The sequence below is a fragment of the Microcaecilia unicolor genome, chromosome 7 (genome assembly GCF_901765095.1).
Source record: "Microcaecilia unicolor chromosome 7, aMicUni1.1, whole genome shotgun sequence".
Taxonomy (NCBI): Eukaryota; Metazoa; Chordata; class Amphibia; order Gymnophiona; family Siphonopidae; genus Microcaecilia; species Microcaecilia unicolor.
Genome location: NC_044037.1, coordinates 28,468,615 through 28,612,793, shown reverse-complemented (window position 1 = coordinate 28,612,793; position 144,179 = coordinate 28,468,615). Strand labels below are relative to the sequence as shown.

Sequence of the window (144,179 nt, the reverse complement as noted above, 5' to 3'; positions counted from 1 at the left end):
AGTATAAAATGTTTTGTACTTTTTTGGGACCTTGCCAGGTATTTGTGACCTGGATTGGCCACTGTTGGGAACAGGATGCTGGGCTTGATGGACCTTTGGTCTTTCCCAGTATGGCAATACTTAAGTACTTATATACTTAAGTTGTGCAGAGGGACCACATCCGCCCCTCTCCAGACTTCTGGGACCACTCCAGACTCTAAGGAAGCATTGAAGGGGTCAGGCAGCGGAGCCACCAGAGCATCTTCGAGTTCCTTGAGGACCCTTGGATGTATCCCATCAGACCCCATCACTGTCCACTTGTAGTTTAGCTGGCTCCTCACGAACACAGTCTTCAGAGAATCGGTCCTGGTCTACTATACATCCATCCTCCTTAGCATATGTTTTCTGAGGTTCTATCCCCCGGCCTTTCATCTGTGAACACAGAACAGAAATAATTGTTGAGCAGTTCAGCTTTATCCTTTATTGGCTTCTACATATTCCTCCCCCTTAGCTTTGAGCCTTACAATTCTATTATGACACTTCCTCCTGTCACATATCTGTCTTGTCTCTCAATTTTACTGTATCGGCTGTCTTTTCCTCCGTTTGCCTCGTCGCTTTACTGACAGCTTTTCCAGCTTCTCTTAGATTTTCTAGATATTTTTTGCCTGTCTTCCTCTTTCTGAATCCTCTGGTAATGGATGAAGGCTAATCGTCTTTCCCTTACCTTTTCAGCTACTACATTTGAGAACCAGAGCGTCCTTCTTTTCCTCTTATTTTTATGTGATTTTCTAACATAAAGGTTTGTTGCCTTTAAAATAGCACCTTTCAGTTTTGTCTACTGCTGTTCTACCTCCTTTAGCTGTTCCCATCCAACTAACTCTTACTTGAGAAATTCCCTCATCTCCGCAAAGTTAAAAAAAAAAAAAATCTAGGACCTTCAGTCTTAAATAAGCCCTCTTCTCCTTTGTCTTAATATTAAACCACACCATTCTGTGATTACTCGATGCCAAATGATCTCCCACCGTAACTTCAGAAACATTGTCCCTATTTGTAAGCACTAGGTCAAGAGTATCTCCAACCCTCGTTGGTTCTGTTATCGACTGCTGAAATAATTCTTCCTGAGATAATCCAAGATCCCTTTACTTCTAGATTACCCAGTGGCTGGGACACCCCAGTTGATGTCTGGCATATTAAAATCACCTAACAGTAGTATTTCCCCCTTTCCTAGTTATTTTGTGGATATCTTCAGTTAAGTCTGTCCATTTCTTCCGCCTGAGAAGGTGATCTGTTTGCAGTTAACCCCACAGTGCTTCTTCCTTACCTATATGTCTGCAGTTCTGTCACCTGAATATTATTCTTAACATATAACGCCACTTCTCCACCCTTTTTCCTTACCCTGACCTTCCTGAATAGATTATAGCTAGGTATAACTATATCGCAGTCATGGTCTTTTGTGAGCCACTTTATATCCAAGTTGTCTTCTATCATTTGAGCTTCTAGATTTAGAAATTTGTTTCCCATACTACGGGCATTGGTATACAAGGTTCTCCAGATGTTACTCTTTTTTTTTTTTTTCCCCTTTTCTGTAAGGGTACTTAGTGTCTTATTTTCCTGAGGGTTATTAATGACTTTGGGACTTTTGTCACCCAATCCGCAGAGAATCTAGTTTAAAGCCCTCTTTAATACTTTGGCCACTGTTGCTGAAGACACTTTGTCACTTCCTCGTAAGGTGGACACCACTCAGTAGCTCTTGGAAAATCATCCCATGGTCAAGGAAACCGAAGAGCTCTCATTGGCACCGTCCACGCAGCCACACATTTAGCTCCAGGATGCGAACTTTCCTCATTCGGCTTTTACCTTCAACAGGAAGGATCGATGAAAACACCACTTTTGCAGCTAGATACTTCACCTTCTGACCCAGAGCCATGAAGTCACGTTTGATATGTTCAGTAGGATACCTAGCAGTATCATTTGTGCCAACATGTATGAGCAGCATAGTTTAGTGGTCTGTAGTCTTGATGAGTAAGCAATTTTTCCACTACATCTCAAATTTTGGCATCAGGCAGATTGGTGGGGGGGACTTGATAGAGAGCCAGGTCTGGGAGGGGAGAGGAGATGCTGGATTTTGAGGGGGGAAGGGAATCGAGAGAGAACGATGGCCAGGGTCAAAAGGGAAGAGAGAGATACTGGACTATGGGGGAAGGGAGAAATAGGGAGAGATGATGAACTGTGAGGGAAAAAAGGATGGCAAGAGAGAGAGAATGGACCTGGGTTGGAGGGAAGGAAGGAAAAGAGATAGGTGTTGGACCCAGGGTAGGAGAGAGGGACGAGAGAGAAAGATAATGGACCTGAGGTGGAGAAAAGGAAGAAAGAGAGGTGTTGGACTTGGGGGGGGGGGGGAGGACTAGGAGAGAGAGAGATAATGAAACTGGGTGTAGAGGAGAGAGAGTTGGATTTGTAGGGAAAGGAAGATATTGGGACTTTAATCAGTGGCGGTGTCACTGGGAGGAGGGGGGGTGCTTGAAGACTTGGGCCCAGGCTGCCTCCAGAGCTTCAGTATCTGTTCAATGGCTGGTGGGGTAGCTGAAGCTCCTCAGCTGAAGAAATCCAGTGCCTGAGTCACCCCTTCCTCTTTGAACTGCCTCAGGAGCGAGGAAGTCAGCTGCATGCCTGTAGCCACAGACGCTTGCACTCAAGCATGCTCAGTTCGTGAATGAGCTGAGCTTGCTCGGGATGTGCCGACATCAACAGTTGGAGGAACCCATTGACTTCCTCACTCCTGAGGCAGTACAAGGAGGAAAGGGGTGGCTTTGGCATTGGATTTCTTCGACTGTCTGGGCTTCGGCATAACCACCAGCAAAGGTATGATACCTAATCTGCGGGGGGGAGAGGAAGTGTGTCCCCTCCTTCCTCCCCTCCCAATGAACTGCTGACTATGCCCCACCTTTAATTGTGATTAAAAGTTTTAAGCAAAATGCAGCCCTACTTGTTACCACACTTTTAGGAGAATTATCTTTTCAAACAATATTTGACAGACACTTAGATTTAAGATGGAAAGTTTTAGTTATAAGTATTAGGTGAAATGCATACTATTACAAGAGATGCTTTCTCTCTGACTTTTACTGGATTTGTGATCCACCTTGAGCCATATTGGTAAAGTGGAATAGAAGTGTCAAGATTAGATGTTTAAAAAAAGAATGAATATATAGTAGAAATCTCCTAAAAGGACATGTATGATAGGCTGTACTCAAAGGGTTCAGTTGGTTTGCACTTCCAGAATGAATGACAAATTGGGTAATAAGAAGCACGTGTACCATGGAGGAGTGGTGGACTTTGGTCCTGGGGAACTGGGTTCGATTCCCACTGCAGGCACAGGCAGCTCCTTGTGACTCAGGGCAAGTCACTTAACCCTCCATTGCCCCAGGTACAATAAGTACCTGTATATAATATGTAAGCTGCATTGAACCTGCTATGAGTGGGAAAGCGCGGGGTACAAATGTAAGAAAAATAAAAAATATAGAACTGATGGGCTGATGATCAAAGGCAAACGGTGCTAGAGGCCATCAGTGCTGGACTAGTGCCCGCATGTGCCATCGCCCTATGATCAGAGCTGGAGAGCATGTGTAACAACGAGCTTGCTGGCCATGAGCACAAGTATCATGCAAATGCATGCTTAACAGGGCATTAGGTATTCCTCCCTCGTGTTCAGCGCAGCATTCCAAACACTGGTACTGCTCCCAAGGCAGCGTTAGGGTTTGTAGAGCATTGGGGAGGAATGGGGAGCTCTGTCCAGCATGCATTTGCATACTTACAGTCCCCCCCTCCCAAAACAAAACGGTCTGGGGGGGGGGGTCTGGTTGGTCCCCCAGTCCCATTGAAAACAGTTTCCCTGGTGGCCTAGTGCCCCCCCCCCCCCAAAGCTCTCCAGTAGGAGGGCGTAAAATTCCTCATCCTGTGAGCACTGCCTTCAAAATGGCAGCGCCCTACCCAGTGCTTCCTGGGATGTGCCAGGTGGGGCTCCAATACCATATAAGGGAGAAACTCCTTTATATGGTACCCAAGTCCCACCCAGTGCATCATGCCACCATTTTGAAGGCGACACTCCTTCACAAAGCTACAGGGGGGTACTAGGCCACCAGGGTGGATGGGGTGGTGGCCACTGGACCACCACGGAAACTGTTTTGCATGGGGGAAGGCTGGAGGTCCACTGGATACGTTTGGACGTGAGGGAGGGGTGGAGGTCCACTGGACCTCCAGCCCCTTTTATTACTCTGTTTGACAGGTTGGGCTTTCATTTTTTGACAGTCCATACCTGTCAAACAACTGAGGGAAGATTGTATTTTGGGCGCATTCTCTGGCACAATCATCCCGCGGAAGTACCCCAATGATCATAGCTAATAGTGCGCCTAAATTTGCATGCTATTAGCTCTGATCACTGGGGCTTTATTTTCCCACGCTGTTCTGGCACTAATTATACAGTGACGTTTGGAACGGCATGGGGTTTTTGATCATCTGCCTATGAGGGCCCTAAGCATAAAGCTTACTATGCTTGCAATGTTTGCTTTAGACTGGTTGTAGCTGGTCTAAAGCTAGCAATTATTTAGCATCTAAAGCACAAATGGGTTCTGCATGGCTTTAACCATTTAGTACACAAGTATTGCCATACTGGGAAAGACCAAAGGTCCATCAAGCCCAACATCCTGTTTCCAACAGTGGCCTATCCAGGTCATAAATACCTGGCAAGATCCCAAAAAAGTACAAAACATTCTATACTGCTTATCCCAGAAATAGTGGATTTTCCACAAGTCCATTTAATAATGGTCTATGGACTTTTTCGTTAGGAAACTGTCCAAACTTTTTTAAAACTCCGCTAAGCTAACCACCTTTACCACATTCTCTGGCAAGAAATTCCAGAGTTTAATTACACGTTGAGTGAAGAAAAATTTTCTCCAATTCGTTTTAAATTTACTACATTGTAGCTTCATCGCATGCCCCCTAGTCCTAATATTTTTGGAAAGCGTAAACAGACGCTTCACATCTACCCGTTCAACTCCACTCATTATTTTATAGACCTCTATCATACCTCCCCTCAGCCACCTTTTCTCCAAGCTGAAGAGCCCTGGCCGCTTTAGCCTTTCCTCATAGGGAAGTCGTTCCATCCCCTTTATCATTTTCGTCGCCCTTCTCTGCACCTTTTCTAATTCCACTATATTTTTTTATGATGCGGCAACCAGAATTGAACACAATATTCAAGGTGCGGTCGTACCATGGAGCGATACAAAGGCATTATAATATCCTCATTCCTTGTCATCAAGCAGATGAAGCCATTACGTATGGTTATGTCCATCAACCAGCAGGGGAGATAGAGAGCACTCAAACTTTCACAGTGCCCTCTTGGCCAGCTAGCTCCACTGCCTCTTCAGTATTCTCTATCTCCCCTAGCAGGGTGGCTGCAGCTTGTTCGAGCTCCAGAAAAATCTGCCGGGAGGTAGTTCCTGGCTTGCCAGTTGTTAACCGGGGTGTTGGAGGCTATAGCAGCTTCACTTTAAAGGCACATAGGTTAGCCCTTTCCCTGCCTTACCCATACCTCTGTGGATGTGGACATATTGCCTTGCTTTCCCTGTCCTTTCCCACCAACAGTGGATGCAGGCATATAGGTTCGCCCTTTCCCTGCCTTTCCCACTCATCTGAGCCTCCGGAGTCTTCAATACCTCTGCTTTCCTCACAGCTTAAAAAGAAAAAAAAGTCGCGTCGCGTTTTTAAACGCAGAGACGCTGGAACAGAGGTTTTTGACCTGATTTTCTGCAGGATCGTAGTTGTACACTAGATCCTTTGAGGTAAGAGTGTTTTCCAACTCCTCCGGGGTGGGTCCGCGATCGGGGCGATTTTGGCGCGAAACCACCATTTTGGATTTTACCGCCATTTTTCAGCGATGGCTGCGGACAATGTAAAGCGCTGTTCCACTTGTGGCAAGCGCAAATCAGCAGCAGGGCTCTGTAAATCGTGCTGTACTGGCGTAGGAGCCGGCCCGAGCATGGCGAGCGATGTTTCTTCCCGCTCTGAGCTGGCAGCGGGCGCAATTTTGCTTACACCGCATGGCGCGGCTTCCGTGGACACGGAGAGACCTGAGCCGGGTGGGGCACCTCGAGATGAGGTTATTTCAGGAGTGGCTAGCACTGGACAGGATTTGGGTGCCCAGGGTGAGATTTTCTCCCCGGATTTTGTGCTTTTGCTGCATAAAGCATACATGATTAAAAGAGCCCTTCCTCAAGGGTCGCCTGAGGCTCCTCTGATTGCCCCCCCCCCCCCCCCTCCCCGATGGATTCTGGCCTGGGACTGCCCAGTGAGGCTTTTTTTTCCCGGATGCTTGGCCTAAGGGTTAATTCCCCTTCAGATTGTGGTGCACTTTTCCCCCCCCCCCGTGGTCGGGGTATGAGGATTCGGAGAACTCTGACAGACGTTCTTGGTCTGAGGAACCAGAGTCAGGTGCGGATTTACAACAGGATCTGGATGATCCCTCCGCGGTGAGGATTTTCCACCGTGATGAGCTGCCAGCGCTTATTTCAGATACCCTGCAGGCCCTCTCGATTGAAGATCCTGACAGTGGCATGGCCTCCTCGGGTAATCCCAGGATGGCTGGTACCAAGAAAGCTGCTCGGGCCTTCCCTTTGCATGACTCCATCCTAGAGCTTGTTTCGGCTCAGTGGGCTGACCCCGAGGGACCTTTGAGAGTTTCCAGGGCTATGGGGCAGTTATACCCTTTGCGTGAGGGACATATGGCTCGTTTTCAAATGCCTACAGTGGATGCCCTAGTCACTGCGGTGAGAAAGAGAACTACCCTCCCTGTTGAAGGAGGTGTTGCCCTGAAGGACGTTCAAGACCGTAGGCTGGAAACAGCGTTGAAACGGTCCTTTGAAATTGCAGGTCTCACTGTTTGGGCGTCTGCATGCAGCTGTTATGCTGTTAGAGCCTGCCTAGCTTGGCTGCAACAGGCAGTGGCTCAGCCCGGAGATGGAGCGGAGCCCTTCTTGGATGTGGCTCCGCGGATGGAGGTGGCCTTGTCCTTTCTGGCTGATGCCCTTTATGACCTTGTCAGAGCTTCGGCTAAACAAATGGCAGTAGCAGTGGCGGCTCGCCGTCGTCTGTGGCTACGACACTGGGCAGCGGACATGGCCTCTATGCAAAGGTTGGTGAAGTTGCCTGGGTGATCCAAAACCCCAGCGCTTGCCCGAAGATAGGCAGAGGCCTTCCTCTAAGGGCCAGGCGGTCCACTCCTCGTACAGACCTTGCTTCCGTGAAGCTAGAAGGTACCGCCCGGGGCGTTCTGCTGGGTTCACTTCACGTGCCCGTGGTCAGCAGAGGAACTCCTTTCGCTCGGATAAGCGTTCCGCAGCCGGTGGCTCAAGACCAGGAGTTCAGGGGCGACCCTCTCAATGATTGTGCGCCGGCCCTCTCCTCGATGCCTGTCATCGGAGGACGGCTTTCCCTCTTTGTCGAGGAGTGGGCCAAGATTTCCTCAGATCAGTGGGTTCTGGACCTGATCAGAGATGGATACAGAATAGAATTCAACGCCCCAGTAAGAGACGTGTTTGTGGAGTCCCGATGTGGTTCTGCCGTCAAACGGGCGGCGGTGGAGGAGACTTTACAAGGTCTGATTCAGTTAGGGGCAGTGACCTCGGTGCCTCCCGCCGAGCAAGGCTGCAGCCGATACTCCATCTACTTTGTGGTGCCGCGAAAAGGTGGGTCCTTTCGCCCTATTCTGGACTTAAAAGAAGTGAACAAGTCCCTGAGAGTGCGGCATTTCCACATGGAATCCCTGCGCTCCGTCATTGCGGCGGTTCAGCCAGGAGAGTTTCTCACGTCTCTAGACCTGAAAGAAGCTTACTTGCACATACCGATTTGGCCCCCGCACCAGAAGTTTCTGAGGTTTGCGGTGTTGGGAAAACATTTCCAGTTCAGGGCCTTGCCTTTTGGCCTCACTACAGCTCCCCGAACCTTTTCGAAGGTAATGGTGGTAGTAGCTGCTTTTCTCAGGCGAGAAGGTATCAGGGTTCACCCGTACCTAGACGACTGGCTCATCAGAGCAGACTCTGCAACAGAGAGCTTACAAGCTACAGCCAGAGTGGTCTCAGTACTGCAGTCTGTAGGCTGGGTCGTCAATATGGCCAAAAGTCACCTGTCCCCTTCTCAATCTCTAGAATTTTTGGGGGCCAGGTTCGACACAGTCTCGGGCTATGTGTTCCTACCCGAGCTAAGGCGGTGCAAGCTTCAGAATCAGGTCCGTCTGCTCCTGAGGATGCCCCGCCCACGAGCTTGGGACATTGTCCAGCTGCTGGAATCGATGACAGCCACGATGGAAGTGGTACCCTGGGCGAGAGCACACCTGAGACCTCTATAGTATTCCCTACTCCGGAGATGGTCTCCTATTTCTCAGGATTACCAATGCAGACTTACTTGGCTCCCTGCGGCCCGTCTCAGCATGGAGTGGTGGCTCTCGGACAGCATGCTGCGGCGAGGAATGCCGCTGACGCTCCCCGTTTGGAGCCTAGTGGTAACAGATGCCAGCCTGAAGGGCTGGGGCGCACACTGCAAGGGGAAGCATGCCCAGGATCTATGGACACCCGAGGAGTCGGAGTGGTCCATCAACCGCCTAAAGCGGTGTTTCAGGCGCTTCTGGCCTTTCAAGTGACCCTGGAAGGATTGGCTGTCAGAGTGATGTCGGACAACACGACAACGGTGGCCTATATAAATCGACAAGGCGGAACAAGGTGCAGAGCACTAGCCGCGCAGGCCGAACTGATTTGCCACTAGGCCGAGCTGCATCTTCAGTGTCTGTTGGCAGCTCGAATTGCAGGTCAGAGCAATGTGCAGGCCGATTATCTGAGCAGGCATCAGATCGATCCAGCAGAATGGAATCTGGCAGACGAAGTATTCCTGCAGATCTGTGCCAAATGGGGCAAGCCCGTGATGGATCTAATAGCGACAAGTGCCAATACCAAAGTCCCGTGCTTCTTCAGCAGATGGAGAGATCCTCGCTCGGCGGGGTTGGATGCCTTGGCTCAACCCTGGCCTCCGGGTCTACTTTATGTGTTTCCCCCATGGCCCTTGATAGGGCGCCTGCTCTTGCGGATTCGGCTGCACCCAAGAGAAGTGGTCCTCATCGCCCCGGATTGGCCAAGGAGACCTTGGTATGCAGACCTCCGACATGCTCCTGGAGGCTCCTCTGCCGTTACTTCTGGTACCGAACCTGTTGACTCAGGGACCGGTAGCCATGGAGGACGCCGGCCGCTTTGGTCTTACGGCATGGCTATTGAGAGGGCGCAATTGAGGTATAAAGGTTATTCCAATAAAGTTATTTCCACTCTCCTGCAAGCCCGCAAGCGGTCCACTTCCGTGGCTTATGCCAGGATTTGGTGCCTGTTTGAGTCTTGGTGTGCTTCCAGAGCCATTGTTCCAATGCGGGCTCCTGTCTCGCCGATTCTGGACTTTTTGCAGGAAGGTGTACAAAAAGGCTTGGCCTATAATTCCCTGCGGGTGCAGGTGGCAGCGTTGGCCTCCCTTCGTGGTAAGGTGGAAGGCGTGTCTTTGACTGCTCACCCAGATTGGCACGGTTTCTTAGAGGGGTGCTTCGGCTCCGACCTCCAGCGTGAGCACCCTGTCCAGCTTGGAACCTGGGGCTAGTTTTGAAAACCCTGCAGGCATCTCCTTTTGAGCCGCTTCGGCGAGCATCGGAGAAAGACTTGACACTGAAGGCCGTTTTTCTGGTGGCCATTACCTAGGCGAGACGGGTGTCAGAGCTCCAGGCGCTGTCCTGTAGAGACCCATTTCTGCAATTTTCAGAGTCCGGAGTCACGGTTCGGACCGTGCCTTCCTTTATGCCTAAGGTGGTTTCAGCCTTTCACTTAAACCAGCCTATTTTCTTGCCCTCTTTTTCAGAGGAAGAGTTTCCAGAATCTTTTGGGCAGCTGCACCTTTTGGATGTGTGCAGGACTCTGCTGCAGTATCTGCGAGTTACTAACTCTTTCAGGACTTCTGATCATCTGTTTGTTTTGCTATCCGGTTCTCGCAGAGGGTCTCCAGCGTCTAAAGCCACTATTGCCCGCTGGCTCAAAGAAACTATCTTTTCAGCTTATCTGCTGGCCAGCAGGGTTCCGCCTGTAGCCTTTAAGGCACATTCTACTAGAGCGATTTCTTCCTCTTGGGCTGAAACTGGGAGCACTCTCTCTTCAAGAGATATGCAGTGCAGCAACATGGGCTTCTAAGCTCTCCTTTGCCCGACATTACAGGCTGGATGTGGCTGCCAGGAGGGATGCGCGTTTTGGTGCACAAGTGCTAGTGTGTGGTGTGGCTTCTTCCCACCCTATCTAGGGATTGCTTTGTTACATCCCATACGTAATGGCTTCATCTGCTTGATGACAAGGAAGGGAAAATTAGGTTCTTACCTTGGTAATTTTCTTTCCTTTAGTCATAGCAGATGAAGCCATGAGCCCTCCCTGTATGATTGTCTGTATGCTGTGAATCTGTTTTTCAGGTTCTGTTCTAATTTCCTGAAGTTCCTTCCGTGGGAGAAAGTTGGAAAACAATCTTCAGGATTCATGTTCAGTTGAAATTTAGGAGGATGTGTTCATTCCCTCCAGCATGTTTTTTTTTGGAGGATGTGTTGATTCTCTCCAGGAGTCGCGTGTGTTCTTCTCCAGTTCTATGAATAGGAGGATGAGTTCATTCCCTCCAGTGTGTTGGGAGGATATGTGATTCCCTCCAGGAGGCGCGAATGTTCCCCTCCACTTATACAATAAGGAGGATGAGTTTATTCCCTCCAGGAGGATGTGCATTCCCTCCTTTATGAGTTCATGCCCTTGTGATGGGCCATCGTTCGCTGTGAGGAAAGCTCTTGTGATTCCCATTGCGGTTTGCCATACTGCTTTGGAAGCTTCAAATACTGAAGAGGCAGTGGAGCTATCTGGCCAAGAGGGCACTGTGAAAGTTTGAGTGCTCTCTATCTCCCCTGCTGGTTGATGGACATAACCCATACGTAATGGCTTCATCTGCTATGACTAAAGGAAAGAAAATTACCAAGGTAAGAACCTAATTTTCCCATTTATTTATTGCATTTGTATCCCACATTATCCCACCTCTTTGCAGGCTCAATGTGGCTTACAATTCTTCAAGGGTAATGGAGGTAGAAGAGAACATACAATTGGTTTAACAGAGAGTTTTGGGTTACATGGTGGTGAAATACATGATGATTTTAAAGCAAAAGACATTAAAGAGCATTTCTGGATATATTAGAGATAGTGCAGTTATACGTGTTGATCTTTATGATATATGTTGTCAAAGAGATAAGTTTTCAGTAGTTTGCGGAAGTTGGTATGATTGGTATGGGAAGGAAAGGGTGCTGGCTATGAACTAGAGTGGAAGAGGACAAAAACTAACCTGGATAAGGAGTGATAATCTGTAGTTGGTGCTGGGATGTATAGCAGTCTGGGTAGGGATTAGAAGAGAGATGGTGTTTGTTTGTTTGTTTTTTTTCCCTGTTGTCATATGTGGTTTGTAATTAAACTGTTGCCCAGCAGTTCTTCTGAGAAAAGTGTGACACATTTTTCTCACATGAACCTAGGTGTAGTAAGCATTATTTTTATTTGTTTGTTTTTGCTGTAGACACAAAATTAGACAAACCCTATATGTGACTCATGGAGTAAGACCTGAGTGGGTCATAACCACAGGTCTGGGAAAATCCAGGTGCCGGGTCACTTGGGTGTCTAAAATTTGTCACTTAACGTCTAAATTCAGGAAAACAAATATAAAGGAGAAGAATAAAAAAATAAAAGCTAAAATAAAAACAACAAAAACCAAGAATAACATTTAAAAAAAGCCAAAATAATAACTAGCTACAACAGCAAAGAAAACAAAATACTCTAGCACAAATCAATTTTTGACTGATTCCTAAGATATATATTTCCACCTCTGGATGTCAGTGATGACAGTCCATGTAGATCAATGAAATTCTGTGTGAATGCAGTAGGGATGGGCACCCAGAAATGTTTTTGTGTTTCCAGAAAATAAATGTTGCGAGCACTGTGCGGTCATAAGATCGCCTGTTACTAAGGCACGCTAATGGATTTGGTATGTGCAATGCAGCTCATATTATTCTTAGCATAAATTTGTTAGTGCAACTTAGTAAAAGGAGCCCATAGTGCACATTTTTGGTAGTGTGCTCTTTGCACATTGTGCATTGCTTCTTGATAATACATGCATGCACAAACCAGTACACGATACATTAGGAAAAGCTGCACACTATGTGCAAATAGTGCACACTCTTAACGGTGAATGACATTAATTTGAAACAACTGTCTATCTCTAGTGTGCAGTAATTTTTTTCTAACATAACTTAAATATTTGGAAATAGCTAATTTTAATAGATTGGCTGAAGCTATTAATCATCTAATGGTAATATATATATATATTTTAAATTTATACAGGATGAGCATTATTTTTTTGCTGTGTACCTCTTTGACATGTTAAATCAGAATACAGAGAGGGAACAACTTTCCTTTGAAGTTGGTAAGTGACGTGCCCATCTTTGCCCACAGGACTTTTAATACTTGTTTCAAAAAGGTTATTTAAGAATATTCTTTTAAGAGAAAAGTATTTATTTTTACACAAACAACCTAATATAATTGGGTAGAAACTTAACCACTGCAATGTCTAGGTTTTCCTGGAGTCCTCTTATTCTAGCAAAATAAAGAAAAGGGCTGTTTATTCAGCTGGTGGCTGGAATACATTTTAGAGAGACAAGTGTTTCTGCATCATAGCCTTGAACGTGAAACTCCTACCTCTGGGAGCATCCATTTTGTGCTAGCCATTGCAGTGTTATCAGCTCATCCCACCCCCTAGTGGGACATCAGAAACTAGTTGACTTGATTGCCTGCTCTGCAGCTGCGCATACAAAATGGATGCTGATAGCAGTAGGAGTTTTACTGTCAGTTTTGGAATTTCTGGCAAGGATCATGCAACACTTCACCTTTTTGGAATACCCAGAAAATGGGTGGGGTTTCCTTTCACAGTCTGAAATTGTGATGGGGGGGGGGGGGGGAGTGGTAGTTTTTACTTTTTTTTTTTGTAATATATTTTTTCCTGCTTGCTTTTATTTATTCCAGGTCTCCCTTATTCCTTTATTGTCTAGTTTGTTTATTTTTTTTTTCCTGGATGGTTTTGTGTGCATTATGTATCATTGGTTTTTTTTTTTTTTTTTTTTAATTCTGTGAGTTTGGCCTTTGTTTCACCTTTGTTTCCATTTTTCATTGCTACTTGTTTTTCCTTTTTTTTTTCTGTATACATATTGAAACACAAGGCAACATAGACTAAATGGCAGTGCTTCCTGACTTTTTCAATTCATGTTTTCACTTAAAACTTGCCTAATCTTTCCATGCTAAGGGGTCCTTTTACAAAGGCGCGCTAGCGTTTTCAGCACATGCTAAAAATAAGCACGCGCTAAACATTAGCGATGCCCATGTAATGCGTGCACTGAAAATGGTAGCACGCCTTTGTGAAAGGACCCCTAAATATGGTACAACAAACTTAATAAAAGCCAAGAAATAAACAATAGAAGAGAGAGCATAAAATGCTTCAACCACCTGGATCTCCCATCCCTTAAAACCCCCCTAAAAACAGATAAGTCTTCACCCTTCTCTAAAAAGTTAAAAGCTCCTACTTCAACCTTATCCCTGGAAGATGATAAACAAACAGGAGCAGACTTATCTGAACTTGCGACTCAGTCACTCATACACTGTAAGTTCCAAACATCCTATAGAAATTTCCGTTTCAAAAATCTTCCTCAGGGATGCCAGTATACAACATTGAAGTATCCTCAGATAAGTCTGCTCCTGCTTGTTTCTTATCTTCCCGTGTTTGTCAGAGCTAACGAGGTTGAGAAATATTAACTTGTTCACCTTTTCCTCCATCAGGTGGACTCTGGCGACGCAAGATGTTTGCAGAGAACTTTACTACTATTTATACGTTTATTTTTGACCTCAACACTTTTGGGTTTAAGCAACGATATTGAATCACAGTTTAAATCGAAAGTTCTGGCAGGAGAGTATCTTATGATATATAGAGCTTTCAAGTGAGCCGCTTTCTGGCGGCCTGACTCACTGAAGTTTTGCTCGGCTGTAGGTACAGCCTATACTAAACCCTGAACTCTTACAAAATTATAAAGTATTATCTAATTATTATATACTTGATTGTGTATTGTGGAGATCCCTGCTTACATCTGTTTTTCTTGTTTCGCCAGATTTTCACATTCTCTTTCTTTTTTTTTTTTTTTTTTGGATCGACTTTTTTGTCAAGCAACTACTGTATATAGGTCAATGAAAGCCCAGAGGGAGAAGGATCAGCCCTGTGTCTGTGACACCATCTACTGATTGTAACATCATTTGGAGTCCTGACCTGTGGTTGTGCACCATTGTGGAAGGGGATATATTAGTGGATATCATGATTTATATTATAGGTTATTCGTGTAAAAGCTTTTTGTTGTATGGAGTGATACTTATTTGCCTCAGACATGTGCTTGATAAATGTTTTGGAAGCTTTTTTTTTACGTTGGAAACTTTCAATTCTCGGTCTAGAAGTCAAGGTTTACTACTGAATTGCTGCTGCTAGAGAAAGGAGCTGAATTTTATGTATGGAATATCTGAAATGTAACTAATCCTGAATGGTCATATTGCAAAGTTTGACTATGGTTGAACACGAGCTTAGGAGTGTTGTTAACTTGACATAGATTCTCGTTAACTTGATAGATGCTTTATATACCTTTAGTTACACACGCTGTTTTTGGCCTCCTTCCTCCGTAATGACTCATAAGCAACAATAGACAGTAGAGGTGTGCATTAACAGATTTTGATGTTCATCACAAGTACATTGGAAGTTAAAGTCCTCGCTTTGAGCCATTACTGAAAAAAGGCATGTGCTAAAGCTGGAGAGCTAGTTGTGTTTAATTCCTCACTTTTTAACATGCATTCTAGGTTTTTTTGCAGCCTAGAGGGTACTGTTATATTAAATTTAGCCTTCTGCTGCACTGGATTTTGTGATACACTATCCTCTGAATTACTTGCTAACTCTGAAAAGAAAAAGGATTTATTTTCTTTCTTTTAATTAAAGCATTTCTCTTTATTTACAATATAGACATTTTTGCTAGGAAGGAGTATTTTAATATTATGTTCCTACCTGTTATACTTAGGGGCGTATTTTCAAAGTACTTAGTTACATAGAAACCGATGGAACTTTGTAAGTTCTTTGAAAATGAGCCCCATACTGTAGTTTTGCTGTAACTTTGTTGAAGGAAAGCAATTTGAAGTTTAATATTTCAACATTTTTATTGATGACAAACGAAAAGAAGTACTCCAAGAACTGGCATAAACAAAAATGCCAACTTCCTTGTCATCAGCAGCAGATGAATCCATTACGAATGGGTTGTGTCCACCTACCAGCAGGGGGAGATAGAGAACGCTGAAAACCATAGTGCCTCTTAGGACGGCTAGCCCCATCTGCCTCTCAGTATTCTCTATCTCACAGCAGGGTTGGACGCAGCTTATTCAGCTCCTTCAAGAATCTGCCTGGGGTGGCTCCTCTGCTTTTGCCAGTTGCAGCAGGGGTGTTGTGGCTATTGCAGCTCCACTTTAAAGGCACATAGGTTAGCCCTTTCCCTGCCTTACCCTTCCTCCTATGTGGATGCAGGCATACAGGTTTGCCCTGTCTCTGCCTTTCCCACTCTCATCTATGTGGATGCAGGCACATTGGTTTGTCCTTTCCCTGCCTTTCCCACTCTCCTGGACCTCCGGAGTGCCTCTGTAGCTGTTGCCTCTAACTTTCCTCACAGCGGGAATGACTTGACGTGCTTGTTAGCGCTGCGATTTTGAGGCTATCTTCTGTCTGTGCAGCGTGACCAGAGCTCTGGGACTCGGTCTATTGAGGTAAGAGTGTCTTGTAGCTCCTCCGGGGAGGGCCAGCGATCGGGGCGTTTTTGCCGCGAATCCGCCATTTTGAAATTTTCTGCCATTTTCGGCGATGGCTGCGGAGGTTGTTAAGCACTGTTCACGTTGTGGCAAGCGCAGATCAGCAGCGGGGCTCTGTAAATCGTGCTCTTCAGACGTCAGAGCCGGCACGAGCATGGCGAGCGATGTTTCTTCCCGCTCGGTGGAGCTGGCAGCGTGCGCCATTTTGGATGCGCCGCATGGCACAACCCCCACGGGAGCGGAGGGGTCTAAGGCTGGAGGGGAGTCTTGGATGGAGGCTACCAGAGGAGCTGCTTGCCCCGGATTGGAACCGGGAGACCAGGGTGAGCCTTTCTCCCCTGAGTTTGTGTTGCTTTTACATAAAGCGTTCATGTTAAAGAGGGCTCTGCCGCAGGTGCCTGACTCTGCATTGCTACCTGGTTCCTCTCCGGTGGAGGCCGGCCCGGGATTGCCGTCAGGCGTTCTTTCCCCAGACAGTTGGCCGCATGACAAGCGAAGAAGAGTACATTCCCCTTCAGAGAGTGGCACACCCCCCTTCCCCCCCCCCCCCCCCCCCCCCCCGTCGGGCTGTGGGGATTCTGAGGGGTCTGGCAGGCCTTCATGGTCTGAGGAGCCAGAGGAAGGTGCCGGATTACTACTGGATCCAGATGATCCCACCGCGGTTAGGATTTTCCACCGCAAGGAGCTGCCAGCGCTTATTTCTGACGCCTTACAGGCCCTCTCTATTGAAGATCCTGCGCTTGGCGAGGCCTCCTCTGGTAATCCGAGGATGGCAAGTACTAAGAAGCCTGCTCGAGCCTTTCCTTTGCATGACTGCATCCAAGAGCTTATTTCGGCTCAATGGGCTGATCCCGAGGGGCCTTTGAAAGTTGCCAGGGCAATGGGGCACTTATACCCTCTTAGTGAGGAGCACTTGGCACGCTTGGCCATGCCTAAAGTAGATGCCCTAGTCACGGCTGTGACGAAGAAGACTACCCTCCCAGTAGAGGGAGGGGTCACCCTGAAGGACATGCAGGACCGACGGCTGGAATCAGCAATGAAACGGTCCTTTGAAATTTCAGGCCTAGCCTTATGGGCGTCTGTGTGCAGTTGTTATGCTGCTCGAGCCTGCCTCGCTTGGTTGCAACAGGCAGTGGAACAGCCCGGGGATGGAGCGGAGCCCCGTGGATGGAGTCGGCCTTGTCTTTTTTGGCTGACACCCTTTATGATCTAGTCAGAGCCTCGGCTAAACAGATGTCTGTGGCGGTGGCCGCTCGCCGCCTTCTATGGCTATGGCATTGGGTGGCTGATATAGCTTCTAAGCAAAGGTTGGTGAAGTTGCCCTTCCAGGGCTTTCTCCTATTTGGTGAGGAGTTGGAGAAAATTGTCAAGGGCCTGGTGGATGCTAAACCCCAGCGGCTACCCGAGGATAGGCCGCGGCCTTCTTCCCAAGGGTCAGGCGGTTCCCTCCTCTTCCAGACCTCGCTTCCGTTAAGCTCGAAGGTACCGCCTGGGGCGTTCTGCTGGGTTTACTTCGCGTGCCCGTTTTCAGCAGAGGAACTCCTTTCGCTCGGACAAATGCTCTGCAGCGGCCGGTTCAAGGCCTGGAGTTCATGGGCGACCCTCTCAATGATGGTGCGCCAGCCCACTCCTCGATTCCTGCAGTTGGAAGACGTCTTTCCCTCTTTCTCGAGGAGTGGGTCAAGATTACCTCAGATTAGTGGGTTTTGGACCTGACCAGAGACGGATACAGATTGGAATTAAATATCCTGGTGAGAGATGTGTTTTTGGAGTCCCGATGCAGCACTGCCGTCAAACGGGCAGCGGTAGAGGAGACCTTACAAGTCTTGTTGCACCTTGGAGCGGTGATCCCTGTGCCTCCCACCGAACACGGCTGCGGTCGTTACTCCATTTATTTTGTGGTGCCGCGAAATGGCGGGTCTTATCGGCCCATTCTCGACTTAAAGAAAGTCAACGAGTCACTAAGAGTGCGGCATTTTCACATGGAAACCCTGCGCTCCGTCATTGCGGCGGTTCAGCCAGGAGAGTTCCTCACGTCTCTGGACCTGAAAGAAGCTTACTTGCACATTCCTATATGGCCCCTGCACTAACGGTTTCTCCGGTTTGCGGTGTTGGGAAAACATTTCCAGTTCCAGGCCTTGCCTTTTGGCCTTGCCACAGCTCCCTGTACCTTTTCCAAGGTAATGGTGGTAGTAGCTGCCTTTCTCAGGCGAGAGGGAACCGGGCTCGTCAGAGTGGACTCTGCAGAAGAGAGTCGTCATGTAACAGCCAGAGTGGTTTCAGTACTGCAATCTCTGGGCTGGGTCGTCAATATACCCAAAAGTCACCTGACCCCCCTCTCAATCTCTAGAATATTTGGGGGTTCGGTTCGCAACGGTCTCAGGGTTGGTTTTTTTACCCGAGCAAAGGAGATGCAAGCTTCAGACCCAGGTCCGCCTGCTCCTGAGGATGCCTCGCCCGTGAGCTTGGGACATTGTCCAGCTCTTGGGGTCGATGACGACCACCTTAGAAGTGGTGCCTTGGGCGAGAGCGCATATGAGACCGCTGCAGTGTTCCCTGCTACAACGCTGGTCTCCCATTTCCCAGGATTATCAGTGCAGACTCAGTTGGCTCCCTGCGGCCCGACTCAGCATGGAGTTGTGGCTCTCAGACAGCAAGCTATGGCGAGGAATGCCATTAGCGCTCCCCGACTGGTGCCTGGTGGTAACCGATGCCAGCCTGAAGGGCTGGGGGAGCTCATTGCCAGGAGAGGCATGCCCAGGGTCTGTGGACACTCGAAGAATCGAAGTGGTCCATCAATCGCTTGGCGTTAAAAGCAATTTTCCAGGCGTTGCTGGCCTTTCAATCGACCTTGGAGGGATTGGCTGTCAGAGTGCTGTCGGACAATATGACGGCAGTGGCCTATATAAATCGTCAAGGTGGAACGCAGTGCAGAGCACTGGCCGCGCAGGCCGCTCAGATTTGCCACTGGGCCGAGCTGCATCTACAGGTCCTGTCAGCAGCTCATATTGCAGGTCAGAGCAACGTGTAAGTCGATTATCTAAGCAGAGACACCACATCGATCCAGCGGAGTGGGGGTTGGCAGACGAAGTGTTCCTTCAACTCTGTGCCAAATGGGGAATGCCTGTAGCGGATCTGATGGCGTCAAGCACAAATGCCAAAGTCCCGTGCTTTTACAGCAGACGGAGAGATCCTCGTTCAGCGGGGTTGGATGCCTTGGCTCAACCCTGGCCGCTGGGCCTCCTATATGTGTTCCCTCCTTGGCCCTTGATAGGGCGAGTACTCCTGCAAATTCGGCTGCATCAGGGAGTGGTGATTCTCATTGCCTCGGATTGGCCCAGACGGCCCTGGTATGCGGACCTCTGGCGGATGCTGTTGGAGGCTCCTCTTCCTTTGCCTCTGGTACCGAACCTATTGACGCAGGGACCGGTAACCATGGAGGATCCCTGCCGCTTTGGTCTTACGGCATGGCTATTGAGAGGGTGCAATTGAGAGACAAGGGCTATTCTAACAAGGTCATCTCCACTCTCTTGCAGGCCCGCAAGCGGTCCACTTCCATTGTGTATGCCCAGATTTGGCGCCAGTTTGAGGCTTGGTGTGTTCCAAAGGCGATCACACCCTTGTGGGCTTCTGTCTCGTTGATTCTGGACTTTTTGCAGGATGGTGTACAGAAAGGCTTGGCCTATAATTTCCTGCGGGTGCAAGTGGCAGCATTGGCATGCTTTCGAGGGAAGGTCGCTGGCCTCTCCTTAGCTGCGCATCCAGACATGGCACGGTTTCTTAGAGGGGTACTTCGGCTCCGCCCTCCCGTGCAGGCACCTTGTCCGGCTTGGAACCTGGGGCTGGTATTGAAGGCTCTGCAGGGTTCGTCTTTCGAGCCGCTGCGGTGGGCTTCGGAGAAGGATATGACTTTAAAGGCAGTCTTCTTGGTGGCCATCACATCGGCGAGACGGGTGTCTGAGCTCCAGGCGCTGTCCTGTCGAGACCCATTTCTGCAATTCTCAGAGTCCGGAGTAACGGTACATACAGTGCCTTCCTTCCTGCCTACGATGGTTTCAGCGTTTCACCTAAACCAGCCTATTTATCTGCCCTCCTTTTCTAGGGAGGAGTTTCCAGAATCCTTTGGGCAGTTGCACCTTTTGGATGTGCGCAGGACTCTATTGCAGTACCTGCGTATGACTAATGTTTTCAGGACCTCAGATCACCTTTTTGTCTTGTTTTCAGGTCCTCGCAGAGGGTCTCCAGCGTCTAAAGCCACTGTAGCCCACTGGCTCAAAGAAGCTATTTTTTTCGGCATATCTGTTGGCTGGCCGGCTTCCGCCTGACGCCTTTAAGGCACATTCCACAAGAGCGATTTCTTCCTCTTGGGCTGAGACGGGAGCACTCTCTCTTCAAGAGATATGTAGTGCAGCTACTTGGGCTTCTAAGCTCTCTTTTGCCCGTCATTATAGGCTGGATGTGGCTGCCAGGAGGGACGCGCTTTTTGGAGCACAAGTGCTTGCGCGTGGTGTGGCTTGTTCCCGCCCTCTATAGGGATTGCTTTGATACATGCCATTCGTAATGGATTCATCTGCTGCTGATGACAAGGAAGGGAAAATTAGGTTCTTACCTTGGTAATTTTCTTTCCTTTAGTCATAGCAGATGAATCCATGAGCTCTCCCTGATTGATTGATTGATTGATTGATGGATTGACTGACTGTTTAATTGACACTGTTTTGTGTTCAGTTCCTGCAGACATGTTCCCTCATTGGGAGAAGTTGGAAAACAGTCTGCAGGGTTTCTGTTCTACTACAGGAGGTTGAGTTTGTCCCTCCTTTGTGTTTATGCTCCTGTTCTGGGGCATTCTTTCGCTGTGAGGAAAGTTCATGTTATTCTACTTTGCGGTGTAACACTGCTTTGGAAATGTCAAAATACTGAAAGGCAGATGGAGCTAGCTATCCTAGGAGGCACTATGGTTTTCAGTGTTCTCTATCTCCCCCTGCTGGTAGGTGGACACAACCCATTCGTAATGGATTCATCTGCTATGACTAAAGGAAAGAAAATTACCAAGGTAAGAACCTAATTTTCCCTTCTTGCTGTTCTTGGGAGGAAGAGGGGAGAATCCTGATACAGATGCAGCATTAGTTTTTTGTTTTTTTTGTTTTTTTAAATACTTTTGTGCCTTCTGGGGAAAGTGGTGGCTGGGACATTCTCCCTAGGTGGTGTACTATTTTCTCTATTTTTACTATCCTTTTGGAAATAGGGGGGGGGGGGGGGGGGGTCACTTAAAGTTTTAAAATTGATAGCTTGGAATGTGGAAGGCATTGGCTTTCCCATTAAACTCCAAAAGATATTGACAGCACTGAATAGACACCATGCTTCCATAGCATTCCTACAGGACACACATTTAACCTCCCTTGAACCTAACAAGCTGGTCAAGTGGTGGATGGGGGCTTGCTGTGACTCTTCTGCTGTAGGGAAAAAAAAGCAGAGGTGGTTATCTTGGGACAGTTTCCCTATGAGGAAAGGCTAAAGTGGCCAAGCTCTTTAGTTTGCAGAAGAGACAGCTGAGAGGAGATATGATAGAGGTTTATAAAATAATGAGTGCAATGGAATGGGTAGACATGAATTGCTTGTTTACTCTTTCCAAAAATACTAGGACTAGGGGGCACGCAATGAAGCTGTTAAGTAGTAAATTTAAAACAAATTAGAAAATATTTCTTCAGTCAAATGTGTAACTAAACTCTGAAATTTGTTGTCAGAAAATGTGGTAAAAGCAGTTGGCTTAGCAGGATTTTAAAATGGTTTGGATAACTTCCTAAAAGAAAAGTCCATAAACCATTGTTGAGATGAACTTGAGGAAAATCCACTGCTTATTTCTAGAATAAGCAGCATAAAATCTATTTTACTGTTTTGGGATCTTGCCAGGTACTTGTGATCTGGATTGGCCACTGTTGGAAACAGAATACTGGGCCTGATGGACCTTCAATCTGTCCCAGTATGGCAACATCTATGTTCTTGTTACTTAAGGGTTAAATGCCACCTTCCATAGCATCCCACAGATCAATCTAGAGACCTTCATAGATAGCTATATGTGGTCATGTGCAGCCAGCTTCTCTTCAGTGTTCTCTCTGTCTAGCAGATGGTCATAACTGTGCAACTCCTGATTGATCCAGCTCCTAGCCCGTCCCATGGGTCTATGTTGAGCCTGGATTGGTGTTGAGGTCCCATCTCGTGGGATTTTTTGGGGGTATACCTGTTGGTGCCAGGTCCCTCCCAACTAGAGAGCTGCACGGGACGGAAGCAGTTCTGCGGGGTTCCTGTCGGGACAGAAGCAGTTCTGCAGTATTCCCGCGGGGACGGAAGCAGGTCCTGCAGGGCTCCCGCGGGGATGGAAGCAGTTCTGCGGGGTTCCTTTGGAAGTGTAAGCTGCACTGCATCAGCCTCTCATCTACTGAGTACCTTGAGTGCTGTCTCCTCCTCCTCCTTGCTTTAACAGCATAAATGTGGAAAGTCTTCTGTTAAGGAGGTGGTAGAGATACAAATGATGATGGAATTCAAAAAGACTTGGGATGAACACAGAGGATCTCTAATTAGAAAATGGAAGTTATAAAAATGCTAACCTTAAATGGCTGCATGTGTGTGGATGTGTCAAGTGACGCTTAGATGGCGACTCTGGCTGTGATTAACTAGGGCCGATACCGGGCAGACTTGTATGGTCTGTGTCTAATATATGGCAGTCTGGTTTAGGATGGGCTAGAAAGGGCTTAAACAGCAACTTCAGTGGCTGGAACATAAGGACAGTGCTGGTTAGATTTTTACAGTCTGTATCCCACAAATGAGAAGATGAATAGACTGGAGTGGGCTTCAACGAGAACTCCAGCAGTTGGAACATAAGTATAGGGCCAGATAGACGTCTATGGTCTATGTTCCAGAAACACGAAAGAAAGTATATAATATCACACTTGTTGATTTAATCATGAATTGATAATGAGTGTGACTATTGGGCAGACTGGATGGGGACCGTTCAGGTCTTTATTTGCTGTCACTTACTATGTTACAAATCCTCTTTGCTCCCGGGCTGATGCGCAGACCTCAGGTCTGACACCTAACCTACTGGTGTGTGCATGTGGTGACCTCTCAGCACACAGTGCCAGAAATCAGAGACAAATCTTACATGTGCACACCAGAGTGTTCTAAGTTTCAGCTTCCATTCCTTCCTTGCCTACAGTGATGTGGCTCAAATTCAGAGAGAGACTGAGGGAGCTGACCAGAATTTTCTTTTATGTGCCATTAAATTCCTGCGGGGACGGGTGGGGATGGGTTGTGATGGGTTAAATTTTTGCGGGGATGGGTAAGATTCCAGTGGGGATGGGTGAGATTCTAGCAGGGACGGGCGGGGATGGGTAAGATTTCTGTCCCTGTGCAACTCTCTACTCCCAACGGCCCCCCCTGGGTTCCTGGCTTCCAGTGCCCTATTTGATCTGGCACCTGCTTGCTCTCCCCTGCCTCCTGAAAGAAAACAACAACAAAAAAACCCAGCATCAGGCAGCTAAAGTAAGCACTGCAGGGGCAGCTTTAAAAAAAAGAAAAAGGAAGGGAACTGGACAGAGGAGTGTTTTGCAGTGCTGAAATTTTGGTCAGGGGGGTCCACAGCATTCGCCTCAGTGCTCCCGATGTCAGCGCCATCAGAAGCTGCAAAGTGCTGTTCCTGGTGTGGGAGCCGGAGGGCAGCAGCCTGCGGGTGCGACACGTGCGTGTGGCACAGCGTGCCTGAAGCAAGACAGATGGGAACAGGGAGCTCGGTTTCGGCTTGCAATTCGGAGGAGACTTACTGTTTTGGCAGGAACCTTGGGCCTGTCTGGGGCGCCTCCCTGATGCGTGTGCTGTTTTCTCAGCACCGCTGCGCTCTGCATTGGACGTGGTGGCGGAAAAATTTCATTCTGAGCAGGCCTTGCTGTGGGCAGATACCGAGCGGTCAGATGACCTAGTGCAGGCTTCTGGTAGCTAGAGTGCCCCGTTTTTGCCAGAGTTTGTGCTGCTTATGCACAAAGCCGCCTTATTGAAGTGGGCAGGGGGTTCACAGGGCCTTGATGCCTCTCCCTCCCCTCTGGGATCTTGTTCCTCACCACAGCCACTATTAGCTAAGCGGCCCCAGAGGCCCTTGATTTTGATGCCACCTCACTGAAGTTGGATTGGGATGATATCCCCCTGGCCCAGTCACTGCTGGCTGTTGGAGGGCAGCTGTCCCATTTTCTGGAGGAGTGGGCCAGGGTAACGTCTGACAAATGGGTCTTGGAGGTAATCCGGGACGGATACAAACTCAAGTTTGCCCGTCCCTGGTCAGACTTCTTCCTAGAGTCTCCCTGCAAGGCTGAGGCCAAGATAGCAGCTGTACGGATACCCTTGACGACTTGTTATGCATCTGTATGGTGTGACCCATGCCACCGGAGGAGTGTGGCCTCTGTTGTTACTCCATTTACTTTGTGGTACCCAAAAAGGGAGGCTCTTTCTGCCATGTATTGGATCTCAAGGCGGTAAACAAGACCTTATGTGTTCGACACTTGAGAATTGAAACCTTGCGCTTAGTCATTGCTGCGATACAACCAGGGGAATTCTTGACCACTCTCGATCTGAAAGAGACATATCTGCACATCCCCATTTGGCCCCATCATCAACGCTTTCTCCGGTTTGCAGTGCTAGGTCAGCACTTTCAGGTTCAAGCGATGTCCTTTGGGCTTGCTATAGCACCCAGAACCTTCTCAAGAGTCATAGTGTTCATCACAGCAGCACTCCGGAAGGAGGGGGTTCATGTGCACCCTGTCTTGATGACTGGCTCATTCGGGCGCCGTCCTACAAAGAGAGACTCAAGGCAACGGACAGAGTAATCATTCTTCTGTGGTCCATAGGCCATCTTTCACCCTTGCAGTCGCTAGAGTACATGGGCGTGACTTTCAGCACATAGGCAGGGATGATGTCCCTACCGACACTGCACAGTCTACTGCTCCAGGGCCAGCTGGAGAGTCTCCTGTGGAAGCCAGCACCCCGAGCCTGGGATTACGTGCAAGTGCTGGGCTCCATGGCGTCCACATTGGATGTAGTACTGTGGGCCAGGAGCCACATGCGACCGCTTCAGTTATCTCTGCCCAGCAGGTGGTTGCCTCTCTCGGAGGATTATCAGGCCTGGGTGCCGTGGATGCCGCAAGCCAGGCTAGTGATGCAATGATAGCTGGCTCTGGAGCATCTGTAACAGGGTTGTCCTTTGGCGTCGCCAGACTGGGTGATAGTAACCACGGATGCCTGCCTATCCAGTTGGGGGGGGGGGGGGGGCTCATTGCCTTAGTAGGATGGCCCTGGGGTCTTGGTCCCCGGTGGATGCATCATGGTCCATCAACCCGTTGGAGTTGAGGTCGATCGCCTGGCACGAAGGTAGTTTGACAGCATTCTATGGGGGTCCCCTGTGCGAGTTCTGTCAGACAGTGCTACAGCAGTAGCATATGTGAACAGGCAGGGAGGAACAAAGAGTGTGTCCCTGGCACAGGAGGCAGAGCTCCTCTGCCACTAGGCGGAAGTGCACCTGACCCTGCTCTCGGCTGTGCACATAGTGGGGTTGACAAACTTGCAGGCAGACTTTCCTGAACCTGGGCGAATGGGAACTTTTGCCGCAGGCATTTGAGCACATTACAGACCTCTGGGGGATGCCGGAGATGAACCTCATGGCCAGCAGGGCCAACGCGGAGGTAGCCCAATTCTTCAGCAGAGGCAAGGAGTTAGGATCAGAGGGAATCGACGCCCTGCTCCAAAATTGGTCCTTGGATATTTTTTGTTTTCCAACCATGGCCCATGGTGGGGCATGTAGTGGGCCAGATTGCGAGACATCCCGGGACGGTGATCCTGGTGGCTCCGGATTAGCCTGTGCACCCGTGGTACATGGACCTCATCTGCTTCTTGACTGATCGCTCTGGTTCTCCGTGCAGGGCGGACTCCTGATTCAGGGTCCCATTCAGACGGAGGATCCCTCCCACTTTGGTCTTATGGCCTGGTCCTTGAGAGGGCGTGTCTGAGGAAGAAGGGTTACCCAGACGTGGTTATTACGACCATGCTACAGGCCAGGAAGTGTTCTATGTCCACAGCGTACGCCAGAGTCTGGTGTACGTTTGAGCTTGGTGTTCTTTGTCAGGCGTCCCTGCAGTTTCGGCTTTGGTATCCATTACCCTTGCTTTCTTGCAGAAAGGTCTGGAGAAGTCTCTTTCCTTGAATACCTTGAAGGTTCAAGTGGCAGCTTTTGCCTGCTTTGGGGGCCGCCTTAAGGGCTCTTCATTAGCTGCTCACCCAAATGTCTTGTGCTTCCTCTGGGGGAATGAACCATCTGTGACTACTTAGGGTGCCGGTTCTTCTGACATGGAATCTGAACCTCATTCAGCAGGCAATGCAGTGGCCTCCCTTTGAGCCTTTAGACCGATTGAAGGATCTCACCTTGAAAACGATTTTCCTGGTAGCGGTCGTCTCTGTCAGGTGTGTGTTGGAACTACAATCCTTGTCCTGCAGGGACCCCTTTCTACGCTTCACCGAAGCGGGAGTATGCATTCGGACAGTGCCATCCTTTTTGCTGAAGGTAGTATTGTGTTTTCATCTGAACCAGATGCTGGTGCTGCCAGCGTTTTGCCGGGAGGACTCCTCGGAGTTCCAGGCACTACAGTACCTACAGTGGGGGAAATAAGTATTTGATCCCTTGCTGATTTTGTAAGTTTGCCCACTGACAAAGACATGAGCAGCCCATAATTGAAGGGTAGGTTATTGGTAACAGTGAGAGATAGCACATCACAAATTAAATCCGGAAAATCACATTGTGGAAAGTATATGAATTTATTTGCATTCTGCAGAGGGAAATAAGTATTTAATCCCTCTGGCAAACAAGACCTAATACTTGGTGGCAAAACCCTTGTTGGCAAGCACAGCGGTCAGACGTCTTCTGTAGTTGATGATGAGGTTTGCACACATGTCAGGAGGAATTTTGGTCCACTCCTCTTTGCAGATCATCTCTAAATCATTAAGAGTTCTGGGCTGTCGCTTGGCAACTCGCAGCTTCAGCTCCCTCCATAAGTTTTCAATGGGATTAAGGTCTGGTGACTGGCTAGGCCACTCCATGACCCTAATGTGCTTCTTCCTGAGCCACTCCTTTGTTGCCTTGGCTGTATGTTTTGGGTCATTGTCATGCTGGAAGACCCAGCCACGACCCATTTTTAAGGCCCTGGCGGAGGGAAGGAGGTTGTCACTCAGAATTGTACGGTACATGGCCCCATCCATTCTCCCATTGATGCGGTGAAGTAGTCCTGTGCCCTTAGCAGAGAAACACCCCCAAAACATAACATTTCCACCTCCATGCTTGACAGTGGGGACGGTGTTCTTTGGGTCATAGGCAGCATTTCTCTTCCTCCAAACACGGCGAGTTGAGTTCATGCCAAAGAGCTCAATTTTTGTCTCATCTGACCACAGCACCTTCTCCCAATCACTCTCGGCATCATCCAGGTGTTCACTGGCAAACTTCAGACGGGCCGTCACATGTGCCTTCCGGAGCAGGGGGACCTTGCGGGCACTGCAGGATTGCAATCCGTTATGTCATAATGTGTTACCAATGGTTTTCGTGGTGACAGTGGTCCCAGCTGCCTTGAGATCATTGACAAGTTCCCCCCTTGTAGTTGTAGGCTGATTTCTAACCTTCCTCATGATCAAGGATACCCCACGAGGTGAGATTTTGCGTGGAGCCCCAGATCTTTGTCGATTGACAGTCATTTTGTACTTCTTCCATTTTCTTACTATGGCACCAACAGTTGTCTCCTTCTCGCCCAGCGTCTTACTGATGGTTTTGTAGCCCATTCCAGCCTTGTGCAGGTGTATGATCTTGTCCCTGACATCCTTAGACAGCTCCTTGCTCTTGGCCATTTTGTAGAGGTTAGAGTCTGACTGATTCACTGAGTCTGTGGACAGGTGTCTTTCATACAGGTGACCATTGTCGACAGCTGTCTGTCATGCAGGTAACGAGTTGATTTGGAGCATCTACCTGGTCTGTAGGGGCCAGATCTCTTACTGGTTGGTGGGGGATCAAATACTTATTTCCCTCTGCAGAATGCAAATAAATTCATATACTTTCCACAATGTGATTTTCCGGATTTAATTTGTGATGTGCTATCTCTCACTGTTACCAATAACCTACCCTTCAATTATGGGCTGCTCATGTCTTTGTCAGTGGGCAAACTTACAAAATCAGCAAGGGATCAAATACTTATTTCCCCCACTGTATATGTTTGGCGCATTCTTATGCGTTACTTGGAGGTCAGTAATGAATTTCGCTGATCTGATCATTTTGTCTTCCATGCTGGACGCAAAAAGGAGACATGGCATTCAAAGCCATGGTGGCGCGTTGGTTGTGGGAGGCAATAGTGTTGACTTACTTAGCTGTGGGTAGGCTTCCTCCCTTTCAGGTGTGGGCACACTGTACGAGGGCACAAGCAGCTTCCCATGCCGAGTTTTGTCTGGTTTCTTTGGAGGACATTTGCAGGGCTGCCGTGTGGGCTTCAGCATATTCTTTTACTAAACATTATAGATTAGAGTGGCAGCCCGTCAGGATGCAACTTTCGGCGCATCAGTCCTCTCATCTGGGATGGATTTATCCCGCCTTTCTTGAGGACTGCTTTGATACATCCCAGAAGTCTCTGGATTGACCTGTGGGTCGCTATGGAAGGAAAAATTAGTTCTTACCTGATAATTTTCTTGCCATTAGTCCCAACAGATCAATACAGAGACCTTCCCTTTATCAGACAATTTCTGTGGGTTGTTCGACTTTCGTTGATAAGTAATGGAAGAGTTCCTGTGTTTGGTTTCTTTCCTTAAAAAAAAAAAAGTGACAAAACTGAAGACGATGTATAGAAACATGATTATTGCAGTATCCACTTTGGTGGTGTGCTGCCGCCTCCTGCCTTGGCAGTTGAGGTTCCAAATTGGATTCACGGATGCAGGAGAGTGTTCGTTTCATTGGGATTTCTGAATTTTCCACTGCATTGGTATCGACCATACTGAAGAGAAGCTGGCTGCACATATAGCTAGCTATCTCTGAAGTTCTCTCTCTCTCCATCTGCTGGTAGAGGGACATAACCTACAAGTCTCTGGATTGATCTCTTAGAACTGATGGAAAGAAAATTATCAGGTAAGAACTAATTTTTCCATCCATCGTATAGTGGCTGATAGAGACGGGGCAGATATGTTATACTTCATTTAACTGTGGATAGAACTACATATGTGTTTTGTAACATTTATGCACCCAGTGTTTGTCAAAAAAATTCTATAACTGACTTCTCCACTCCCTTCCGCATTTTGAGGGTCTCCCTTCTATTTCAAAAACCTGTTTACAAAAAAAAAAAACGCTGTCCATTCAGTGTGTGAATTTAAACCCCTCTGTTCTAAACGTTGCAGCGTATGTATCCATCGTTGCTTCCGTCTAGGCAAAGCAGTATCATGATCACCTACTCGAAGATTGGGGGGGGGGGGGCATAGTCTATAATAAAACATTTGAAAGAATCAAAGGTATGTCCTTTTGCTAGGCAATATGCATCAAGAGGTGCCCCAGATTGTTTCTACTGCACACAAGAACGGTGTTCTGTGATCCTCTGATGTAAACGTCTTATGATTTTTCCAACATACATCATTGTAGCAGACACATTCTAAAATGTAAACCACATAGGACAACTGACAGGTCGTTCTGTGCTGTAATTTATATACTTTTCGATCTTTTTGGAAATGCTCTCCTATATTGGTGTTCTGGAAGCGACTTTTCAGTTATCTTACGAGAGTGGTTGGCCAGCCTGTCACATGTTCCACTTTGGATGTCATTTTAGATCAGGGAGCAGCATTCTGCCTTCCAAGGGAAATGTCAAAGCTTATTTATACATAGGGCATGTATTCTGGGGGGGGGGGGGGGGGGGGGGGAATGTAGTTTGCAAAGATGGATTAGTCAAGACCCTCCATTCTTTTGGCAGTGGCAACTCCGGTTGCATTGCTTGATGTTATTGGAATCGAGAGATACTAACATTTCCTCAAAAGATGAAAACTGTTTCTCTCTGTTTGGAATGATTATTTGCAAACAGTGTCATAAGGCACAAAGTTTGGTGTTGAATACCTTATATCTGTTGTGAGTATCGGGGATATAATTCTGCTTGCTGTCAGGAGATTTGAGTACAGCCTCCCAATGATGTGTCTGTTGGTGGGAGGGTAGGGGGGATGAAAGTTTGAGGGGGCAGGTTTCATGATATCGTTGACCATTTTACTGCAAGAAGTTTTGTTTGGTGGCGGGATGGGAGTAGGGGATGGGAATTTTCCTAAGTAAAATTGAACTCATCTCTGTTTCATGGTTGCCTGTATGTTCATATGTTCAATAAAAACTAAACATCTAGGTCTTAACTAGACAATAAACTGAAAGTAGTAGACATCCTGAACTCTGACATGACTACTACTACTTAACATTTCTAAAGAGCTACTAGGGTTACGCAGCGCTGTACAGTTTAACAGAGAAGGACAGTCCCTGCTCAAGGAGCTTACAATCTAAAGAACAAATGTGCAGTCAGTCAAATTGGGGCAGTCTGGATTTCCTGAATAGAGGTATAAAGGTTAGGTGCCGAAGGCTACATTGAAGAGGTGGGCTTTTAGCAAGGATTTGAAGATGGGCAGGGAGGGGGCTTGGCGAATGGGCTCAGGAAGTTTATTTCAAGCATAGGGTGAGGCGAGGCAGAAAGGGCGGAGCCTGGAGTTGGCGGTGGTGGAGAAAGGGTACTGAGAGGAGGGATTTGTCCGGTGAGCGGAGGTTTCGGGTGGGAACGTAAGGGGAGATGAGGGTAGAGAGTTAATGAGGGGCTGTGGACTGAGTGCATTTGTAGGTTAGGAGGAGAAGCTTGAACTGTATTCGGTACCTGATCGGAAGCCAGTGAAGTGACATGAGAGAGACTTCCAAACCAAGCAGTATTACAACAGAACCCTTCATCAAAAGACCATTTGTAATGAAGCCCCCTTGTGATGGTTGCAATAACTTAACTTGTTCTCACTGATCAAGTAATCTGGGATGATCAAGCTGCCATATGATGGAGCCATACTGTAAAGAATCTTAAAGGACAGGTATATTATTTTAAACTATATTCTCATATGAAGAGACAGCCAGTGGAGTGCTGTCAAAAGAAAAAAAAAGGGTGGGGGGGAGGGATAGCATGTCTCTTAAGACCAGTTTGCTGGTTTTATTTTGGAAAGATTGTCTCAATTGCAATCTAGTAGAAAGTCCCTAGTAGGCTATGTTAGAGTAATCAAGCTAAAAAAGATTAATCACCTGTACCACTTCAACCACATAAGGGTCCACCAGATGGGCCCTAATTTGATGAATATAATTCAAAAATACAGGGACGTTTTTCACCACCTGTCCCTATATAGTTTTCATAGTTAATGAGAAACAAAAGCTACACCCAAAATTGTGAGATCACAGTAATGTCAGCTAAGACAGGAGTCGGCTCAGGAATTTGCTTATTTGATTCCCAATATACATTAAATTGGTCTTTACTGGATTCAGTATTAAGCAGTTTGCCAATGCACCAAATCATATGTCTTAAGCTAAAGAGGTTTGAAAAAGGATCAGCATAAATATAGTATGAGATGTCCAAAGCTCTCTCTACTAAGAAAAACATTAAAATACCTACTGTACCTGAATGTAAATCACCTTGAGCTACTACTGAAAAAGGTGTGGGCAAATCCAAGCAAATAAAATAAAGGAAACTGGTGAATCCTTCGGGACACCCACAACCTGGTTTTCATGCTTCATAAAAGTCCCCCCCCCACCCACTTCACCTTGTACCTCCTATTGACGAGAAATTCTGTGAGCCATTTTAACTTCATCTCTGCTAGTCCCAAATTAAGTTTTCTTAACAACAGAGTGTAATTGATTCAAATCAAATGTTGATAAACTGTATAAGTATAGCCTTCTTCTCCTCATCCAAAATTAAATATAATACATAACTAAGGCATTAGTATACTTTTTCAGTGCTATACATAGGATGAAACCCAGACTATCTACCATCTAGGGATATTTCTAGATAGCCCTAAAGCTGAGAAGCCACTACTGTCTCCACCATTTTACCCAACACTGGTAGACTAGCTATAGGCTCATAACAAAGAAGTAGCTTCATTAGAACTAAGTTTCAAGTGGAGGAGTAAGAATTATGTCTCCAAAGGATAGCTTCCTTCCTGTAGAACCATTGTCACAAACTGTCAGCTTACACAGAATCTTATCTGGAGAGTCCTGTAAAAACCCACCAGGCCAAGGATCTAAGCAGTGTGATCCTTCTGTAAATTTTCTCAACAAGCCCACATCACCTTTTGCTACAGTCAGCCTCAATATCTCAGTTCCGCTGAAGGGGGACAGCGAATGATTCAGAAGATCCAAACTCCTTCCCGCAGACTCAATCTTGAATCTAAAAACCAGCAAATGCAGAAGCTGTTAAAGTTGAAGTAGCAAAAATAATTGCTGGATGTAAGAGCCATCTAACCACCTTTAGTAATTCTCTGTTTCTGAATGTAACTCACTTTGAGCTACTACAAAAAAAAGGTGTGAATTAAATCCAAATAAGTGATTGATTTTTTAAAAAAATCATCCAGAAATTCACAAATGTCTAAGGTCACAGGCTTATTTTAGGAAACATTTAATGTGATTGGAGTATAGTATATATGTAATGATTTATCCTTTTTTTTTTCCTTTTAGGCATGGAGAGCAAAAAGTTGATTTCAGCAACAGATACTCAGTACTCTGGTACTCTCTTAAAATCTTTGAATGAACAGCGTATCCATGGTTTGTTCTGTGATGTAACGATTATTGTGGAGGACAGAAAGTTTCGAGCCCACAGAAATATCCTATCTGCATCCAGCACATATTTTCATCAGCTGTTCTCTGTGGCTGGGCAAGTTGTTGAACTGAGTTTTGTACGAGCAGAAATCTTTGCAGAAATACTCAATTACATTTACAGTTCTAAAATAGTCCGCATTAGATCTGATTCACTGGAAGAGTTGATCAAATCTGGGCAATTGTTGGGAGTTAAGTTTATAGCAGATCTGGGCATCCCTCTGTCACAGGTGAAAAACATTTCAGATGGAGGCAAAGATGGCAGTCCAGAAGAATCACCACCTAGCTCTGATCAAAAAGATTCTGAAACACAGCCCTCCACAAATCAATCTGCAAAAGCTGGACTGAATCAAGAGGTACCTGGTGTGATGCCTGTCATAACTGAAGCCTTTTCTTTATATGGTGATAAACTTTCTATATCTAAAAAAGCTGCTGACTCAAGGGAGAATATCTCAGATGATGATGATGATGTAATTTTTTGCTCTGAGCTGGTGCCTCCAAAAGAACGTCCATCACATAGCGCTGAAACACCACAGCAGCAGCCTACTCCAAATGCTACAATTGTGTCGGACCAAAAGACCAATAGCAATAATAGTAGGTCTCCTGCTCCAACTCAGTTTGTTCCAAATGCAAATCCTCCAAGTCAGCCACTACACAAACCTGTTATGTCATCTCAAAAGGTTACTGCATCCGTCAATAACTTGTCAGGTCCAAACCAGTTGCAACCTAGTGGCGAATCACTTGTCCCAACTCAAAAGCTTCTGGCTCTCAATACGATTGTGTTAAATCCACATCATCTCAATCCTTCTACTCATCTTGCTTCGCCTATCATAAATTCTTCATACCAGAAGCAACCTACAGTTAATCTGCTAGTGCACAAGCAGCAGCCATCTAATTCTGTGATTTTTCCCAAATCTGAGATTAGCCTCGATCGCAGTTGTGCTTCTAGTACAAATTTAATGATGGGCTCAGTAACAGACCAGACTGCTACAGGGGCAGTAACGGCTTTCAGTGGGTCAGGATTTCAGAAAAAACATGTGGTTACCTTTAGACAGCAATCATCTTCCAAACCTGGAGCATTCAAACTGAAAGTTTGTGATGTTGTTCCTGGAGGTAATAGAGATTCCATGACAGGTTTAGGGTCTCAGCACATTATGGGTGGGAAGAAGATCATAACATTGGACACAGCTTCAGAGATAGAAGGATTATCGACTGGTTGCAAAGTGTATGCCAACATTGGTGAAGATACATATGATATTGTAATTCCTGTCAAAGATGATCCCGAAGAAGGGGAATCAAGGCTGAATAGTGGTTTCCCACAAACATCTGGTGAAGGTTCCTTAAACAAACGGATGAAACTAAAACATGATGACCACTATGAACTCATAGTGGATGGAAAAGTCTATTACATTTGCATTGTATGTAAGCGATCTTATGTGTGTCTTACAAGTTTACGGAGACATTTTAATGTTCATTCCTGGGAAAAGAAATACCCTTGTCGTTACTGTGACAAAGTTTTTCCTCTTGCAGAGTACCGCACAAAGCATGAAATACACCATACGGGAGAGCGACGCTACCAGTGCTTGACATGTGGCAAAACATTCATCAACTATCAAGTTATGGCTTCACATATTAGGTCTGTCCATAGTCAGGATCCTTCTGGAGACTCTAAGCTTTACCGCTTGCATCCATGCAGGTCTCTGCAGATCAGGCAGTATGCATATATCACTGATACTTCTACCAGTATCCCAATCATAAACGAGGACGGAATTGTCTATCATGTTGACAACAACAAGAATGAGACACCTGTTGAAGGAACAGCCCCTGTTCCTCAACCTAAGCAAATGACTTGGGACGACATCTTCATTCAGCAGGGAAGTCAAACATTATTTAAGCCGAATGTCTCGGAAGGCAGTAATGAATTTGAATTTGTAATTCCAGAGTCTTACTGAGCTGTGTTTAGCTCCAGCATAAGAAAGACGAAACTAATGAATTTAATAAATAAAATCCTTAAACTGAAAACATGTTAATGTCTACCGAGGCTAGGGTTTGGGTAGGTTATATGTAGTTACAGCTAATGGGTAGCTTAAACTCATCTGAACATTTACTTGAACGTTGTGATGAAAGCAAATGTGTACAGAACTGGCAACATAGTGTCCAGTTCATCCATTTAAAAATTATTAAAAAAAAGTAAATTGGAAAGACAATATTTTTCACAACAAATAATCAGGTATTTCCTAAATACATGAAAAGGCCTGCTGTCATGTAAACTTTTGTTTTCCCGTTATATGTTAGCACTTTACTGCTGAATTACTTAGACATTGTTTAGCAATGAGACCGCAGCCTTTGAAGTGCAGTCATTTTGTGCATTGTATGGTTTAAAGTTGGCCACAAAAGCAATGCATCTTAAGAGCCAACAGGATAGTTGGAAGAAGGTTGCTGCAAGGGTCCAAAATAACCAGTCCACTGTGTCTGACAGAATTACTTTTTGGGCTAGCTTCTGGAAGACTGCTCCTCTCTAGTGACATCTGTCACAGGGGAAAATGAACTGTTGCTGAACCAGTGTGAAGCTATTTTTGTCTGCTTGATAAACTGAGAGTATTAAGTGGCTGGACCATTGGGTTGTAGTCTTTTGCAGTATGCAAATAAGTAATTACATGTATGATCAATAACAGTGCATGGGAAAATAATGAACTAGGTTATGCAGTGTACCAATGTACTGAGGTAAAGAGTGAAGTGGCCTATTTGCTTATAATTGTAATATGTATTAGACCGACAGACAGAAACACAGACACACACACAGCCACACAGCAAATGGTGCTTTTTAAATTATGTTTTGTCTAAGAGTACTGTAAATCCATATTTCCATATGTGAGACTACTGCATTTTTGAACAGCTGGTAAGAGGACTTGACATAATATCAGTATTGACAAATTGTTTCAGTGGTAAGTGACATACCTGGGAGGATTAAACTATTCTTTTATTTTTTTAAATTAAATATTGTAGATGTTGGCATTTTTATGACATATGGGCATATCATTTTTGGTTTTATGACAAGGAATATTGCCTCTGTCCTTTGCGATTGGTACATTAGGCACTTGTGTAAAAAAAATTAAAAAAAAATTACAAAAAGAGGAATAAAGAAAAATAATGTAGTGACAAAAAGAAAAATTCCCAACTTGGAAAAAGCAACGGTAATTTTTAATTTAAGCATGTCAGAAACTTTACATAGTTTAGCATTCCTAATACAGTGAACTTGTTGCAGTTTGTAAACAGTTTAGGACAAAGTGTAAACACTTCTTTTTTAGATGGAAAGGAGATTATAGTGCTGGCTACCTGGAATGTTTAAAACTTTTCTGTTGTAAAATAAAGGATGAGCATTTATCTGGTTTTGGACTGTACAAACCTCAACCTAAAATATGTTCGTGATTCCCAGAAAAACTGAGCTGGTAGTGCATTCAGGCTTTTCAAAAACTGATCAGAAATTAGTAGATAGCTACTGTATTGCCTTTTTGACATCAGCTTACTTACCTATATTGGTAAAGTTTCTTAGGCCAAAACGGATCCATGGAATCCAGCTTCTCACTTCCTAATGCTGATACTTACTGCCTAATCCAGACATAGGCAAGCCCTGTTCTCCTCTCCTCCCTTGTTTGTACTGTGCATCCGTAGGCAGTGAAGGTGGTTTCCATTCTGACCCAAATCTGGTGATGAGTGTTTTTTCCCGAAGAGACTATTGCAGGTCTCTTCTCCTCTGAAATCTGGTCAGTTTACCTTTGAAGATACGTAGTGAGGGAAGGGATTATCCTAGTAAGTACAGGGTACTGTGTGAAATGACTTGGCAAAGTAGTAAATATTTAGGAAATGTGTCCCCTTTAAGTGGTTAGTCATTTCAGTGTATAGTATCACCTTCAGAATCACTGTATACTGTTTTCTTTGGCTTTTGTGGGACTGTAGCTCCGTTGGATCTTGCCTATATTGGGTAACAGTGTTGTGGGCTTCCATTGATAGTTACCTGGAATTTCCCCTCATTTTAGAAACTCTGCCATCCTTCCATGAAGCCCAGACATTGCTACGACAGTCCTTGGGCCAGGAGCCAGAGAACTTGGCTCTTTCTGGAAGCTGGTATGTATGTACCCCAAGTATGGTCACTAAAGGGGTTTTACTAAGCCGCGGTAGCGTTTTTAGTTCACAGTAGAAATCAGAGCTCACGGTAGAAATCAGCTGGCGGTAAATGCCGAGACACCTATAGAAATATAATGGGTGTCTTGGTGTTTACCACCAGCTGATTTCTACCATGGCTTAGTAAAAGACCCCCTAAATGTTGCAATTGTGTGATGTGCGGGACTTAACCATTTGCAGTATTCAGTCTTTGGGGCAACGTTGCCAGTCCTGACCTGTCCAAGAAATAGAAACTGAGATCTTTGCAAAGCTAATGAGCTGTTCTTAGTTTTTCCATTCAAAAGCACTAGTGCTAAAATTGCTGTTTCAATGCAGGATGCACTGTTAATGTTTTTTTTTTTTTTTTTTTGTATATTTTATGGTTAAATTTCAAGTGACATTTTAAGCAGTCATATTTGGATGAGTACAGAGAAGTGCAGCCTAGAGAGAGTGTAGACCTTCAGCTTTACTATATGTGTACTAAAGAGATAAATTGGTGCTTATGGGGGTCTTCAACTTTTTTTTTCTTGAGTGTTAATTTTCGTGGATTCAAAATCATGTGGCAGGCAGACCCCCAACATCCTGTATTTAGTGTATGATAAGGTAATTGGGTGGGAAACATTGCGTCAAATTGTTCAATAGTTCAGAGTCTTTTAAGCTTTTATATTCTTTTTCTGGTGCACCTGGGGGGGGGGGGGGAGAGTATGTTGTAGTTGATTTTTCCATTAACATGTCCTTGATGTGACAGGGCAATTTTTTTTATGAATTATTTAAACTCAAGTAAAAATTATGCAAATCATGCAGTTTTAAAATAATGGAACTTTCAATAGCCAACCAGGTACACATAACTTTATTTGAAGTATGAAGAGCATTTGTATTGGGAAAGTCTTTAGTAAAAGGTCATTTGTCAAAATGTAATGGTGGGTTCCATTTTTTTTCCCATAGCGTTGTAACAATGGGAATTTCTAGTACAGTTTTCTAGTGTACATCACTAGATCAGTGCTTATTGCACTGACCGGCTTCTTATTTATTTTTGCTGTCACGTTAGAGAGATTATGGCAAGGCAGAAAAAGTGGACAAGCTGTATTAATGAATGAAAATTTCAGCTCTGTGCTCTCTAAACTGTTCTATCATGTTGGACTTTGTTCATTTTTACAATACTGTAATGTATATATTTGTACAGTCTTTTCCTTAGGATATCTTTTTTTTTTAAGTTCTACTTTTCATTAACCGATACTTGAGGTAGTAGTTCTTAGAGCTTTCTATGGCAAAAAAAAAAAATAAAATAAAAAATAAAAGTTTTAATTGTAGATCTGTGCATAATGTGTTTATTTCAAAGGATTTCTTTCCCTCTGATTTGAACATAGTATTTTACTTTTTGGTTTTCCAGCTAGCCTTTTGCATAGGGTTACTAGACTGCTCCAGAACATTGGAGACAGGTTGACATTTATTGGTATTTTTTATTTTGCCCCATGAATGTCAGACGTGAGAATATTTGTAAACACATTTGGAATAACATTTACTACCATTAGAAGCTATATGTTTCACTTGCTTTTGCACAGAGAACTACAAGAACCCAGTGAAGACTCTTGGGTACTTACTTATAGAGGTTATTGATGACATCCATAGACCATAGAGAAGTTGGCATTTAGGTCCCTGTTTAATAAACCACATTAAGGTTTTGCCATTAATCCTGGCAGCTGTAAACCTCTATGGCAAGGGCGCTCAATGTCTGTCGTCGAGGTCCACAACCTAGTTAGGTATTCAGGATTTTACCAATTAATATGCATGAGATCTATTTGCGTGCTCTGCCTCCATTGTATGCAAATAGAACTCCTATATATTCATTATAAAACAAATCCTGAAAACTTGACTGTGTTGCAGACCTCGAGGAACCAAGACAAGGAGATCAATTAAACAGTAAACAAAGAAAACGTGGTATTAACCTGATTATCCCCAGTTATTATTTATCTGAATCATTATTCCACATTGATCGTCTGGTTGGCTTCTTCAAACCCAAGATGGTGTATAGTGAATTAATTTCGTTGGAAACATACTTATTGTGGTCCACAAGGTTTTAAAAGGTAACAAGCTTGTGAAAATCCACATGGCTGCTAGGTTTGGATTACGATCAGTATGGCTGTACTACCCTTCTATTTATAGAAAATTCCCATTACAGGTAAGCAACTCTTTTTACTAATATGAGATGGTCAATAAAAGACGGGATGAGAGAAGAGGAGGGTGTATTATCTTTTTAGTATTTGATATTTTTGCTGTAGATGTATGTTTATTTGTATTTTGCTGTAACCTTTTCTGCAGTAGTTCAAGACAAGTTACATTTAGGTACAAGAAGTTATTTCCTTGGTCTCAAAGGGCTTATACTATAAGTTTGTATCTGTGGCAGTGGAGGACTAAATGACATGACTGAGGTCACAAGGAGCTGGTGTGGGATCTGAAGCCTGGCTTCCCTGGTCTCAGTCCACTGTCTAACCACTAGGCTACTCCTACACTCAATACAGGAAAACATTACTAAGCAGGATGTATCCATTACACAATGGGAGATGCCATCTGACAGCACTGAAGGGGTAACTCCTACAGAGCTCAGAAAAATAGAAGTCTTTTTTTCTGATTTTGAGGCCCTTTTACAAAGCTGCAGTAAGAACTAACGTGTTTACTGTAGCAAAAAAATGTCTTTCCGTAGGGTACACAGGCATCCCATGGTAATTTTGGGATCAGCGTGCACTACCCACATGCTAAAAATAACATTTGTTTTTATTTAGCTCTGGGGGCGAGTCTAGGTGGAAGAATGGGAGTGTTCTGCGTTAATTGATGCTGCTACATTGCCGTGCACTGATTAGCGCATGCTTAGTGCGTGAACCCTTACCTACATAATGGATGGTGATGGGGCTCATGCGCTAATGGTCATGCTAATGAGGAAATTAGTGTATGGCCATTGTTAAGAATCAAAGTATCACCCCCATCAGTAAAAATGGCCTTAGCGCGCAGGAATGGCCCATATAAAGATGCACTAAGACCACTTTTTACTGCTGTTTGGTAAAAGGGCCCCTATATTTGCTATCTTGCAAGTACCCTCAGTTTTAAGTTCATCCATGCTTTTGTACAAACATGTTTGGGCGCTCTCAGATGTGTTTTTGAACTTTGCCTTTAAATATTTTTCCGTTGTATTTTCTTCTAAGTCCCTGCCCCATGAAAAACAATGATTATTATTAACTTTTTGTTCTTTACTTTCTGAAAATGGAATTTGACCTAGCGAACCTCTTTCAAGGTGCACAAGGGCTTTACGAATCAGATTTTAGATTTACTTGTCTTTCCCATCTATTGAGAAGATGAGTCTGATCACGGTGGTCTATGCTGTGACCATCACCAGTGCCGATGGCTGCATTTTCCTCTACTGTCACTGGAGAAAGTGGTTACTCACCTGTAACAGAGGTTTGCTGTAGACAGCAGGGAAATGCAGTGACATTTGTTTATTCAAAGCGGTTTACATAAAGCAATATTTGAGTCAAGAAAAATGAAAAGAGCTCCATTAAAATAGGGAAGAACCCATTCACACAGACCATACAGCTAGAAAATTATCACTCCAAGGGCAAATTGAATGCAAATGTAAAGAAATAGCTTTTCAGGAGCAACTTGAACTTAGAGAAAGCTCGGATCTGATGTACAGTGGGAGGTTGTTCCAAAGACTGAGGGTGAGAAAGAAGAATGCAGCGGATGCATAGTGGATTCATAGTGGGCCTGTTTGGGGGATGGGCAGCAAGGGACAATAACGGAGGATAGCCAGCAGGGAGGGCCTTATGGGCAAGGACAAGGATTTTAAACCTAGATCAGTAGAACAGAGGGAGCCAGTGTAAATACAAGAAAGAGGAGTAACCTGATCAAATTGCTTGGCTTTCATTAGAATACAAGCAGCAGAATTTTGCAAAGTTTGGAGCTGCTGAAGATGCTATATCTCAAAAAGATCTAGCAAAATGATGAGGATGGAACTCATATGAGGCAAGGCTAAAGAGGTTAGGGCTCTTCAGTTTGGAAAAGAGATGGCTGAAGGCAGATATGATTGAGGTCTACAAAATCCTGAGTGGTGTAGAACAAGTAGAAGTGAACTGATTTTTTTTTTACTCTCAAAAAGTTGCATATAAATACTTTTAAAACAGGTGGAAACATTTTTTTTTACTCAAAGAATTCTTAAGCTCTGGAACTAGTTACTGGAGGATGTGGTAACAGCGGGTAGCATATCTTGGTTTTGAAAAGGTTTGGACACATTCCTGGAGGAAAAAAAAATCTATATTCTGCTATTGAGACAGACACGTCGGAGCCAGTGCTTGCCCTGGGATTGGTAGCATAGAATCTTGCTACTATTTGGGTTTCTGCCAGGTACTTGTGACTGGATTGGCCACTGTTGGAAACAGGAAACTGGGCTAGATGGACCATTGGTCTAAACCAGTATGGCTATCTTATGTTCTTATTTTTGAGCAATACCTGCATAAACAGTGTTTACAGTAATCTAAATGCAAAATGATGAAAGCGTGCATGAGAGTGTGCAAAGAAGTAAAATCTACTAATGGACCGAAGTTGGTATACCCAACCATAGCCTCTTTTTACAACTTGGGATACTTGGCATTCAAATGAAAGATGATTCAATGATTATCCCCAAATACCATAAGTACATAAGTATTGCCATACTGGGACAGATCAAAGGTCCATCAAGCGCAGCACCCTATTTCCACAATTGGCCAATCCAGGTCACTTCACCACTGGGTGGTATATCAAAGCCTCTGATGTAGCCTTTTAGGAGGGCGAAACATGACTGTGTCAGGCTTATAACTCTTTAAAACTTTTGTGGTCAATAAATTCATCTTTTTTTGAAAGATTTTTTTGGTGATTTGCTTTTTTTTTTTTTTTTTTTTTAATCTCATCCCTGGCTGCTTCTAGTACAGCATGTGTTGATACATATTTTCCCAAGGTTTGACTTTTGGCTTCCTCTGGTAGCCCAAGTGCTTGTGTTCTCTTAGGGTTTCTGCATACAACAATCCTTTGGTTGAGGAGTGGCAGAGAGCAGGGATAGATCAGCAGGATCAGAGCCTGCTCCCACCGCTTTTTCTCTCTCTCTAACTCCTCTTCCAATTCCTCTGCTTTTCCCTGTCATTTGCAAGAGAACCCTTTCAATGGGAAGCCATTTCTGTTAAGGTTATTGGTGAGAAGAAAAATAATGATTGCCTAATGTAAAAGCCTCAGGCCTTTTGTGAGCTGCTATTTCTTGGACCGGAGCTCTTCCTGATGTCTGTTCTTGAGTGTGTGTACCAAGTCCTGTCCCCCCCCCCCCCCCCCCCCCACTTCCTCATGGATTGTTCTTGGCAGAATGGCTACCCTTCCTAGCTCTCCTGAGGGATCTTTGGGGGAAGCCCGCTGCTTCATGCTATTAGAGATATATTTTACTAGGGTAGGAAATGTCAGCTTCCAGCCTTAAGACAGCCAAGATAGTTTCTTTTCTATCTCCTTCCCCAAAAGAAAAGATTTAAGCTGCCTTTTTTTTTAATGCCCACAACCCCAATGCTGGGAAGTTCAGTACAAAGGATCCTCTCTGCTAAAGGGCTGGGCTTCCCCCATAGAACCTAGCTCAGCTCATATAACTGGAACCATCAGGACTCAGCAGAATTTTGTTTGAACAGATGTTCTTGATATCCTGAAGTATGAGAACTGGCAGAAGTGTCCTTTGCCCTACTTGAGGCCAAACAGAAGTTCTTCAGCCAAAGGAGGAGGATGCAAACAGAGAATCTCCTTCAGTTCACTTAGTCAGAGACCTAATGCTTGTGACTGCTTTCCATTCTGCCATAGGGTCTTGGCCATTGAGAGGCACAGTCTTTATAGGGTTATTTCTCAGCATTGATGTTGGCAGTCTTTGGTACCTAAGAGTTCTATGTACTGGACCAAGGTTAATGTTTGGAGCCTATATGGGCTCAGCTTGATGAAGGATACAATGTTTCTCCTTGAGGGTTTCATTCTTTCAATTTGGTTCTTCTTATATAACCTGCACTTCTCATAGAGGGCAATTCTGGCTTGTTTCAAGGGACATGGAATGAGAAACTCCCTAGTTACCTGTCCAAGGAGATCTTTTCCTCAGGATAGACTCCCACTTTGAATGGCCTTCTCTTCTTGGAACCTGAGCATAACCCTGGTGATTCTGATCTCCTTTCCCCTAGGATCATAGGGTTCTGTCTATAAGTTTCTTTTGAAGGGTAGTATACTTCCTCTGCCTGAATCCATATTCATCACTTCTGATTGTAGGAAAGTCAGGTGATGACAGGGATCATTATACACAATCTGGGCAAAAGCTTCCTTTGTAGATTCCTAGACCCTCTTGAATTTGGATTAGCCCACAAATGACACAGTGGAGACTGGAGTTGTTTGTCTCCGGCAGTACCAACATGAGTTTTCAGGTACCAAAGGGCCATTGAGCCTCTTGAGGAGAGGCAGAAATCCTTGTAGGCAGAACCCTATCTTTCCAGTCGATAGTAGCAAGATAGAAGCCTTGCCTCCATTGCATTCAAACTCTAAGCATTTGGTTGTTCAGGCCAGAAGAATATCCTCTTTGTTCACAAGAACTCTGAGCTGTTGTGGTTTCTTCCCACCTAGTTATTGTAGAACTTGGGTACTTCTGACTTGTTTGGACTGGTCTGGCTGGATGATAAGGAAGATGAAATTTAACCTTACATTTTAATTTCCTTTCCTTGAGTCCTGCCAGACTAGTTCAAACCATATCAGTCAAGAGTAAACAGTGAATGTATTGTTGGCCATTCTGAAGTTATTTGGGAATAATTTTACCCTTGGTTTTTAGTCTAGTTTAGTGGTTCCCAAGGGTGTGTGTGTGTGTGTGTGTGTGTGTGTGTTTTTAGTCTGGTTTATTGGTTCCCAAGGGGGGGGGGGGGTGTCAGAGGAAACTCTACTTACTATCCTACCTATAAAGTAAGTGTCTCAGCAGCTTAAAATTAAAATTCTAATCAGTTAGGGAAGAGACAACTATCTTTAATACTCCTACCTTCTCACTATGATGAATGTCTAGAGGCCACAGATCCAACCAGATTGGTCTGAGAAGAAAATCCTGCCCTTTAGACCCTCTGGGGAACTACTCTAGCAGTATGGATCAAGACATTTCCTTCCATTTTAGGGTCTTGATTTTCTGGGCATTCATACTGAAGGTCATCATTCCCCTCAGCTTTTCAGAGAACATAAGGATTGCCATATTGGGTCAGAAGGAGCCCAGTATCCTCTTTCCAACAGTGACCACTTATCTAGCAGGATCTCAAAAAAGTAGATGGATTTTTGTTTTGTATGCCCAGGGGATTAGCAATGGCTTTCCCCAATTCTGCCTAGTTGATAACATTTTATGGACTTTTCTTTCAAGAATGTGTTCAAATCTTTTCACTAATGAAAATATAGCCCAGCACTAGATTAGTCTATCTAAATACTTAAAGCCACAATGCTTACATTTGGCCTCAGTGGCAACTCTTTTCACATGATCCTTTGATCGTGGCATAGCATTCTTATAGAAACTTTGTGGTGAACATGTACTTTCATGGTAAGGTCCAATACAGAGTGAGGTTTAGATTTGAAAGGGCTGGCTGCAATCACCTGCCTCTTCATTGGCCTTCACAAGTTTTTCAAGTATTACTTTAATAATTTTCATTTCCAAAATATGACAAATTTTATGTATGTATTTATCTTAAAATCAAAAGGATTAATTTGTGACCTTTTCAATCGGACAAATCATTTTTTTAAACACACCTATACAGCTGCTACTACGTCCTACAGAAATGAATTCCAGAGCCTAATCGTGTGTTGTTAAAAATTATTTTCTCTGATTTCTATTAAATCTGCTACTTGAACTTCAAGGAATATCTTCCAGTCTTTGTGTTGAGTAAACAACTGATTCACATTTAGCTGTTTCATTCTATTAATGACTTTATAGACCTCTATCATGCGTCTCTCCAGCTATCTCCTCTTCAAGCTAAAGACCCCTAACCTCTTTAGCCTTTCCCAACAAGGGAACCATTCAGTCCCCTTCATCATTTTGGTCAACCCCCCCCCCCCTCCTGTACTTTTGAGATTGGGTAACCCAGAATTGCACGTAATTCTCAAGGTGTGATGCTGAGACACTTTAATATTCTGTATTTTATTCATCATTGATTTCCTAGTAATTCCTAACATATTTGCGAGATGGGCATTGATGTTGCTCTTGGATAGCAGAAGTTTGCACCTCGCTACGCTCCCATGAATCCCAGTTTTGCCGTCTCTCTCTCATTGTGGAGTCATGAACACAGACCTTAGCTGAGACTAGAGAGGCCTGCAGTTCTTTCTGTGTTTTTTTCTGAGATGTTTTGTGACTGGATGAGTTGTCACTGTGCCCTTGGAGTAATGTTGGTAGGCTGACCATTCCTGGGAAGACTTGGCACTGTTCCAAGACTTCTCCATTTGAAGATAATGGCTCTATGTGGTTCATCAGAGGCCCAGAGCTTTAGAAATGGCTTTGTAACCCTTTCCAGACTGCTATAGTTCAACAATTTTTTTTTCTCATCTCTTCTGGAATTTCCATGATTGTATGATCATAGCATAGCGTTCTTATAGAAACTTTGTGGTGAACATGTCACTCGCATGATAAGGTTCAATATATAGTGAGGTTTAGATTCAAAAGGGCTGGCTGCAATCAAACTGGCTGTTTTTAATCAGCTGAATCTAATTTATTTATTAGGATTTAGAATTATCAATTAAATTTGGACAACTGGTCGATTAACAAAGGGGGGCAGTTACTTTTTCACATGAGTTATATAGATAACTTTGTTCCTTAAATAGATGGAGTAATAATTAAAAAAAAAAAACTACACTCTAGTATTGTTTGGATGCAGATTGACTACACTATACAAATACACACAAAAAAAAGGATCTGCTGTCAGCAAATGACATGAAACTACCTACAGCTCAAAAGAATGAGGAACACAGCACGTTACGCTGTCCAGGAAGCACCCACCATAAAGATAAGTATGGTGTTTATCGATTCAAAATAAATGTAGTTAATTGCCTATTTATACACTGCGCATTGGGAGGGAATAGCAAATGACCTCATTAATATCTGTTTGACTATATTTGGAGGAGTGGCCTAGTGGTTAGGGTGGTGGACTCTGGTCCTGGGGAACTGAGTTCGATTCCCACTTCAGGCACAGGCAGCTCCTTGTGACTCTGGGCAAGTCACTTAACCCTCCATTGCCCCATGTAAACTGTATTGAGCCTGCCATGAGTGGGAAAGCGCGGGGTACAAATGTACATAAGTACATAAGTAGTGCCATACTGGGAAAGACCAAAGGTCCTTCTAGCCCAGCATCCTGTCACCGACAGTGGCCAATCCAGGTCAAGGGCACCTGGCACGCTCCCCAAACGTAAAAACATTCCAGACAAGTTATACCTAAAAATGAGGAATTTTTCCAGTCCATTTAATAGCGGTCTATGGACTTGTCCTTTAGGAATCTATCTAACCCCTTTTTAAACTCCGTCAAGCTAACCGCCCGTACCACGTTCTCCGGCAATGAATTCCAGAGTCTAATTACACGTTGGGTGAAGAAAAATTTTCTCCGATTCGTTTTAAATTTACCACACTGTAGCTTCAACTCATGCCCTCTAGTCCTAGTATTTTTGGATAGCGTGAACAGTCGCTTCACATCCACCCGATCCATTCCACTCATTATTTTATACACTTCTATCATATCTCCCCTCAGCCGTCTCTTCTCCAAGCTGAAAAGCCCTAGCCTTCTCAGCCTCTCTTCATAGGAAAGTCGTCCCATCCCCACTATCATTTTCGTCGCCCTTCGCTGTACCTTTTCCAATTCTACTATATCTTTTTGAGATACGGAGACCAGTACTGAACACAATACTCCAGGTGCGGTCGCACCATGGAGCGATACAACGGCATTATAACATCCACACACCTGGACTCCATACCCTTCTTAATAACACCCAACATTCTATTCGCTTTCCTAGCCGCAGCAGCACACTGAGCAGAAGGTTTCAGCGTATCATCGACGACGACACCCAGATCCCTTTCTTGATCCGTAACTCCTAACGCGGAACCTTGCAAGACGTAGCTATAATTCGGGTTCCTCTTACCCACATGCATCACTTTGCACTTGTCAACATTGAACTTCATCTGCCACTTGCACGCCCATTCTCCCAGTCTCGCAAGGTCCTCCTGTAATCGTTCACATTCCTCCTGCGACTTGACGACCCTGAATAATTTTGTGTCATCGGCGAATTTAATTACCTCACTAGTTATTCCCATCTCTAGGTCATTTATAAATACATTAAAAAGCAACGGACCCAGCACAGACCCCTGCGGGACCCCACTAACTACCCTCCTCCACTGAGAATACTGGCCACGCAATCCTACTCTCTGCTTCCTATCTTTCAACCAGTTCTTAATCCATAATAATACCCTACCTCCGATTCCATGACTCTGCAATTTCTTCAGGAGTCTTTCGTGCGGCACTTTGTCAAACGCCTTCTGAAAATCCAGATATACAATATCAACCGGCTCCCCATTGTCCACATGTTTGCTTACCCCCTCAAAAAAATGCATTAGATTGGTGAGGCAAGACTTCCCTTCACTAAATCCGTGCTGACTTTGTCTCATCAGTCCATGTTTTTGTATATGCTCTGCAATTTTATTCTTAATAATAGCCTCCACCATCTTGCCCGGCACCGACGTCAGACTCACCGGTCTATAATTTCCCGGATCTCCTCTGGAACCTTTCTTAAAAATCGGAGTAACATTGGCTACCCTCCAGTCTTCCGGTATTACACTCGATTTTAGGGACAGATTGCATATTTCTAACAGTAGCTCCGCAAGTTCATTTTTTAGTTCTATTAATACTCTGGGATGAATACCATCAGGTCCCGGTGATTTACTACTCTTCAGCTTGCTGAACTGACCCATTACATCCTCCAAGGTTACAGAGAATTTGTTTAGTTTCTCCGACTCCCCCGCTTCAAATATTCTTTCCGGCACCGGTGTCCCCCCCAAATCCTCCTCGGTGAAGACCGAAGCAAAGAATTCATTTAATTTCTCCGCTACGGCTTTGTCCTCCTTGATCGCCCCTTTAACACCATTTTCGTCCAGCGGCCCAACCGACTCTTTGGCCGGTTTCCTGCTTTTAATGTATCTAAAAAAGTTTTTACTATGTATTTTTGCTTCCAACGCTAATTTCTTCTCAAAGTCCTTTTTTGCCCTCCTTATCTCCGCTTTGCATTTGGCTTGGCATTCCTTATGATCTATCCTGTTACTTTCAGTTGGTTCTCTTCTCCACTTTCTGAAGGATTGTTTTTTGGCTCTAATGATTTCCTTTATCTTACTGTTTAGCCACGCCGGCTGACGTTTAGTCTTTTTTCCCTTTTTTCTAATACGTGGAATATATTTGTCCTGAACCTCCAGGATGGTGTTTTTAAACAGCATCCACGCCTGATGCAAGTTTTTTACTCTGCGAGCTGCTCCTTTCAGTCTTTTTTTCGCCATTTTTCTCATTTTGTCGTAATCACCTTTTCTATAGTTAAACGCTAGCGTACTTGATTTCCTAGTTTCACTTCCTTCAATGCCAATATCAAAACCGATCATATTATGATCACTGTTATCAAGCGGCCCTCGTATCGTTACCCCCTGCACTAGATCATGAGCACCACTAAGGACTAAGTCTAGTATTTTTCCTTCTCTTGTCGGCTCCTGAACTAGCTGTTCCATGAAGCTGTCCTTGATTTCATCAAGAAATCTTATGTCCCTTGCGTGTACAGATGTTACATTACCCCAGTCTATATGCGGGTAATTGAAATCCCCCATTATTATTGTGTTGCCCAGTTTGTTTGCGTCCCTGATTTCCTTTAACATTTCCGCATCCGTCTGTTCGTCCTGGCCAGGCGGACGGTAGTACACTCCTATCACTATCCTTTTCCCCTTTGCACATGGAATTTCAATCCACAGTGATTCCAAGGAGTGTTTTGCTTCCTGCAGAATTTTCAATCTATTTGATTCAAGGCTCTCGTTAATATACAATGCTACCCCTCCACCAATCCGATTCACCCTATCACTACGATATAATTTGTACCCCGGTATGACAGTGTCCCACTGGTTATCCTCCTTCCACCAGGTCTCAGAGATGCCTATTATATCTAATTTTTCATTTAGTGCAATATATTCTAACTCCCCCATCTTATTTCTTAGGCTCCTGGCATTCGCATATAGACATTTCAAACTATGTTTGTTGTTCCTAAGTACATCATGCTTAGTACTTGACAGTATTAATTGGCAATCTTTTGTCTGATTTTTATTGTTATTTAAAGATACCCGATCTACTACAATCTCTTTTGCAACCTCACTATCAGGATAACAAAAATAAAATAGATACTATTGAAGATTCTACATGGAATGTTGCTACTATTGGAGATTCTACATGGAATGTTGCTATTCCACTAGCAACATTCCATGTAGAAGCCTGCTCGGACACATTGGTGATCTGCAAGGGCCGACTTCTACATGGAATGTTGCTAGTGGAACACACTAGCAACATTCCATGTAGAATCTCAAATAGTAGCAACAGTGGAGGAGTGGCCTAGTGGTTAGGGTGGTGGACTTTGGTCCTGGGGAACTGAGGAACTGAGTTCGATTCCCACTTCAGGCACAGGCAGCTCCTTGTGACTCTGGGCAAGTCACTTAACCCTCCATTGCTCCATGTAAGCTGTATTGAGCCTGCCATGAGTGGGAAAGTGCGGGGTACAAATGTAAATAAAATAAATAAATGAAGTTACAGATATGATTTCTCACCAGCAGGTTGATATAATAGTTAGTATTTTTTTTTGGCCAATGATGAAAGCAGGGTCCATGGACCTGTTATAGCTTCAACAGATCGATTCAGGACCTAGAAGCTCTTTGAGGCCTTTTTTTTTTCCCCCTGCTGGTTATAATACAGCTTGAGCTGTAGTTAGTTTCATGTCATTTGCTGACAGCAGATCCTTTTTTTTTGTGTATTTGTATAATTAAAAAAAAAATCATGTGCTTACACAGGTCCCCTTTGTTTAATATTACATTTTCTTTAAAATTCAGTAACAGTCAGCATTGACATATGTGCACTAATAAGGGGAAATGTGTGTGTGTGTGTGGGGGGGGGGGGGGGGGGTTTCACACCGCTGTAGGGGTGCCTGCCTTCCATCTACAGTTAGAAAACCCTCTTAATTTAGAAAAAGTCTGTTCCTTGAGGCCCTCTCCCTCTCCTGTAATAGAATAAAGCAGGCTTGTTCAGCCTACGGCCAACAGGTCAGAATCTGGTCCACCAACTGCTTTTTTTTTCTAGCTTTCAGAAATGTGGCAATTTTTGTGGTGCTTACAGCAAAATTCCTGCTTCCCCGCCATAACTCAGCTCTATAAGCTTGAGCCACCTGGTGCTGGAAGTTCCGGGTGGTCTTATAGTTTCAAGGCTCTGATTAGAACAATCCGACCAGTGGTAGATCAATAATCTTTCCTCAAACTGGGTCACACATTGGTGATAAGCAGATTATATTATGGAAATTCTCTAGTTAATTGGTTGCCTAAATATACTATTAACCAGTTACTAACTGTTCAGAATATGGCAATTAAGATTATTAGGGCTAAAAAAAAAAATAAGATCAACATCTTATCTGACTGCCTTGTAGTTACTGTACAAAGTTTAAAATCTTAGTGTTAGCCCATAAGGTGTTCTATTCAGCTTTCCCTTGGTATTTATCAAATTTGCTGATCCCTTATACCCCAGAGCACGTTCTGCAATTGTATTCCAGGCTAGATTAGATTCCACGAATCTGCCGCCTCTTTTTTAATAGCTACTGTATGTTCCACAGCAGCTCTGGACAGAGGTAGAGATTGGTCATTTAAAAAAGGGTTAAAACACTCTTTTTCAGATGGCATTACTAAAGGTATAAGGTAATAGAAAGGGTTATGGTCAGGTGCACAAGAATGACAAGAAGGAAAAAAAAAAAACCCTGCTTTGATTATGTATGAATAGAATGGCAGTTTAGCTAATAATATAAAGAAGTAAAGAACAGACTATGGACTTTTCTCACAGGAACTTGTCCAAACCTTTTTTAAACCCAGGTATGCTGACGTTCCAGCGCTTAACTATGCTTTGAGTGGAAAAATATTTCCATGTAATTGCATTGTGTCCCTTGGTCTTTGTACATTTTGAAAGAGTGAAAAATCGATTCATTTTTACATGTTCTACATCACTCAGGATTTTGTAGACCTCATAAGTACATAAGTCATGCCACACTGGGAAGAGACCAAGGGTCCATCGAGCCCAGCATCCTACCCAGGACAGCGGCCAATCCAGGCCAAGGGCACCTGGCGAGCTTCCCAAATGTACAAACATTCTATACATGTTATTCCTGGAGTTGTGGATTTTTCCCAAGTCTATTTAGTAGCGGTTTATGGACTTGTCCTTTAGGAAATTGTCTAATCCCCTTTAACACTCTGCCAAGCTAACCGCCTTCACCACGCTCTCCGGCAACGAATTCCAGAGTTTAATCGTATCACCCCTCTGCTGCCTTTTCCAAGCTGCAGAGCCCTACACCTCTTTAGCCTTTCCTAATATGGGAGGAGTTCCACCCCCATCTTAGAAGCCCACACCAAACGTATTCCACATATATAAAAAGGGGGCAGGAAGGCCAAAAGAACAGCCAGTATGGTTAAAAGGTGAGTGAAGGAGGCTATTGCAGCCAAAAACATTTTTTATAAAATGGAAAAAAAGATCCAAATAAAGCAAACAGGCAACAGCATAAACACTGGCAAGTTAGACATAAGGTATCGATAAAGAAGGCTAAAATACAATTTGAAGAAGCTTGCAGCAGGGAAAAAAAAACTAATGGCAAAAACTTCTTCAGGTATATTAGAAGCAGAAAGCCTGTGAGGGAGCCAGTTGGACTATCATGGAGTAAAAGGAGCACTGGGGGAGGACACAGCCATAGTGAAGAGATTAAATGAATTCTTTGCTTCAGCCTTTACTGAGGAAGACAGAAGGGAGTTACCTGAGCCAGAAATGGAATTTAAGAGTGACGATATAGAAGAGTTGAAATCTTGGTGAACTTGGAAGATGTCATATAAAGGCCGACCAAATTTTGGTGTTAGATTCGGTGCCTAAACTGACCTGGATTTCAGCTGTAAATGCCTGTGCATTTTTGGCTGAAACTCCCTCCCCCCCCCAACTGTTGGGCCCTCTGTGGGCCTACCTTAGGAAGGACTAGTGTTACTGTTGCTTCATGGGTAAGAATAAATCCCACTTGTTCCTGCCCTGTGTCACTGCTGTGGGAAGTCCTGGCAGCCATTTTGTGATTGGAACCAGCAGGGGCCTTGCTACTATCTATGCTGATTCCAATCGCAAAATGGCTGCCTGGACCTCCTGCAGCAGTCTCAGCAGCCATTTTGATTGGAGCAGTGATGTAGCAGGAATGAGGAATTTGTTCCTGCCCCTGATGAGACCACTCTACCACCAGGACTTCCTAAGGTGGGCCCACCAGTATCAGGCTGGGGGGGGCTTTTTAAATTGGATGTGGGAAAGGCATATTTATGTATTCGGTTTCTGCCAAAACCAAATGGCCAATTTCAGTCATAAACTCAATTTCAGCAGAAACTAAAAATTCTGGGTTTGGTCAGGAAGTAATGTCATAAGTTGGACTGGATGGTATACACCCCAGACTACTGAAGGAGCTCAACAATGAAGTTTGGGTCTCCTAAAAATTGGAAGGTGGCCAACATAATGCCAATTCTCAAAAAGGGTTTATGGGGTGATATTCAATTCAAACCAATTCTTGTATACTGCTAATATTCCCTTCCCAGGGTTCAGTGCAGTTGACATTCTAGGTGAGACAAAAGCAAATAGTGTTAGTGTGAGGTATGAGAAACATCAGAGACTATTGGTGTAATGCATGAGACTAAAAACATTTAGGAAAGGATAATAGATGATACTAGGAGGTAGAAAGCAGATCTGGGAAATGACAGACCAGTAAGTCTGACATCAGTGCCAGGCAAAATGGTAGAAACTATTATAAAGAACATTACATAACATATAGATAAGCATGGTTTCATGAGACAGAATAAAAATGGATTCAGCCCAGAGAAGTCTTGCCTCTCCCCTTTCCTACATTTTTTTGAAGGTGTGAATAAACGTGGAAAAGGGGGAACTGCTTGATCTAGATTTTCATAAAGCTTTTGACAACGTTCTTCATGAAAGACTCCTGAGAAAACTAAAAAGCTATGGAGTAGGAGGCAGGGTTCTGTTGTAGATTTGGAACTAGCTGAAAGGTAGAAAACAGAGTAGGGTTAAACAGACAATTCTCTGATTAGAAGGTGGTGAATAATGGTTTTTAACATATTTATAAATTATCTGGAAATGGAAATAATGTGGGAGGTGATCAAAGTTGTAAAACTGCAGAAGGACCTTGGGAGGCTAGAAGACTGGGCGTCCAAATGACAAATGAAATTTAACACGGACAAATGCAAAGTGATGCACCTTGAGAAGAATAACCCAAATTATGGCTACATGATGCTGGGTTAAGTACATAAGCATTGCCACACGGGGACACACCAAAGGTTCATCAAGCCCCAGCATCCTGTTTCCAACAGTGGCCAATCCAGGTCACAAATACCTGGCAAGATCCCAAAAAAGTTCAATACATTTTATGCTGCTGATCCCAGAAATAAGCAGTGGATTTTCCCCAAGTCATTTTAATAATGGTCTATGGACTTTTCCTTTAGGAAGCTGTCTACAGTTTTTTAAAATCCCGCTAAGCTAACTGCCTTTACCACATTCTCTGGCATATGTTTTTATTTGTTACATTTGTATCCCACATTTTCCCACCTATTTGCAGGCTCAATGTGGCTTACAGAGTACCTTAATGTTGTTCGCCAGTTCCGGTATGAACAAATACAAGGTGTTATTGCCATATTAGGAGTCACCACAGAGGAAAAGGATTTAGAAGTCATCATAGACTGTAAGTTAAAATCTTCTGTTCAGAGAGTGGCAGGAGCCAAAAAAAGCAATAATGTTAGGAATTATTAGGAAAGGAACAGAGAATAAATCAAAGAATATCACAATGTCTCTGTATCGCTCCATGGTGAGGCTGCACCTTGACTGTTGTTCCCAACTCTGGTTGCTGCATCTAAAAAAGGATAAGAGTGGAACTTGGAAAGATACAGAGAAGGGCAACCATAATGATTATGGAGATGGAAGTACTCTCAAACAAGGAAAGGCTAAAGAGGTTAGGGTTCTTCAGCTTGGAGAAGAGATGGCTGAGGTCTATAAAATCCTCAATGGGTGGAATGGGTAAACATGAATTGCTTACTCTTTAAAAAAATGCAAAATATTTCAGCATTAAAATGCAAAGGACGTCAAAACCAAACACCATACTCACCTAGAAAGTCATAACCCTGAGAAGCTTGTAGCAAAATGCTGGTGACACAGTTGTTCTTCAGTGGTGATTTTCTTAATTACATAAGATGGAAGGCAGCCCTATATAAAATTAAGTATAAATTTGCCTGCTTTGCTGAATACAATAAGCTGTTACTGCCTAATTCACTGAGGTTATTAATTGGATGCTCTTTTCATTGAAATGTTTGGTGGTATGTCTTATACAATGTCTATTGTTATGTACTCTAATCTGCTTTTTGCGGCCTAGTAGACTATACATTTTTAAATTAAATGTCTATGTTCCCATTACCTATTATCCAAGACAACTATAAAACACAAAACAAGAGAGAGACTCTATCATCCTCATAACTGTATCTTAACTTCTCATCTCTGCCAGCTATCAATAAAAACACTAATTCATCTATTGGAATTTCCAGTTTTGAAAATGCAAGATCAAGGGAGGATTCTCCACTTGAAAATCTAGGCACTTGCAGCCACTGCATTGCTACTGAGCACTCATAATATTCTCCACTTTTCTTGATGAATAGATCTCTTAACAGCAGCTAGAAAATAATCCATAAAAAGCTACAAGTATGTCAACTTAATCTTATATCCCTACTCTGGAACTGCATGGACTATCATGTTAACTGCTGAGAAACTCTCAGACTGGTATTTTTTTGTGTGTGTTCACATCTTTTCATTAGTAGCTCAAGCTGAGTTACATTGAGGTACCCTCTTTTTGCAAACTTAAAGTTCAAGTATTTCTTAAAAAATCCGCATTCAACATTGTTTTAGTTAGAAATTATTCAGAGATTCGGTTGTGTTTTCTCTGCGTCTATGCAAAATCTGTACCCTCACCTTACATAGGGATTTCATATAAGGAAAGCAGCAAGGTACGTTTGGGCCCCATACTTCCAATCACATTAGTTTAGCTGGTTACATCTTATACATGGCTGAAATGCTTCTGCAGGTTCATAGCACTGCATACCCTTTGGTGAAAAATACAGTACATCATCTCCCCTTCCATAATTATCAGGATCTCCTGGATGCCGCACTACTGGCTAAATGCTGGCTCATAGCAAGTTACTGGATGAACACAGATATAGCCCATCCAGTCAACCCACTTGAGATTCACGCAAGTTCCTGCATGCAGCCCAACCCAATTTCTTCTCGCCACATTTTTGTCTAACTTTTTACCCCCTTACCCACCACTGTGTATCCTTCCCAAATGCTGAAAATCTGCTTCCAAATTGGCCTCCACCTTCCCTGCTGGGAGGTCACTTCAGCTCTTGCCATTTTCAGCTTTGCTTCTTATAGGATCCACACATAAACCAACACTCAGACCTGCTTTCATGTTAAAATTTAGCTTCTCCTTAGTCATTAAAGGTTTGGGTTTACCTATTTCTCTTCTGTTTTGGAGGACCTGTGCAACTACCTTTCCGTGCACCTAGCCTGGTGCCATTCAGGAAGTCCAAAAGAGAACCAGTGCTGTCTTTGGGTTGTAGCTATCGCTCTGTGCAGATTACTCTTAATGTCCCCTTGGATGCAAAATATCGTACTCATCATTCTTATATGGGCTATCCAGTGCTTTGTTCCCATCATCTTGGCACAAAGGATCATCTGTCTATATGCCAAGCTTTTTTTGAGTTCCATTATCATTTTTGGTCCCTGCTCAGATTACCACCGATGAGGAAGCCAACTTGCTTCCAGCCTCCTTCTGTCATCAGCAGTCAGACTGCCAATATTTGTTGAAAGCCAGGATCTAGCTTCTGGAGAAAACTGTTTTGCTTTATTTTCTCATCCTAAAATGTCTGAGATTATGGGCTTTGTTCTGCAAGGTTGGGAAAAGACTGTTAGAAATCAGGTTTCACCTTTTCAAACCATTTTTTATGGGATATAATTTATCTGGATAAACTGAACATTGAAAAAACACACTGCCTCATCCTCTCCTTTCAACATAGCAAGTACAAACCCACAACCATAAATACCCCAGGACACACCCTCCCTACCTCAGACAGCTTGAAAATACTCAGTGTCACACTCGACCACAACCTTACTCTCGAGAGCCAAGTAAACTCTGTAATAAAGAAAATGTTCTATTCGATGTGGAAGCTCAAATGATTAAAACCTTTCTTCCCAAGGGAAACTGTTTGAAACCTAAAACAATCAATGGTCCTAAGTCATGTAGATTACTGTAACGGAATCTACGTGGGATGCAAAGAACAACTAACAAAAAAACTCCAGACTGCCCAAAATACAGCAGCCAGGTTGATATTCAGCAAAACACGCTTCGAAAGTGCCAACCCCCTTTGAGAAAAGCTGCATTGGCTCCCAATCAAAGGAGATCATCTTCAAAATCTGCACTTTAATCCACAAAATTATATATGGTGTAGTCTCAGGATACCTGATAGACCTTATAGATCTACCAATAAGAAACAAGAGTCAGATCATCAAGATCATACCTAACCCTACACTACTCAAATTGCAAAGGACTGAAATACAAAACAACTTACACATCCAGCTTCTCCTACATTTATTTATGGTTTGCTTATATCCCACATTTTCCCACCCATGCAGGCACAATGTGGCTTACAAAAAGTTAAATAAAATCACAAAATAAGTAAAAACCAACCTGTTAAAAAAGGCCTGACCCTACGTAAACCTCTTCACCCAAAACACAGCATGCCTAATGATCGTACTGGACAACACACAATCTTCATCCCTTCCAACCCTCCACATATACCTCATTCGATCACTATACAACCTTGTATTTGCTATCAACTGACTGGGCAAACGCCTTGACGGTATTATGCAAGCCACATTGAGCCTGCAAATAGGTGGGGAAATGTGGGATACAAATGCAAGAAATAAATACATTTTGGCTAAAGTGCTGCTGTAAACGGTATAGTAAAATATCAAAATTTGATATCTGATTTATGGAGGGCTGTAAGTGGGGCTCCACAGGGGTCTCCTTTGTCCCTGATTCTGTTCAATGTTGTCATGATATCTCTAGATAAATTTCTGGTTAATCTGGAGGTAAACTATTGTATATACGCAGGTGATATTACTCTGCTCATACCAGTAAAGTGTACAATTTAATTCCAAGATGGTCTGTCTAGGCTGACATTGAATCGTGGTTTGCAAATTATTGGCTTCAGCTAAATGCTGATAAAACAAAAATGGTCTGGCTAGGGACTTTGCCACCACTGCTTCGAGAACCCACTCTTTGAAAAATGAACAACACTGAAGGTGCTTGGTGTCTCCTTTGATCCTATGTTGAATTTTGAGTATCATGTTGCTCAATTGACCAAGCAGATTTTCTGGAAACTGAGGCAATTGCTCAGAATAAGAAAATACTTCCTTTTTTTTTTTTTTTTACCCAGTTCAGTTTAATAGTTCACACCCTTATAATTAGGGAATTGGCTTATTGCAATTTACATTAGGCCTCTTTTACCAAACCACACTAATGATTCCCAGCACAGCAAACGAGAGGAAGCCCATTCAATTCCTATGGGCTTCCTCTCATTTGCCACGTGGGGAATCGCTAGTGTGGCTTTGTAAAAGAAGCCCTTTATACTGGGTGCTCAAGGAGGTTATGTAGGAGCCTGCAGACAGATTGATCTGCCAGGCAAACAAATGAAAGAGTAATTCCGTTGTCGAGCCAATTGCATCGGCTTCCTATAGCAGCAAGAACGCTGTTTAAATTACGTAAGTTAATATTCATGGTTCTGTGTCTTTGCCATTCACACTGATTCTGCTATTTTCTTCCTCTGGGGAAGTCTTTGTTCAAATGATCAGTTAAAGCTAAATCATAAATGTGTCCATTCTCTAACGATCCCTTACCAATCTGCAAAGATTTGGAATGTTTTGCTAACAGCAATTAGGCTGGAAACAAACAGTGAAATATTTAAGAAATGCTTAAAAACTTTTTGATTTAAGCGGTAATTAAACAATTACATTTTTAACTGTAAGTGGTTATGCATATTTTTGGCTACGCATGTTCCCAATCTCTAACTTGAGATGGATTATCTTAATGTGATCCACATTGAACCTTATAGGTAATGCAGAATATAAATGGAGCTGTAATATAATATTATGTAGGTAAATGTAAACCCTTTCCCCTGCCCTAGTGAACCTAAAAGAACAGAGAGAAACCAGTTTGATCTATTATAGACTTTCACAACGATTTGACAGTAGCATGATTGGCATTAACAAAATAAACACAAATTACCACCGTTTTGCTATCCTGGCACCAAGAATAGTATTGGAGAAATAACATATCCCACCTTATGCCCTTGCTAAGGCCGACTGGTTTTTTATCTAATACATAGGATACATGCACAGCTAGAATCTAGGACTTTCATCAAAAGTCATCATAAATGATCACAGAATTGCTAGAATCACACGTCATATTCAAGCATTTAATGTTTTCTGATGTTGTTTGATGGTGTTTCCAGAAGAGAGTTTGGAATTTCAATGCCGCCATGATTGCATGCATGATGAAATTTGGTTCAATACCACACTTCTTTGATACACAAAATGAATAATCTTTCAAACACTTCCTTAGTTGAGAACACAGAAGTAACAAACCCCCTCAGATTCACAAAACTGTAGGGTATCGGGATCAGTCTTATGTACTATATGTGCACCTTTTAGGGGCCTAAAAACTGAAATAGATAATTAATTTGCCTTTTTATTGTAAAAACACTTCACAATGATTCAATTATAGGCACAGTTTGCCTGCTTAGTTTTGGAGGGGAGGGACAAGGGGTATGGAGGTCATATTGGCGGGTGGGGGAAGAGGACCAATTCTGTCCCAGCACCTGAAGCATTTGGGGTGGAGGCCCAAACTATGCCTATGGATTCAATTAACTAATCCATCCTCCTGGAGGCATAAGTTTCCTCCAAGTGGATCCATCACAATTACATGGGGGGAGGGGGGCTGAGAGGTCAATCGCAAACCTTGACAATGACCTCAGCCTAACAGAGCTGAAGTCATTTTACAAAAAGCCATGTTGAAAGTACTGGAAAATTCATGCACATCCATGATTTTTGTTTGTAATCGAAGAGGAATCAATCTTAGCTCTAAGACCAGCAGCACTCCATCATTGGATTCCATCACTTACAGAATCTTTAAGACAAGAGCCAGTCAAATCTTAACTTTCCTGCCTCCCTGAGCAACCCAGGGGCGTAGCCAGACCTCGTCGGGAGGGGGAGGTCCAGAGCCCGAGGTGGGGGGGGGCACTGTTTAGCCCTCCCCCGAGCCGCTACATTGGATCCCCCTGCCGGCCTGCTGACGATCCCCTTGAACCCCCCTCCCACCACCAACCCTCCCCTGCCACCGCATCAGATACCTTGTTTGCTAGCGGGGGTCCCCGAATCCCGCCAGTCGAAAAGAGTCTTCTTCAGTGCCAGAGTAGTGCCTTCGTTCAACTAAGTTCCTGGTGTGATCAGCTGTTTCTGACGCCTTACGTCCTGCACGGGGCTACATGCACGGTGCAGGACGTAAGGCGTCTGAAACAGCTGATCACACCAGGAACTTAGTTGAACGAAGGCGCTACTCCGGCGCTGAAGAAGACTCTCCGGCTGGCGGGGTTTGGGGACCCCCGCCAGCAAACAAGGTATCTGATGCGGCGGCGGGGGAGGGCTGGTGGCGGGAGGGTGGTCTAAGGGGATCGTCGGCAGGAGGGGCAGGGCCTAATCTACGGGGGCCCAGGCCCCCTCAGGCCCCACGTAGCTATGCCACTGGAGCAACCTCTAATAAATGCACTACAGCATGCAGACCCTCGCCTCCACAGGTTCAAATTGCACTAGAAGGCCGACTTTGCTATATTGGGTTACAGTTAGTTGGCTTTAAGTCTTTCAATCCGCTCTGTTAACTCCATGCGTAGTGCTTTGGTTGATTTTTGAACTCAAGCAATGCAAACTAATTAGCTTACTATGGCAGTGTTTTCTTTCTGTCTCCATGGAAATAATACACAAAATCTTCACATCAAAGAAAAATACAATTTGATATGTCATAACCTCTCCCTAAGACCACGTTTCATCACCACTCATTCAGAAGATGAGATGAGGTGCTCCCCTGTGGGTACATACACTATTTTAAATAACTTTGTACTTCCTTTTGGTAGAGAAAGGAAAGTAAAAATAGTTTTATTTTACTTTTCTTTACAAAAATAGTTATTTGCTCCCATGTTTTAGGGAGGACTCAGGACAGAAGATTTTGTATTACTTCCCCATTGGCAATGAATCCTCTGCTAGAAGCTCACACCTGGGGCATAGGTATAGAGGAGGGCTCCTCAGTCCTTTCTGCATATACTATCCCTAAAATAGAGATGTAAATACACACAAACATTTTATATATATTTAATGCTATTTTTATGGCTTAAGACCAGTGCTAGGAAAATGGCACTCTGCACCTGCAGGGGAGCACTGTGGCATATGTGAGTTATAGAATGGATTCTCTTATGGGGTGTAGGGTGGTGGCTTTTCATCTGGTGGAAGATATTGAGGAGAGTAATGTGGAGGTGGGACATTGGATGGCCACAACAGGTTCGATGCAAACGGTGATGTTGCAGGAGGGTCATCTGAAAGTCCAGATGGTGTAGAGGCTGGATAAACGCTGGAATGCTGCCAAAAAAAAAAAAAAGACAGACAAAAGCTTTTCAGGCTGTAGTCTACCACTAGAGCTGTTAAAATAGGTTTAGATTGTATAAGCATCCCTGCAAGCAAGATATTCCATTATATCTCTGATTGATATGGATGGAAACACAACTAGGCTAGGCTAGCTTAAATTTGTAGAATTCTGATTGAGGATACAGCAACCCTATCCATTTATGTAGGTGATGTTGTACGGCAACAAATTCTGGACACATGCTTTATTTCAGGTAATCAAGAGTATCAAAATCTAATTATAACAGGATAATTTCAGTCACTTCACTTTATAACAGACATTATCACCGAGAGATTGTACTACAGATAAGAAAACCTTTAGAATGAGTTTTTTTTGTTACATTTGTACCCCGCGCTTTCCCACTCATGGCAGGCTCAATGCGGCTTACATGGGGCAATGAAGGGTTAAGTGACTTCCCCACAGTCACAAGGAGCTGCCTGTGCCTGAAGTGGGAATCGGATTCAGTTCCTCAGTTCCCCAGGACCAGAGTCCACCACTCTAACCACTAGGCCACTCCTCCACTAGTTTTATACAAACAATGTTATAATATACGTTATTCTCAATAAGAGAGTTGGCACGTTGTGGTCAATGTTCAAAAAGGCTGTGGTGATTAACTTTGGGACGTCTTAAGTCATCTAAATTGAGCCCTTTGAAAACGGATTAGGTCTAAGTACCTAAATATCCAAGCCAAATTTCACTAGCCATCTAAATTTGGGCACCTAAAAAAATGAATGGTTAAAGAGATGGCTTTAGGTGTGGGACCATGTCCCAATTTGCGTAAGTCATTAGGGGCTGAAAAGAATGCCAAATGCGAAAAACACAGGAGCTCAATGGTGGAGCCAGCCCTGGGTGATGTTAGGAGCTTAGCACTGATTTCCATCTAACATATTTTCTTAATTCTATGTAAATTTAGAATTGCTTGTGTTACTATTATCATCAGTGAAAAGGGGAATTTTCAGCTGAAAATGTAAAGAGCAATTCTATAACGCATGTAAACACATAGAATATTTGCGCAACACCCTTAAGTGTACACTTACCTGCTAACAGTGCCAGCAGGATGCCCAAATGCTATTCTGTAATGGAGCACCTAACATAGCACATAAACGCACACAGGGGTGGAGCCTGGGCAGGGCTTCCAGTTCTACGTTTTCAATCATTTCTTAAACCATAATAATGTCTTCACTTCTTCTACTGGGAGGTTGTTACTACTTTTTCCATAAAGAAATATGTCCTTACATTTCTCCCTAGTCAAACCTTACCCAACAGCCCTTCCGCAGTATCACTTAAGAACATCTTAAGGACTGATCCCTGTGGCACCCCCATTAGCTTCTTAAATTTGTCTGGTATCGCCCATTTCCTCAGAGTGAACTCCTCTTATCACTACCTTGTGTCATAACACAACAAATACATCATTAAAAATAAATAATAATTAAACATTTGTTTATATATATACTAGTATAAAAGGCCCGTTTCTCGCACAAATGAAATGGGCGCTAGCAAGGTTATCATGTAATGGTGATTATGTTTTTAAGGGAACTGTTAGGAGAAATGTTCTGTCATGATAAGGAATAATTGGGAAGGGTGTATAATGAGTAACATGCTCCAGGGGTATGAGATACAGATTGTTTTATTTTTTTGTTTTAATCTTTCTTTTTTTGTGATTTTTATTTATAGTATTTTTTAAAAGATAAAGAGTACGCAGACTCCATCCATGTCCAGCATTTCTCCTCTCTTCCCTCCCCTCCATCCATGTCGAGTATTTCTCCTCTCTTCCCTCCATCCATGTGCATCTCCTTCCTGACTTCCCTCCCCTCCATCCATCCATGTCCAGCAATTCTCCTCTCTCCCCTGCCCTCTCCTCCTCTCCTGTCCAGCGATCTCTTCTCTCCCCCTGCCCTCCCCTCCTGTCCAGAGATCTCTTTTCCCCCTGCCCTCTTTTCCAATTCCAGCCATCTCTCCCCTCCCCCTGCCCTCCCATCCATGTCCAGCGAGTCTCCCTGCCCCCCCCCCACGTGTTTAACCCTTTTACTTTCAGGCGCAGCGACGGCAGTGAAGAGGACAACACAGCTTCTCCCTTCCCTCACACAGTGTCCCTCCCTTGGGGAAACAGGAAATGCATCATCGCAGAAGGCGGGACACTGTGTGAGGGAAGGGAGAAGCTGGAGGCGAGCCCGCTGTGTTGTCCTCTTCACTGCCGTCGCTGCGCCTGAAAGTAAAAGGGTAAAACATGCGCAAGGGGGGCGGAATGGAGAGGAGGGCTGTCGATCGGGGAGCTGAGGGCGGGAAGGAGCGGAGGGACCGTCCGAGTGCTGCCTGGCTGCTGCGCCAGGCAGCCCTGCGTTTGGGGGGGGGGGGGGCAGCAGCCAGGGGAAGGTCACGGTTGGGCTGGGGAGGCTTAGCCTCCTCAAGCCTCTTATACGGGGCGCCTATGACTGTCCTCCCACCCCACCCATGTCCATCAATTCTCCTCTGCCCTGCCCTTCCCTTCCTCCCTCCCTTCGATGTTCCGCAATTCTCTCCTCCTGTCATCATCTCGCCTCCAGCGTTCTCTTCCCCCTCATTGTTCCGCCCTCTGACATCATTACGTTTTGATGCGAGGGCGGGGCAATGAGTGGGAATGGATGTTACGAACCCAGGCATCCAGACGTAGAATGTTGGAGGTGCAAATTATTATATAGGATATATACATACTGTATATAAATACATACACAGCAAGGTAACTCTAATATTTAAAAGGGTAATGATGATTGCGATATGATAGAGGAACTTTCACTGAGTACAGCCAAAATGGCAGTGGCCCATTCTATGGCACTGCCCATAGTGGGCCCTTGACTGTACAACAACTTACTACTGAATGTGAAGGTAGAATATGATTTTTATCGATTTGGGCTTACCATCTTGCTAAAGCATTTGGATGATTTTTGAATGATTTCAGATTGGGGTACCTGGACTTGTTATTACTTATCAATGAAGGGGCCAACATTTAAAGGGAGACAACTGGACAGGAGAGGCTCCTACTCTGTTATCTCTCGCTGACTGGGTCATAGTGCTGATGGATATCTGGTAGACTGTCATGGTACAATCCAGTTAGTAATCTCTCTTATCTGTCCCCTTCTCCTCTACTGCTAATTCCAGACTCCGTTCCTTTTATCTTGCTGCACCTCACGCCTGGAATAGACTTCCCGAGCCTATGCGTCTAGCCCCCTCTTTGGCCGTTTTCAAGTCCAAACTAAAAGCCCACCTCTTTACCACTGCTCACTTGCCCTATCCTTCTATCCTCACTTCTTTATTCCCCTACCCTTAATTGTTCTGTCTGTCTGCTTGTCTTATCTAGATTGTAAGCTCTTTGAGCAGGGACTGTCTTTTTGTGTATGGTGTACAGTGCTGCGTATGCCTTGTAGTGCTATAGAAATGATAGGTAGCAGTAGTAGTAGTGCCAGGGTGGTCTGGGAGAAGTCAGGGCGGAGCTGGGATTTATCTGGTTAGCAGTGATCGTTCAGTTTGCCAACCGGGTAAATCCCTGAATAAAGTTAGGACAGCAAAAAAGCTGCCTAGACCAGGGGCGTAGCCACACAACAGATTTTGGGTGGGCCTGGGCAAGAATTGGGTGGGCATCAAGTGTTTCCTCCCCCCCCCCCCCCAAAAAAAAAAAAAAAAATTAATCTCAGCCGGTGGGAAAACGCTTCTTTCCACCTTGGCAGCAAGCATGCACTGAAAACTGAATTCCAAAATTTCCTAAACTTGTGTACAGAAAGGATGTTAATGATATTTCTCTTTATTTTTGCCTTTTGTATAAATGCCGATTGCATATTCACGTATTGTGATGATATATGGAAATATATGAATAAAGAAATAAAAAAAAAAAAACTGAGCTTGCACAGGTGCCGGGTGTTGTGGAGAGTAGCATGTTCGTTACCATCAGGGGGAAATCTTCAGCTGGCAGAGCTTGGGATTCCCACCAGTTACCTCTAAACATGTGCTACTGTTGGGTGGGCCTGAGCCATAAATGGGTGGGCCCTGGCCCACCCAAGCCCACCTGTGGCTACGCCACTGGCCTAGACTTTATCTGAGTTCCAGTCTGTTGCTGATCTGGATATTCAAACAAATGAACAGTGGATCAAAAAAAACCTCCTCTCTCAGATGGTGTTTCTTGAACAAGGTCTTTATTCAAATCAATAAAAAAACTGGACTGGTGGCTGCCAGTGACCTACATAGTCAAGGTCGGTGCCTCGATTAGGAAGAGCAGTAAATATCCAGGTCTTGTGCTGTGGGCTCAAATTACTAACTAATGGCCTGTCTACACTAATCCTTCTACAAAAACGTTACCACTGTTAAGTTACTAAAGGGCCCTTTTACTAAGACGCTTAGACGCCTACAGAGGCGTGTCAAATTAGAACTACCGCCCGGCTACCGCGTGCCCCAGGTGGTCATTCTAATTTTGACGCGCGTCCAAAACGTGCAGCAGAAAATAATTTCTATTTTCTACCGCATGGTTAATATGTGAGACCTTACCGCTAAGTCAACGGGTGGCGGTAAGATCTCAGGCACAAAATGGACACGTGTGGATTTTTAATTTTGCCGCATGTCCATTTTCGTAAAAAAAAAAAAAAGTCTTTTTTTTGCAGGCGTACTGGAAAATGGACCTGGATACGTCCAATACACGCGTTTACACCAGTGCAGGCCATTTTTCGGCATGCCTTAGTAAAAGGGCCCTCTAAAAACCAGTTCTTCGTTTGTCTGAATTCTTTCAATTAGACACACTTGCAGCCCTATTTGAACTTTGCCTAGGGATATTTTTCCTACATAGAGGGGCAAGACACATAAGAAAAGACTGAACTGGCCAATCAAATTGTGCTCATGCCCAAACACACCTACTGCTTTGTGGTAGAGAAAAGGAAGCAGTGGTGTAGCAAAGGGTGGGCCTGAGTGGGCCCAGGCCCACCCAGTAGCAGCACACCTATGATGTAGCTGGCAGGGATCCCCAAGCCCCACCAGCCCAAAACTCCCAACAACTGTCCCTCCTGTATACCTTGTAAATAGCAGATCTTCACCTGCAGCAAGCAGCAACTGATACGTACTGTTTGCACCGACACCACAGCCTTCCCTCTGATGTATTCCTGCCTATGCGGAAACAGGAAGTTGCATCAGAGGGAAGGCTGTGGGACCAACATGAGCTGTGTGTATTAGTTGCTGCTCGCTGCCAGTAAAAATCTGCTACTTAAAAGGTAAGCGGGGGAGGGGGATGTTTGAGAGCCCAAATGGCGTGCAGGTGAGAGAAGGAGAGACAAAATCACTTGTGGGACAGGGTGGAGTTCTTCTGTCCACCAATCTTAGGCCCAGGCCCACCCAAAATTGGGTGTCTGGCTACGCCCCTGAAGGGAAGTAAAAATGATTTAACTTTGTTACAAAAATAGTTATTTTCTCCCATATTTTAGGGAGGACTTGGGACAAAAGATTTTGTATTTCTTCCCCATCGGCACGAGTCGTCTGCTAGAAGCTCATGCCTGGGGCACAAGTCTAGGGGAGGGCTCCTCAGATAGCCTATCAATAAAATAGATATATAAATACACACATTTCAGACTGGTGTATTCCTAAACAATGAACTGACTGTAGCCTACCTGTAAGTCATAGGCTGTATATGGTGGCAGATGGGGTGTACTGTAGTAGAAACTGTTGTAAGATGGCACTTGTGGTCTTAACTGACTTGGTGTTGAGGGGCGTGGTGTTTCGATGGTACAGCTAATGGTAGGCAGAAGAGGAACCTATGAAACAAGACACACACAACACCATAACTATTTCATTCTCATTGATACTTTTGGCCCAGGCACTGGTCTATTTCATCATATCTCAGGTCATGTATATAACTTCCTACACCGAAGTACTCCTCAAAGGAAATGCTGACCATTAAGTGTCACAAACTGGCCTACTTATTCATAGCAAATCATGCAAATTTCATTTCATTTGGAATCTACTTTCCACTTTATCAAAGATCAATGTCCATGTTCAATGCGGATAACGTGTCAAAATACAGTTATACAAACAGTGCACATGTCAGAAAATGAACAATATAATTCAACATCAGAAATAGTTTGAAAAGTACGTTATGTAGATGTCTCTCTTTGTTAATAGAGAATTCAATCAACAAAGTCCTTAATTCTAGATTAATCAACAAGGAACCTCTACTCCTGACTTTAACAGTGGTTTGATAAATACTTTTGGTATTTTCCCTATTAGGAGCTTTGAGGTTCCTTGTTGATTAATCTAGAATTAAGGAATTTGTTGATTGAATTCTCTAATAACAAAGAGAGACATCTACATAACGTACTTTTCAAACTTTTTCTGATGTTGAATTATATTGTATTAGTTTGAAAATCCCTGGTTTAATAATAGAAAATGAACAATACCATCATATGAATTTGAATGAAGTCCAGATGAAATTAAAAGAGCACAGGTCTAGGCAATACAGTAGAATAGCCATCCTGTTAGCAGTAAAATCTTCTCCAGGATCTTAAGGCTCAATGTACCCTACAAACATCCAAGTTTTAAGCTGTTTTCAGAACACTAGGTAAATAGATTTCATCCTCGATAATGCCCATGAATTCCAAAGGGTCAGGGCTTACCAAAGAAAGACCTATTCAAAGTAGATAGACTTCCCTGAGGAAGGCAAGACCAGTGCTTTTTTTGTAGAAAAAAAGGTGCCGGTACTCATTATGGGCGGGGTCACCACATATGGCTCCACCCCTATGATAGCCACACCCACATTAACCACACCCCCTATACCAGCCATGGCGCATATAAACAGACATCATTGAAAATATTATAGTACTATAGGAGAAAAAAATAACGTGATTTTTTTTCATTATAAATAATCTCTGTAAGCTCTTACAGCTCCAGTATACCCAGTGCAAAATAAGACAGCCAATGTAAATTCTCAAATTGGACATAATTACAAACACTAAAATGAAAATAAAATGATTTTTTTCTACCTTTGTTGTCTGGTGACTGTTTTTCTTTCCATATTGGTCCCAGTCTGTGATTCTGCTTTCTTTTCTTTTCGCTTAACTCTTCTGTGCCATTTGTCATTTTTGTCTCCTTTTTCTTTGCTTTCTTCAATATTTTTCAGGCTCTCTCTCTGTCCAGATTTAATTCATTCTTACTATCCATTCTTTAATGTCCTTCATCTACCTGTGGCTTTTCATCTTTTCCTCACCCTTGTTCTCCCCATGCCCCTTCCTCTTATTCTCCAGTCTTTCTCTATTCCCCTTTTCCATCCAGCAGCTCTGCTTTCTCTCCCCATCCTTCCAGTGTCTCCCCTATTTCTTTCTGCATTCTTCCATCCAGCATCTTCCCTCTCTCTCTCCCCATCCTTCCATCTGTTTTCCCCCTCTCTCTCCCCATCCTTCCATCTGTTTTCCCTCTCTCTTTCCCCAATCCTTCCATCTGTTTTTCCCTCTCTCCCCAATCCTTCCATCTGTTTTTCCCTCTCTCTCCCCATCCTTCCATCTGTTTTTCCCTCTCTCTCCCCAATCCTTCCCTGTTGTTTTCCCTTTCTCTCTCTCCCCAATCCTTCTCTCTGTTGTTTTCCCTCTCTCTCCCCAATCCTTCCCTCTGTTGTTTTCCCTCTTTCTCCAATCCTTCCCTCTGTTGGTTTCCCTCTCTCCCCAATCCTTCCCTCTGTTGGTTTCCCTCTTTCTCTCTCTCCCCCAATCCTTCCCTCTGTTGGTTTCCCTCTTTCTCTCTCTCCCCCAATCCTTCCCTCTGTTGTTTTCCCTCTCTCTCCCAAATCCTTCCCTCTGTTGGTTTCCCTCTTTCTCTCGCTCCCCAATCCTTCCCTCTGTTGTTTTCCCTCTTTCTCTCTCTCCCCAATCCTTCCCTCTATTGTTTTCCCTCTCTCTCCCCAATCCTTCCCTCTATTGTTTTCCCTCTCTCTCCCCAATCCTTCCCTCTGTTGTTTTCCCTCTCTCTCCCCAATCCTTCCCTCTGTTGTTTTCCCTCTTTCTCTCTCTCCCCAATCCTTCCCTCTGTTGTTTTCCCTCTTTCTCTCTCTCCCCAATCCTTCCCTCTGTTGGTTTCCCTCTTTCTCTCTCTCCCCCCAATCCTTCCCTCTGTTGGTTTCCCTCTTTCACCAATCCTTCCCTCTGTTGTTTTCCCTCTTTCTCTCTCTCCCCAATCCTTCCCTCTGTTGTTTTCCCTCTCTCTCCCAAATCCTTCCCTCTGTTGTTTTCCCTCTTTCTCTCTCTCCCCAATCCTTCCCTCTGTTGTTTTCCCTCTCTCTCCCCAATCCTTCCCTCTGTTGTTTTCCCTCTTTCTCCAATCCTTCCCTCTGTTGGTTTCCCTCTCTCCCCAATCCTTCCCTCTGTTGGTTTCCCTCTTTCTCTCTCTCCCCCAATCCTTCCCTCTGTTGGTTTCCCTCTTTCTCTCTCTCCCCCAATCCTTCCCTCTGTTGGTTTCCCTCTCTCTCCCAAATCCTTCCCTCTGTTGGTTTCCCTCTTTCTCTCTCTCCCCAATCCTTCCCTCTGTTGTTTTCCCTCTTTCTCTCTCTCCCCAATCCTTCCCTCTGTTGGTTTCCCTCTTTCTCTCTCTCCCCCCAATCCTTCCCTCTGTTGGTTTCCCTCTTTCACCAATCCTTCCCTCTGTTGTTTTCCCTCTTTCTCTCTCTCCCCAATCCTTCCCTCTGTTGTTTTCCCTCTCTCTCCCCAATCCTTCCCTCTGTTGTTTTCCCTCTTTCTCTCTCTCCCCAATCCTTCCCTCTGTTGTTTTCCCTCTCTCTCCCCAATCCTTCCCTCTGTTGTTTTCCCTCTTTCTCCAATCCTTCCCTCTGTTGGTTTCCCTCTCTCCCCAATCCTTCCCTCTGTTGGTTTCTCTCTTTCTCTCTCTCCCCCAATCCTTCCCTCTGTTGGTTTCCCTCTTTCTCTCTCTCCCCCAATCCTTCCCTCTGTTGTTTTCCCTCTCTCTCCCAAATCCTTCCCTCTGTTGGTTTCCCTCTTTCTCTCTCTCCCCAATCCTTCCCTCTGTTGTTTTCCCTCTTTCTCTCTCTCCCCAATCCTTCCCTCTATTGTTTTCCCTCTCTCTCCCCAATCCTTCCCTCTGTTGTTTTCCCTCTTTCTCTCTCTCCCCAATCCTTCCCTCTGTTGGTTTCCCTCTTTCTCTCTCTCCCCCCAATCCTTCCCTCTGTTGTTTTCCCTCTTTCTCTCTCTCCCCAATCCTTCCCTCTGTTGTTTTCCCTCTCTCTCCCAAATCCTTCCCTCTGTTGGTTTCCCTCTTTCTCTCTCTCCCCAATCCTTCCCTCTGTTGTTTTCCCTCTCTCTCCCAAATCCTTCCCTCTGTTGGTTTCCCTCTTTCTCTCTCTCCCCAATCCTTCCCTCTGTTGTTTTCCCTCTCTCTCCCAAATCCTTCCCTCTGTTGGTTTCCCTCTTTCTCTCTCTCCCCAATCCTTCCCTCTGTTGGATTCCCTCTCCCTGCCAAGTTTGACGCGAACGGCGCGAAGACGCGACGCACGCGGCACCAGCCCCTATTTCCGGCCGCTGCTGCTTCTCCTGTTGTTGAGCAGCAGCGGCCGCTACACAAAGAAAAAGAAGATTGAAAAAAAATTGAAACCTGGCTGAAATGCGGCACCCCGGCACTGTAGACAGCCATTAGGCATTGGCTGTTGCCCCGCAACCGCTCCTCCTCTTGCCTCTACGTCACTGCCCCTGGAGGAAGACCCCGGAGGAGCGCAGTGACGTAGAGGCAAGAGGAGGAGCGGTTGCGGGGCAACAGCCAATACCTAATGGCTGTCTACAGTGCCGGGGTGCCGCGTTTCAGCCAGGTTTCAATTTTTAAAAAAATCTTTTTCTTTGTGTAGCGGCCGCTGCTGCTCAACAGGAGAAGCAGCAGCGGCCGGAAATGGGGGCCGGCACTGCGTGCGGGACATGGACTCACGGGGCGGGGGGAGCAAAAAAAAAAAGGTGCCGGTACGCCGTACCGTTGCGTACCGGCACAAAAAAAGCACTGGGCAAGACCAACAAATGATGCTGTCTAGAAGAAAGGCTTTCAGCAGGTACATCAACCCAGATGTGTTTCTTATTCTTTTATGATACTCTGGGGCTCATTTTCAAAGCACTTAAACTTACAAAGTTCCATATAAGTCTAAGTGCTTTGAAAATATGCCTCTATGTAACTTTATAAGTCTACGTACTTTGAAAAGGCACCTCTTTGAGTCTGAAAATTTGGACATCTAAAACCTCTAACAGAAATTTTAAAATATATGTGTAAAATGATAGGCAATCAATGGGGGGGATTTCAGATGGGGATGGGCCCTATCTTATCTTCTATGGCCTGTGATAAGTCAAAATACTGTGGCCAAAATTAAATGTAAACGAGAGGTCTGCTTTTTAAGGAGATCCAGGTAGATGGGGGTTATAGTAATCCAGGTGGGGCAAGAGCACCACCTGCAGGACCCTCTGTAATTCCTTCCGAGGTACAAATGGAAAAGATGAGGGGAACAACAGTCCATTGTGTTTTTCTGAATCCTTCTTGTATTCATATGGTTATTGGTTATATATAATGGTTATGGAAGGGTTTCTTGTGTAAGGTCCTAAGCGGCCTGCGAGCATTGTTGTCTATAAGTGACATTGTTCATCTCACTGAATCAATAAAGATATTTAAAAAAAAACAATGCATTGAAAAACAACTCAAATATTCACTGGTGAAATCCTAAAACCCAGACCAAGTATTAGACTCTTTTCTCTTGTCCTATGGTGACCACAGGGCCGGTCTTAGCAAGTGTGGGGCCCTGTGCAGACCAATTTGGTGGGGCCCCATCCTAGCCCCGCCCTAGCTCCGCCCCCACCCTAGCTCCACCCCATTGATAAGATTATTCCATTTTTAAAATTTCTTTTTATTTATGAAATTTCAAATAAAGACAAATGAAGCTAAACTTGTACAAAAAAACTGATTGAAATAATAAGCACAATGCTATCATGAAACCTCCCCTCCCCAGAAGTGGAGTGGCCGAGCCACGGGATCATCATGAATGATGCGGACAGTCGTCCGAGGCGAGCGGAGGTCGGAGTGGAGGCAGAGCGGGGCCCCCTTAGGCGCGGGGCCCTATGCGGCCGCCTTGGTCGCCTCTGCCTAAGACCGGCCCTGGGTGACCAAATAGCTTTAGATCTGAATGTAGGTTTTTAGGAAGATCCAGCCATTCTTAGATGCAGGGGATTGGATTGAAGTTACTCTCTTCCCCATGGTCTTGCCTTAGACTACTGCAATTTCCCTTTATATCCAGAATGCTGTAACACGGATGATCCTGGCTAGATCGTGAACAAAGAGCAATAGCTCTGCTGAGACAACTCCTTCGGCCAAGATTACCTATAAAATACTTATAATTTATCTTTATGATTGTTAGAGGCATAGCACCTCAGTATTTAAAATGTTTAATTTCTCGGTATTTTTCAACTCACTACCTTAGGTAAACCCAAAGAGCATTCTTTACCATAACCTCCACTTCAGAAAATATAACACAAAGATTAGGATCAGAACATTTGTTTCAGCTGTGCCTAAAGACTGAAATAAAGTTCTCAGTCGGCTGAGGCTGGACTCAAATGATCTCACCTGAAAAGCTTGGCTTTTTAAACAGTTGGACATTTAATAATCTTTTAATTTATGGAAAAATAACCATATTTTGAAGTATGTTGCAATGCATCATAACATTGAACAAAAGTAATACTATATCCAGTTAACAATCTTGTGCACTGAACCAGTGGCGTTCCTAGGGGGGCTGACACCCGGGGCGGATCGCTGATGCGCCCACCGGGTGCAGCGCCCCCCTCCCGGCGAAAGAACCCCCAATCCCACGGCAAAAGAACCCCTCCCCCCCCGGGCGCACGCCACTGGGGGGGGGGGGGTGCCATGCGCCTGCCGGCTCTTCGTTTTCATGCTCCCTCTGCCCCGGAACAGGAAGTAACCTGTTCCGGGGCAGAGGGAGCATGAGAACGAAGAGCCGACAGGCGCGCGGGCGTGCACCCGGGGCGGACCGCCCCCACCGCCCCCCCTTCGTATGCCACTGCACTGAACACGGTAACACAAAACTTTCTTTTCAAAATTTATAATTTCCTTCCCTGCCACACCTATCCTAACCCGCCCCCTCACTCCCAGCCTCCCAAATTAGACTTATATTTGGAGTGTGTTCAGGCGAGCACTTCTTAGTCGTGTGGTTAGGGAAGGGTTCCCAGACAGCCAAAACAAGACCACTGTTAAGGGTGGTGGGTACCATTTTGAACTCTATGCCAGCAGAAGCATAAGTGACTGGGGTTCAGTCCAACCAGGAATTGCTTAAGGTACGTCTGGTGCGGGGGGAGAGACTATGGAGGGGTGAGGAGTCTTCGGGGGAGGGGCCTGACTGCTTTCTGTAATGTGTCTTCCGAAATGAGGGGTGTTTTGGTGGGGGGAGGAGGGGGAGTTACTTCTTTTCTTCGTGTCGCATGTTCATGGCCCAATGCTTGCAGGAAGGAAAATTTCCAGAAATAATGCAGCTTGCCATGTTCCTCACAAGCTACATGATTTAATTTATATAGGAATGACGTATTTTGCATGCATTTGCATCTCATTATTAGGTAGCCCGCAGTAACCTAAATGAGCATGTGTCATGGTAATAAAATACATGTTATTGCCACTTAACACACGTTAAGGGGCAAAATCTCATGCATTACTGCCTAAACCCACATTAATAACTACCCTCTTACTGTCTCCATTCATCATCATCTAAAGTAATCACTCTTTCTCCCCTCTTCAACCTGACCCAGGCAAACTATCTTCAACCCTCCCCCCTCTCCAACTTGACCCAAGTACTCTATCTCTTCTGTATGCTGCTGCTGGCTCTTCAGTGCTTCATTTGGGGATCACTTTGCAGGACTTATTCACGTCAGCCTGGTCTTCCATCATCCCTCTTGGCCCGCTTGGACTTCTGCTGTTTCTCTTTGCCTCCTTTGCCTTTCCCTTCTTGCCTTGTCCTCCCACCCTTCCTGATGAAATGTAACTGCACTGTATTTATTTTAACTAGTTCATTGTAAGCCGCTTTGGGGCTGCAACACTGCGGCAAAAGGCAGGGTATAAATGATCTGAAATAATAAATCAATCAATCTCTTCTTAGGCCTCACTCAGGCACTTTCTGTCCCTTGGATGGTGTGTGGAGTGGATGAGAGGAGGTATAGGGGGTGTGGCAAGTAAGGGATTGCAAATGGCATTTGAGGGGAGTGGTGTGGGATGTGGGCTGGATGAGTGGTGGGTAAGGGGTGTAACTACTGAAGTGAAAAATCAGCCATTTGTTACAGATGGTGTGGAGATTTGCCATTGGCTGTGCAGACCCATAGCCACAAACCCCTCTTGCTATTCTATATATATAGCAAGGGCCTGGGGGAGGCAGAGTGGGGCCCACTTTTGATCAGGAGGAGGGGGAGTTTTGTTTTCAGCCAAAAATGCACTGGCATTTTCAGGCAAAACCAAAACAAGGCTGAATTCAAATTTTATATATATTAGAAGTTCTCAACCCAGTCCTGTCAAGTTTCAGGTTATCCACAATGGATATGCATAAAATGGACATAGTAACATAGTAGATGACGGCAGAAAAAGACCTGCACGGTCCACCCAGTCTGCCCAACAAGATAAACTCACGTGTCATTTTTTGTGTATACCTTACCTTGATTTGTACCTGTCTTTTTCAGGGCACAGACCGTATAAGTGTGCCCAGCACTATCCCCGCCCCCAACCACCCACCCCGCCTCCCACCACCGGCTCTGGCACAGACCGTATAAGTGTGCCCAGCACTATCACCACCTCCCAACCACCAGCCCTGCCTCCCACCGCTGGCTAAGCTTCTGGGGATCCCTTCCTTCTGAGGAGGATTCCTTTATGTTTATCCCACGCATGTTTGAATTCTGTTACCGTTTTCCTCTCCACCACCTCCCGCGGGAGGGCATTCCAAGCATTCACCACTCTCTCCGTGAAAAAATACTTCCTGACATTAGACTTACACAGAACAGAGAGGGTGTGTGCAAATTTATCTCATGCATATTCATTGCGGGTATCCCGAAAGCCTGATTGGTTAGATATGTCCTGAGGATTGGGTTGAGAACCCCCCTGATGTATATGTATATTAGAATTTTTTAGCATAAGCTACTGACTGAATTTCAGTTTCAGTGGTGAAACCGTCCTGAAATTTGAATTTCAGCTTTGTTTTGGTCGAAACCGAAACTCCCCCTCCTTCTGATCAAAAGCGGAACCCACTCTGCCTCCTCCCTGACCAAAAGTGGGTCCTAGTCATATACCCCCCCCCCCCGATGCCTATCTTTCAAATCCTGGTGGTCTAGTGGCTTCATCGGGGCAGGAGCAATCCCCCATTTGCTCCTGCCGTGCCGGCTATGCAGTCAAAATGGCTGCTGCAATTGCTGTAAAAGGTTATGGCAGCCATTTCAGGATTGGAGCTGGCATGAACAGGAGCAACTTGGATCACTCCTGCCTATTGCTGGCTCCAGCCTCAAAACGGCTGCAACAGAAAGGCATGGCAGTCATTTTGACTGCAGAGCCAGCATATGGGCAGGAGTGGCTGGGGGGGGGGGGGGGGGGGGGGAGCACTCCTGCCCCGACAAGGCCACTAGACTACCAGGGTTTGAAAGGTAGTCCGGAGGGTGAGCGAGGGGCATCTTTTCTGTTTGTGGGAAGTGGAGTAGGCCTGCTTTTGTTGCAAATTCAGTTTTCGGTTGCCCTTTATCTCACAGGGTTCAGGTCTAATGAATCTGTTCTAACTGTAAATCATCTCAAGCGAATTTAGTCCGTTTCAAACAAAAGAATTGCATCCTCGTACCGCGTCTTTAAAACCTGCGAGAACAGCAGCTGTGATGATTCCCAGGAAGAGGCCCACGATATTCAGGATTGTTGCTGTCCAGAGCAAGTGGTAGAGATGGATAACATCCTGGCAGCTGCTGACATCAATATACTCATAATACTGGCTCGAGGTGCCCATCCTGCATCGTAAAAAAAAAAAATATATAAAGCAAAAGCGTTTTCTGTGTTCAGTTTAAAACATTATCATTGTGTGACAGCAAGACCACTAAAGCACTGGAGAGAGGCGACGGGGGACAATTCAAGAACCTACACTAAGCTTTGCACAGGTTTAGAGTAGCTTTAGCACACAATTTTGTGGGCACAGAAATACAAAAATCCTGTACTGGCTCCTGGAGCTATGCAAACATCTGTGCGTGTACTGGAATGTTATTCTGCATACAAATATTAGTCCTGCAAATATCTTATGCACAGAACAGCATTCCAGGTGCAGATGTGTGTGCGTGCAACTCTGGATGCCAATACAAATTTTGTGCCCGGTGGACCTGGGCACAAAATCTAGCTGCCGCCAGCACAGACCTGTAAGTCTGATGTGATCTTCCAGGTTAGAGTACAATTTTAGTGCAGAGTCTCTTCGCATACTGTTTGGTTACTACATCAGGGAGCATAAATTTGATGTTAGGCCAAGTATTAGTGCACGGCGCTAATGCAAGCTTACTGCATCAACCTCTGGGAATTTCTCATATTTACAAGGAGTTTTCACCCTAGAGAGCTCCGAACACTTGGGAGGCCAATCTCACTACATGCTAGCTATATAGTTTAATGAATGCCAGCTTTAGTCTGCGTGGGACACCCTGCAGCCCCTTTTCCTTTTGTTCTGTGCAGGGCCGTTGCTCGACTAAACAATGCCTAAGCCAGGGCTGCTTTTCATTATCGTCTTTGTCTTTTTTGGCTTGCGTGATTTCAGACTCACAAACTGAACACTTATGCATGCCTCCCCTCCTCCCACACCCAGGGCGATTGCTCTGCTTGTCCACCCCTTGCTACTGCCTTGTATATATGCTGTACTCCAGTGCCCTGAAGCCTGCATTCAAGCTGGTGTAGAGCAACTTGTATCTGATTCTCACAGCCTAACTTCTAGCTAAACCTTTCTTGAGTACAGTAACTCCCTATCCATTTTTATTGTGTGATTCCATTTTCTGCTCTCTCTGACATTCCATCCATAGTAGGATTGCTAGCGATACCAATAGAGATGTAACTAACACTGGGGCTGGCAGATATCCCATGTATGGTATATTTTCTGTGAAACCTTTGAAACAGTTTCTTGGTATTTGGCATTCATGTAACTAATTTTTCATAAGGTAGCAGCACACCAAGCTATAGTCCAGCTTCACAGTCACCTTCCACAGTTGTAGAGGTCACAGCAATAGCAGGTATTAGCTTTGATTTTAATTGTACACGGACCACGCAGTGGCAGCTGACAGACCACCTGTAAGAACACAAACAAGAAGAAAATGAAGTGATTCACAGTCGATTTGAAGCTATCAACTCTTGCATGTGCTTTTGTGAAAGTGCTTGATTATTACCGACATGCATAGCTCAACTCTGAATAGGCAGCCTGGTGCCAACCAGGAGATAGGAAGTTGGCAAGCAATCCTATGTGCCCAGATCTTCCCTTGGAAAAAGGCTGGAAGATGGTAGCAATGCTCAGTCTGTGCCATTAGCTCTGAAAGCCTGAATTCTTGGCAGGCTTGATAAGCCATATGGTCACTATCTGCCTTCATTTTTCTCTGTTAGTCTGTTTGGATCTATAGAAATAAACGAAGAAAACAGAGATCTGTCGAATTGGGCTGAGTGATGCCGAGGTCTTGGATATTAAGATTTTCTGAAGGGAGGTGGCGAGCTGGGAGCTGGTGGTGGGGGGGGGGGGGGGGGGGGGATGCACTGCCTGAAAGGCTCTGCTTTTACACAAGACTATCTCTACTTCAGGAAGCAGGTGAAAGCGTGGCTCTTCAACCAGGCCTTTAATGGAACAACTAACTAACCTGTTAGTCCCCCCCCCCCCCACATTCACACACACAAGGAGTGACATGGGCTGCACATACTACAGCAGGACATGTTTATCCACTCCTACCCTAGCTGAGATAATATTTAACCGTCTTTCTTTAATTAGTCACCTTACTTTCTAACTCTTCTCACTCTCTTACCTATCTATATGTTCCATCTTTGCTTTACCCTTCACTATCAATTAAAATGTTCTATTATGTACTGTGTTGACATTGTAAGTAGTATACTATACCATACTTTGTATTGTTATTTGAATATTTGTACTGTTGTAATTGCCTATTGCTCATGTTTGATCTAGTCTTACTGTACACCACCTTGAGTGAATTCCTTCAAAAAAGCGGTAAATAAATCCTAATCAATCAATCAATAAATATACCTTTATTATTGTTTGCACATCTGGATCTTGATGTATGGTAATCTTATTGATGTTCAAGTTATATGTATGACTATGGTGTCTTATTTAGTTTGTAACTGTACAACTCAATAAAAAAAACGATAACATCCACAGAAAGAAATCCTTCAGTTAAATTTCTGCAGGTGAGACCTTTTTTATTAGACCAAGTTAATACGTGCGTGACTAACTCACAAGAGTTAGGCTCCCTTCAAGATAGTGCAGAATCAGTAAAAATCTGAAGCAACCGAGGACTTTGAGGATTAAGATGAACCAGTCTGAGGTTTTTGCCTCGTTGCATGCAAATTTCTCTCATGCAGATACATTGTCATTATCCTGAAAATCAAAGTAGCAGGGTCTAGTTTGAATTTCATTAAAAAAAAGCGCAAACTTTTATTTACTTGTTTGAATAGTCTAGAACTCTTTCCCCCAACTGTTACAGCCTAGAGCATTAACAGATAGCCAGTAGATACAGAGCAGGGCCTAGTTCAATCTGGACAAATTCCTGAGGGAAAAGTCCATAATCTATTATTACGAGAGACGTGGTGAAAGTCTCTACTTACCCCTGGTATCGGTAAGCATGGAATCTTGGTACTCTTTGGGATTCTGCCAGGTACTTGTGACCTGGATTGGCCACTGTTAGAAGCAGGATACTGGGCTACATAGACCATCGATTTAACCCAGTATGGCTATTTTTATATTCTTAGCTGGGGGGTGTGGAGGGGGGTACACAACAGTTCCAGCTTGAGAAACATTAGGAGTTCTACATTTGCTAAGAAAGCTGTATATTATGAAAGAATGAAAAAAGTGTGATGTTTCTGTTTTGAGTTTTTGATTAAAAAATTAGTGTTTTGTTGTATGTTTTACGTATCTTAATTATGTATGTTGTTTCATTTCCCACCCAGAACTACGGCTGGAGGGAGGGGAACATACATTTTAAATTAGAAATGATTGCAATCTTCCTGGAGGAAAGTGTTGCAAATGTAAAGGGGGGGGGGGGTGTGTGACTCACCCGGAGGAGGGGGGTGCTCTTACCCCAGGTGGCAACCAAGCTAGGCATGCCACTGTCTGGATTTGACTAAAACTAGGTCTAACTTAGGACGTCCTTCCTTTTAGGCTTGGTTGTTTTTTTCCCCATTCAGTAACTGATGTTGGACATCCTGATTTTGAGCCCACCCTAGTCCATCCAAACTCCCACCCACAACACTCCCCCCTTTCTGTTTGGATGTACTGCAGTGTTGGATGTCCCTTTTCTGCCTTTGCAAAATCAGGATTTGGATGCTTCAAGCACATGGATGTCCATTTGGGAATTTTGAGACGTCCATATTTATTTTAATTATTTATTAGGATTTATTTACTGCCTTTTTGAAGGAATTCATTTAAGGCAGTGTACAGCATAAATCAAATATAAGCAATAGATAATTAGAGCAGTAATATTCAAATAACAATACAAAATATGGCATATCTGGAGCAAAGTCACGAAGGAAATATATTGTAGCAGCATTTAATATTTGAAAGGGCGACTATGACAAAATGAGGAAAATGGTTAAAAGAGGCTAAAAGGGTCAGCTACAAAAGTTAAGACTTTAAATCAGGCATGGACATTGTTTAAAAATATCATAGAAGCCCAGACCAGATGTATTACACATATTAACAAAGGTGGAAAGAGGAGCAAACGACAGCCAGCATGGTTAAAAGGTGAAGTGAAAGAGCCTATTAGAGCCAAAACAGCATCTTTCAAAGAATGGAAAAATGATCCAAATGAAGAAAATAAGAAGCAACATAAACACTGTCAAGTTAGATGCAAAGCATTGATAAAGAAGGCTATAAAAGAATATGAAGAAAAACGTCGTGAACACAAAAACTCATAGTAACTTTTTTCAGGTACATCAGAAGCACAAAGCATGTTAGATCATGAAGGAGCAAAAGGGGTACTCAGGGAGGTCAAGGCCATAGCAAAGAGGTAAATGAATTCTTTGCTTCAGTCTTTACGGAACAAGATGTAAGAGATCAACCTGTACTGGAAATGGTTTTCAAGTGTGTGGAGGAACTGAAATAAATCTCTGTGAACCTGGAAGATGTAGTGAGCCAAATCGACAAATTAAAGAGTGATAAATCATAAATCACCTGGACCGGATGGTATACTATACATTCCAGGGTGCTGATAGAACTCGAAAACATGAAATTGCTGATCTGCTGTTAGTGATCTGTAATCTGTCACTAAATCATCCAAAGTACCTGAAGACTGGAGGGTGGCCAACATAACACCGATTTTCTAAAAGGGTTTGAAGGGTGATCTGGGAAATTAAAGACTGGTAAGCCTGACTTCAGTGCCAGGCAAAATAATGGAAACTATTATAAAGAATAAAATTATGAAACACGTAGACAAACACGGTTTAATGGGACAGAGTCAGCATGGGTTCAGCGAAGGGAAGTCTTGCATCACCAATTTGCTTCTTTTCTTTGAAGGCGCCGTGAATAAACATGTGGATAAAGGTGAGTCAGTGATGAGGTGTATCTAGATTTTCAGAAAGCTTTTGACAAAGTTCCGCATGAGAGGCTCCTGAGAAAATTAAAAAGTCATAGGATAGGAAGCAATGTCCTTCTGTGGATTAGGAATTGGTTATTGGACAGAAAACAAATGGTAGGGTTAAATGGCCATTTTTCTCAATGGAGGAGGTGAATAATGGAGTGCCACAGGAATCTGTACTGGGACCGGTGCTATTTAACACAATTATAAAGGATCTAGAAATCGGAACGAGTGAGGTGATTAAATTTCAGATGAGACAAAACTATTCAAGGTTGTCAAAACACATGTGGATTGTGAAAAATTGCAGGAAGACCTTAGGAAACTGGAAGACTAGGCATCCAAAGGGAAGATTACATTAAATGTGGACAAATGCAAAGTGATGCACATTGGAAGAATAATCCAAATCACAGATATCTGATGCCAAGGCCCACCTTAGGAGTCAGCACTCAAGAAAGATCTAGATGTCGTTATAAATAATATGCCGAAATCTTCTGCCCAGTGAGCAGTGGCGGCCAAAAAAGCAAACAGGATGCTAGGAATTATTAGGAAAGGGATGCAAAATAAGACCAAGAATATTATAATGCCTCTGTATCACACCATGGTGCAACCTCACCTTGAGTATTGCGTTCAATTCTGGTCACCTTAGCTCACAAAAGATATAGTGGAATTAAAAAACGTTCAAAGAAGAGTGACCAAAATGATAAAGGGGATGGAACTCCTTCCATATGAGGATAGGTTAAAGAGGTTAGGGCTCGTCAGCTTGGAAAAGAGACAGCTGAAATGATTAAGGTCTATAAAATCCTGAATGGTGTAGAACGGGTAAAAGTGAATCGATTTTTCACTCTTTCAAAAAGTACAAAATTACATGGAAATTGTTTTAAAACAAATAGGAGGAAATATTTTTCACTCAAAGAATAGTTAAGCTCTGGAACTCGTAGCCAGAGGATGTAGCAACAGCAGTTAGCGTATCTAGGTTTGAAAAAGGTTTGGACAAGTTCCTGGAGGAAAAGTCCATAGTCTGTTATTGAGATGGACATGGGGAAAGTCACTACTTGCCACGGGATTGGTAGCATAGATTGCTGCTACTATTTGGGTTTCTGCCAGGTACTTGTGACCTGAACTGACCACCACTGGAAGCAGGATACTGAGCTAGATTGACCAGTATGGCTATTCTTATGTTCTTATAGTATGCTACATTACAGTGTCAACACAATATGCAATGAAACATTTCAATAGACAGCATAAGGTGTAAGCAAAGATGAAACATATAGCTACATAAGAGAGAGTTAACAGGAGTAAGAAAGTAAGGGGACTAATTTAAAGCAAGTTGTACATGAGATCAGAAAGGTCATATGTTTCGAAAATAAGCTCCATAGTAACATAGTAGATGACAGCAGATGAAGACCTGAACGATCCATCCAGTCTGCCTAACAGTCACACTCATCATGAATACATGATTAAACCAATAATGAATGTGGTATAAAATCTTTCTTTGCCATTTCTGGGACAAAGACCATAGAAAGGAAAGGGAAAGGGAAATGGGACTTGATATACCGCCTTTCTGTGGGTTTTGCAACTACATTCAAAGCGGTTTACATAGTATATTCAGGTACTTATTTTGTACCAGGGGCAATGGAGGGTTAAGTGACTTGCCCAGAGTCACAAGGAGCTGCAGTGGGAATCGAATTCAGTTCCCCAGGATCAAAGTCCACTGCACTAACCACTAGGCTACTCCTCCCTTACATTCCAACCACTGTAAATCTAACTGGTTAAAAATTCTGCTTCCCCATTTCCTAGTCTAGCTAAACTCTGTCCACACAGAACTGCTGTGTATATGATTTAGTCAAACAAAAAGGAGCCAGATGCAGCTGGTTAGTATTAAATCAGCCCAAACTGCTAAATTTACCCACCAGTGATAGCACATATAGCAACCTTAAATCTAACTAGATAAGGTGTCCACAGTTACATTTAATCAGAAATTTAGCTACGCTTTTAGCTGGAAAGTTGCCGTCGAATACTGGACAAACTGGTAAATGAACAGCTTAACATCAGTGCTCAGCACCCTTTGAAAATCTACCCGAGTGAAAGAACCGACATGAAACTGTCAAGAACAGAGCATGACAAACAAAGCCATTTTACACTGATGGGGCTTGTAGACAGGATATTTGAGTTTATTTTTTTATTTAACTTATTGCATTCAGGGCCCCTTTTACAAAGTGCCAATTCGGCAGTACTGCGGGGCTACCGCAGGAGAACCAACGCACATTATTTCAGGCGCTGAGAAAATAGTTTTGGTTTGGTTTTTTTAGCGCCGGAGGCTTGCCCGGTGGTAATCGGGCTGCCCCGCGCGCTGCTCAGTTACCACCAGGGTTAACGTAGGAGCCCTTATTTAGGAGGCGGTAAGGGCTGTGCCCAAAAATGGTCACGTAACAAGCGTTACACTTACAACACAGCCATTTCCATTAAAAAAAAAAGAGTCCTTTTACCTGCTGTGGTAAAAGTAGGCCTCAGCTCGCGGCAAATCCACGTGCTGATGCTACCGAAGGCCCCTTGTACAGCAGCTTTGTAAAGGGGGCGCTTAAAGACTGTAAACTGCTTTGGATTACCCTAGTTCAGGGGATCTCAACCCAGTCAGTCAGGTTTTCAGGATATCCATAATGAATATGTATGAACTAGATTTGCATACCATGAAGGTGGTATATGCAAATTTATCTCATGTATATTCATTGTGGATATCTTGAAAACTTGACTGACTAGGTATGTCCCGAGGACTGGATTGAGAGCTCCTGCCCCACGTGGTCTATAAATACACTAGGCCTCTATTTTAAAAGCATCTCCATGTGTAAACAGCGGCATTTACATGCCTAGGTGGCAATTCTATAGAGTCAAACCAAAATATAGGTGCCGGAAAGGGGTGTGCATAGTGCCAACCTATAAAGGAGATAGTTTTATAGTATTCTAACACAAAGCAAAGTATACCTGCCACTGACACGGCATGATTTCTAATGGCATGTGTACGTGGCCATACTTATTCTGCAGGTTGCATATCTAGCTAGGTGGAACACCCATAACACACCCATGCTCTGCCTACAGGTATGACCTACTTGCATTTACACCATGTTACAGAATAGACGTGCATATTGGCCAATTAATGGTGCCAATCCCGTGCCTAAGTGCTAGCATTCTATCAACATGGATAAAAATGGATGCCTTAATTACGGCACACCTTACAGAACTGCCCTTCTAGACTGTAAACAGAAAAGCACAGTTTGTATGTGGAGATCACTGATATGCAGAAACTTCAAGGGTGTGTGTTGTGGATGTGGTTTCGATGCAGCTTTACTGAGCCAAAAATCTACACATGTAATTCCCCTGCGCACAAAGAGAATATACGTCTACGTTAAAAATAATTTCCCATTTGGTGGTTTTGCACCAGCTTGGAGGTATGCAGAGATTAAAAAAAAAAAAAAAAAAAAAAAAATTTTTGTTTCACTCGGGCCTTTATAACAGGGTAGTGGTTCTGTTCTGCCCCCATATTCATGGAGGCAGGGTGCATCATTATGTACATTTAATATAAGTATTATTTGTATTCAATTGCTTTGTCTGTGTAATAGACAGCACTGTGTATTAGGACTGCTTTTCCTATAGTTTCCAGTATCCTGTGATTGGCTCCTTGTGATCTTTCCCTATTGGCTATTAGCTCTGAGCTAGAGCCAGCCTTCTCTCTCTGCCCCTGCGGGCTGTGTGAGAGACCCAGTCTTGCTAGCATGCTTTGTGAGCAGCAGCTGTTCTAGGGCTGGTCCCTCCTTAATTTACTGTAATTCCACTAGGAGTTTTTACCATTTCCCCAAGTCATTCCCCTTTTATTTTCCCTGAGTTTCTTCCCCTTGTTCTCCTTTCAGTTTTACAGCTTTTCTTCTCAGCTGGGCTGAGGTTCTGGTCAACTCATTGCCTCTGGGGTGGCTAGATGCAGACTCTATGTGCAGAAGGCAACAATTCTCTTCTAAGCAACTGAACTGTAAATTGGATTTTCTTTGATTATTACGAATACTACAATAAAGAAGATTTGCTTAAGAACTAATAGGCCAATGATCAAAAGCAAACGCTGGTGCTATAGGCTGTTAGCGCCATACTAGCACCTGCGATTGCTGCCACCCCATGATCAGAGCCCCCGTGTGCGTGAAACAACACACTCGCAGGCTCTGAATGCAACTAACACGCAAATGCATGAAAAACAGGGCTCTTAGCGCAAGTGGCATGCACATGCATGCTAAACCTATTCATCCCCAATGATCAGATTGGCTCGTTGGCCGTGGCAAATCCTATGCCAGCTCGGAGCTGGCATTAGGGTTTGCAGACCATTAGGGAGGAATGGTGAGCCCTGTCCAGCATGCATTTGCATGCTAGCAGGCCCCCATTCCCCCCAATGCAGTAGCCCCCCACGAGAAACCTGACCCCCCCCCAGTGACAGGGGATTGGAGATCCAGCAGACCTCCGGTCCCCCCGACCCTGGTTCGGGGGAGCTGGAGATCCGGTGGGTCTTCAGCCTCCCTAACCCCCCCCCCCCCCCGCATCCCTCAGACATCCCTGGTGGTCCAGTGGGCTGTGGGTCAATCCCCCCCCAACTGGTGGTCTAGCGGCCCTTCCCCACCCCCCCTACCTTCAGTTGGAGGATGCTCTGGGCAGGGCTGAGCACTGCCATTTTGGAGGCAGCGCCGATGGAAGAGGAAGGAGGCCACCTCCCTCCTCCAAATGAAGGTAGGAAGGTGGGTAAGGGCTGCTAGACCAGGTGGGAGGGGGGATTGACCCGCAGCCCACTGGGCCACCAGGGACGTCTGAGGGATGCTTGGGGGGGGGGGGGTTAGAGGGGGCTGGAGATTCACTGGATCTACAGCCCTGCCAAAACATGTGACGGGGGACCGGAGACCACCCAGATCTTCAGCCCCTCCCCCAACTTGTGTTGGGGGGGGGGGGTCGGTGGGACCGGAGGTCTGCTGGACCTCCAGCCCCCATTACACTTGGCTCAGGGCGGGGGTGGTTGGTGTCTGGTGGTCCTATAGACCTCCAGCCCCTGTGTTTGACAGGTCTGCCTGAGCGCATGCTCCGGCACAATCCTCCTGCACTTCTACCTTATGATCAGAGAGAATTCCGTGCTTAAATTTGCATGCAATTATCTCTGATCATTGGGGCAGTAAAGCCCTGTGAAGTTCCAGCGCTATTTTTAGAGCGCTGTTTGGAATGGCGCGAGGCTTTTGATCATCTGCCCATGAAAGTCTACTGGTAAAGCTTCTACTTAGGGATGGTTTAAGCTACACTATACTTTGCCTAGAACCGTTCAGGTTCCCAAACCTGGTCCTGGAGGCAACTCCAGACAGTCGAGTTTTCTGGATATTCACATGGAATATGCACGAGAGAACTTGCTTGCAGTGGAAGCAGTGCATGCAAATCAATCTCACGAGTATTCATTGTGAATATACCGAAAACCTGACTGGCTGGGGGTCCCCCAGGCCAGGTTTGAGAACTTCTGCTTTAAGTTCTACCTTATTTTTTCTCTTTCTCATGTTACTCCTTTGAAATCCTTTATTATTTCATGTACAAATGATGTACAGTAAACATCTCTATAATTACCTGTACCATCTGAAGGTTTCATGCAAGGTGTGAACGTTAACAGAAAATAACCTCACCTCGGTGGTATGGTCAGTATAGGGGCGCGTAGCTTTTGAGAAATACTGACATCTTCCTGCATAAATTGGTCTAAGATCCTAAAGAAAAAGAAAGTATATAGCAAGCAGCAGTTCATTAGAACAAACTTACAGGCTCAAAGTGTTCATTAAGCATTAATAGGGCAATTCTATAAACTGGTGACTAGTGCCACCTACCGTGTTTCCCCGAAAATAAGACACTGTCTTATATTCATTTTTGCCCCCCAAAATGCGCTAGGTCTTATTTTCAGGGGCTGTCTTATTTTTCAGGGAAACATCGGGGTTGGATCGGGGTTGGCCCGCCCGCCCGCCCTCCGTCGCTCCCGGAACTAACCTTAAACGCCTCCTTTCACCTTCGCAGCAGCAGGGCAGGCCACTCCTTCCTTCCGTGTCCCGCCCTCGCCTGACGTAACGTCCGCGAGGGCGGGGCACGGAAGGAAGGAGAGGTCTGCCCTGCTGCTGCTTGCTGCGAAGGTAAAAGGCGTTTAAGGTTAGTTCTGGGAGCGACGGAGGGCGGGTGGAGGGGGGGCCCGGAGACCTCGGGTGGAGGGGGGGCCGGCCCGGGGGCGGCCTTGTCCGGCTCTCGGCAGCCCTGCTTTCAAACAAAAATTTGCTAGGGCTAGGTCTTACTTTCGGGGGAGGCCTTATATCTAGCAATTCAGGAAAACCTCTACTAGGTCTTACTTTCGGGGAAACAGGGTACATACACCAAAGTTGCCATTAATCGACAATTAAGTGCCTGTGGAGCTCATTTCTCAAAGAGAAAAACGTCTATGTTTCAACAATTGTATTGATGATTCAACAGAACAAACAACCAACATGCTCCATTTGCCAAAAGCTAACACAAAGATATCCCAATAAGAGAGAAAAACGTTTAAAAAGTGGCATAAAGCAGCATTTGCACATTTTTCTTGCCAAAACAGTCAAATCACTATTTTTGAAACCTAATTTTTGCAGACATTTATCTATGCAGTTTGTCTGCACTGTGTCCAGATCACAAGGGGGCATATGGGAAGTGGAATTAGCGCGTTCCTAACACTTGGACGTTTTTCTGCCATAATGGAACAAAACCAAAACGTCCAAGGCTACAATTTAAACGTTTTGGTCTAGACCTGTTCTTATCATGACTAAGGGCAAGACGCACTAAACTAAACGAGCCTTTAACGAACAAGTTTTAAACCGTGGCACGCACTAAAGGCCATTTTCCGACGGCGGTAGCAGCTAACGAAAACGGAATGCAGATGAGCAAATTGTGCAGAAACCCTATTGTAATGAGATGCACTAACCTTTTCCGATTGCCTTAACGGTGGAAATTGCCAGAAAATTTAAGGAGAGATTTTACCTCTTGTTGGGGCTGCGCTAGCTCGAAAATTTGTCAAAAACATACGTCATATACACCGCTCGAAGACGCCGCGCCGCTCACCTCCCTGTTTTTCAATCAGCTGATATCGGAGAGTGCAGTTGAAAGTGTGCATCAGAAAAATAGCCTTCCATTTTGGCCGGGGGGGGGGGGGGGTCAATCAGCTGATATCGGAGAGTGCAGTTGAAAGCGTCCATCAGAAAAATAGCCTTCCATTTTGGCCGGGGGGGGGGGGGTGTCAATCAGCTGATATCGGAGAGTGCAGTTGAAAGCGTCCATCACAAAAATAGCCTTCCATTTTGGCCAAAAATAGTCTTCCATTTTGGCTGGGTTTTCAATCAGCTGATATCGGAGAGTGCAGTTGAAAGCGTGCATCACAAAAATAGCCTTCCATTTTGGCCAAATAATAAAAACTTCCTTTTTGGCCGTGCTTCACTCAGCTCAGAGACTTCCAGATCTCTTAGCTGACTGTGAAGCACGGCCAAAAAAGACGTTTTTATTATTTGGGTGTGAATAATGGCCAAAATGGAAGGCTATTTTTGTGATGCACGCTTTCAACTGCACTCTCCGATATCAGCTGATTGAAACGGGGGTGAGCAGCGTGGCGTCTTCGGGCAAGGTGACATCATAGGTTTGGCGATTGTGCGCATGCGTTTCCTATACCGCTGGCGGAGATTACACCAGATTAACGATACTTTCATGCATCCGACGTTTGAATACCGCGCCGAACATGTGCGTCTTTTTTTTAGTGCATCCTTCGTTTTTTCTAAAACGGTAATGACTTTTACGTTTTCAGTTGTTTTACATTTTGTTGATGCATCTTGCCCTAAGTTAGAAAAAGGTGCCCTAAATGACCAGATGATCACTGCAGGGATTAAGGCATGATCCCCTTACTCCCTCCAGGGAGGGCGTGGTCAAGGCATGATAAAAACCTTCAACACAGATCAGACAGGGAGGCCCAGAGGATAGAGGAGGAGCTTGCAGAAGCTCTACTCAAGTAGGCTAAGTTTAACTATCGTTGGAACCAAGGCCCAAGCCTGGGCCCAACTGTGCTGAATACTGGAAGACAGTACTTTAACTCTGGGACTCTAGTTCAGAGACAAGCTGTTTGCGCCATCTTTTGAGAGCCAGAGTACTCCACGCTGTGGTCTTGCCAGAGCAGGAAACAGGAGAGAACTTTATTTTAGATATATATATATCTGTGAAGGGAACAGGTCACCCCCTTCCTTGCACATAAATAAACTGATGTTTGTTGCGCAGTAAAATCTGTGTGTGGCTGTGTTTTCAAGGCACTAGGACCCACCCTTGCTCAAGCTGCTACTCTGAGCTTCTCATGTTTTTGTATGCAAAGCCTCCTTCTAACAAAGCTTACGTAAATTTGGCCTTTGTGATTGTAAACTGTTACATGTACCCAGCTACTTGTGGAAGCGTATTTAAACTCAAAATTTAAAAGTACACAGAGCAGCTCATTAATGTTGAATTATGCAAAATAAATAAATAAATAAAAATGGCACATGAAAATGCTGTCACACACCAGGCCCAGTAGCAAAATTTTGCAATCCAGCTCAAATGTGTAAGTAGCATGTCATTTGAACCAGGCCACTAACCTGTAGGAAATCCCTTGAGTTAGCATATTGGCCTCTGGAAAAAAATGTTTAAACAACAGGTATGTCAACTGTTGAACAGAGGAAATGTCAATCTGCTGAGCAGGGAAAGTTCTGTATTGTGACTTGGTAACCTCTTGCCAGAGATGTCAGTTTCCTCTGTCCATTTCCTGCTCTAACTGGATGTGGAAAGATAGGACCTAGAGCTCTTCAATATTGAGTAATGGAGTGTGAGGTTTATTTGTAAATGAAAAGGTCAGACTGTACCAGGGAGAGATGAGGACATTGGTAAGTATTTTTAAAGCTGAAATTCTTGGATCTGAACAGGATGAAAGAAAAGAAAGGCCAAAGCGTTAGCCAAGAATATGGTCATAAACAAATGACGTCAACAGAAACTGATGCTCTTGTAACTTTAACTGTACAAGCTCCAATAACGTATGTTATAGTTTTCAAAAAGAAAATGTATATTGTATGAATAAGGAGATGTGGGAACATTTCCCGATGCCTGGTCTCTTTCTGTGATATAGAAATCTGAACATTGGTTAGGACATTTGCTACGTGAATTGCTGTTTCTGGAAATCCTAAATAAAATAGGCTAAAACTGAGTCAGCTGGTGACCACAGGCCCTAGCCAGTGGCAGCGCAAGTTTTAAATTGCTTTGTGACATCACAATGTGCTGTAATATCCATAAGGTTTAACTGACCTGCTTTGTGACATCACAATGTGCTGTAATAGCCATAAGGTTTAACTAACCTGCTTTGTGACATCACGCTTTTTACCGCGCGAGGTAAGTCAGGATGACTTTTAAAATTCGGAGGGAGGGGGCCTGGAACTGGAAGGGAGGGAGGGACGATGACTCTGGAACTGGGAGGGAGGGGCGACCCTGGAATTGGGAGGGAGGGAGGGAGGGGGGACGCTGGAACTGGGAGGGAGGGGGGACGGACGATGACCCTGGAACTCAGAGGGAGGGAACAAACTTCCGGTGGGTGAATATTATATGCAGCCTTCCCTTCCCTCCGAGGGCGGGGCACTGAGAGCGAGTGCGAGGCCTGTGGTTGGTCCCTTCTCCTTCTGATGTCGCGTTTCTTTCCCTGGCAACTATACAGAGTTCCCTCGCGGGAGGGGCGATTACGAATCCTATGAACACTACACGGCTTCACTGCCACGGAGTCAGCTTCAGAACGTTGGAGGTGCAAATTATTATATTAGATTCGCAATGCTGTCGATATTTAAAACAAGGAAACATTACTGGCTTTGAAATTGACATTATCCCCCTGACTCTACATATGGTGCCGAAAGCCCTATTTGAGTAATAAGCCGATAACTCACTACCTTGCGTGAATCTCTTCATAAAGGAACCCAATCCTACTATATAAATGAAGAGTGACCGACGTGCCGCACATGCGCGATATGTCACAAATCTCTTCCGAGTTCCGACAGTGACGAGCAGTGGGTGGGGATCGTCCGACAGCAGCTCCAAGGCGCACTCCGTCTCTGACAGGTACGATGAGCTGCTGCCGCCGCTACTGTGACCCGGGCGCTTTCCTCTGCCACCATCCCCCGGGGCGGCTTTCCTGGGCGGGGGCTTGGTTGCACCTGGCGTTGCTCCGACCGCTTTCTTGCCTGTTTTAATGGGCTCAACGGCTTACGGCTTGTAAATAAATAAATAAATAAACTATCAACAATTTAGTGATACCAACCAATTATTGCAGTTAACCGACTCCAATTAGGATTTTTTTTTTTGTTATGTGCATCTTGCTAAGCGCTATTCTATATAGATGTGCATGCAACCTTTTTAGTGCAGAACTGAAAAAGGGGGTGTGGCCATGGGAGGGGCATGGGTGGGTCAGGGGCATTATAGAATTTGGGGGATCCACGCTTAACTTACTTGCGAGGATTTACACCAGGTTTCAGATGGTGTAAATACTTGCATCTAAAAGTTCAGCGTGGATCCTGGCGCTATTCTATAAAGAGCGCGTCACTTGGGAGTGCCATTTATAGAATAGCGCTCAGTGCGCATTTTTTTTTTTGGTGCCCAAATTCGCGTGCCATATACCGAGTTTAGTCCTATACATATAAAAGCATTTGTGCTAGTCCATACTCACCAGATGTCTGGCAGCAAACACTCCATCGACAATGGCACAACAAAATGCGGCTATAACCCCAAAACTGATAAAAGCTATCGATGCAACTAGCTGTGGAAACAAAGAAAACACATTACCATCTACAGCTGCAATATTCTTGCTAGACACTTCGGACCAATGTACTGCTCTGCATGTTTGTCAACATATGGGAGCCTCATATTGCTAAGAAAGCGGGAGAAAAACCAAAATAGACCAGATGGAAACCACAACAGGTAAGGGCACCAAAAAAGTTTATTAGGACCCAACACGCTGGTGCTGTCCGAAATCGAACGTCAGCGTATATACTATTAGTATACACGCTGACGTTCGATTTCGAACAGCACCAGCGTTTATGCCTTTCACTCCATAAGAACTTTGGAGGCACATCTGTATACGTCAATTTGAAGACCCCTGAAGATGGCTGGTTGGCCGAAACACGGACCCTGTTGGGTCCTAATAAACTTCTTTGGTGCCCTTACCCGTTGTGGTTTCCATCTCCCGCTTTCTTTGTTATTTTGGATTTTTGCGGGAGATCTGGACCTTCTTTGTGTTGGTTTGACAGCCTCATATTGCTACCATTTCTGTAGCAGGCAAGAGTTAAGTGAAGTGAGACTCAGCTGAAAGATGGGTGGGACGTGGGTAAAAACAATTTGGTGCAATTTCTAAACACACTTTTAGGCAAAAGGATGGAAACATTAAAGAGGAGAGTCATGTGCAGGGTAATTCTATGGCAGGAAAACAGAAGCACAGTAACCCTTGTAGACAAACAGACGAAGCGATCACAAGGGTGACAAATAAAAAGGCAGCCGGCGATGACCAAATTAACACCTTTATTATCAACATCCAGAACTCGACACGAGTCGTGTTTCGGCCCGCAAAGGCCTTCTTCAGGAGTCTTAATTTGGTTTAACATCAATATACATCCAAATTAAGACTCCTGAAGAAGGCCTGTGTGGGCCGAAACACGACTCATGTCGAGTCCTGGATGTTGATAATAAAGGTGTTAGCTTGGACATCGCCTGCTGCCCTTTTCTTAGTCACTCAGGGTAATTCTATAACTTACAGAGTGGAAGAGTAGCTTAGTGGTCACAGTACTGGGCTTGACATCCAGGGGAAGCTTTACATCCCATTGCCTCAGGTACAAAATTAGATAGCGAGTCCCCCACGCATTTTTGAATTCCGTTACCGTTTTCATCTCCACCACCTCCCGCGGGAGGGCATTCCAAGTTAGTTGCTGTTGAGACTTGGAAGGAGGAGGAAGTGCTGCCAGAGGCTCTGCAGGCTTCCAGGGGGAAGGGAGTGAGGCCTAGCTCCTTCCCCAGAAATGAGGAAGGTCCCTGGGGAGCGGTCCTCAGGAAAGCCCCAGGCCAGGGGGTCTCCTGGGGCCAGGGACCAGAAGGCCAGGAGAAGTAGTTCCCTCTCTGGCAGGGCTCCAGAGAGGAGGGAAAGGAGCCCTGTGGATCGAAGAGTGCAGGCTTCCACGGGAGGAACCCAGACCGGTACCCCCCTCACAGTGGCACGCCATCTAGCAGGTGAGGTGGGGAGAGAGCTGGGGGAGGCCCCAGAGAACAGCAGATCGGAGGAGAGAGAGGAGAGAGCAGAGGTAATGAAGATCTGCCGGGAGGCCCTACCGGTGTCAGAGGAGGAGGACAGTGACTCCTCAGAGGAGGAAGATTTCACAGACTATAGTCAGGATCCAGAGGACCCGACCAGTGGCCTGATTCAAATGGTGAGAAAAATAAAAAGCACAGAAAAAGAGGTGGTAGAGTTGGGGAAACGGGTTAAAATGGCAAAAGCCCTGTGCAAACTAGCCCCAGTGGAGCACCGCAAGACTTATACAAAGGAGGTAACCCGTTTACTCAAGCTTCTTCAAAAGAAAGAACATTTGCTGGGGGCATTGAAAAAGGGCCCTGGGAACCCTCTGAGAGAAGTTTACATCAACAGAGAAAGAATGGCCTTGGGGGGAAAAGCCCTGACAACCTTCAAACAGTCACAACAGCAAACAGAGAAGGAGAGTAGGAGCTCAGACCTTGGACCCCAGAACACCCAGGGGCCAGAGGAGCTTCCTGGGCCCAGTACCCAAAAGACATTACAGTATATGCAGTACCTTGCTAGTCAGTCTCTGGCAGCTTCTGGAGCAAGCAGGACTGGAGAGGCATGCTCGTTAAGGGAACCTGAGGTTGGAAAAACTGAACAGGAAAAAAGTTTTAAAACCCAGACTTTTCATCTTGTAGAAACAGGGGCTGGAAGTTCAGGAGAGAGACTCTTTTCTACACCAGTGATGGTGGAAGCAGAAATGGAAAATTTACCTGAGCAAGAAGCAAGAGGTCAGCAGAGGCAGTTGCAGCCACAGGTTTTGTGCCCATTGCCTGCAGCAGGAGTTGAGAGCAGCAAACAAACACTGACTCCATTGCAGCTGGGGAGGCCCCACCCACACAGCACTGAAGGGCTGGAGGTCACGGCCAGGCAGGCTGCAGCACTGCCAAAGACTGAGAATGGTGAGGTTTTAGCAGAGGAAAACCTGGTGACAGAGAGTGCTGCAGCTGGACAAACAGCAGGTGAAAAGGAGGGGTTCTCGATGAAGAAGGCACAGGAGGATCAGGAGTGTTTGCAACAAACCGGCCTGGCAGCAGAGGCTCCAGCCAATCGGGCTGTGGAAGCAGGAAAGACTGCAGAACAGCTACAAAGGCTGACAGAGGAAATAGCTGCAGTGCCAGAAGATTCCCCATGTGTGAGAGGGCAGGCACTTCTGGAGTGTGGGTGTTGCAGGAAAGGGGATAGGAATTTGTGATACTTCAGGAGTCAGACAGCACACACCAGAATGAGAGAGTAATCTTCTTTATTTGCCAGCAAACAAAGCAGGACATCAGTTCTAGCTCTCTTCTCTCTCTCTCAGCTCTCTGGATGTTATGGCTTTTGTCTGTCCTCTTCAGCTCTCTTCTCTTCTGTCTGTTCCTTCTGCTCTCTTTCTCTCCTGTTGTCTTCCAGCTTTCTTCCAGCTCTCCTTCCTTTCTTCTGACGTAAACTGCTTCTGCTCCTACTTAAATACTGTTCTATCCCCCTCCTAGCCTTGCCCCCCCTTACTCTCCAATTGGTTAAGGAATAGATTGGTCACTTTGCCTCAACCAATCATCTCCATACAAATATCAGTTACATAGGTTTCAGACATCCTAAACTGACCTGTGACCTGGGGCCCCTTACACCAGACATTTGGTCTCCAGAACTCTTACATTTCTCATTATGATTGATTTCTCAGCTATAGCTTAAACTGGGTTCCCTTAGAGACTAAGAGACCCAATCTGACATTGGTTATTCTCATATTCCTAGTCAGCTTCATACTACCTGCTAGCTGAACTCTGGCATTCATTAAAGGGGTCAAGGGCCAATCTTACTTAATGGCATACAGCTCTAGTTTGTTTATTTCTTTCAGGACCATTTCTACATCTACCTATAATTAATCAAGGAGAAGAGAGCTGACTAGTCCTGACCTCGTTCACCTATCAGCTTATACATTGAACCAGCCAGACCTATGGCTAAGTCAAACCACATGTTGATCTCTTCACTGCAGCCTTAAACAGCAGACAAAGGATCATTTTAAAAGTAACACAGAGTTGAACAAACATCCTACATAGAAATTACAGAGAATAAAACATATTCTAAAATACACAGAATCAGTATTCCTTATAAGCAAGAACTTCTAAATTCTAATCTATTTATATCTAGAATTATTTAGAATCTAACTATTTTCTTCTAAGCATTTTAAACTAATCCTAAACAAACTGCCTGCAATATGCCGGCTCATAATAGAATACATATGTGTTTGCTTAGCAATCCATCAATCACAAGGGTCTTTCTGACCTTTCTAACCCTTTTGCTCGACTGCTAGAGTTCTAGTAATTAATTCCAGCCTGCATTCCTTCACTTTAGTTGCAAGGTAAAAAGCTAGAATTCAAACACCACTTTTAAACCCCAGATTTTAACAGAATTAACCCTTAATATGATTTCTTAGAATTATTCAATTTCTTTTATATATGTAATTATGCCCATGGCTGCCTCATGGGAAGCCTCATCCGCTTGGCGAAACAGCGGGGCTGGAGGATCCGACGGAGCAGAACGTTGGAGGAAAAAGGGACCCGGTCCAGAGAGCAGGTTTTGGGCGGGAGGGAGGGGTGCTTGCCTTGCCATGCGCACCAGAAGTAAACTTAACTGGTGATACTAGGGATTCTGATTCCGGCCAGGCAGCGGGGTGGTTGGCTCTGGGGGGAGGGGTTGATTCGACGGGAGGGGGAGGGGGGCAGGGGCACTGGGAGGGGACCAGTTATATAGGGGAACCTGCTCTCAAAGTTCCTACGGACCAAATCGATGGGGAGACAGGCAGGGTTTCTGTTGCAGGAGGCATTGAACTGATGGACACTGTGACTGCAGGGGATACGAGTGCTCGGGGGGTGAGGGGTGCAGGGGACCAAGGTTTGCTGGTTGAAGGGGTACAAGGCATGTTGGGGGGAGGGATAGGGAGGGAAGGGAGGGAGGCTGAGAAACGGGGAAGGCAAGAGAAGGAGGATATGGTGCATCAGGAGCGGGGGGGTCCCCGCGCTGGAGAAGGGGGGGGCCGGTGGGGGGGGGGGTCCGTCCTTTGCGGCGGTGGTGGGTGGAGGAGGTGGGCGCAGGGGAACTAGGGGGGTAGGGGGCAGCGGGGAAGGATGGGGAGGGGGGTGGGGGGGAGGCCAGGTTCACAAAAGGAGGAATGTGGTACAATTGAGATGGGTGGGGGAGGGGGGGATGCCAAGCAGGGATGCGGTCCTGAGATTGGTCCTTGGTCTAGGATTCCTCCCAGAGGACCTCTATGCCTGTATTCATCCGGTGAATATACCAGAATACGATATCAGCTTTCTAACCCAGCGAGGCATGGAGGTCTTCTGGGAGAGATACGAAGGGGTACGGGGGAGAAGGGACTGGAAGAACTACCGGGCCGTACCGATCAGCAGACCCGACCTGGTGCAGGTAACCCTTCTGGTTCGAAATGAGTCTCTATCAGGGGCGGACCTGGCTTTCTGGCTACAACGGTACGCAGAATTGCGTACCCCCTTGTCCAAACTCCCGGACCCCAGTAGGGTGTGGGCTGGAGGTTGGGGTGCGCAGGTTAGGCTGAGGCAGGCAGGGCATGTCACCCAGCACATTCCCTCCTCGGCGTTCATCGGCAGGGATCGGATTCTCTGCTTTTATAAGGGGCAGCCACGGCAGTGTCACAAGTGCGGGTCGTTTAGACATTTTAGTATGTCATGCCCGGTTGTGCAGTGTGGAAAGTGCGGGTCTAAGGAGCATCCCACGGAGTCCTGTATGTCTATTCGGTGCAACTTGTGTGGGGGTCTGGGGCATGCATTTCGAGCCTGCCCTTGGGCCTCCCATAATGGGGGTGAGGAGGAGATAGATAGGGATGGTTCAGGTCAGGGGGAGGGGGAAGGGGAAGCAGACCATGATCAGGTTCCCGGGGCGGGGGGGAAAGGGTCCAGGGAAGGACAGGGACAGGTAGAGGGGGGGGGGCTTGGGGGAGGGTCGGAAGCGGCAGGAAGGGGAGGATGAGGGCTGGACGCGGGTGTCCAAGAAACAGCGGAGAGGAAAGGGGGGAAGGGGGGTGGGAATGGGGATAGAAGTAGGGAATAGATTCAGGGGTTTGGAAGAGGAGGGAGGGGTTGAGGAACTGGCTGGTGAGGAGGTAGAGGATGGGGGTAGCCGGCAGGACGGGTTGGGAGGTAGGGGAGAAGGAGTGAGGGGAACAGCGGGTAAGAGGAAAGAGAAACGGGGGGGGAGGGTTTTGAGGGACAAAGAGGGGGGAAGGGTAGGGGGGGGAGGTGGGTGGATCGGGGGAGGTGACGGCTGATGCAGGGAGGGCGGGAGAGGAAAGGAAGGTAAGAAAGGATGTAGTAATGCAGGCCCGTGAGGGGAGGGAGGAAGGGTCGGAGGCGGGATTGATGGGAAGGGTGGAAGAAGAGGAGGTAGTAGGGGTGGAAGAGGGAGGAGAGGAGGGGGGCAGGTCGGGTGATGATCCCCAGGGAGGGAGGGAGGTGGGTGAAGACAAAAAGAAGATAGGGAGGAAGAAAGCAAGGGTGGGGGAAGGGATGTTTAAGCTAGGGGTCCGGGATTGGGCGGAGGAGGAAGAAGAGGGTGGAGGGGAAGGGACCACGGATGATGGTGTGGAGAGAAGGGAAGGCAGCCAGGAAGGCGGGGGGGTGTGGTAGCGAGGACTGATGGCGGGACTGCTATTGGTGTTCGCCACACTTAATGTGGCTAGTGTCGCCTCCCAGAGGGCAAGAAGCTTGGCATTTGATGGCCTCTCTGCTGTGGAGGCGGACTGTTTCCTCCTCCAGGAGACCCGGTTGCAGACGCTGGAGGACATCCGGCGGGCAAAGAGGGCCTGGAGATGGGGACCCTATCTGGGGTCTGGCCGGGGAGAGGTATGGGGGGATAGGCATCCTCTTTAAAACCAATAAAGTAGAGATTCAGAGGGTGGTGGAGCTGGGTATTGGTAGGTGTTTGGTGTTGGATGTAATATTGCGGGGGGTGGCCTTGCGGGTGATTAATGTGTATGGACCGCAAAGCAAACAGGGAAGGTCTGCATTGTTCAACAAAATTAAGCCTTACCTATACACTTCAAGGCAGTTGGTGTGGGGAGGAGACTTCAACACTATCTTACGAAAAGAGGATAGTGGGGGGCGGGCACCACAAGTACGTTATGATGGGGTTCGACTAGCGGGGATTATGAAAGGAGCAGGGCTGGTGGATGTACATATTGCACTTGGTGGTGGGAATCAGGGTTTCACCTTTTCACGGGGCACCTGTAGGAGCAGAATTGACCGGTTTATAGTTCGGGAAGGGGCATGTAGGCAGGCACCTAGGGTGGTGGAAGTAGATTTCTCTGACCACAGGATGGTGATGATAGAGTTGGGGGGGGGGGGGGGCGTGCAAGCTAGGGAAAGGGTTGTGGAGATTGAATCTCAAATGGTTGAAGGAGGGGGTGTTGCACCAGGAGTACCTGGAATTCCTAGCAGACCAGGTGTCCATTCAGGGTGTCTTCCCTTCCCTCAGGGACTGGTGGGAAGTACTGAAACACCGCACCAGAGGGTTTTTTCTCCGTCAGGCAAGGCGGGAGGGAAGGGAGGCCACCCGGTTGGGGATCGCCCTGAGAAAGCGGCGGGATAATCTAATTTCCCGGGGGGGGAGGAGGGAGGATATTGAGGTACTGCAGCAGGAGGTTGAAAGAGTACAGTACAACCGCTACTCTTCCCTCGTCTACGAGCGGGACTTCGGGAAGCTGCTTGGTCCGGACCCGTATGACTGCTGCAAGGAACGAAGGGAGAGGAGAGTGGTGGTGGGGTTTAGGGATGAGGGGGGGGTGCTCCAAGAATCCAGGGAAGGTATTTTGCGGGTGGTGGGGACGCATTTTGGGCGGGTTTTCTCGGACCTACAGTTGGGGACAGAGGCCATGGGAAGATACATTGAGGGGACCCCGGGGGTGGGTAACTGGGGGCCCCATCTTCAGGTCTTAACGCAGCCGTGGACGCTGGGTGAGGTGGAGGAGGCCATTGGGGCCTTGCGGCGTAGAACAGCGCCGGGGCCGGATGGACTTCCGGCGGAGTTTTACCAACGGTTCAGGGACCAGCTGGCGCCGCTCTTGCTGGAACTCTGGGAGGAGGCGCGAACAGGAGGATCCTTGCCGGAGTCTATGGGAGGATCAGCATTGGTCCTCCTTAGCAAAGGCAAAGATCCTCAAGACGTGGCGAACTGGCGACCAATAGCACTATTGAACAGCGACCGGAAGATCTTCGCCCACATGCTTCATGCTCGCATGAGGAAGGTCTCCGGTGAAGTGCTAGCAGTCCCGCAGAGGTGTGGGGTCCCAGGAAGGGGGGTGCTGGAGGCAGTAGCCTGGGTGAGGGAGGGCTTGGAACATAGCCGGGTGGGAGATGGTAAGTTGGTCGTGGCCTTGGACCAGGACAAGGCTTTCGACCGAGTGTAGTGGGAGTTCTTGTGGAAGGTCCTGGATCACTATGGCTTCCCGGGGGAGTGGATCGCACAACTGCAACTGTTGTATGCTGGGGCGCGATTTTTTCCCCTGGTGAATGGATGGAGGGGGGCGGAGGTGGGGGTCACGGCAGGGGTGCCCATTGAGCCCCCTGCTGTACGCTTTTGCTATAGATCCCCTGGTGCGGAGGCTGGGAGGGGGGGGGGGAGGGAGGGCTCAGAGGGGTAGAGGTTGGCAAAGGGAACGTATTGAGAGTCATCGCTTATGCAGACGATGTCACCGTTTGGGTGGCAGACCAGAGGGAGGGGATGATGCTGCGGGAGACCCTTGAAGAATATTCCAAGGCATCGGGGTCACGGGTAAACCTGGGTAAGTGTACTAGCTTGTGGGTGGGTCCAGAGGAACGGCGATTTAACCTAGGGGGCGGGTTTCCTGCAGGGATTGAAAGAATGCGGGTGTTGGGAGTGTATTTTGGGGGGGGGGGGATTACGGGCGGGAGAGTTGGGAGCAAAAGATATCGGAGGCAAGGGAAAAGGTGGATCGTTGGAAGGGGTGGCGGATGTCCATGGCAGACAGGGTCCGGTTGTTGAAGACCCAGATAGTCCCCATGTTTCTCTTCTTGAGTTACATCTGCCTTTTGCCGGACTGCTGTTTCACTTCATTGTACAGCGTGTTTTTTCAACTTTTGTGGGGCAACAGGATGAACCCGGTAAAACGCAATATTACTTACCGGTCACGGGAGGAAGGGGGGGTGGGGATGGTAAACCCTGTCTTGCTATTCTCCTCCCTGTTCATCCAGTTTAACCTTGGGCGGGGGGGAGGGCCGGAGGCCCCAGGGTGGGCACAAAGTGTTGTGCAGTGGTGGGAGGGATTTTGGGGCCCTTGGTGGGGAGGGGGGAAGGTGGGGAGGTTGCGGAAGGGTTTCCCGGAGGGGGTAGGCTACTACAAATCCTTAGTAAAGCTGGTCCGGTTGTGGGACATTACATGGGAGGAAATAAGGGCAGGGCAGAGGGAGAGCTGGGTGGAGCGGGTTCGCTCCCAGCATTTCTCATCTCCCCTGACTCTTAGGGATGCTCCAGGGCCCGTGCTGAGGCAGGGCCTGGGCTTTATTTCATCTAGACGACTCCCCGAACAAGTACAGGGACATTGCCTGGCTGTCCCTTCACGGTAAATTATATGTTAGGGCAAATATGCACCGAAGCATGCAGGACCGAAACTGCCCGAGGGGGGAGTGTGCTGGTCAGCTGGAGACGATGGACCACTTCCTTATGGAGTGTCCATTCTCCAGAGCAGTTTGTGGAAGAGTGGCTGCCTTGTTGGCCATCCCCAGCTTCACGTCCTACACCTATGCAGACTGGGTGTACGGGAGGCAGCAGGGGATGGGGCGGCTGGAGCCAGGTACCGCCTTCCTCATATCAGTTATTATCAGGTACTGCCTGTGGGTGGCCCGATGCGGGGTGTCTATGCGCCAGGAGTGCAGGTCGGCTGAGCAGGTTTCCTGGGACGTTGTCCGAGCCATCCAGGAATTGGCACGCTGGGAAAAGGTGGAGGGGGGGGGGGTACATAATTTTGGGGTTTGGTGGAAGCATGTCCGCTTGAAGTTGATTTGAATGTATGGTGTGGGGGGGATTTGGGGGGGACGGGTTTAATCGGGTTTGTATTTTTTGTATAAAAGTGTAGTGGGGCTGGTTTTACAACGGCATGATGTAATGTCTTGAATATTGGTTTTTTCCGTTTTATTTAATAAAGGAATTCTCCAAGTATCCACCACCCTCTCCGTGAAAAAAATACTTCCTGACATTTTTCTTGAGTCTGCACCACTTCAATCTCATTTCATGTCCTCTAGTTCTACTGCCTTCCCTTCTACGGAAAAGGTTTGTTTGCGGATTAATACCTTTCAAATATTTGAACGTCTGTATACTTTAATAAAAATATTTAAATATAAAATCATAAGTGTTCGAGGCTTCTTCAGAGGAGGACAGAGACCACGGGGATGGAGTGGGGATGGGGACAAAACCTGCAGGGGTGGGACAGGGATGGACACAGAACCTGTGGGGATGGGGTGGGGACAAAATTTGTCCACGTGCCATTCTCTAGTTGGTTGATATGGGATGAGAATGACAAGGAGGAGTCTAGAAGGACCCCAAACACTCTAGTTTCTGATTCAACTGGGAAGGTTCTGTCATTGGATAGTGTTAATGATGTTAGGACCCCTGTTAGCTTTTCCACCCCTTCTTTTAGAGATTTTTGTACCATCCCACTAAACAGGCATTTTTCCCCTGCAAGTCATTCTGCAATATAGATAAAGGAATTGAAAACCAGCAGCACCAAGGCCTGAGGCATGTCATCAATCAGTATGGGCACAACTTTCAGAGAGGTCACCTGCAGATCTGCAAGTGATTTTTCAAATGGAAACTCCTCATGGAATTTTGTGTTGCAAATTTGGACCCGTGAGGACTACGGTGCACAAAAGTACCTGTGGATTTTACAACTGCTTAAAAAAAAAAAAATCCCCATGTGTACTTTTTCATTTGTGCCCTCACCACACCCCTTCTGGACACAGGTAAAATTGTGAAAAGACGACAACTTGTTTATATTTAGGAACTGGGGCGCTCAGATGTAAGTAATTTATATTAATATGGAGAAAAAAAATGATCTCTCATTGTATATAGAACCCTTACCTCAGAATATAAGAAGCTGATGGTTAAAAAAAAGATGCTGTACATATGTCAAGGAGAATTACAGTATCATCATAGAGGCCCAACATTAGACAAAGCTTGTTGATTAAGATTACTTATGGTAAAGCTGTACAAGTACTTGGAAAGAAAGGGAGAGAAAAAATAGCATATCGTATTAACTGCAGTTCTTATATGTGCCAGAGGCATTTTTTTTCTCCCTTGTAGAACCCAAGTCCTACCAAAGGGCATCTCACATAGTTTAACTGCAGCAAGATCTGACGGACCTTAAAAAGGTACACTGTAAACAGGGGACTACAGAAGTCAAGTTCCTTTTACCAAGGAAAAAACCTTTTGGCTTTAAGCAGGGATTTCTTCTCTTGTAGCACAGAACACTGCAATATCTGCTCCAAAGGGTGGAGAAGTAGCCTACTGCAGTGGTTCCCAAATTTTTTCAGTTCATGGCGCCCCCTCCCCCTTGACCACACATTTCCTTTCAGGCTCTAAGGTGTCCCCTCCCCCTGCCAGACATTTCTTCTCAGGTCACCCCCCCCCCCAAACCAACATCCTCCCAGCCGCACATTTCTCTGGGATACTAAACATCTCATGCAGCATCTCTCCCTCTCTCACCCCTCTCCATACAGCATCTCTCCCTCCCTCCCCATCTCTCTGTCCAACATTTTTCCCTCTCTCACCCCTCTCCATGCAGCATCTCTCCCTCCCTCCCTCCTTCACCCCTATGTCCAACATTTCTCCCTCTCTCACCCCTCTCCCTTCTCCATGCAGCATCTCTCCCTCTCTCACCCCTCTCCATACAGCATCTCTCCCTCCCTCCCTCCCTCCCCATCTCTATGTCCAACATTTTTCCCTCTCTCACCCCTCTCCATGCAGCATCTCTCCCTCCCTCCCTCCTTCACCCCTATGTCCAACATTTCTCCCTCTCTCACCCCTCTCCCTTCTCCATGCAGCATCTCTCCCTCTCTCACCCCTCTCCATACAGCATCTCTCCCTCCCTCCCTCCCTCCCCATCTCTATGTCCAACATTTTTCCCTCTCTCACCCCTCTCCATGCATCTCTCCCTCCCTCCCTCCCTCCCCATCTCTATGTCCAACATTTCCCCTCTCTCACCCCTCTCCATACAGCATCTCTCCCTCCCTCCCTCCCCATCTCTATGTCCAACATTTTCCCCTCTCTCACCCCTCTCCCTTCTCCATGCAGCATCTCTCCCTCTCTCACCCCTCTCCATACAGCATCTCTCCCTCCCTCCCTCCCTCCCCATCTCTATGTCCAACATTTCTCCCTCTCTCACCCCTCTCCCTTCTCCATGCAACATCTTTCCCTCCCCCTCTATGTCCAAGGATTCTACCCCTCACTTCCCCCCCCCCCCGAGTTCAAGAAAAGCTTCCTGCTTCAACGGGTCCAAAGCAGCGATTCATACATGCTGTCTGCCTACCCCAGGGGCAGGAATTGGCAGGCAGCATGTGGGAATCACTACCGCTGTTGTGCTGCAGCTACCTGAAAATGGAAAAAAAAGAAGACGTCCCTGACGAACACTTGGACGACTTTACCTGGTCCTTTTTTTCTCACAATCAAGCCACAAAAATGTGCCCTAAATGACCAGATGACCACTGAAGGGACTCAGGGATGACCTCCCCTTACTCCCTCAGTGGTCACTAACCCCTTCCCACCCTCAAAAAAACTTTTTAAAAATATTTTTCCATATTTCAGAACTATTGGAGCAATCTCTTGATGAAAAAACTGAAAGAGCGACACTCATTGTCTCATTTGTATTTGAGCAAGATCTAAATGCTGTTATGAGATTATACTTTAAGAATATTAAAACCCTCTTTGGAGGTGAGAAAGTTTGGATTTATCCTGATGTAACGAAGCAGACCCAACAAAAGAGAAAAGCATTTCTTGCTTTGAGGAAGAGAACTGTGGAGGTGGGGGGGTTCTTTCCTCTTAGCTTATCCGTGTAAATGTTTAATAAGATTGGGTGAAACAAAATATATATTTTATTCACCAGAACAGCTAAAGGTTCTCCTGGACTCGAAGCAACTATGAGTTAACAACATAGAAATATTCGAGGAAACGCCGCATTTGTGTAGTAATGTTGTTCTTGTAATAATCTTCTCAATTTAGAACGCCCCCCGATATTTGGGGTCTAAGGAAGCTATAAATCTATACTCCGAAGATTTATTTTCATCTTCTTTTCCTTTGTATATTTTTCCTTTTTCTATGATTGACAAAAAATAAGTATTTCTTATGTTCAAAATTTTTTGCTGTATTACTAAGACAAGGAATTCTTGTTAAATGTTTAAATTCTAATAAATATAATAAAAAAAAATATATATATATATTTTTCCAGCCTCTATGCCAGCCTCAAATATCATACCCAGCTCCATGACAGCAGTATGCAGGTCCCTGGAGCAGTTTTAGTGGGTGCAGTGCACTTCAAGCAGGCGGACTCAGGCCCATCCCCCCCTACCTGTTACACTTGTGGTGGTAAATGTGAGCACTTCAAAACCCACAATACCCACATGTAGGTGCCCCCCCTTCACCCATAAGGGCTATGGTAGTGGTGTACAGTTGTAGGGAGTGGGTTTTTTTTGGGGGGGGGGGCTCAGCACATACGGTAAGGGAGCTATGCACCTGAGAGCAATTTCTGAAGTCCACTGCAGTGCCCCCTAGGGTACCCGGTTGGTGTCTTGGCACGTCAGAGGGACCAGTGCACTAGGAATACTGGCTCCTCCCACGACCAAAGGGCTTGCATTTGGTTGGTTCTGAGATGGGCATCCTCGGTTTCCATTATCGCTGAAAATTGGGGGGCGACCATCTCTAAGGTCGACCTAAATTTCGCGATTTGGGCGTCCCCAACCGTATTATCAAAACGAAAGATGGCCGCCCATCTTGTTTCGATAATACGGGTTTCCCCGCCCCTTCGCTGGAAAACTTGGGCGCCCCTTTCGATTATGCCCCTCCACGTGCCTGTTCTTTCAGTGGAAGCCAAGGGAGTTCCTAAACACAGTGAATAAGGTATCCTTTAAAGATGAGTCAAACACTGGGGTGGCTCCACTCCCATTTTGCATGCCCAGACAATGATTTCCCAATGTCAGAAAACACATCCAACTTGCTTCACACTATCTCAAATCACAGCAAGACAGCCAGTGGCAACGTGTCATATTGTGATTTTCATGAAAAATACATTTGGTAACAGTCACATGGAACCAGCTCCGCCGCTGAAAAGAAAGTAAAGAATGCTGGTTATTTTCAATCTTTGATGTATATCATCCAAATAAATCACGTCAAACCAGAACTGTATGAAACTCGTGCCCAACTTCAGGAAATTTCTCTGAATGATGTGTTTCTTTTAATGGACCACGCTTGGCAAACTGCCTCTTAACAATGCTAATAAGTTTCATAAGAGGGCCTGTTGCTATAACAGTTGCCATCTATTAAATGTCTTCCCAGATGATGAAACAGTAAAACAACATAAATTACTCAAGATTCCCGCAGCACTCTAACAAAGACGTCAGCAATGAGATTGCCAAAAGCATGCTCTCATTCTGTATTTGACAATGATCCATCACCTACAATGGATACTTACAGATTCAGAAAAAAAGCACAGAAAGGAGAAAGGGAGGATAGTAGAGTTTATTTATTACATTTGTATCCCACACTTTCCCACTAAAAGCAGGCTCAATGCGGCTTACATAGTAATAGGTAACACAGAATTTTGTTATGTAAAGTATCACAAAATAATAGGCTGGATGGGTAGTAAATGGATGGGTAGGTAGGTAGAGACAGGTGATACAGAGAGGAAGGTAAGGTGGGAGATAGAATCTGGGTCAATGTCGTTTTCTCTTCAGTATATGTAAGGTAGATGGGTTCAAGAGATTAATCTGGGTCTTTTGGGTAGGCTTGTTTGAATAGATGGGTTTTTAGTGCTTTTCTGAATGGTAGGTGGTCATGGATTGCTCGGATAGGTCTAGGGAGAGCGTTCCATAGACGGCTGCCCAGGAAGGAGAAATGCCACATGGTTCATCGACAGAGCCTTTTAGAGACCGTGTTCAACCTCCCCAACTGCAACACACCAATTATACTTTTCCCTTTCATCTTCCAGTTAGAGCTATTTTTCTAAGATTAATAAATGCCCATCCTTTTATGTTCTCCGCCCAAAACCATCTTTAATGGAATATTTTTTAAATCTATTTTAATATTGAACATTAATTTTTATTTATTTAAATTGCTGCTGGTAATATTTTATTTTTAACATTTTCAGGACCCTTAATGGGTGGGGGTTAGTATAATTTAGGGGAAGGTATAATTTGTAGGTTATGTTGAATGCCTTTTTATTTTACTTTATATTTGATTGAAGCAGCTTTGAGTCCATTCTGAAAAAAAAGGCGGGGATAACAAATGGAAAAGGGCAAAGGAAGGTGACAAAGAAGAACTGAATACAGGGAAGAGTTAAGGTAGAAACACAACACAGTAAGGAATCCAAATTTGCTCCAGTGCTCTAGAAAGACTTAGAGGTAGGAAGATGTAAGTATGATGAAGAGAAGTGGAGCCAACTCAGAACGAAACAAGGAAAGACAGCAAAACAGCAATTATAGGCTTTATAAAGGGGGGGGGGGAAGTTAGTGAGCATTAATGAATTAGTGTGCGTTAAGTGCCATGCAGCCCATAGATATACAATGGGCTGTTTGGCATTTAGTACACCTTAGTAAGACGACCCCACAGTAGCCAGTCAAAAATATCCAGGATAAGGTTTTTGTTAGCGAGGTAGGACTGTTGCTGTGAACTGAAGATGCATCACTGTGATAATGGAAGAAAAGTAGGGAGTGGAACAAATGGACAGTGAAGCCCCATCTCGGAAAGTATAAACTTATTCTAAAAAGTAAAGCGTAAATGCCAACATTCAGAAATTATTCCACCAGACAGGAATAGCCTAGAGATTATAGCTGCAGGCTGAGAACCAGGGAAGCCTGATCAAACCCATTGCCACTCCTTGGGGCTCATTTTTAAAAAGAGAAAAACATCCCAAAAGCGTCAAAGTGTCACTTGTTTGTTTTTGTTTTTTTACATTTGTACCCCGCACTTTCCCACTCACGGCAGGCTCAATGCGGCTTACATATTATATACAGGTACTTATTTGTATCTAGGGCAATGGAGGGTTAAGTGACTTGCCCAGAGTGGACAATTTCTTCACAAAATGTCCAAATTGGTATTTTCGAAACCTATTTTGCAGACACTTATCTATGCATTTTGTCTGAATTGTGCTCAAATCACAAGGGGGTGTGTCAGGACGTTTTAAAGCCGGGCTTAGGGCGTTCCTAACACTTGGATGTTTTACAGCCATAATGGAACAAAACAAAAATGTCTAGGGCGAAAACATCAACGTTTTGGTCTAGACCTGTTTTATAACAAAGTTGACAGTTTTGGCCCATCCTTCCATGAGGCTATTCCTTTTTTTTTGCCTTGTCCGATATCTCTGTGATGTTTTTGTTAAATGGTATGTCATCAGCATATATGCATGGGCTGAGTCCTACATTTTCCAGTTTCTTTCTAAGTGGTGTCATCATATTGTTAAGTACTGGTGATATGGGTGAGCCTTGTGGTATTCCACATTATGGTGTCCATGTGTTTGTGAGCTGGTTGGCCATTTTTACTGTATATGATCTGGTCCTCAAGAAGCCACTTATCCAGTCTGCCACTTGACCACTGATTCCCATGTTGTCTAGCAGGGTCATTAGTGTTGTGTGGTCGACTACATTGAATGCGCTTGACATATCAAATTGTAATAGTAGGATTTTCCGGCCTTGGCTCACATCAGTCTTCTGAATTTTGTTATGAGCGTGGTTATGATCGACTCCGTGCTGTAAAGTGGGAGTTATGGAGGATTGAGAATTGTGTCAAGTATTCCATTAGTTGTTGTGCTACTAGGCCCTCCATCGTTTTGGTCAATAGTCGTATTAAAGCCACTGGTCTGTAATTTGTGAGGTCGTTGAATTTATTTGCGGCATTTTTGGGATTGGGGTGAATATGATGTTGCCCTTATCCAAGGGGAACTGGCTATTGGAGAACATGTATATGTTCCGTAAAGCGTTGGATGAACCAGTCTGGTGGATCTGTTTCCACAGGGGCGCAGCAGAGGGAAGATGCCAGAGCTGGTGCAGACAGCATTAGGGTAAACAGTGTTCGGGAGGGGACAACTGCATTTAAAGGTACTGTGGCCTGAGAGAGAGGGGAATTGCTGGACCCAGGGATGGAGGTTTTGGCCCTGCAGGGGAACAAGTGAGGCGGGCTTTTGACACCTTTGAGGCTTGGCACCCTGAGCCAATGCCTCATCTGGTCCATGCCTTGAGCTGGCCCTGACTGTAAGGGAGCATACACGTGGTGGAACATGGGTGTGTCACCAAGTGACAGGTACAACACAGAATATATTAGTTGGGCGTGTTGCACGGTGCATTTAGGCACACCCACCACTGTTCACTCTAACCTGAGCAGGAGTTCTCTAACTGCATTGCTGCCAGTGGGGGGTGGTGCTTCAATATTATGTTTTCAATCACTAAAGACAAGCAGGTTCCCTGGAGTCCTATAGAGCTCGCCTGTCCCTCTCTATTGAAAATGTGATAGTGAAACAGCACCACCTGCTGGCAGGACTGTAGAAGGAAGACTCCCGCTCAGCTTAGATTGAACAGTGGCAACCACTGAACTGTCGCAAGTAGGTGCACCTTACTTTTGGTGCGCCAACGCGGCTTTGAACTAGTATTCTATAACAACTTAGGTGTGCCTTCAAACCATTATAGAATTGGTGTCTTAGACTGTGAGCCCTCCAGGGACAGGGAAGTACCTAGTGTACCTGAATGTAACACACCTTGACCTACCGAGAAAAGGCGTGAGCCAAATCTTTCCCTACTGGTCTGTTTGTTTGCTTATACAATGCACTAAATGAGTCACAGTATGTTAATTACAAGGCTATTTATTTAAATGTTTACACCTGTGTGACTAGTAAAAATCACTTACCATTTGTCTTTTATTTTCTATTAAATTTGCTCCAATTAGTCCAAGAAATGACCCAACACCAAGCTGAAACAAAAACAATTTTAAGGCAAACTGTCAATCTTTAAATTGCAAAGGGAAATAACTCAATGATCCTTTATTAAAATGAATCAAGCAATTAGTACGTATCTGCGATAGAAACAAATCTTTTGCCGACAGATTTTGAACACGTATAACATTTCTTAATCTTTCTTTTATCTGTCCTTGTGGCAATTCCTCATTCACAAATTTCATTACACTGTAGCGGGAGGAGGACAGTCCTTACTGCGGTAAGAGAAGAGAACCATGCAGACTGCTTTTTTTCTTTTGAAATCTTAAGTATTCTAATAAAATACTACCCGTGAAAGTACAGATGACTGAATTCCTGGTCCCCGTCAGAACAGGTACGAGACGGTCAGTGGCAATGCAAGCGATTCCCCACTGCCCTGCAAATGTGTTTCAACCTTGCTCTGCTTTTCTCTGGAGGGACCACATTTTGGGGCGAGAGGGCAATTCAATCTCCACATGCCTTCAGTCTTTGGTGTCTGTACTGAAACTAATCAGTGGTGCTATCAATTAATGCCAGGCTGCGATAATGTCTCCATAGATACCTGTCCACTGCCAACCATACCAAGACCAAAGAACCAAACTGCAGAAATCCCACTGTATTAAATCATTTCTCAATTACTGAAGGGTAGGAAAAATCCTCAGAAGAGAGAGGTAACGTTAAGCATGACGTTTCTGCTCCCTCTCATCAATTACTGGCTTCAAAAAAACCTCCCTTACATAAGTACTGCCACACTGGGAAAAGACCAAAGGTCCATCAAGCCCAGCACTCCGTCTCCGACAGCGGCCAATCCAGGCCCCAAGAACCTGGCAAAAACCCAGAATTTAATAACGATCAATGGACTTTTCCTTCAGGAATCTGTCCAGACCCCCTTTAAACTCAGCAAGGCCAGCTGCCGTCACTACCTTCTCCGGCAGTGAGTTCCAGAGTCTAACCACGCACTGAGTAACGAAAAGCTTTCTCCGATGTATTTTAAACCTACCACATTTAACAAAAATGCAGTTTCATGTTACAATCTTTCACCATTTCTCCTGGTATATCACACAAGGGCAATTTTAGTTTCCTCTTTTTTTTAACCAAAATTATATCTTTAAAAAAATGTGAATTTATCTTATACTCACAGCGTTTTATCCAGCATGCAGTCATTCAAAACTCTGATGCAGCCAGCGTTTCGCAGCTTCTATGCCGCTGCGTCAAGGATTATTTGAATATCCTGCTTATTGACACTCAGCATTATGTTCTTTGAAGGTTTTTTTGAAGCCAGTGATTGATAAGTGGGAGCAGAAACATCATGTTTACAGCTACTCATCTCTTCTGAGACTTTTTCCTACCCTTCAGTAATTGAGAAATTGTTTAAATACAGTGGGATTACTGTAGTTTGGTTCTTTGGGATTATATACCACCGTCCTCATTGGAATTTGGAGTTGACAACTGAACCAGCTCATTTTGTAAGATCTCATTGAAAGCTTTTTTTTTTTTCTGCAAGGACTCGGTCACTACTGATCTCAGTTTGATTTCAACCAGCAAGTCTAGAGGAGAAAGATTCTGTTATCGCCGTGCCAATCCAATTAGCCATTTGGAGGGGAATTTTCGATGCGATGTCCAAGTTCAACTGTAGACGTTACGCTGAAAATGTCTAAATTTCTCATCATGAACACAGCGATTTTCAAACCGTAAAAAGGTCTACTTTTTTGGTTTCAAAAATTGATATTTTCAAGATGTCTTTGTGCTCAGTACGCATTTCTTTAGGTACCACTTTAAAAAAAAAAAAAAAACAGTCATAGAGAAAAACACACAAAACAAGCCATAGGAATGGCTGGGTGGCATCATTCCTAGTAAACTGGCCACATGGACATCCCAGAGGGGCAGCCTAGTGGTCAGTGCAGTGAACACATAAAGGGACCCAGGTACAAATCCTATTACTACTACTACTAATCACTTCTATAGCGCTACAAGGCATACGCAGCGCTGTACCCCATACACGAAAAGACAGTCCCTGCTCAAAGAGCTCACAATCTAAATATGGAATGTTGCTAATGGAATAGCAACATTCCTTGTAGAATCTCAAATAGTAGCAACATTCCATGTAGAATCTCAAGTAATAGCAACATTCCAGAATCTCAAATAGTAACAACATCCCATGTTCCACTGCACTAACCACTAGGCTACTCCTCCACTAGCAACATTCCATGTAGAAGCCTGCCCTTGCAGATCAGCAATGTGGCCGCGCAGGCTTCTGTTTCTGTACGTGCAGGACGTCAGACTCACAGAAACAGGAAGTAACCTGTTCCGGGGCAGAAAGAGCAGGTAACCAGCGGCGCCGACACCCCCCAGTGGCGTGCACCCAGGGCGGACCTCCCCACCACCCCCCCTTCCTACGCCACTAACCAACGGGAGTAGAGGCTGACCAGAAACACAGCCAACTCAGGAGATGGTGCTTGAAAAATGCTTTATTAATTGCTTGCATAAAGGACCCGACACGGTCCATGTTTTGGTCCGTGTCTTTTTGATGTCAGCTCGGCAGTAGTATTTCACACAAGTTTTAATTAACCATTATTAGTTTGACCCACAGCGGCCCCTTTTCAACTACAAAGTTTATGCTCGGTGGGAACTTTGTTTTTAATTCCACAGAGTTCCATGTTTGGCAGTAATCTTACGTAGGCCGTGCACTCTGTGAACGCCATCTGTGACCCCTGAGGCAGGCGTTTCTACCACGTCGAAACACGGACCGTGTCGGGTCCTTCATGCAAGCAATAAAGCATTTTTCAAGCACCATCTCCCGAGTTGGCTCTGTCCGTGGTCAGCCTCTACTCCTGTTGGTTGCTTTCTTGACTCAGTGTGCCATGATTGATGCACATAATCAGGGGGGAATCAACATGAGGAAACCATATGGCCTTAAGATGACTTTAAAAAAAAAATCTTTTGTTCAGTACATCATCTTAGAGTTTAAGCTTTACCAATTAGTTCAATTTTCATTTGAACATTTAAAAAAATGCCAACATCGTCATGACTTAACAACTGGGTGGATCCCTCATGAACAATAACTAGCTATCTGTAGGAGAGTCAGGGAGAGCTACAAGGGGCCTATTATGAGCTATCCTTCACAGATACTCAAGATCAGCTGGTAAAGAAGGGCTCTGTTGTTCAATGGTAGTGCTGACGGGAGGGTAGGGAAAGTTCGGAAGTGGGATATACCCTTTAGGTGGAGTAGAGCAGGTCTACGGAGGGGGGGGGGGGGGTGGGAATGAATAAAAGAAGAAATGTACACTCTTAAGATGCAGCCTGGATGGCAGTATACACAGTTGGCAGAAAGATGTCATTTCAATAGCTCGACTACTTGCTTCAGGTCTTCTTTATCGGTCATGGGTCATACAACTGATATAATGCGTTTCTGATATATCTGATATATTACATAGTAACATAGTAGATGACGGCAGAAAAAGACCCGCACGGTCCATCCAGTCTGCCCAACAAGACAAACTCATATGTGCTAGTTTTTGTGTATATCTTACCTTGATTTGTAACTGTCATCTTCAGGGCACAGACCGTACAAGTCTACCCAGCAGTATCCCCGCCTCCCAACCACCAGCCCCGCCTCCCACCACTGGCTCTGGCACAGAACGTACAAGTCTGCCCAGCACTATCCCCGCCTCCCACCACCGGTTCTGGCACAGACCGTATAAGTTTGGCCAGCACTATCCCCGCCTCCCAACCGCCAGCGTATACGTTTAGAATTCTAGCACTTACAGCTACAAACAACATTCAAGGATTGGTGTATTTTCACGGTCAGAAATGAGGTCACACACACACTGGCTTTACTCTATAGGACAAAAACTGGTCAGCCTTACTTGCTAGTTTCTCCTCTTATCGCAAAGCTGAGATGAGTGGGTGCACAATACCAGGCAGATGACAGGGATCTGCTTTATGGAGCTGCACTTGGACTAACTCAGTAGGCACAATATCACAAATAAAATCAGAGGGGTATATTATCATTTATTTACACTGAATTTGTGGTGACACTGGTCTACGCAGTGAAATGCAGAGCAATATTTTGGAAAGACGTGTTCTTCCAGGGATCATGGAGGCAGTGATAGCATACTTACACATCAAAGCTCATATATGCCACAGGTCAAGATTAACTAACTACACTTCAAAGATTCATTGAAATCCTGTACCCCACCCTCTGCAAAATTTTTTTTTTTAAATCATGCAGAGTATACAGCCAGTGAGAGATGGGGTAATAGATGAAATTATACAAGGCAGGCAGAGAAAAAGCAGAAAGAGAATGGAAGAGCTGCACGAGAATGTTTCTGTGACATTTCAGAAGCTCTGCATGTCTGCACTACAACCAATAAGCATGCAGGCACAATTAGGAGTTCTCTACTTACAATGAGCCCCGGATAATAACCTCCAACAGTGACGTTTTGCGTTTTGGTGGTGGCAGCTAGGCCGACAGCTAGAATTAATACGGATACAATGAGGAGACTCACAGTTACGAAGAGAGAGTTTCTTCTTCTCCTGTTGAATGACCCTAAAACACACACAACAGAAGCTGCTCATTTCACCTGGGCACAACAGCAATTAAAAAAAAAAAAAACCCACACACTTTTCCAAAAACCCCGCAAACCCTCCTTCCTCTTACAATGGTTATAAAAGAGGTTGTACTTTAACTGTATCTTTCCTTCCTTCTAGCTGTTTTCTTTTGCGGTTACGATACAGGCTGCATCAGAATCACCTCTATCTAGTTTTGTGCTAAAGAAGGCCATTTCTTTTTATTGAAAATTCAACTGTTAACGTTACATAAACATTAAAAGAAAGGTCAAGATACAGCAATATCCAAAGAAATTACATTCAAGAAACAAGCTACTCAAACTTTCTGTAGCCCACATAACCCCAGATTCTACATAGCACCCCTTGAGATCCGCGCCAAAATCCAGGTGGATTCTATAACAACGCACGAAACTTAATTGGCTTAACAAGCTAATTAGCATTAACAAATTGGCAATAGTTAGAATTTACATGCACAACTCACTAACCATATTCTGTAACGCAGGGGCGTAGCCAGACAACAGATTTTGGGTGGGCCTAGGCAAGAAGTGGGTGGGCACCAAGTGTTCTCCCCCTCTTCCCCACCACCAAAAAAAAAAATATCTCAGCTGGCGGGATAACACTTCTTTCTACCTTGGCAGTCGGTAGCAAGCATGCGCTAAAAACTGAGATTGTGCAGGTGCCGGTATCATGGAGAGTAGCGTTTTCGTTACCATCAGGGGGAAGTCTTCAGTAGGTGGAGCTTGGGATCCCCACCAGCTACCACTAAACATGTGCTACTGTTGAGTGGGCCTGAGCCCTAAGTGGGTGGGCCCCAGCCCACCCAGGCCCACCTGTGGCTACGCCACTGCTGTAACGCACTGCGCCTAACACGCGCAGACAAAAAGGGGCGTGGTTGTAGGTGGGAAAATAGGCATTTTGTGGCCATTCCAAAATTTACAGACACAGTAATAGAATATGACCCTCTGCACCTAAATCTATGTGCCGGGATTTACACCATGTTTTCGTTGGTATAAATGGATGCGTGCAGTTTTAGGCGCTGGGATCTCAACTAAGTGTATTCTATATACCACGCCGAAACCTAGGCGATGCTTATAAAGTACGCTTAGGCAAAAATGTTTTCCGTGCAGATTTTTAGGCGCCATATATATAGAATCCCCACCATAATGGGTGGGGGGAAGCAATATCATGTTAAAAACGAAAGGAAATATATTAAAAGTAAATGGCACTAGAAATACATTGTTGCATGCATTTTGGAGTTGTGTAAAGGTGAAAATCTTTTGGAAAAGGCTCCATAATTATTTGGAGACTATAGTAGGGTACAGGTTAATCCCCTCTTGGAGAGGGGTGGTATTAAATAAAAGGGGAGCCTACGAACTTTCAGATAAGAGCACGGATCTCCTGCTGGGTAAGGCGTATGCAGTGGGGAAAAAATGCATATTGAGACATTGGATGCAAGAGGAACCACCACCACCCACCATCTGGCTTTGGAGGAATAAATTTCATGAGTTGATGCTATGGGAGGCTAGAGCAGCACGAGGTACCCCAAAGAAAAGAAAAGCATTCATTTCCATTTGGAATAGATACTTGCAACAAATCTCTCACAAAGCACGAAGTGCAGTGCTCAATAATCTGACTGAGCCATGAGATAGAAGGAGAGAGAGGCTAAAAAATTTAATGATATGGGAGGGGTTAGTGGAGTATGCATAGTTTGAGTAGACCGCCTTAGAAATGGGGGAAAGTGCCAGAGGAATCCGGTCACGTTCACCTACACTCTGATTAGTATACTGAGGGGAGAGGGAGAGGGATGCCATGAAGTTAAAAGTTGGTTTAAGAGGAGGGAGGGAGGTGGGGGTGGGAGGGAGGGAGGGGACATAGTTTTGAAAAAGGTAAAATACTATGTAAATTGAAGGGTTACATGCCATAATAGCTTGGGGAAAATTTTGATTGAAGTAAAACATTCAGTAGTCTCGTCGGTAAACATTGTTGAGACTTAAATGAGGTAATAAAATACAGAGCAATCACGAGACACAATTATTGGAGTTTAATATGGAAGTTTATGGGTTAAGATAGAATTCCTGTTATCAAACTTTTACTGTATAACAAAGAATTGCAAATAATGCATCTTCATTCATAACAACAGTTAAAACATAAAAGGTAAATACAGAATAGGGTCTGGGGGGAGGGAGGGATAAATGTTGTATTTCAAAATGGGATGGCTGTACGCAATGTTGCATGGTTGAAGTGCTGTTCCACTGAGTTTTGCATAATTATTTTGAGAATGTTATGTTTAGGTGGATTGGTACTTTTGGAGATGTCTTCAATAAAAACGGTTGTAAATGACAAGTAGAGGGGATAGAGGGAGGGTTGGGGGGGGGTGGGGAGAAACTGTCAAAAAGATTGATGATGGACTTTATCATTGTATTTATATTCTGAAAGTTTGCTGGTGGCATTTAAGTTTCTGCCAGATATTGGATGTAGTTATCTTTGTCATCAATAAAAATGTTGAAATATAAAATTAAATGGCACCGAGCATTGCATACTACCACCACTCTTTAAAAGGGGCTATTATTTTAAGTTAACCGGTTTACAAGACCACTTTCACTAAATGGTGCCCAAATGCTTTTCTATAAAGAATTAATCGCCCTTTATTAAATAGGGCACAGCACCGATTCTCACACCCAAATTTGGACATCAAGACTTACACCTGCTGAAAACAGGTGTAATTCCTGGCACCCAATTTGGGCATGCACTTGCATTATTCTATAGCACTATTCTATAAATTTATGAAATGCCCCCGACCCCGGCCATGCCCCTCCCATGGCCACACCCCTTCTGGTTGCACGCTATGGGATTGGGCGGCAAGTTTTATAGAACAGCAGCTAGCAAGATGTTCATGGAAATCCAAATTGGCGTCAATTAACATCAATAATGGATGGCTAGTGCCCAATTCATATTGATTGGCTTGTGACCGAATTTAGCTGCTTGCGCATTTCAGGATCACGCCCAACTCTGGCCTCACAAATTTGAGCACACTTTATAGAATCTGGGGATATAAGGGTAATTCTAACACCTAGATTTATGCACTTGTTACACATATAAACCTTTACATCTGGTAGCACTATAGAAATGATTTGTAGTAGTAGATATTACACGCATATGTCCACACATACCTGTGAAGTGCTTGAAGAATAGCTCCTAGGCACCCTGCTAATATCCAATGAATTTACATAGTACATATTTGTAAGGGGGTTGGAGCATGTAGGACATAGGCAGAGTCCCACAAACACCAGTAACTTCCAGAATTAGGAACATAGAAACATGACGGCAGATAAAGGCCATATGACCCATCCAGTCTGCCCATCCTCTGTAACCCCTAATTCTTCCTGTTCCTAAGCGATCCCACATGCTTATCCCATGCCTTTTTAAACTCTGGAACAGTCGACTCGGAGGCCATTCCACGCCTCCACCACCCTTTCTGTGAAATAATACTTCCTTAGGTTATTCCTAAGCCTGTTCCCATTATGACATCACAATATGAGCTCTGGTTACCAGAGACTGAAACACACTAAGAGGAGAATAGCCAAGAATAGGACAATTGAGCCATTGTGACATCACTGATGAGGTTGGCACTTAGGCATTGGTGGAATAGAAACATAGAAACATGACGGCAGATAAAGGCCATATGACCCATCCAGTCTGCCCATCCTCTGTAACCCCTAATTCTTCCTGTTCCTAAGCGATCCCACATGCTTATCCCATGCCTTTTTAAACTCTGGAACAGTCGACTCGGAGGCCATTCCACGCCTCCACCACCCTTTCTGTGAAATAATACTTCCTTAGGTTATTCCTAAGCCTGTTCCCATTATGACATCACAATATGAGCTCTGGTTACCAGAGACTGAAACACACTAAGAGGAGAATAGCCAAGAATAGGACAATTGAGCCATTGTGACATCACTGATGAGGTTGGCACTTAGGCATTGGTGGAATAGAAACATAGAAACATGACGGCAGATAAAGGCCATATGACCCATCCAGTCTGCCCATCCTCTGTAACCCCTAATTCTTCCTGTTCCTAAGCGATCCCACATGCTTATCCCATGCCTTTTTAAACTCTGGAACAGTCGACTCGGAGGCCATTCCATGCCTCCACCACCCTTTCTGTGAAATAATACTTCCTTAGGTTACACCTAAGCCTATTCCCATTATGACATCACAATATGAGCTCTGGTTACCAGAGACTGAAACACACTAAGGGGAGAATAGCCAAGAATAGGACAATTGAGCCATTGTGACATCACTGATGAGGTTGGCACTTAGGCATTGGTGGAATAGAAACATAGAAACATGACGGCAGATAAAGGCCATATGACCCATCCAGTCTGCCCATCCTCTGTAACCCCTAATTCTTCCTGTTCCTAAGCGATCCCACATGCTTATCCCATGCCTTTTTAAACTCTGGAACAGTCGACTCGGAGGCCATTCCACGCCTCCACCACCCTTTCTGTGAAATAATACTTCCTTAGGTTATTCCTAAGCCTGTTCCCATTATGACATCACAATATGAGCTCTGGTTACCAGAGACTGAAACTCTTCGCACTAAGGGGGGAAAGTAAGCCAAGAACAGGACGAGCCATTGTGACATCACTGATGAGGTTGGCACTTAGGCATTGGTGGAATAGAAACATAGAAACATGACGGCAGATAAAGGCCATATGACCCATCCAGTCTGCCCATCCTCTGTAACCCCTAATTCTTCCTGTTCCTAAGCGATCCCACATGCTTATCCCATGCCTTTTTAAACTCTGGAACAGTCGACTCGGAGGCCATTCCATGCCTCCACCACCCTTTCTGTGAAATAATACTTCCTTAGGTTATTCCTAAGCCTGTTCCCATTATGACATCACAATATGAGCTCTGGTTACCAGAGACTGAAACACACTAAGAGGAGAATAGCCAAGAATAGGACAATTGAGCCATTGTGACATCACTGATGAGGTTGGCACTTAGGCATTGGTGGAATAGAAACATAGAAACATGACGGCAGATAAAGGCCATATGACCCATCCAGTCTGCCCATCCTCTGTAACCCCTAATTCTTCCTGTTCCTAAGCGATCCCACATGCTTATCCCATGCCTTTTTAAACTCTGGAACAGTCGACTCGGAGGCCATTCCATGCCTCCACCACCCTTTCTGTGAAATAATACTTCCTTAGGTTATTCCTAAGCCTGTTCCCATTATGACATCACAATATGAGCTCTGGTTACCAGAGACTGAAACACACTAAGAGGAGAATAGCCAAGAATAGGACAATTGAGCCATTGTGACATCACTGATGAGGTTGGCACTTAGGCATTGGTGGAATAGAAACATAGAAACATGACGGCAGATAAAGGCCATATGACCCATCCAGTCTGCCCATCCTCTGTAACCCCTAATTCTTCCTGTTCCTAAGCGATCCCACATGCTTATCCCATGCCTTTTTCAATTCTGGAACAGTCCTCGACTCCACCACCTCCACCGGGAGGCCATTCCACGCCTCCACCACCCTTTCTGTGAAATAATACTTCCTTAGGTTATTCCTAAGCCTATTCCCATTATGACATCACAATATGAGCTCTGGTTACCAGAGACTGAAACACACTAAGGGGAGAATAGCCAAGAATAGGACAATTGAGCCATTGTGACATCACTGATGAGGTTGGCTCTTAGGCATTGGTGGAATAGAAACATAGAAACATGACGGCAGATAAAGGCCATATGACCCATCCAGTCTGCCCATCCTCTGTAACCCCTAATTCTTCCTGTTCCTAAGCGATCCCACATGCTTATCCCATGCCTTTTTAAACTCTGGAACAGTCGACTCGGAGGCCATTCCACGCCTCCACCACCCTTTCTGTGAAATAATACTTCCTTAGGTTACTCCTAAGCCTATTCCCTCTTGTCATATGCCCCCTCATGTTCTGTATGTTACGTGCATTCCTGCTGTATTCTGGCGCATGCGCTTACATCAGCTGTTTAAACTGCAGGTGCCTAAATGTTCGTCACACTGATACCAGTTATGCTTGCATTCTATAATGAAACCTAGCAGCTTGGCTTCCATTATAAAATAAATTCCTACCATGCAGTCTTGGGGCACAAACATGTAGGCATCCAGTTACAGAATTGGCACATGCAAGCTAATCAAATGAGTTAATCAGCACTGATAATTGGCTTATCAATTATTGGCACTAATTAGATTTAATTGAAATATATGCGTGTAAATTTAGGCGCAGATTTTACACACGAGTTTTAAAAGGATCCATGGAAATGGGAGGGTCACAGGGGTTTTCCTAACATTTACCCGTGTTAGAGAATGAGGGGGGGATACATTCGTACCACATTTCAGTTGCTGCAAATGGCCGTGCCTAAAGTTAGGCGTGATTCCTGGGCGTTTTCCGATGCCAATTTCTTCAGCACCATATATAAAATTCACCCCTATGTGTGCAACAAGCTGCATGGGCTTGATCTTATCTAACTTATCGCTAGTCTTTCACCTCATCAAGAAAAATAATTCTCTCTCTCTTTCATCCTGTCAATTACCTCCTTGGCCAATCCTCTCTGTTTTACGCATTTAAGTTGAGTTGTCCCCATTTCATCAGCATGTGCAATTTATAACACAAAGAACATGGGAATGCTGGTTGAACTGCTTTTGTGTTTTGGCTTGCTATTCCGAGTGTTAAAACCATTACAGATCATTACTGTTTCTTCTTGATATACTCCCTCGCTTGTTTCTTTCTCTGACCCTCTTTTGATTTGGGACTAATGGAGCTTTTCCTTTCTCTTTTCTTCCTTTGGAATACGATTTAACTATATTGCTCGTTAATGTTGTTTAATTTGCAGTAAACACAAAATTAAAACAAAAAGTACAGGAAGGCTCATGACCCAGGAAGGAACTGCTTACAGATCCAGGCCTTTAGAGTAGATGTGTACAAATTCTGAATTCAAGCACATCTACGTATCCTGGCTAGAAACTGATGCTGCAGAACAAGACTGACTTATCCAGGCAGGAGCAAAGACCAGAAAACCTTCACAGAATCATCTAATTAAAAACTGGTCACTCTCTTCGATGGACCAAACATCACCCAGCCTATGCAGCACAGACACCATGAAAGGATCTTCGTTTTCTACGTAAGTGAGCAGCTGGAAAGTTAATATGGCTGGTCACTGTTGTCCAAGTAAATCCTTGCTAGTGTCTGTAGTATACAAGTTCAGTCTTTGCTCTGACAGACTAGCTGACTTCAGATACTAGGAGGTGCAGGAGAAGATTAGGAGCCACAGGAGACGGCAGCTGGCAAAGTCAAAGGCAACCAGCCGTTGGCTTTCATGCAGAGGCTGAAACCTCATTAAAGAGAAGCACAGAACAGTTTACAGCAAGTAAAAGAAGGGTCAGAGTTCGGAAATCAGAGGTCATGATGCCAAGAGAAACCCTTTGGCCACTCACAAGTGATCCCTCCGAATTGATTATATTAATCATATTAACATTATTGGTCATTATATTTTACTGCTTTTTATTATGTGTTATGTAAATTATTCTACAGACATATCTTCCTTATTTCTTACATAGTAATATGTTCAATTAGAACATACCTCTTACTCTGTTCATATCTTTTGCAATATAATGTAAGCCACATTGAGCCTGCAAATAGGTGGGATAATGTGGGGTACAAATGCAGCAAATAAATACATAAATAGGGCTTCTGTTTTTAGGCGTTAACTGATAAACACCAATAAAATAGCTCCCTCCCCCCATAACAGTAATAACATTAGATGTTTATTGGATAAACACTGGAAAACCACTTCCCTAGTACTCTCGCACTCCTCTCCTATATATCCTGTTTCCACATTTTTATCTCCTTTACTGATCTAACTCACAAACACAGAAACATAAAACAGGATGGTAGAAATAATTGAAGGACTCATCTGCCTAGCCGTCACCTTACCCAGTTCCAGTAGAAACATTTTAGGCCAGTCCTGGGTTTTTAACCAGTGACTTTTAGTCAGAAATAAATTTAGGGGGGGGGGAAGGCGGGTCAAGGTTAACAAGGGTGAGGTACTAGGGATACTGGTCTGAGCTGTGGTGGTTATATTCTTATGTGGGCAACTTTATAACATCAGCATTCATACTACTGGACCTGAAAGTACACTGCTTTGATAGCTTTTGGGTTTACAGGTGGTATGTACGAAATTTAAAAAAATATATATTTTAAAAACATACATCCCCTCACAACGCCTTGGAGTATAGCTGACAATGAATTTCTGTCTGCAGCGGCTGTTATGTAACACAGTAACATAGTAACATAGTAGATGACGGCAGAAAAAGACCTGCACAGTCCATCCAGTCTGCCCAACAAGACAAACTCATATATCATGGGTGATAATTGATTTTAAAATATGTAAAATATTTCAAGCACCTACTAATCCTAAACTACAGACATGCTTTTATGGAAGCTGCTCAACTACACACAAAAACCCCAGAGGTTTGAATAGGCATCTCATACTTTAAATTAACCTTAGGCAGACACACGTCTACTACAAGGGTAAAACATCAACACACATCACTATGTAGTAAAATCCCACCTGATGTTATGGCAAAATAATCATGCACTCCAATTTAGCAAATGTCTTATTATCTATTAATAAAACAGAGAAATATACAGTAAAAAAAAAAAAGAAAGCTACAGAGGAATCTTTTGAAGTTTATAACAAGACATGAAGAGTATTTTATAGAAAGCAAAGAACATATAACACAAACATCAGATTCAATCATCAAACATATAAACGGCAAGTGACCGACTCGCCTGCAAATGCGCAGTCGAGTCGGAACACTGAGAGTGTAAAAGTCCAAGCCCTGCCTCCACCAGCAGTACACCCAATAGGGAGGAGGGCTTGGCCGTGGGCGTGGAAATCGTCGGAGGAGGGAGCAGGGAGGGAAGGAGGGGGTGGAACTGAGGGAAACAGATGCTGGGGGGAGGGCAGGGGAGAGAGCAGGGTTGGTGGACGGGGGGGGAGGCCATAGGAAAACAAAAAACTAGCCCGTTGTGACGGGCTTAACGGCTAGTGTAATATAAAACACACTGATATTTGTTTTAAGTCTCTTTTCCAGAATGCTCAAGGTAGGAAACAAAGAGCCCAATATTCAGCTAGTGGGGGTCAGCATTTTGCTGACCACTGCTGGCTTTATTCCCAGATATTCAATGCCAGGCTACGTCCAGGCATTGGCATTGAATATCTGGGCAAATACAGCTACATAAAAAATAGCCGGTTAAGTGTGATAGTCAGCATTTAACCAGCTATGATGAACCACATAAAGATAGGACTTGCGTTAAAATGCAGTCCTATTTATAAGAATATAAGAGTAGCCATACTGGGTCAGACCAGTGGTCCATCTAGCCCAGTATCCTGTTTCCAATAGTGGCTAATCCAGGTCACAACTACCTGGCAGAAACCCAATTAGTAGCTAAATTCCATGCTACCAATCCTGGGGCAAGCAGTTGCTTCCCCATGTCTGTCTCAATAACAGACTATGGACTTTTCCTCCAGGAACTTGTCCAAACCACTTTTAAACCCAGGTACACTAACCGCTGTTACTTCATCCTCCGGCAAAGAGTTCCAGAGCTTAACTATTCGTTGAGTGAAAAAATATTTTCTCCTATTTGTTTTAAAACTAGTTCCATGTTGAGTGTCCCCTAGTCTTTGTACTTTTGGAACGAGTAAACTAAATAAATAAATAAAAGAAAGAAAGATTCATGTCTACTCATTCTACACCATTCAGGATTTTGTAGACCTCAAATCGTATCTCCCCTCATCCGTCTCTTCTCCAAGTTGAAGAGCCCTAACCTCTTTAGCTTTTCGTCACCTAGTCAGTTCAGTTCTGAATACTGGCACTTAACTGGTTAAGTGCTGACTGTGCCCCCTGAATACCCACAAAATAGCTGATTTTGACTTAGGCGCTAACTGGGCATGCCCAGTTAGCTCCGGTCAAGTGATTTAAATGGCTAGAAGCTGTTTCTGGCTACTAAAATCACTGAAGGTATGTAGCAATAATAAAACCATGGAAATTCCAATAGAAAGAGTTTCAGCAATCTGGAATAAATTGTATGTATCTTTCATGATTCTATAATGGTCTCTGGGTCTTATTCCTTGGTTTCTCTTGCATTTAAAGACGTTGCACTATCTTTACACTTCTTGAGTTGCTCGAGTTGTCATCCATGTTTTACACAGATCAGTGTGGTATCTGCTTCGTGTTCTAGCATGAGGTGTCTCCCATCCCCCATCAAACACAACCCTTCCTCTTCATGAGTTTTGAGACCCATAGCTTTGACAACCGTTAGGTATTAAGCTCTCTCAAAACTTTTAGTGCAAAATTCAAGAAGATGTATTGGTTCAAGAGATAAATGGAGAACTTTGCAGGTTGTAATACATTTATAATACCATAAAATGATGTACAGCATGAGCTTTTGATGGGAGTCACATCTGAAAAAGGAACCTGCATAATCTTAAAAGCTTATGCACTAGACTATCTTTTAATGTTAATACAATTTTTTTAAAAACCCTGATTTTGATACAGAAATGAGATATAAATCAAACCACTTGAGTGCCCAGCACACCTGGAGATTTTATTGGTGTTCAGCACCATGGTCTGGACAGCTCCAGTGGTAGACCCAGAGGCACACGGTCAAAACTACAATAAGATTAATAACATTTTATTATTATTTTTTTTATTTCAATGATTTTTATTGATGAATTCACCTGTTAAACATTTCCATATCATACAGTATAGATCTGGTAACAAACAATGCTATCTTATACTAATCAACCTGTAATTTCTATCATCAAAGTTTTTATCAATCTTTCCTCCCCTGCCCTTCCCTCCTTTCTTCTTGTATATTTGTGAACGTATGCATGTATAATTACAAATCAAATGCTTAACGATTAACAATAAACTTATATATTAAACTCCAATAATTATGTTTTGTGCTTTACTCTGTGTAATTTTGCCCTATCTATATCCCAACCATATTTGCAAATGAGTCCTCTTAATGTATTCTTCCAGAAGATTACCCTCCGAGCTAATAATACACAAGTCCCTCCTATATGCGAAGACTATTTACCTTTCCAAAGCTATGCCCTCCTCCCCCCCCCTCTACTCTTATGATACCTTCTTCTTACTTCATGATTTAGCTTCCTCTACCACTCCACGTGCTATAACTACCAGAGTGTGAGTTATTGTCTGCTGCTCCATTCGGCACTTTGCAGCTCTTTCTGGGGCATAACATTTTATTTTTTTATTTCCAATTTGCTCACACCTTTTTCAGTAGTAGCTCAAGGTGAGTTACATTCAGGTACTCTGGATATTTCTCTGTCTCAGGAGGGCTCACAATCTAAGTTTGTACCTGAGGCAATGAAGGGTTAAGTGACTTGCCCAATATCACAAGGAGCAGCCGCTGGATTTGAACCGGCCACCTCTGGATTGCAAGACCGGTGCTCTAACCACTAGGCCACTCCTCCACTAGCAACATTCCATGTAGAATCTCAAATAGTAGCAAGAGAATTTCAAATAGTAGCAACATTCCATATAGAATCTCAAATAGTAGCAACATTCCATGTAAAATCTCAGATAGTAGCAACAGAATCTCAAATAATTTATTTGGATTTTGCTCACACCTTTTTCAGTAGTAGCTCAAGGTGAGTTACATTCAAGTACACTGGATCTTTCTCTGTCCCAGGAGGGCTCACAATCTAATGAAGAGCAAAAGAAGGGGCGTTCAGATGGATTATCTAAAAACATTTTTTGGCTAGTGCTGCAACCTTACAGGTGACCGAGTATGCAGTGTACATGTTTAATGGGCCTATTTACTAAACTGTGGTAAGGTTTTGTTGCTAACGTGCTAAGGGCAAAAAATTAATGTGAGCTAGGCAGCAAAACCTCCCTGGTAAAGTGGGTGGTGATGGGGGAAGGGAGACCACTTATTACTGTACCTTACAAGGGTGGCTATATTACAACAGAAGCAGTTAGATTTCTGTAGTAACAGCATACCTTAACCAAAGCACTACAGTAAAAATCTGTGCCATGATTACCAACCTTTCCCACATCTAAATAAAATTCTGCAGAAGTTGTTAACAAGGGATTTAACATACAGTATTGACATTTACTATGCATTAAGTATTTATTAAATGTAAGTTAACTTCTTAATGCCCATTTATATCCAGCATTCAAAATCTAACACACGTTTTAAATAAGATCTTAAGTTCAGAAGGTAAGAAAATGCACAAATAGGCTAAGAACTGGGAAAAACCAGGGTTCAAATCCCGTTTTCCCTACTTGTGCTCCTGTTGTCTCAGATGCTCAATTAGACAGGCAAAACCTATTGTACCTAAATTATTAATCATGCTGTAAGTTGCCTTGAGCATTATTTGGAAATGTGAGTGAAAACTCCAAATTATTTGCATTTGCCTAGGATGGTTTATATTGGGAAAAGAAGAAGAAATCTTGAGCCTCTCGAGAATGACTACACTTAAAAATGGCAAAAGCATGGGCATCCACATGAGACCACTTGCTCAATATTTTACAGACCTTCAGAAGTCTTGGTGCAAGGTCTGAAAGATGGTCTATTTACCAGTGTATCCAACTGCTGAGAAGTAAAGCGGATTGGATTTTTCAACTTAAATGCCAGTAGTAATTTTCTAAAGAAAAGAGTTACTGGGCTGCCTCTACCATCCACTCCACCTGGGGAAATACACATCCCGCTGACACACATACACACTCCAACATATATATACACACACAGATAAACCTACCCACACAGAGCCTCCTGGAACATATTACCAACAAGCCCATACACACGCACCCACCCTCACATCTCTACAAATAGCTAAACTCTCCCCATGGAAATAAATATGCAGATTATCCCCCTAAATTCTATATATGGTGCTAAGAATTGTGCACTCAAGATGAGGGCGCAAATTGAGTAATGAGCCAAGCAACATCAATAATTGGGTGCTAACAACCAATTGATATTAATTAGCATTCATTAAAATTTATGTGCGCATCTGGCTGCATTGCTATTCAATAAGGCTTGGCACCTAACTCAACTAGCACATAACTCAAAATGGGGCGTGGCCATGGGCATTCTGAAAGGTTGCGCTCAGAATTATAGAATACAGCCTCAGTACACCAGGTGTTCAGCGCTGCATGCGTCTGGTAGCGCTATACAAATGCTAATTATAATAATAATAATTTGAGCTCCAGCATTTACACCAGGTTTCAGCAGGCGCAGGAATTAGCACTAGACAATGATTCTATAATAAGCACATATCCTTTATAGAATCGCACTAGTGCTGATTTTTGAGTGCCATTTACTGAATCCAGCCCAATACCACTGATTCACAGATATAATACCTACCGTGCCAGAATGTAACTCACCTTGAGCTACAATTGAAAAAGGTGTGAGGCAAATGTAAATAAAATACATCCACACAAATCTCGTGTACAACATCAGATATGCTCCAAGCTGTGCCCAACCTTCACGACATCCACTAACATATCCCCTGCTAGCTGCTAGGTGGAGGAGTAGCCTAGTGGTTACTGCAGTGGACTTTGATCCTGGGAAACTGAGTTCAATTCCCACTGCAGCTCCTTGTGACTCTGGGCAAGTCACTTAACCCTCCATTGCCCCTGGTACAAAATAAGTACCTGAATATATGTAAACCGCTTTGAATGTAGTTGCAAAAACCTCAGAAAGGCGGTATATCAAGTCCCATTTCCCTTTCCCTAGTTGAGATTCTAGATGGAATGTTGCTACTATTGAGATTCTACATGGAATGTTGCTATTCCACTAGCAACATTCCATGTAGAAGCCTGCCCTTGCAGATCAGCAACGCGGCTGCGCAGGCATCTGTTTCTGTGAGTCTGACGTCCGGAACGTACGCATTGCTGATCTGCAGGGCAGGCTTCTACATGGAATGTTGCTAGTGGAGGAGTAGCCTAGTGGTTAGTGCAGTGGACTTTGATCCTGGGGAACTGAGTTCAATTCCCACTGCAGCTCCTTGTGACTCTAGGCAAGTCACTTAACACTCCATTGCCCCTGGTACAAAATAAGTACCTGAATATATGTAAACCGCTTTGAATATAGTTGCAAAAACCTCAGAAAGGCGGTATATCAAGTCCCATTTCCCTAAGACACACCTTACCATGGCTGTTTCAACCCAATCCCCTACACAGACACATCTTAGTCTGCAAACGGAGGAAAGGGGAATAGTGCCACTGTGTGACACTTAACTGTTCAACTTGTTTTAAACACTGTGTCCAGCGTTACAAAAGACCTTCAAATGTCAGTACTCAAAACTGGTGATACGGATTTAAACTTTGAGACTGAAATGTGTTGGTTTTTCAATATGACCATTACATAGGAAGGCAATAAAAGTTTGATGCTTTGAAGGGAACTCATCTGCATTCAATTACCTAATAACATATATAATATAGTCTTCCCATTTTTATGTCAATTTAACACAAGGATTTATTTACTGCTCCAGCACAGGAAGGTAATTATGTGGTCAGTTTCATAATTAAAACCTACGGGGCTCATTTTCAAAAGAGTAAAAAATTCCAAAAAAAAGTGTCATAAACCAGCATTTGGACGTTTTTCTTCTCAAAAAACCAGATCGGTATTTTCAAAAGCTATTTTGCAGATGTTTATCTATGCAATTCAACTGCAGTGCAACCAAACACCACAAGGGGGCGTTGGAGGCATTTTGGGGATGGAATGAGTGTGGGCTTAGGGCATTCCTAACAGTTGGATGTTTTACAGCCGTAATGGAACAAAATGAAGATGTCTAGGGCTGAAACTTCCAATGTTTTCAGAACTAATAAGGCACAAAAAGGTGCCCTAAATGACTAGATGACCACCGCAGGGAATCAGGGATGACTCCCCTTACTCCCCCCCAGTGGTCACTGACCCCTCCCAAAATATGAATAAAAACAGTACTCACTAGCCTCTATGACAGCCTCAGATGTTTTGTCTAGCTCCATTAGAGCAGCATGCAGGTCCTTGGAGTTGTATAGCGTTGGATGCAGTGCACTGTCGACAGGTGGTCTCAGGCCCATACCTTCCCCTACCTGTTATACTTGTGGTGGAAAGAGTGAGCCCTCCCAAACTCACCAAAACCCTATATAGGTGCCCCCATCACTGATAAGGGCTACTGCAGTGGTGTACAGTTGAGGGCAGTGAGTTTTGGAGGGCTCAGCATACAAGATAAGGGAGCAATGGTGAGATGTGTACCTGGGAGCATTTTATGAAGTCCACTGCAGTGCCACTTAGGGTGCCCCACTGCTCTCCTGGGATGTATGGGGGTCCAGTCTGCTAAAAATGCTGGCCCCTACTACATCCCAAAGGCTTGATTTTCTACGTTTTTTTTACTTGGGACATTTTTTTTCTCAAGGGTGGAGTGGTTAGAGTGGTGGACTTTGGTCCTGGGGAACTGGGTTCGATTCCCACTGCAGGCACAGGCAGCTCCTTGTGACTCTGGGCAAGTCACTTAACCCTCCATTGCCTCAGGTACAAATAAGTACCTAAACCGCATTGAGCCTGCCATGAGTGGGAAAGAGCGGGGTACAAATGTAATAAAAAAAATATAAACACATACAGCATAAAACCTCGTTACAAATAGCATTTTCAGGGGGGAAAAAAGACGTTTTGTTTTTTCGAAAATGGTTATATTTGCTATTTGGATTTTGGACGTTTTGTTAGATGTCATATTGAAAATGCTCCTCCACATGTTCAAAGATATTGATTAGTGAATGTTATCAAAAATGAATTGTTATTCTGCATATGAAAAAATGTTAATCTTGGTAAGTTTTATAGTCCTAAGCTTATTATTGAAGAAAAGCCTTCATCTGATCACATTAGTTTATGCATTTCTAGATCCACTGTGAGCCTCCTCACAGGGCCTCTATAATCAGAACAAGCAACAGTAGATTTACTCTCTCTAAAAAGGTCACAGTATACATTTGCCAACAGTTGTAGAAATGGAATACAGTGCACCAGAACACTGTGTGAGAGCAAACAGGGCTCAACTTGATTCATATGAAGATACTTTATGAATGGAGTAGAGGTGTACCTTAATAGTTACAGCAGCACGCCGAGAACCAGGGAAGCCCAGTTCAAATCCCACTGCAGCTCCTTGTCATCTTGGGCAAGTCACTTAACCCTCCATTGCCTCAGGTACAAATTTAGATTGTGAGCCCTCCAGGGACAGAGATATATCCAGAGTACCTCACTGTAACTCACCTTGAGCTACTACTGAAAAAGGTGTGAGCAAAATCCAAATAAATTATTTGAGATTCTGTTGCTACTATCTGAGATTTTACATGGAATGTTGCTACTATTTGAGATTCTATATGGAATGTTGATATTATCTGAGATTCTACATGGAATGTTGCTATATTTGAAATTCTGTTGCTACTATTTGAGATTCTACATGGAATGTTGCTATAGTGGAGGAGTGGCCTAGTGGTTAGAGCACCGGTCTTGCAATCCAGAGGTGGCCGGTTCAAATTCCACTGCTGCTCCTTGTGATCTTGGGCAAGTCACTTAACCCTCCATTGCCTCAGCTGCAAACTTAGATTGTGAGCCTTCCTGGGACAGAGAAATATCCAGTGTGCCTGAATGTAACTCACCTTGAGCTACTACTGAAAAAGGTGTGAGCAAAATCTACATAAATAAATAAATAGATTCTAGAATTCTAAAGAATAACAAGATTCCATGCAGAATTTCAAAGTGTAGCAACATTCCATGTAGAACCCCAAAGAGTAACAAGATTCTTTGGGGTGGAGGAGTGGCCTAGTGGTGCTGGTCTTGCAATCCAGAGGTGGCCAGTTCAAATCCCACTGCTGCTCATTGCGATCTTGGGCAAGTCACTTAACCCTCCATTGCCTCAGGTACAAATTTAGATTACGAGCCCTCCAAGAACAGAAAATACCTATTTTATCTGAATGTAACTTCCCTTGAGCTACTACTGAAAAAGGCAGCTAAATCCAAATCCCTTTCCTTTGCCAAGATGTATATCATAAGAGACTTAAAAGTTCTTCAGGACTGTCTGAACAGTGAACATGGGCTCCTGCAAGTTTACTGGCAGCCTACTGGGAATTACTGCCCAAATAAAACAGCCATTAGGTCAGTTTTGTGAGCTGAATTTTCCAATTAAAGGCCAGAGATGCATATGTCAATGTCTTTTTGATTTGATTAACTGAGGCTTGCTGTCAGTTGCGGAGATGTTGCAATGCATATGCACATCTACCAGCCAGGGATTGACAATGTTCTGACAACAGACTGTGGGGAGACTGACTTTATACTGAATACAAGGATGGTGTTTATGCAGAGATCCTGCAGTCAGAACATCACGTACCTTTATCTGCCACTCGATCACTGGAAAACCGGTAGCAAAAAAGCAATGCAGAAAACTCTGAAAAGACATCCGAGCTCTGCTGATAATGGTCCGAGAGAAAATGGTATTCTTTGCAGGCTGTGAAAACCTTTATTGGACCAACATAGACAGAGAGGCCTTTCAGACCACACAGTCTCATCTTCGGGCAATCAGGAACATTTGCTTTTGGTGGCAAGATGTAATTACATTCATGTTCTATGACCGAGGCATTCCAGCCCTTACTGGCCCACCTCCAGTTCATGGAACCCATTGGTGATGTCATTAAAGTCACTAGTCTTGTGATGCAGATGCCATGAAACAGTAAAAATGTTTCACAGCAGGTTATATAGGCTACTGAAATGAATATTCTGCAAAACATTCTGATCATCCTGTATCAAAAAAACCCAACTGTCAGCTGGTCTTGAGTTGAGGTATTTGCTGCTTTTGTCAAGAACCCTATTCAATGCAGAGCTACAACATCCCCACCACAACGTTTGCTATCTAATTTGAACTCACTGGGGGATTACCTAGAAGCCAACTTTTCAGAATGACTGGGGTTGCAAAACATATCACAAATTACTCCTCCTCGGACAAAGTGAAGGCAGGAGGAGGAGTGGCCTAGTGGTTAGGGTGGTGGACTTTGGTCCTGAGGAACTGAGTTCGATTCCCACTTCAGGCACAGGCAGCTCCTTGTGACTCTGGGCAAGTCACTTAACCCTCCATTGCCCCATGTAAGCCGCATTGAGCCTGCCATGAGTGGGAAAGCGCAGGGTACAAATGTAACAAAAATAAAATAGATACTATTGGAGATTCTACATGGAATGTTGCTACTATTGGAGATTCTATATGGAATGTTGCTACTACTGGAGATTCTACATGGAATGCTGCTACTATGGGAGATTCTACATGGAATGTTGCTATTCCACTAGCAACATTCCATGTAGAAGGCTGCGCAGGCATCAGAGCAGCCTGCGCAGGACGTCAGACTCACAGAAGCAGAAGCCTGCGCGGCCACATTGGTGATCTGCAAGGGCCGACTTCTACATGGAATGTTGCTAGTGGAATAGCAACATTCCATGTAGAATCTCAAATAATAGCAACAGTGGAGGAGTGGCCTAGTGGTTAGGGTGGTGGACTCTGGTCCTGGGGAACTGAGGAACTGAGTTCGATTCCCACTTCAGGCATAGGCATCTCCTTGTGACTCTGGGCAAGTCACTTAACCCTCCATTGCCCCATGTAAGCCGCATTGAGCCTGCCACGAGTGGGAAAGCGTGGGGTACAAATGTAACAAAAAAAAAATATTGGGGGTACTCAAGCTGTCACAGAACTGGCACCTATGTTATCGAGTCTGATGTTGTATACTTTGATTAGGTTACACTGTGAGTCTAGTAAAATGGCTCCTTTGTTTCACTGAAGTGTGGTAAATTACCACGCAACAACTGCAGAACATCTGTCTTAACTCTTGGGGGCGCTCTCAGCATCTGCCCATGAAGTTAACACAGAAAAAAAATATGCATTAACTGCTTGTTAAGGGCATGACAGATAACATGGATGTGTTTAAGGCCACCTACTGAGCTGGTGTTAAATGATCTGCATTATCTACAATTAACACAGAGTCATTTACAGTGTGTTAACTGCAAAGTGAAGTCCCTGCTCACTTCCTGTTTAATTGCACGCTATTTAAATGAATATAATTTAATATTTATATCCCACTCAATACCAATGAGGATCCATGTGAGTTACCAAATAGAAATGAAACAACTAAATAAAGCATCGCAATGTACAGTGTAAAAATTACAAAAAAAAAAAAAAAAAGTTATAAAACCATAATTAAAAACATTAATGTTGCCATTTACAGCAATTGAACAATGAAGGAAAAATATAAATCTAGTGTGTAAAAATAAAAAAAAAACAAATTAAAACATAATTTAAAAACATTAGTGTTACTCATTTACAATTCAAAAACAAAGCCACCCACCCTCAGAATTTAGCACTTGATGACCCAGGCAGGACCTTCATTCTGTCCCTGAGCTGAGGACATTCAAACACCTTAAATATACTAATAATGCATGAAAAACTGCCTTCCATTGAAGAACTAGGGGTTATATTAAAGCTCCTTGGAGGAGAAGGGATTTAGGAAACATCAAAAAGGTTTTTTTCTTTTTTAAATGGAAAGAGTGGTTGATGCTTTGAATGCCCTCTTGGAGTAGGTGATGGAGACAAAATTGGTACCAGAATTTACAAAATGACATAGGAAAGAATGAACCACTAGAAGGAAGAAGATGAAATGAATCACTGGGGTACCTTGCATGGAGTGGTGCTTCAGCTCAAAACTGTACTGAAATTACTCATTTGCATTTCCACGGTGGCATCAGAGCAGCCTGCACATCCTAAAGAGATGACTTGGGGTAATTTGCATCTAATGGCAGTTACAACGCTAAACAGAGGTTACAACCCTACACACCTTACCCATCGGACTAGATGGGTTACGGGGCTGGCCCAATACTCCTGATCGTCTTTGCCCTAGTGGTAGTACCACAAGACCACCAATAGAGGTCACTGGTGCCATTTGAAACCTGGGGCCAGCACAGGCAGGGGAAATTGGGGATCATTCGACACCCATTAGACATCAGGTAACTTTGAAGGTAGACCCAGGGTTGGTGGCTGCTGGTGAGGGAGGGTCTCAGGATACACAACGCAGCCCTTTTACGATGTGGCCTGGTTACTCACATGCAGCATTTATTCTGATAGAATGGGAGTCAGTAACCTGCAATATTGAGATACTGCAAGGTTGGTGACTCTAGTGTTAGGCGGGCTTTTATCACACCTTGATAACTTTTCCCCTAAACAACATCCTAGAATTTTTAGATTCCACAAGGGCAATTAAAAATCTCTCTACAGAGGTTGAAATATCTGGCCTATTCTTCCATCCCAGAAAACAACAAGGCAAACGATCTGCAAAATCCAACGTGGAAGACAAACAAGCAGATCAATACAGCATCCAAGACTTTGTTGAAGATACCGCATTTGTCTCATATACGGTATCTTCAATACAGTCTTTTTGGATGCTATATTGATCTATTCTTCCATCCTACTATCCACATATCTACAGATCCAGCCTGATTAAACTTCCACTTATTATCCACAATTCATTGAGGTATTGCATCAAGACATGTACTGAAGGATGAAATATTTGGATTTCCTGGGACAACACAATAAACATCATCTGCATACATGCAGGCTCTTATTCCATATTCTTGGACTAAAGCAACCGTTGGACTTCTAAATATGATGAATTAAAGGGCTCCTAATTCTGAGGAACCCCACGATTCAAGTCAAATATCTGTGACAAAGTACCATTAAAGTTTTGATTCCAAGTTAAGAGGCAGACTGTGTAGAACCCTACCTCAAACGCATGGTCAACCAGATCAAGCGCTGATAAAAGTCTGAGAGAGACCTACCTTACCGCCATCCAAAACTGGTAGAATATGACTAAGAAGAGATGCCAAGGTAGATTGAGTGGAGGAGTGGCCTAGTGGTTAGGGTGATGGACTTTGGACCTGGGGAACTGAGGAACTGAGTTGGATTCCCACTTCAGGCACTGGCAGCTCCTTGTGACTCTGGGCAAGTCACTTAACCCTCCATTGCCCCATGTAAGCTGCATTGAGCCTGCCATGAGTGAGAAAGCGCGGGGTACAAATGTAACAAAAATAAATAGATACTATTGGAGATTCTACATGGAATGTTGCTATTCCACTAGCAACATTCCATGTAGAAGGCTGCGCAGGCTTCTGTTTCTGTGAGTCTGACGTCCTGCACGTACGTGCAGGACGTCAGACTCACAGAAGCAGAAGCCTGTGCGGCCCACATTGGTGATCTGCAAGGGCCGACTTCTACATGGAATGTTGCTAGTGGAACAGCAACATTCCATGTAGAATCTCAAATAGTAGCAACAGTGGAGGAGTGGCCTAGTGGTTAGGGTGGTGGACTCTGGTCCTGAGGAACTGAGTTCGATTCCCACTTCAGGCACAGGCAGCTCCTTGTGACTCTGGGCAAGTCACTTAACCCTCCATTGCCCCATGTAAGCCGCATTGAGCAGGCCATGAGTGGGAAAGCACAGGGTACAAATGTAACAAAAATAAAATAGATACTATTGGAGATTCTACATGGAATGTTGCTACTCCACTAGCAACATTCCATGTAGAAGGCTGCGCAGGCTTCTGTTTCTGTGAATCTGACGTCCTGCACGTACGTGCAGGACGTCAGACTCGCAGAAGCCTGTGCGGCCCACATTGGTGATCTGCAAGGGCCGACTTCTACATGGAATGTTGCTAGTGGAATAGCAACATTCCATGTAGAATCTCAAATAGTAGCAACAGTGGAGGAGTGGCCTAGTGGTTAGGGTGGTGGACTCTGGTCCTGAGGAACTGAGTTCGATTCCCACTTCAGGCACAGGCAGCTCCTTGTGACTCTGGGCAAGTCACTTAACCCTCCCATTACCCCATGTAAGCCGCATTGAGCCTGCCATGAGTGGGAAAGTGCGGGGTACAAATGTAACAAAAAAAAAAATTCTGTACTGAAGCCCTGCCTACAACTGGATTGCTGAGGATGTAACAGATTGTTCTTTTCTAGAACCACAGGTAGAAAAAAAAAAGTTTTGTTTTTTTTATACAAACTTGGAAAGAAATGGTAAGTTTGAGATAGGTCGGTAATTATCAAGATCACAACACTCCCCTATGCTAATTTTGAATTAACAATAGTCCGCTTCATAAAGCTGGCACCATCTCCTGTAAAATTATTAACAACAGCTTTTCATCAAAGTGCAGCTGCTAAACCTAAAGCTGGACTTTTAATGAACTCTGGAAGAAAGTTATCAGCCAAGATGTTAACAGCTCACACTGCGTTCATATGTTTTCAATTTTAAATTTAATAGCAATTGTAAATATAGCCTAAATAGTAAACAGGTACAGAAGCACCATTTTCCTGTAAACAACCCATGTCAGAATCTCCTAAATCTTCTATGTTATACTAAAGAAAAGTGACTCCCCCCTTCAGTAGATACAAGAGGTAAAAGGGTAAAGGGTCATGGATTTGATATACAGCCTTTCTGTGGTACAACCAAAGCAGTTCACATTATATGCAGACACTTTCTCTGTCCCTAGTGAGCTCACAATCTAAGTTTTGTACGTGGGGCAATGGAGGGTTAAGTGACTTGCCCAGGGTCACCCCAGTTCACCAGGTTCTCAGCCCACTGTGCTTCAAAATCCTGAGTGGTGTAGAATGAGTAGAAGTGAATCGATTTTTCACTCTTTCAAAATGTACAAAGACCAGGGGACACTCAATGGAGTTACATGGAAATACTTCTAAGACAAATAGGAGGAAGCATTTTTTTCCACTCAACGAATAGTTAAGCTCTGGAACTCTTTGCCATAAGATGTAGTAACAGCAGTTAGTGTTATCTGGGTTTAAAAAAAAAAGTGTGGACAGGTTCCTGGAGGAAAAGTCCATAGTCTAATATTGAGACAGACATGGGGAAGTCACTGCTTGCTCTGGGATTTGTATCATGGAATATTGCCACGATTTGGGTTTCTACCAGGAACTTGTGACCTAGCTTGGACACTGTCGGAAACAGGATACTGGGCTAGATTGACCACTGGAAGTGTCAATATCTGTTTTCACTGTAACACATTCCTGAGCAACACAGCAAACAGGTTTTATTTAAGATTTGTACAACAAATATTTGCTCTCACAGTGCAAGTAATAAATATTTGTTTGTTTATTTATTGATTAATATATTTCAACATTTCACTACAAACTGTGAATATGCAATCGGCATTACAATCAGGAAATCCATAATAAAACAAGGAAAAAAAATCTTTAAGGCCTATTCGTCCACAATTTACGGAAAATTAGATTCCAAGGATTAAGAAACATTAATAACATAAAGTATTTAAGAAAATAGTTTAACGGTTGCTACCTCGGGTTACCGACCCTAGCCTACTAATTATGGAGGGCATACAACATTCATATCTACTCTAGCATCAAGAAATTCTTTTAACTGTTTTGGGTCTACAAACTGAAAATGTTTACCCTCAAGCAGTAAATTACATATGCAAGGAAATCGTAATACAAAATTTATTCCCAGTTCCAACGCTCTAGGATGCAGCTCCAAAAAAGCCCTGCGCCTAGTTTGTGTAGGCTTTGAGAGATCTGGAAAAATATGGACCTTTGAGCCCAAGAACAGATTTTCTAAATGTCTTAGAGAAAGTCTTAAAACAGCGTTGCGATCGGGCTCCAAGGCAAAAGTGACCAGCATAGTTGATTTGCATACACTGTCACTGGGAAAGTGCGGGCACCTTATGCATTACAAATTCTCTAATAATTCAAGGATTCTGTGCAATTTTATCAATTTTTGCTCTTTATTTCCTGTCACTATTTTTCTGGAATATTTCATATTTCAATTTATTTTTGGAATACTCAGCGTGTGGTCTCTCCAGAAGCTGACCGAACAGAGAGGGTAAACAGCATACATAGAAAGTATACAGACAAAAAAAGCAACACTGGGCCTTCAAAACTGAGACAACGGGAGTAATTTATTGATCAGTGACCCGACACGGGCCGTGTTTCGGCGTGAAACAACGCCTGCCTCAGGGGTCAGCGTTTAGATGTAAGTGGTTTATAATGTGTATCTGTGCAATGCCTCCAAAGATAGACGGGTAAGATCTTTAAAACCAAGCTCACCTGACACCTGTTTAAAAGGACAGCCACGACGTAGAGTGTGAAAACTCCTGTATTAACCTTGTCTTTTTGCAAAAGCAACACATATGTTTTAACCTTGTCTTTTTGAAAAAGTAAAACATATGTTTTGCTTTTGCAAAAAGACAAGGTTAATACAGGAGTTTTCACATTCTACATCATGGCTGTCCTTTTAAACAGGTGTCAGGTGAGCTTGGTTTTAAAGATCTTACCCGTCTATCTTTGGAGGCATTGCACAGATACACATTATAAACCACTTACATCTAAACGCTGACCCCTGAGGCAGGCGTTGTTTCACGCCGAAACACGGCCCGTGTTGGGTCACTGATCAATAAATTACTCCCGTTGTCTCAGTCTTGAAGGCCCAGTGTTGCTTTTTTTTGTCTGTATACTCTCCAGAAGCTGAAAATACAATTAAAGAAAGTGAAACCCCATGCTGTAAGGGGCAATTCTAGACCTAAAACAAATGAACGTCATAGAAATTCTGTAAGAAATTGATGCGAGGCAACTCACAGTTCTAGGAACAAGTTCTGCGAGGGCATCCGTCTATGAAATGTTATAAATAAACTTGAAATGCACTGGATTTCTTAACTAGTTAAGGATTACAGCTTCAAATGTGTGCTGCATCTGATACTTTAGAAAACAGCCTCCAACTTTAGGAGCTGTGTTGGCAAAGACAGATGTACAGCACAGCAATGCAGAGCACAAACTAAGTAAATCATTCTGCAGCTGACGCATTCTAACCTTTTTGCTACAATATCAGATATAGCTGAATTATGAAATGGAAACCTCTGCTCTTACAAGTACAGGGGGTCCTGGTCACTTACCATCTTTAACTCTAGAGCAGGGGTTCTGAACCGGGTCCTTTGGACATACCTAGCCAGTCCGGTTTCCAGGATATCCAGGATGAAAATGCATAACATATATATATTTGCATTCAATGAATGCAGTACATGCAGATCTCTCTCGCGTATATTCATTGCGGATATCCTGAAAACCTGACTGGCTAGACGTGTTCCGAGGAATGAGTTGAGAACTAGCCTTGTCTACAGACTCAGGCAGCCAAAGAGAACACCTGTAAATGGCATTTTGAGCTTTGTCCCCCTTGAGGGAGCCTTAAATCATAGGCAGTCACCCAACGGCCATGTTCTACCTGCCAATTCACAACATAAAACCACTTGTTTCCAGGAAGCATTCAGGTACAGCAAAGTGTCCCAAGGCAGCTTATGTGGTGACTGGGAATTATGATTTTGTAAAAGCACAACAGACACAGGTGATCATTTATAAGCTTAGCCCACACGCAGCAATCCCCAACAAGCATCTTAACCATTATACACAAAGTACACATCTCAGAATCTAATCCCTTACAAATCTACAGCCCTTCGTGTCTCTCAATCAAATACTTTAATTGTCCCCCCTCCTTCCATCATATCTGCTACGATTTTGCTAGAACAAAACAATTTCAGCGTAATTGGACAATCCCTATGGAATACCCTTCCATTACATCTTCGTCTGGAACAACCTCATACAAAATTTAAATCTGGACTAAAGGCATTTCTATTCGGAGATGCCGTCCCCGACTGATTTTTTTTCTGAAAGAAGAATCTGGGAGGAGACCCTGGATGTGCCACTTGGGTTGTCTGCTCTACACTACTCCTAACTTTTCTTCCTATCCTGTTCTGCTTATTTCCATCTTCTCTCACTCCTTACTACGATCATTTTTATATTTCCTCTAAATTCTAACCCTTCTTTTTATTACAAATTGTATACCACCCAGGAAGTACTTCTCATGGGTGGTACATGAAATATTAATAAAATTTGAAACTTGAACTCCTCACCTTAATGCAGTCTTATTCATGCACGTGCACTCTGCTCATCCCATCAGAACCTCCCAATCCACTCCTTCTATTCCATCTCAGTTCTTGTTCACCTAACCCTCTACCCCCATAGTCTTTCTGCAATACCTTGAATCTCTTGGCATCAGCCTCTACTCAATTCTATGTTCCTCTACCCAACTCCGATACCCAGGTCTGCCTGCATACCTGCTGCTCCTCCGAAGTCCACATTGATGACATCCCCAGTCCCTCTTCTGAATCCAAGAACACAAATGACCATCTGTAGGAAATGCCAGTTCCACTCTCCCCAACCCCCGTAAAACACAATCAATTAACCAAGGGAAACAATAGCAGTTCAACCAATCCCGGACATTTTGCAGCTCTGATTTGTCTTATCTAGTCAGCTTGCTCCTTTTATTTTGGGTCTTCCCTGTGTTTCTACTTTATTCCTTCTCTTTTCAAACCCTTGACTTTTTCTTTTCTTCTAACAGCTGCAGCATCTCTGTTTTCCTCCATCTGTCAGATCTGTTTGTACATCTTTCCTCTCCATCTTCCTTCCTTCTCTTCCACCTTCCTTTCTTCCCCTTGGTGCTCTCATTCCAGTGTGTCCCTTCACCTCCCTGCCTCCTGCCCAGCCTGGTCTTCTCTGCTTTTCCCCAACCAATCTCACCCTCTATTTTCTCTCATCCCTCCCCTATCACTAGTCTGTGATTCTGCAGCCTCCCTCCTCCCTCTTTACCTGCTTTCTCCCATTCACTTGAGATAGCTGCCTGAGCAGGGGTAGAGAGGCTGCGGGTGGTGATACATGGGGATGGGGGGGGGGGGGTAGGGGAGGGAGAGAGAGAGAGCTCCCGAGGACAAAAGGAGGAGAGAGGGGGGGGGGGGGAGGAGAGAGGGGGGGGGGGAGGTGAGGGCGCAGTAAGCAGCCAGTCCCCGCCAGACAGCTACTGCTCCGTTCCCTCTCCTGTTATGTTGCCAAGGACTTATTCCTCACCAGCTCTCTTAAAAAAATAAGCTTCAAGGCAACAACAAATTGAAAGTAAATAAACTAAGTATAGATATTACAGAAGTGCACTGGAGCAGCACAGCTCGTTTCAGTTCCTCTGAAATACCATGCTGTCCCAACATAATAAATTATTACACTATCCCAATAAATTATTATCAAGGAACAATATAACACCATCTCAGAATAACAAAATATTTTCCAGAAATAATGTTACACTGTCCCAGAATATAGCAATATTGTCCCAAATGTCACACTGTCCTAGCATAATGTAATGTAACTGTACCTCAGAACAATAACACTATCCTGGAATAATGAAATACTGTCCCAAAATAATGGAGTTCTAGTTTGGGATGATGCTACTTAATAATGTCCCAGAATAATACGACACAATTCCGAAATAATGAAATATTATGTTGGAATAATATATAACTGTACCCCGGAATAAGGAAATCTAATTGCTGAATAATGTAATAAATGTTTTTTCGGATTAAATTAATACCCCCCCCCCCCCCCCCCCAGAATAATATAATCTTGTCCCCAAATAACGAAACACTATGTTGTCTGGGTTGTTTATTGAGCAGCAGCTGCTACTGCAAGCAAACACACATTGGTGGAGGGGACGGTCCCCGGGGATCTGCTCGTCCTGCCCGGGATTAAACCGAGGGAAAGCTCGGACCGACCGGGGCTACTACTCACCCGTGGAGTCCGCCGGCACCGTCAGCCTGCACGCGTGCTGCTGCTGAGTCAGACGCCGATGCATGCTTAGACCCGGGAAGCCTCCGCTTCGGAACTAAAGAGCAGCCCGGGAGCCCCTGGCCGGCCGAGTGTCCGGGGGAAGCAGCGCCTCCGCTCGCCGCCGCATCCTCCCGACCCCCCGCCGCAGCCGCCACCGCGCGCAGAACATTAAAACAACAACATTAGCCCGCTGCTCGGAGAGGCAGCGGTGCGCATGCGCGGGCCGTCGTTGACGTGACTGAGTGACGGCCGCGGGGAAGGCAGGATCGCTGGTGCGGTCTGGCATGGTGGAATGGACTCTGGCTGCAGGACGAGCAGATCCCCGGGGACTGTCTCCTGGGCTTAGATTGAGGGGGGGGGACACGAAATGCGGCTATTTAACCCAAGAAAACAGGAGTCGAAATGCACCTGTCTGTCTGCAGACTTGCCGAGTCTCTCGCACCCCCTGCTGTCTTCTTGAAATAAACATTGAATATCACGAAAACAGCTTTAAAAAAACAATTATTGTAGCTGCTAGAAAAAGCAGTTAGAAACTCCTTTAACCCAAGGAGGTTGAAGAAAACAAGAGTCGAAATGCACCTGTCTGCAGACTTGTCAAGTCTCCCGCACCCCCTGCTGTCTTCTTGAAATCAAAATTGAATATTTTATTTATTGCATTTGTATCCCACATTAGCCCACCATATCACGAAAACAGCTTTAAAAAACAATTATTGTAGCTGCTAGAAAAAGCAGAAACTCGGTGGGGGGGGAGTCTTTTACTATGACTTAGCTCGAGCTAAGCTTTAGTGAAAGATCCCCTCTGTATTTTGTGCTCATGATTTTTCTACACTTGGCCAAATTTCAGTGAGGGTATCCTATTTCCTGAGGGGTTCATCTTGACTGTTGTTTGTAAGCTGCCTTGGCAAGCCTGGTGTTATAAAGATGATAGAATATATTGAAATTAAATGGAAGTAAAATTAAACTCTCCTGTCATTGGGGCACATGGAATCACACCTTCATCTGTTTTGTAGAAATTTACCTTTTAGATACACGAATGGATTATTCTGTTTTGAACATGTTTCAGGAGCAAGTGGTTTTTAAGTCAAAATACAAATAAATATTTTCTTTCATGCAGATCTCTTTTGTTTAAACATAACTAAATGGGCTATAAGCCCCTAATGCAGTCCATTGGTTTTGTTCTATTTTGTTCTTGTGATGACTTATACGGTGCCAAAACTGAAAACTCTTTATCTTTATGTGGTCAATAATTAAAGGAGCTCATTGTGAACACTACCCACCCTACTACTACTACTACTTAACATGTCTAAAGCGCTACTAGGGTTACGCAGCGCTGTACAGTTTAACAAAGAAGGACAGTCCCTGCTCAAAGGAGCTTACAATCTAAAGGACAAAATGTGCAGTCAATCAAATTGGGGCAGTCTAGATTTCCCGAATAGAGGTATAATGGTTAGGTGCCCTAAAAGGTTGTTTTATGGCTGTACCTGAAGAATTGTGATATTGAATAAATAAGTGTATGTTTGTGTCTCTAGTCATGCATCCAAAGTTTATATAATCCAGTGAATTATTTAACTTTATTAGTGGAATATAACCACAGAGGTATGGTATGGTCACATTTTCAATATAGCAATACTAGGGCCCAGCTAAAGGACAGCTTTTTTTGACTTAGTCATCACTGGACTGAACTTGCTTTCCTTGTGCCATCACTATCCAGCTGGATAGGCAGTGTCTTAAAAGGTGGAGGATAAAGGAATTTTTTAAAACATTTATATCATACATTATCCCAAGCAAAAACAGGTTCAATGTGGCTTATGTTTGAAAATACAGTGAGACAGAATAATAGAATTCAGTTATATCATGGGAGCAAATAGATGGATATGTCTGAAATATTTAACAAAGTTGAGATTAGCATATATATCCAACTGGGCATTTAAAAGTCTGTCCTTTAATGATGCTGCATGTTCAGAAATCATAGCCATAAGTATAGACAGTTATTCAAATATTATTACATACATACACCAGAACAGGCATCCATACCCACATTGTAAAAGTAAATAACAACTTCTACAGAGTACATCCAAAACTTAATTTTTAGCAGGACCCAAAGCAGTGCAAAACAAGTAAAGTCAGAAACAACACAGTTTATACCTAATTGTTTTTACCACCCTTAGGATTCAACTTTGGGTTTAAAAACAATACTGTACTATGTGCATGTAAGGTCTGGAT

The 144,179-nt window shown here is 44.5% G+C and overlaps 2 protein-coding genes across 3 annotated transcripts in view; one reads left to right on the top strand and one right to left on the bottom strand.

The window, feature by feature from the left end:
• ZBTB33 (zinc finger and BTB domain containing 33) overlaps positions 1-34,868 on the top strand; it is a 41,656-nt gene extending 6,788 nt beyond the window's left edge. The window contains exon 2 of the mRNA XM_030209302.1: positions 32,758-34,868. Within this exon, the coding sequence (XP_030065162.1) occupies positions 32,760-34,847 (2,088 nt within the window). The 5' untranslated portion in view covers positions 32,758-32,759 and the 3' untranslated portion in view covers positions 34,848-34,868. The remainder of the gene's footprint in view (positions 1-32,757) is intronic.
• Positions 34,869-60,396: 25,528 nt separating this feature from the next.
• TMEM255A (transmembrane protein 255A) lies at positions 60,397-142,175 on the bottom strand. 2 transcript variants are annotated; one of them, XM_030209356.1, is made up of 9 exons: positions 141,918-142,175; positions 113,998-114,140; positions 109,528-109,590; positions 91,786-91,875; positions 86,699-86,776; positions 77,427-77,515; positions 76,049-76,208; positions 66,828-66,971; positions 60,397-61,166 (listed from the first exon to the last, which is right to left on the bottom strand). In XM_030209356.1, exons 1-9 carry the CDS (start codon positions 141,979-141,981, stop codon positions 61,002-61,004), a joined length of 996 nt encoding a protein of 331 aa, XP_030065216.1. In that variant the 5' UTR covers positions 141,982-142,175; the 3' UTR covers positions 60,397-61,001. The 2 variants fall into 2 exon arrangements, with proteins under 2 accessions (XP_030065216.1, XP_030065214.1); XM_030209354.1 differs by lacking the exon at positions 141,918-142,175 and adding an exon at positions 140,423-140,790.
• Positions 142,176-144,179: the final 2,004 nt, after the last annotated feature.

Bases quoted from the DNA above. Each gene is read 5' to 3' on its own strand.
- TMEM255A (XM_030209354.1), bottom strand. From the start codon at position 140,495: ATGGTCATTTGTGTTCTTGGATTCAGAAGAGGGACTGGGGATGTCATC. The intron at 114,141-140,422 runs GTATGCAGGCAG...TGTGTGTTTTAG, and splicing joins GGACTTCGGAGGAGCAGCAG to GGTCATTCAACAGGAGAAGA. The intron at 91,876-109,527 runs GTAAGTGATTTT...TTGTTTCCACAG, and splicing joins TAGAAAATAAAAGACAAATG to CTAGTTGCATCGATAGCTTT.